Source organism: Ursus arctos, unplaced genomic scaffold, assembly GCF_023065955.2.
Source record: "Ursus arctos isolate Adak ecotype North America unplaced genomic scaffold, UrsArc2.0 scaffold_13, whole genome shotgun sequence".
NCBI lineage: Eukaryota > Metazoa > Chordata > Mammalia > Carnivora > Ursidae > Ursus > Ursus arctos.
The window spans coordinates 55,648,042-55,792,220 of NW_026622797.1; positions in this window are offsets into that span (position 1 = coordinate 55,648,042).

Genomic DNA, 144,179 nt, shown 5'->3' on the forward strand with positions numbered 1-144,179 from the left:
TTCCAGGAAGGCATCCATTTCTTCCAGGTTGTTTAATTTATTGGCATATTGTTGTTGATAATAGTTTCTAATGATTGTTTCTATTTCCTTGATGTTGGTTGTGATCTCTTCCCTTTCATTCATAATTTTATTAATTTGGGTCCTTTCTCTATTGTTTTGAATAACTCTGGCCAGTGGCTTATCAGTCTTACTAATTCTTTCAAAGAACCAGCTTCTAGTTTTGTTGATCTGCTGTACTGTGCTCCTGGTTTCTAGTTCATTGATCTCTGCTCTAATCTTAGTCAGTTGTCTTTTTGAGTGTGGGGTAGGCCTGTTCTTCTGTTCCATTTCCAGCTTCTTTAGGTGAGAATATAAGGACTGCATTTTAGATTTTTCTATTCTTTTGAGTGAGGCTTGGATGGCTATGTATTTTCCCCTTAGGACCACCTTTGCAGTGTCCCATAGGTTTTGGACCGATGTGTTTTTGTTCTCATTGATTTCCATAAATTGCTTAAGTTTGTCTTTAATTTCCTGGTTTACCCAATCATTCTTAAGCAGGATGGTTCTTAGTTTCCAAGTGTTTGAGTTTCTTCCAAATTTTTCCTCGTGATTGAGTTCCAGTTTTAAAGCACTGTGGTCTGAGAATATGCAGGGAATAATCTCAGTCTTTTGGTCTTTTGTTATCAGTTGAGACCTGTTTTGTGACCCAGTATATGGTCTCTTCTGGAGAAAGTTCCATGTGCATTCAAAAAAAAATGAGTATTCTGTTGTTCTAGGGTATAGCGTTCTGTATGTATCTATGAGGTCCATCTGGTACAGTATGTCATTCAAAGCTCTGGTTTCTTTGTTGATTTTCTGCTTAGATAATCTGTCTATTGCTGAGAGCGGAGCGTTGAGTTCCCCTACTATTAACGTATTATTGTCTATATGTCTCTTTATTTAAGATATACTCCTAATGAAAGATATACTCTTAATGAAAACCACCACTGGCAAGTCTACTTTCTATTTTCCAAGGAACTGAAATTATGTACATTTCAAATTAGGAGAAAATGAGCTCCTCTATACTTTCCAAGTTTAAAAATGTTCACTGATTCCACAATTTAGGCTGGTCTCTGCATGCATAGGATCAAAAAGCACAGATGTCAAATGACTACCAGTATATTCTATATCACTAAATATTATACATGAAATTGTCACCCTTACATTCTTCTTGCTATCTTAGCTTCTTGCCCCCCCAAATTCAAACACAGAATGACTGGTTTTCAATAGAACACTATGTATACACTAGTTTCATTTTATTTAATCCTTCTTGGAAACCTTAATAAAGTCTATGACGCCTCTCAGCATTGGTTGAATATAGTGTCAACTACTATTGGTACGATAAGTCCATGTTAGCTTATACACATGCACACACATGCAAACACACACACAAAGGTATAAGAGCACTTAACTTTTCTTTGCTAATGCAGAGTATATTTTGGACTCGATTAGCAAAAAGGGATATGTACTTGGCTTCTTTTGTAACTCAGGTTTGTTTTTTGGATAGTTACTGAGGGTAAGTAACTACTTACATTTCATGGGTTTTTTTTTTATAATTTTTATTTTGTTATATTAGTCACCATACAGTACATCCCCAGTTTTTGATGCAGTGTTCCATGATTCATTATTTGCGTATAACACCCAGTGCACCATGCAATATGTGCCCTCCTTAATACCCATCACCAGCCTATCCCAATCCCCCACCCCCCTCCCCTCTGAAGTCCTCAGTTTGTTTCATGATTTTTAAAAGAAAAAAAATCACTTGATTTAATTATACGTCAAAAGCTTTTCTTTGTAGTCTAGACTTCAGCCTGCACACATGATATCACCTCAAGAAATTACTTAACTTGCTTGTAACGTATGGTCAACATATCACTTGGGGTTGTTTTCTTGGATTTTAAAGTGGGTTGCAAATGCAAAGTATTGTTACCATTAAATTGCTAGTTTTCTGTAACTCAACAGTCACAATCCTTGATGTTATCTCATCAAGTAAATGTTCCTATAGAAAAACTGACTACTTTCCTGAAGTTAATCTAACTGTAGAAATTACAGTGGACATTTTTCTCATCATATTGAAAAGCAATGGAAAACTGGGCAATAGCAGCAAGAGAAGGAAGAGAGCGATAAGTAAAAAACAAGTGTTTGCCTTTGTCTCAGGTCATGATCTTGGAACCCTGGGATTGAGCCCCATGTTGGGCTCCCTGCTCAGCGGGGAGTCTGCTTCTCCCTCTGCCTCCCCACTACCACTCATGCTTATTCTCTCACTCTCTTTCAAAAAATAAAATCTTTTTTAAAAAATAAATCACATCAGGCTCCCCTGCTGGGAGCCTGCTTCTTCCTCTCCCACTCCCCCTGCTTGTGTTCCCTCTCTTGCTGGCTGTCTCTCTCTGTCTCTGTCAAATAAATAAAATCTTTAAAAAAAAAAAAAGGGGGGGGGCGCCTGGGTAGCGCAGTCGTTAAAGCGTCTGCCTTCGGCTCAGGACGTGATCCCGGCGTACCGGGATCGAGTCCCACATCGGGCTCCTCGGCTATGAGCCTGCTTCTTCCTCTCCCACTCCCCCTGCTTGTGTTCCCTCTCTCTCGCTGGCTGGCTCTCTGTCACATAAATAAATAAAATCTTTAAAAAAAAAATCAATCAATCAATCAATCAATAAGAGACTTAAAGAATCAAAATAAAGTAATACTTATTTAGTTTGGTGATTTTACTTTCTGGATGTAAGCACACAGGCAGAAGTGAGGAAAATTTTACTCTGAAGTAAGGACAGAGTGTGTGTGATTTATATCAGTGGGACTAGATTAGGCATATTTATTTTTACACTAAGGAGTGGCTTTAAGGGTGTAGACTCTTGTTTGCATACTAAATGTGAATTTACAGTAGTAAACTAAGAGCCATAGAACTGAGAACTTCTGGCTTCTGCCCCAAGATGTAAAGAGCTAAATAGTGGAACACTTCATCTCTTGCACCTGAAGAAGAGGTGAGCTAACTTCAAAATTAGTAGAACAAACAACTGGCTCCAGATCTAAGAAAAGATGGTGCTTGAAGAGAGAGAGCAGATATTCACACTTACTGAGATAGATGCAACTGAACACATTAGAGTTTAGCTTGAATTGCTGACAAATTATTGAAGGCCAAGGGCAAGCTGGCAGAATAGCATGAAATCCCTGGAGGGGCGGTGAAAATATACAAGCTGTTTTTTCTGAGTCTTTATAGAAACAACTCTGAGAAGTGTCTTGTGCTACAAACCTCGGGGAGGGAAAAGGCAATCTTGCAAGAGGAACAAGAAACTCAACCCTGATTCTTCTCCTATCTCTTCTGTGGAACAAAAGCCATAATCTGTGTAGAGAGGAGAAGGGCTGGGTCCATATATGGGCAACACTATGAGCCTTAGGCCACTAGTGAAAAACTCATTGCACCTGGAAGAAGAGAACAGGATGAAGGTTGGAAGAGCAGAAAAAGGGATGCCAACATATACTCAGATTTAATCAGTAAAACTATAGAGACTATATAGTAGTTGCCAGTAGTTGAAGAAGAAGAGAGGGGCTGACTGCAAAAGAGTTTTGTGTGGGAAATTTAGGTGTTGGAATCGTACTGTATGGTATTGGGTGGGTGGATACATGACTCTATGTGTTTGTCAAAACCCATAGAATGGTAACATCATAAAGAATGACTTGATTGGTTACTGTGATGGGGTGTAGCACACACTACCCTAAAATATGTCACCTTAGCATATTGAATATTTTAAGCTTAAAGAGTTTGAGAAAATGGTAGAAGCAGAAAGGTCACTAGAATTTCTTCCCTCCATTTCACTCTTTCCTGAAACGGTTCATAAAACCCTCATGTAAGAGATACTCTCCTTATACCCAGAGAAAGGAGCATCCTTATCTCTGAAGACAAAGGGACATCAAGATGAATCTTAACAAATAGACCTTGCTAAGTTTCCCACAGTTTACTACAATTGCCTCATACTCCTTAAACTATCATATTCCTCCACAATTGTCCATTCCTCATCAAAACTAGAATAAAAGTACACAAATCTGTTTCTTTGGCTCTTCATTTCTTTACAGATGCTCGCTCCCATGTCACATAAAATTTGTATTAAATATATTAGAATTGGGAATGCTAGTATAAACTTAATTTTAATGTATGTATATAGATAGTTAAAGAAATTATTATACATATGTTTTGTTATACAGACGTATATATTTCTCAGCTTTGTCCACTCAGAGGGCTAGAATCAGTGACACTACAGAAACAATGAGAATACCTAACATTCTGTCCTTTGTTTCTAAATATCATTCTCCCATAAAAGAAACCAGATCTCCTTAGAGAGATGGTTAGTTCTGCATCTAGGGTAGGAAAAATGCAAAATAATACTGGAGTTCTTATAGTACTAGAAAGCAAGGAAATGCTTAAAAAAGAAAAAAAGAAGTACATGCCAAAAGACATAGGCACTCCTAGTAGCCTGCAAAAGCCCCAGTAGCCAAAATGGAGAAAAAATTCCAGTAAAATAGTAAATAGTGGTAGCACTGGATTATAATCCAAAGGAAAAAAGTCCATGAGTCTATCATGATACAAATTTATGACAAATAAATGGAGGAGAAAAGAGGACCACATTTTTCTTACAGAATAATTTTGGTTAATAAATGCTGATAGGGTTCAGGCCCTAGGTATAATCCCAAGAGAATGGAATATATGTCACCTTGGCATATTGCATATTTTAAACTGAAGGAATTTGAAAAATGTAAGGTGCAGGAAGGACTCTCTCACCTCCTCTCCTGAACTAGGTCATAAAATGCTCACGTGAGAGGTGCCCTCCCTCCACCAGGAGGGAAGAAGCATTCTTGTCTCTAAATATAGAGGGATACCAAATAGAATTTGCATCACCAGGCCTTGCTAATTTTCTCCTGGCTTACCACACTTTTGTCCTATCACGTTTTCCCAGAACTTTCTACTTTTCATCAAACCTAGTATAAAAATGCTTAGTATTAATTGTTTCTGTGGGCCTTCATTTCTTTAGGAAAGCTCTTGTGTCATGTAAAACTGATTTTAAATAGAGTTGTGTGCTTTTCTGTTACTAATCTGTATTTTGTTACAGAGCTGCCCTACCCAAGAACTGAGAAGGATAAAAGGAAACGATTTTTCCCCTCCCCTACAAGTAGAAGAAATGAAAGAAATAGAAAATTATCACGAGAATACCATAGTAATAAATGATGCAGGCAAGTTTCACTGATGAATGACAAAAGTAGTAGACAAACTTAAAAGAGAAACTAGCTATTGCATACCTTAATATAGCTTTCCCCCAAAGTTCCTAGTTACTCTGATAGTTCAAAAAAATTATCATAAATTCTGTTATCTCTCTATCAAGAAGGGAGAATTCAGGTACCTTTTCACTTTGGGCTGCGCTTAGTAAATACCTTTTACTAGTAGAGTATGAAAAAGAAAAACTAGTAGATTGAAGGAGACTGAATAGACATGACAACAAAATGCAATGTGGGATTCGGAATTGGATCTTGGAACCAAGACTTCAGGAAATGAAGTCTGTGATTTTATTGGTATTGATTATTGTAAGAAAATTAACATTAGGAGATGGGTGAAAGTTATATGTGAACATATAATTTCTGTACCATTTTTTAAACAGCTTTGAGATATAATTTGTATACCAAAAATTCCAACATGTACAATTCAAGTATTTTTAGTATATTTACAGAATTATGCAATAATCATAAAAATCTAATTTTAGAACATTGTGTCACCCCAAAAAGAAAACCTTTATCCACTAGCATTCATTTCTCATTCCTTCCCACCATCATTTCTTCCCACTTTCAGCAACCACTAATCTACTTTCGGTCTCTAAGTATGGCTATTATAAACCTTTCATACATATAAATGGAATCTTTCAATTTGTCCTTTGTGACTAGCTTCTTCCACTTAGCCTAATGTTTTCAAGCTTTATTCATTGGAGCATGTATCATACTTCATTAATTTTTATTCCATCATATGGGTGTTCTGTTGTATAAATTGATAACAAAACCACATTTTAAAAATCTCTTCCAATCAGTTGGAAATTTGGGTTGTTTCCACTTTTTGTTTATTATGAATAATGCTACTATGGCATAATTATACAAGGTTTTGTGTGGACATATATTTACAGTTCTCTTAAGATTGTACCTGGAGCTAGACTTGCTAAATCAAATGATCAGTCTACATTTCACATTTTGAGTTGCTACCAAACTGGAACAGTTGTCTTATAGGAAAGAAGCTTCTACATTGACTTTAAATGAGAAGGGAGTGTTAGCTCTCAATAGGGAAAGTCAGGCAACTTCTTCAGGCTCAGGGCTTGCAAATATAAGGATTCAACATTTTTGAAAAAGCCTGTATCAAGTTATTTTTCCAACAATGCCTGACTTTAGCATAAAATATCTTTGTATTTACTATTTATCTGTGCCTCTCAAATGTCTGATAATGGCATCAGCTGTCACATCCCTTTTCACTGTTAAACCATGACAGTTCATTACCTCTGAGATTTTTTTTTTAAGTAGTCTCCATGCCCAGCATGGAGCCCAATGCAGAGCTTGACCTCACAACCCTGAGATCAAGACCTGAGCTGAAATCAAGTCAGATGCTTCATTGACTCGGCCACCCAGGTACCCCTTAATCCCTGTGAGACTTTTAACAAGTGGACCACTACCTTATGGCATGGGCTCGCTGTGCTCTGATCATTACCAAGGAAGGGTTTCTCATTACTCTCTGGCAGGGTGGCAAGAGAGTCCATTTAAATATTGTCACTCTCTTTTTTGCACCACTCTTGAGAATTACTGTCACTAGTTTATTTCTGAGGAAGCAGAAGTTGAGAAAGGCTTTATCATGCTGTGTCTTAATTAAGGATCAACACCTGTGGAATGATGGGGGAGGAAGCAGCACTGGGCAGAGGGAGAGGTCAAACTGATACAGGCCTGACAAATTTGGCCAACCTCATGAGTACATCTGGAATGAATATGTCCTGTTGGCATTGTTCTACACTGAGATTGGCTGTGTTGATCCATCACTGGATATGGGCCACACAAATAAAGCATGGCCTTGAGTGAGTTCATCTGTACAGCTGAGTCAAACCCAAACACATATGCCAGTTACAGTGACAAGTCCTTTCAAAAGGAATCTGGGTGGTATACTTTACCTATATCTAACATGGGATAGAGTTAAAAATAGAACACTCATTTCTAACTGTCAGTTTAACATTCTGATTTACCTATTGTTCCAGGTAAAGAAATGGAACAATGTTTGTCTACAACTGAGAGCTAGTTAAAAGATGGGTTTTATTTTTTCTGTAAATTTTTTCTCAACCGAAACTGTTCTCAGTAATACCTTTATAAATGTTTATGGGGAAAGGGTTCCTTTCACTCAGTTTACAATGTGCATATGTGTGTTTTTCTTTTCCAACTGTGTGTCTTTTATAGTCCTAATATTTAGCTGTTTACATACAGAGTGCCTATTAAGATGTCTACACAAATCATCCATGCTAAATTATAAAGAAACCCAGGCAGAAGAATACATTTAAAGGCAAACTTATTATTTTCCTCTCTGTTATAAAAATAAAATATGTTCATTTTGAATAATTTGGGAAATAACTAAAATATGTTTTTTAAAAGCAAAATGTCCACTTCTTAGAAATAATTTGTTTTCTAGGTTGGTTTTCTAGATTGGTTGGCTTTTTTGTTTGTTTACTTGTTTGATTTTTAAAATTTTAAAAATATTTCTCCTTATGTGTCAAACTATATTTTGAATTTGAACAAGTTCACACTATGTTTTTCAGGTTAAAAAATAGAACATTTTACAGAGCATGTGTCTATAGACAGTAAGGTATTTAGAGTTAGAGACTGAGGTGTTAAGACATAAAAGACCCTTATCGAAAATATAAAACACAATTTTGTAGAAAACAACATAAAAGCCTGATTTTCTTGTCATTTCTAATTTTTGAATCATGACCAAAATAAAAACAAAATATATAGGATGTATGCAAATTTAGATAAAAACAGATGAGTGAAATGTTTTTTACATGGCTACATTTATCTTTGTAAATGTCCTTAAACAAATGCAATTCATTCAATAATATTTTATTATTTGTTGTTTTACAGCCACTATAATGTCAATTTGATGCATGTAGTAAATTTTTCTTCAAGTTGAATAATATTCCTGTGTATGTGTAGCAGATGCTTTTCTATACCAAATGATTCTAGTCTGTTCTCATCAAACACATAAAGTCATTTTGGAATAGCATGCATGCAAATGAGAAATACATGCATGTAAATTTGCATTTGAAATGACTAAATTCTCTTGCCATTTCCATTCTTTATTCTCAATAGCAATCTATTTTTCATATTTTAAAAGAACATATTTGTTCTAAGCTCAGATGTTTGTGACATTAAAGCCAAAAGCAGATGTTTACATCTAAGTAATAGAACCAGAACATTTGTTGTTATGATGACCTACTTGATATTTAAATTTAAAACATTTTAGAATAAAGAGTATAGAGTTCCATGGGCCAAATTTTTATTTGGGACATTTTTCCAAAGCAAAAGATGACAACTGTCATATCTAAACCGTAACTAGTTTATAAATCCAATATACTTTTAACAAAAAGATGTTTCCTTACAATTTTATGAAAGGCAGAAAATTCAGGGACTCGTGAAAATTGCTAATAAATATGTCTAATGTTAGAAATTGGTTGGAACTAACATAACATAATAAAAAATTATTATAAAAAAAGAAATTGGTTGAAATTGTGTTCTTATTTTCAATTAGAGAAATTTCCAGTTAAAGGCTTCAAATTAAGAGAGGAGCTCACCTGAAATTATCTAGTGTCCTAAGATGTCCTAAGATTTTTATTTTTTGTGATTTTTAAAAATACATAATGAAGATTCTCATACATTACAAAACTGTAGTCATCAAGACAGTATGGTACTGGCACAAAAACAGAGACATAGATCAATAGAACAGAATAAAAAAACCCAGAAGTGGACCCACAACTATATGGGCAACTTATTTTTGATGAAGCAGGAAAGAATATCCAATGGAAAAAAGATAGTCTCTTCAACAAAGGGTATTGGGGAAATTGGACAGCAACATGCAAAAAAAAATGAAACTGGACCACTTTCTTACACCAAACACAAAAATAAATTCAAAATGGTTGAAAGACCTAAATGTGAAAGAGGAAACCATCAAAATCTTAGAGGAGAACACAGGTAGCAACATTTTTGTCCTCAGCCATAGCAAATTCTTACTAGACACATCTCCAGAGGCAAGGAAATGAAAGCAAAAATTAACTATTGAGACTTCATGAAAATAAAAAGCTTCCGCACAGTGAAAGAAACAGTCAACAAAACTAAAAGGCAGCCTATGGAATGGGAGAAGCTATTTGAAAATGACATATCAGATAAAGGGTTAGTAGCCAAAACCTATAAAAAAAGCTCATCAAACTCAACACCCAAAAAGCCAAGTAATCCAGTTAAGAAATGGGCAGAAGACATGAATAGACATTTTTCCAAAGAAGACATCCAGATGGCTAACAGACATATGAAAAGATGCTCAACGTCACTTATTACCAGGAAAATACAAGTCAAAACCATGTTGAGACACCACCTCACACCTGTCAGAATGGCTAAAGTTAACAACACAGGAAACAGGCGTTGGCAAGGATGTGGAAAAAGGGGAACACTGTTACACTCTTGGTGAAAATGCAAACTGGTGCAGCCACTGTGGAAAACAGTATGGAGGTTCCTCAGAAAGTTAAAAATAGAATTACCCTGCAATCCAGCAATTGCACTACTAGGTATTTACCCAAAGGATACAAAAATATAAATTTGCTATGGTATATGCACCCCAATGCTTATAGCAGCATTATCAACAATAGCCAATTATGGAAAGAGTCCAAATGTCTATTGACTGATGAATGGATAAAAAGGAGGTGGTGTATTGTGTGTGTGTGTGTGTGTATGTGTGTGTAATGGAATATTACTCAGCCATGAGAAAGAATGAAATCTTGCCATTTGCCAAGACATGGGTGGAGCTGGAGTGTGTTATGCTAAGTGAAGTCAGTCAGTCAGAGAAAGACAAAAACTGTATGATTTCATTCATATGTGGAATTTAAGAAACAAAAGATATGGACATATGGGAGGGACATAGAGAGAGGGAAACAAACCATATGAGATTTAAAGATAGAGAACAAACAGGGTTGATGGAAGGAGGTGGGTGAGGGATGGGCTAGATGGGTGATGGGTATTAAGGAAGACCCTTGTTATCATGAGCACTAAGTCTTGTATGTAAGTGATGAATCACTGAAATTCAGGAATTCTACTCCTAAAACCAATATTGCACTGTATGTTAACTGATTAGAATTTAAATAAAAATTTGAAGAAAAAATGTAATGAAGATTCTCACAAGGAGATAATCCTAAGTTATAGAATTTTTCGATATGTGTCCCTATGCTATAAATACGTTGAAATTCAACATGACAGTGAAAACAAGTGTACAGCTATGAATATAAATTTAGTTATCTATAAAGTATTTTTTAAAGATTTATTTTATTTGAGAGAGAGAGAGAGAGTGCAAGCGGGGGGTTGGTGGCAAAGAGAAAGAATCTCAAGCAGACTCCCTGCTGAGCAGGGAGCCGAATGCAGGATTCCATCTCTCAACTCCTGAAATCATGGCCTGAGCTGAAATCAAGAGTCGGATGCTTAGCCGACTGAGCCACCCAAGCACCCCTAGATAAACTATTAATATAGCAATTGCTAGAGTTAGACTTTTAAAATCAGCACAAAGACCTTTGAGGCAGAAGTAGACTAAAAACCTAGAAGGCTTAAGAATTAACAGACCAAAACCTGAACACAAACCCAGAAGAAGAGCTGTTAATTTAATATAAGTATCAAACTAAAGATGTTTCATAAAAGTAAAGCATGAGCTTGCAAATACATGTCCTCAGGTTCTTAGCATGATTCCTGAGTGTAACTTAATGTTTTATATTTCTTAAATATGGATTTCTAGTTGTTCCAGTATCATTTTGCTGAAAAGATGATCATTTATCCACTAAATTGCCTCTGCACCTTTATCAAACATTCATTGTCCATTTAAGTATGGGTCTATTTCTGGACTCTTTATTCTGTGTCATTGATGTATTTAACTTAATTCCAATATGACGCTGTTTTTTTTTTTTTTTACCATAGCTTTATAGTAAGTCTTGAAGTCAGGTAGTATTAACCCAATTTGCTTTTTCTTACTTGCTTCATCTGTTCTAGATATTTTTCATTTCCATGTGAATTTCTAACACTGCAAGAACTAAAAATCCTGCTTACAACCTCATGAGGGAGCTTGAAGTAAAACCTTCCCCAGTCTACTCTTGTAGTGACTGTAATCCTAGCTGACATCTTGACTGAAGTCTGTGAGAGACCCTAAAGTACCCAAGAGACCCTAAAAGTACTAACTATAAAAACTAAGATAGGGACCTCCTCCAGTTTCTGGTCTGGCAAATAAGAAGCTTGAAAGTCACCATTCCATCCTAAGAAGTAAAAAGCTGAACAGACTGAAAAATCAACAACTTGTTAATCTTAAAAGTAAAACAGCCAGTTATTTTATCAGCAAAATGGGTTTATCCAGGAATAGCAGAGGAATTGTAATTTGGGACAAGCAAGGGATAGCCAAAACTACAGGCAAGTCTAGAGAACAAAGAACAGGAATGCTCTTTTATAGAGGAAGGAGGGGAGTTGAGAGGGGCTGTTACAAACAAAACCCATTGGGGGATGGGCAAATGGGTGAAGGGGAGTGGGAGATAGAGACTTCCAGTTATGAAATGAATAAATCACAGAATAAAGGGCACAGCATAGTGAAAATAGTCAATGGTATTGTAATAGCATTGTATGGTGACAGATAGTAGTTACACTTGTGGTGAGCGTAGCATAACATATATAGAAGTTGAATCACTATGTTGCATACCTGAAACTAATGTAATACTCATTATGTGTCAACTATACTAAAAAAAAAAAAAAATTAAGTCCATCAGAGTAAACTGGGAGTTCAAAATGTTGTGGCTTTTCACTGGCTGAGTTGTTAGTTTTTCATTAGCTGGGCTCTTGCTAAGTAAGGAGAAAATCTCCCTTCCTCCTGCTGCGGTGGTAAAGTCAGCTTCCTCCTGTTGGGAATGTAGGGTACCTTAGGGACTGCAATTGACAATGAGTGGCAGGACATGAGAACTTCCCCTTCTGGCCTCTGACTCTATTTTAAATGAAGCTCCCTTTACCCAGTTTCGTATTTTCCCCTTTTGATCAAGATCTTTTCCCAAAAGCATCAGTTATCAAGCATCAGGTTTTTCAAATTCAGTGGCCTTTGTCCCTTGATGCCAAGAAGGATCTTTCCTGTGTGTCATTTCCCACATTGTAAAGTATACAAAAGAGAAAGTAGAATGGTAAATACAGGAAGAGAACATTAGTCTTTTATCCTCCAGTATGAAGAAAATGAATTGCCCAAACATAGACACCATTGTTAAGACTTTGAATTAAAAGGACCCAGGGAGTGTACATAGGACCCCATCATATGTATTAACATCTATGTACCCATTGGCCAGTATAAAGTCATTAGCATCATTCAACCAAGACTTTGGTACTGTATTATTAAATATTGAAAGATTATCTTAAAAGTATGGGTATGTCAGAAAGCTTACAAATGGCTCAATTTATATAGACTGCCTTGCAGTGTCAAGAAATCTCATATTTCCATCCCAGTGTTATGTTAAATTGAAGCAAGGAACGGGGTTAAGGAGGTTTAATACTCTAACCTTATAAAAAGGACCTGTGGAACAATTCAAGCATACAGTGACATTTGAAATTTCAGCAAAATTACTTATAGGATGAATTAAGGGCTCGCTGCTGTCTTGGGCAGATCAAGGTTTCTGATGGAAAATCCAGCAATCAGAAAGGTTATCCCTTTTCTCAAGGAACTGGGAAATGCAGAAAAGGGAAATGTCTCTCCATGAAAAAGAGATAGAAGAAGCAACCGTGAGGAAAATGTAGATAGGCTTGGTCCAGATATCTTGGGAAAGCTGTCTCATTAGATGGTATCTTCTTCAATTATGGGGAATCTTTATTTTCAGGCCACCAGAAGGTGAGCAGGTCTAGTCAGGGTTTGGTGCCTTCTTTAGATGTGTCATATGAATCCAAGAATCTATTCCCTGGAGTTTGGAGGCACAAGAGTAGGTTAACAGTACCTGACAAAAGCCTTTCCAGAGAGGTTGAAGAGAATCTTTCTGGGGTTTCTTTTCTACTAGATGAAATCCCTAGGTTGCAAGGTGTAACACTTAAAGCCTTAATTTCCCAGGATTGTGCTATGAAAAGATTAGTGTACTAAAGCATGGTTAGTTTTAGTAAAAGCAATTAGGCCTTTACAATATTGAGGCATATCTTTTATCAACTGAAGATCATAGAGGCATGGACCAGGTGCACTGGATATCCTGTCATTGTCTCTAAGGGTGAGAGTTTAGAAGTTTCAAAGGGTATGTATTTTCAGTTCCAAAGGAGATTTAGAAGGGCCAATGGCAGCGCCTTTGCCCAGGGTATTTGGAGGACCTCTACAAATTTTGCCAATTGAGTCTTAAAGATGCTGTTAGTGCGTTTGACCAGCTCTGAGGATCGAGGATGATAAGCACAGTGAATGTGTGGTAAAACTGGCCAAACAGCACGGACTTGTCAAAGCACCTGACTGAAGTTTGAGAGGGATTCTCCAGTTAAGGATAATATTTTCTAACAAGATTTTAGCCATAGAAGAAGCAGTGGCTTGTCCATAAGAAAAAGCTTTGGTGCGGTAAGAAAACATACAAACCATGACTAAAACATATTTATATCCATGAGACAAGGAAAGCTGTATGAAATCCTTTTGCCAAACCTTGAATGCTCCATTGGGCAGTTTACAGTTTCCTTGGATTGTACTTTAGGCAGGTGAGACTAACTAGGTGGGCACTTCTTTCTGGCCTTATTGAAGTTTCCAACAAATACTGGTTCATGTATGGTATCATTTTGTCAGTAGACCAATGGTTTAATGAATGTACAATGGTAAATAGTGAGAAATTCAGAATATCTGGAAGGGCCAGATTGTTATTTGATCCAAACCAGACCTCTCTTTTTTATCGAATCAATTATAATATTTCCAGTATTGTTTTTCCTTTGTTGAGGTCAATTTTACCAAATTATCTCTGGTCAGTTTGTCTAAATTATCATTTGGAGGAACATTCCTCTGGACTATGACAAAGGTTTAGCTATTGGTTTCCTTGAGAGTAGCATTTTTAGTGGAAATATCAATGAGGTGGTTTCTTTTGGCCTCCTGCAAATTGAGTCTGGCCTTAATAATAGAGAGCACCTGGCAAAAATATGGTATTTAATAAATTTGGACATAGGAGCCATTTTTAATTTTATCCCCATTGGAGGTTAAGGAAACCTCACTGTTTCCATATCATCCAAGGTCATGAGCTACACAAAAGGCATACTAACTATCAGTGTAAATGTTTGAGCTTGATGCCTTGAAGGGCTTCTTTATTTATAGGGTATTGATTAATTCTGAGGAAATTTGAGGGATGTATTTGAATCTTAATGGAGGTGCGGTGTGGATTCTGCCAATATCAGTTGAAGATTTTGTCCATAAAGAGGATGGTACCTAATCTAGTAAAGACAAATGATCCGTGTCCCCAGACTCAGCATTAGTGCTGTCAGAGCAAATAAAAGATGTTGTGTGTCATTAAATTCACCTGGTTGGCAATTTTGATTATTACTGTCAAATTCTATAATTATTTCCTCTTTTGGGAGAAAGAATTCCAGCATGATGGTTTTCTGAGAAATCTCAGACCAGTAAATGAATAAGGGTGAAGGAACTATGGAGAAAAGTGTGGGTATCTCAAAGGACCTGAACAAGAGGGAATAGGTTCAGAGGCAGAAAACTGTTGAGGTTTATTGGAGACCCCACTATTTGAACCGTTTTAGTACTCTAAGGCAGGGACTGTTTTATAGCAATGGGTTGAGCACCGAGTGTATAGCTCCAGTGTCAGGACAGAGAGAAATTCATTCCCAATCGGGATTGTCATTTGTCTGAGCCAATTAAGATGGAGGATTGGGAAAAGTGCCTGTATTTCCTTGGAGCCCTGTTTGGATATTAGGTGAGCACTGGAAAGGCTGGCTAGAGGACTCTGGACACCTGGAGTGCTTAAGTTCATAAGTTTTTTCTAATGTCCTGGCTTTTTGCAATACTAGCAGAGACAATGAGGTTTTTGGTTTTGTTTGGGAGCCTCCATTTGCTGGAGTTGAAAATTAAGAGTTTTAGTAGTCTTCCTTTTAGTTGGATATCCAGGGTGTAGGCAAGCTGATTTGCCAAATTTATTAAATCTGCTATGGGCATAGTTTCCTAGTCCATCCCGATCCTTTTAACTAAAAGAGAAAGATGGTATTTCAGCGCATTAATAAACACAGAGCTAAATGCTAAGTGGATTCAACATCTAAAAGAAGACCAGAGTTTACTTTAAAGACAATTTGAAGTTGACTGTAATAGTCATGAAGAGGTTAATCAGGCTTTTGTGTGCAAGCCTGAATTTTGTTTCAATCACAAGGTTTAGGAAAAGCTGTTGGAATTGCTTTGTGGAGATTTCCAGTGAGTGTGCTAGCATCTTGCCAAAAGTTAGGGGTCTGTTTTTCTAAATCCCTTAAAGGATGTTCCTGGGGTGTCTGGGTTGCTCAGTTGGTTAAGAGTCTGACTCTTGATTTCAGCTTAGGTCATGATTTCAGGTTTGTGAGATCAAGCCCTACATTGGGCTCTGCTCTGGGCACGGAGCCTGCTTAAGATTCTCTCTCTACCTTTTCCTCTCCCCCCACCCTTTTCCCAACTCTCCCTCTCTAAAGAAAAAAAAAAAAAAGGATATTCCCTTCAAGGATATTCCCTAGTTTCATCCAATATTTGGCCTGGTCATCATCAACAAGCATGTGGACTAATTGCTATAAATCTATGAAACCAGGTTGATAAGTTTGAATGACTGTGTTGAATTCTTCAGCAAACCTATGGGGGTCCTCAGTTACTTTCAGAAACTCTAACTATGGCTCACAGTTCACCTTTAGTCCAGGGAATATAAGGAATTTGGGGGTTGTTTGGATCCTCAGAAGAATTAACTTTAAAGAGTTAAACCTTTTAATAGGCTCAGGAGAGGAGAAAGCTGAGGAGGTTCAGAAGAAAAGGAAGTTCAGTGAAAGGATTAGAATGAAGGAAGGGGTGGCGAAGAGTGGAGATGGTGCAGAGGGAATAGATGAAAATGGTTCCAGAAACAGGGCCTGAGCACAAGATGGCTGCTGTGTGTCTGGAGACAAGGTAGATGGGAGCAGAAAAGGAGGTCTCAGAAACCATTTTGCCTTCTTTCAATTGTTTGTTTGCTTCAGTTAATTTAGAAATAGTATTATGCAGAGGCAATTTTAGAACCTTGAAAATGTTTGGAAGCCTCAAGGTACCAATTAAAATAGGCACCCCCTTCATGTTTGTCGTGATGTTGTTACTGTTGTTGTTTAATTTTGGAGCCACAACTATCTAATTTAGTTTTGAAAAAAACAAGTTTTGGGAAATTGAAAGTTCCCCATAATGGTCATTGAAGTTCTAAATTATATTTGGCTAAGCTGGTCCAGTTAGTTAAAAATGTGCATGAGGAAGGATCATAGTTTTTAAACATAAAACCAGCCTTGGTCTCTGAAATGGGATGCCCTCAGAGCATTTGATGACTATAATCCCTTTTCCCACAGGTTTTTCTCTAGAGCAAAAGAGAAATTCCTGAACAGCCTGATTCCAAAGGAGTTGGGCCAAATATCAGCACAGTTTCAGTAGGAATAGCTCGAATCCAAAGGAGTTGGACCAAATGAGTACTCACAAAAAAGGGATAAAACTTTTACAATTAAAACAAAATAAAACAAAACAGATCCCAAATAAAGCCTGGAGAACTTAAGAGACAGAGTAGAGCTCAAATCCAGGTGAAAACTTAGACTCAAACTCTAGAATTTGAGAGAAAGCAATGAGTTCAGTGGGCTCAATGGGCTCAATGGGTACTGGCACTTGTTTGCTCACCAACTTCAAAGTTGTTAGAGGGGTCATCTCTGATTCCCACTTCTGACATCAAGTAATGTTGATCTTAAAAGTAAAAAATTGTTGTTTTACCAATAAAAAGGGTTTATTCTGGAATAACAAGAATTGAAATTTGGAACGAGCAAGCTATAGCAAAAACCATTGGTAAGTCTGGAGAACAAAGAAGAACACTTTTATGGAGGAAAGATGTGAGTTGGCAGGCCTGTTATAAATCAAAAGTCCATTAGAGTAAACTAGGAATTCAAACTGTAGTGACTTTATTGGCTGAGATGTGACAGTCTTTCATTGGCTGCACTGTTGCTGGGTAAGGAGAAAATCTTTCTTCCTCCTGCTGGGGTAGTAAAGTATCCTTCTTCCTATTCGGAATATAAGATACATCTCTTCCTATTGGGGTCTGCAATTAATGGTGAGTGGTAATGGGTGAGAGCTCCTTTATCTGACCTCAACTCCTTATATGAGGTTTCCCTTATTCAGTTTTGCAAACTCTTCTTGGATTCTTAAGAAAGAGAAAGACTGAAAAATCCTGCCCCTCAAATTGGAGAGTCAGATGGGCATACACAGGGTGTCACAGCTTATCAGAGCAGAGGCTTTCAAGTGGAACTGAGAAATCAGGAATCAGAGCTGGGGCAGGAAAACCTGAACAGTAATTGATAAATTGTGGAGGCTCAGTGTAGACATGTTTGAAAGTTAAAATTTCCAGGTAGACTCAGTCTTGGGGAGACCCCCACTGTATAATGAGCTTTACCTCAAGAAGTTTGACCAGCTTCCCACAGTAAGTATCAGTGAAAAATTTCCTCTAGCTTTTGGCAGGGAAAGGAAAAAGGAATGATTTTGAAATACACCAGAGTGCTCTTTTCTCAACAAGGCTTGCCCCTAGAGGAAACCGGCTAACCGGATCCTAACTTTTTAGGGTATTATCAGACCCTAACTCACCTAAGGGAGAAGAAATACCCAACTCTAGCCCACCTAGGCATTCTTTTCCATCCAAGGGGGTAGAAAAACTAAGAAACTCTTACGATGTTCATAGTTGAGGGCCATAGACTCACCAAAAGACTGAGACCTAATCATTGGACTGAGACACTTTTTCCTCCACATGCCTTACCAGCATATTACTAAGGGCCATTTACAACAGTTCTTTTTACCCAGTCATCTCCAGCTATCAAGAAAAAGTCAGAAGGCGTACCAATAACAGAAAACACAATTTGAAGAGATACAGCAAACGGTGGGCCCTGACATGCTAGAATTGTTGAAAGTATCAGTCCGGGAATTTAAAACAACTATGATTAATATGTCGAAGTCTCTAATGGATAAAATATACAGCATGCAAGAACATATAGGCAATATAATCAGCAAGATGGAAATCCTAAAAAAAGAACTAAGAAGAAAAGAAATGCTAGAGATTGAAAACACTGTGGTAGAAGCAAAGAATGCCTTTGATTGGCTTACCAGTTGACTAGAAACAATTGAGGAAAGAATCTCTGAGGTAAAATATATTAAGGTAAATATATATATTTACATATGTCAATTCTAAATTTATTGATTTAGATATATAGATAGAATCCTTAAAATTATATAGAATGCTTAAAAACTAAAAAACAAAGAGAACAAAGACTTCAAAAAAACAGAGTATTCAAGGACTATGGGACATCTACAGAAAGCATAAAACATGAACAATGGGGATACCAGAAGAAGAAACAGAGAAAAAAATGGAGGAAATATTTGAAACAATAATGAATAAATATTTTCCCAAATTAATGTCAGACAACAAACCATAAATCCAGGAAGCTCAGAGAACAGCAAGCAGGATTAATGCCAAACAAAAACACACACCTCCTTATGTAATTTTGAAGTTATAAAAAATTAAAGGTAAAGAAAAAAATCTTAGGGGAAGCCTGAGGGGGGACAAAAAACACCTTACGTATAGAAGCACAAAGATAAGAATTACCTCCAACTTCTTTTCAGAAATCATGCAAGCAAGAAGAAAGTGGAATGAAGTATTTTCCTGTTGTACGCTATGGCCTAGAAACTGTCTCAAGGACATAAACTGGGTTATTAAACTGCTCACATTGGATATTTCTCCTCTCTCAAGAACCATTGTCCTCCAACACTTGATGTCCACTGTCTTGAAAACAATTGTTTTATATTTCATCTTTTATTGTGTGAAGCTATATTTTTAATCAAAATATTTACTATTTACATAATAGCCCATGATATTATCTCGAAGCTCTTTGGTTAATGTAAACAAGTTTGGAACAGAATTTTTTTTTTAAACACAGAAACTATTCCATTATCTTTTATCTATCTACTTTAGTGCAAAATACTCTGACAAACTTAAGTGCTTCCCAAGATAGTGCAGAATCTTTTCTGTATATACAATTGGCCCAAAGATCTCTAAAACTTATTTCTACCAGTTAATTAATATTGTTTTAAAGAAATTTTAAACATTCATATGTGTTTGCTATTTTCAGGGAAATGCAACCCCACTTTCTTTTTAAAGATTTATTTATTTATTTATTTTAGAGAGAGAGCATGATCTGGGGGATGGGCAGAGGGAGAGGGAGAGAAGCAGACTCCCAGCTGAGTGTGGAGCCCCACTAGGGGCTAGATCCTATGACTCCGAGGTCATGACCTGAGCCAAAATCAAGAGTTGGACGCTTAACTGACTGAGTCACCCAGGCACCCCAAAGCGACCTCACTTTTAATTGGAATGAAATAGAAAAAAATATTCAGTAAAATTTTATTTCATAAGAATACAAAATGGTTTAGATGGGAACAGTAATAAATACTAAAAGTTGATGCTAAAAAAACCTCACCCTTCTCATCCTGATCTTGAAGTAAGAGTAAGTTTCAGCATGACTTAGGGGAAGCCACATTTTTGTTCTCCTCCTGAGATCATGAGAGAAAGAAGGGGAGACACCATATATTGTAGAAGGAATGGGTAAAAAGAGGCAAATGATTGACAAGATGCAGAGATCACATTCAAGTAAAATTTTTCAAAGATTACAAAAGCGAAAGATATTTTAAGAAATATGATGCTTATAGCGCCCTTTACTATTGACTTTATGACAGTGATATAAACCCCCTTTTCATCTGCCTGCAGAAATTGTCCAAAATTTGAAAATACAAATGCATACTGAGAGGGATTATTACTGTAGGAGCTGAATTGAGCTTTCTAATCACAGCAATAATGACATGAAGAAGCACAGGGGCCCCAGAGCCAAGAGTAGAGGGGACCTGAAAACAAAAGAAACATTAATAAAACTTGATGAGACACAGAAACACCTTGGTTTATGAAATTGAGATCATGAAACAATGTTAACTGGATCTCCATAGGTGGAGTAATCTAAGTAATTTACTTATACAGGCGTAAATTCTAATACTTACAGCACTCAAATGGCATATATGCAGTTTTCATTGACATTGCAGAGAAGAGAGTCTATTTATTTACTATTTATTTACACAAGAAAGCTGGACTAGAGGAGAAACAATAAGACAATTATCTACTGATTATAGTAGAAGAAAATAAACACATAGATTCTGTTAAATTTTTAGGCTAACTTCTATAGCTTTCCCTTCTATTTTTAACATTTAAACATAGACACAATAATGACTTACTTGAAAATCAAATATAACCAATGACCACATGACAAAGAATGACTTTGCCTAGAGAATGACAATATGTCATTTTTAGGATTCATACACTAATACAATGTAAAGCTAGTGATACCTTAGACATAATATTCTATTGCATCATCATACTTGTCACTAGTTTATATAACACTTTCAAAATTGGCAAGTATGTCATTCAGAGTCTAAAGCCCCTTGTTTTCATTCAGTTCTAATAAAATTTGAAAATTGACATTGCATTTTCAGTTCTAAAAAGCTTTTATGTTTTGAAATGCATAATTCTAACTCAAAGAAATAGAAAAGTGAAAAGCTCCTGAGAAGATACATACAGAGATAAAATGACATTTAAAACTGGGAATAGAAAATGAATAAGAAATATTCTTCAAAGATTTAGAATTCAACATAACTTTAGAATTAGTGGAATGTTCTCAGTGAGACCAATAGTTTACATTTCTCTTGCATTTAATTCTCCATTTTATAATCATCCTTTGTTCAGAATTCTGATGGTTTATGACCAAGATCAAGAAATTACAGAAAGCGTACACCACTCATACAGTCATGGCATTCACAGTTGAGAATATTAGACAAAAAGCAAATGTTCCTTGTAGTTGGCATATGAACAATTATGGAAAAATTTTGGTTAAAATAAACATGTACCACTTTTGCAATTGAAGATATGCATCTGAATTCCTATTAATCCTTCAATTAGAAGGGTTAGGAATGTAACTGAGCATTTTGTAATATTTTTGTAATATTATAATTTTGTAATATTGTAATTTTGTAATATTCTAAACTGAATATTCTAATGAAGAGCTTGAAAAATAAAATCTCAAAAAAATTATAATAATCTAGCAAATGAAGCATTTAAAACTTCAGAAACTTAAGGATTTTCTCTAACTGCCAACATTTACAAGAAGTGCTGTATTTTTTCTCATAACTTATTGTACGTTAGCAGTCTTACAAAGAAGAGATCAACTACTTTTAAACTTAATGAATTTAAAATGTTATTTGTTACTTCTTTGGAAATCCTACCTTATCCACAGTGTGAAAACTCCCAAAGTTCATGGGATTTTAAAGATTTCTGGTGCAGGGAGAAATTTCTTAAGCTTTTCTGAAACAACCAAACAAACACTGAAATTCTGAAATAAACCCAGGACATCATGTGGCTCATTTGTAATTCTCTTCTCGTAACAAGCAAGACAAAATCTTCCTTCAAGTATTTGATTAGATTCAGTACTTGTACTTTGCAGAATTTCTCAGTCACATAAGCTCATCTTCTCAGTTGGTTGAGGAGGATGGTACAGAAAACAGATGATCATGCTCATCATTTTAAAAATAACCAATTTCATTTTACTTACTTATCATACAACTGTAGTGTACTTTCTTTTTTTTTATGCACTCAATTCAACAAATATTTACTAAAGCTCTACTTTTGATAAAATATAAGCAGTAGGTGCTGTGAGGCACAAAAACAAACGTCAAAGAGCTTATAATCTGCTTAGGGATATATGATTATTTTTCAAATAAATATAATATAAATAAAAATATAATCCTTTCAATATGAAAGGGTAAAAGTATTATGGGCTTCAGTGATGACACTGAGGGTTTCCGGTAGAAACAAGCAGGACTTTAAACAGCTGACATTTAGGATGGTTCTTGAAAGATATGCAGAATTTCACTGTATATCACAAATGATCTGTTCTTTAGGCAGATTTTGCTAAAGTCTCATGAGAAGTCAAGTACTCAGGAGCACATATAATTCTTGATACCCAAAGCTAAACTAACTCGCTTCCAGATACAAGCTGCCTGGTTGAGATGTGAATAGTGTTATCAATATTTGTTTAAAGAATATATCGCCAAGCTATATTCAATCCACAAATATCTTTAATCTCTAAATATTCCCTTATAGAGTTTATTATTTGAAGCAGATGAAGAAAATAAAATAATCAGTGTAACAGTGTGAGATGACACTGCGGTAGAGCAGAAACATGCATTATGGAAATTTTGATATATCTTTTGGTGGTAAATATAATGAAATGGTTAAAGGCATGATATCTAGTAATATAATTGTCTGCAATCTCAATTTTATGTTTATTACATACCCCTTGTGTTAACATTGGCAAGTTACTTCCTTTCTCTGTGTTTGTTCCTACAATTGTAATAGTAGCCTTATCAATGGTCTGTCCATTAAATAAACATTTGTTAAACATTTAATAGGTACTGTTCAAAACATCTGTGAATAAAAATAATCTGCACATGTGGAACTTACGACCTGGTGTAATGGGCAAAAAACAATAAATATTATAAATAAGTAGAATATATTGTGTGCTGGAAGTGCTAAGTGCTTTGGAAGTAAAACAGTCTAAAGGGGTTCAGAAGTGCTCATGGAAGTTTTCCAATTTTGCTAGTATAATCCAAGTAGGCTTTACTGAAAAGGTAAAATTTCATCGAGGCCTCAAAAGATATGACAGAGTGAGCAATACTATATCGAGGAAAAGAATATTCCAGGCAGAAGGAACATATCTGGCATGTTTGAAATAAAGCAAGAAAGGAGTATATTTGGGAAAGACAGAGTGAGGGGGCCCAAGGAAAAAAAGAAATCAAATAGGATATCGGACTCTTTGGTGATTTGCTGGCCACTTTTAAGTATTTGGCTTCTATTATGAGATAATTACTGAAGAGTTCTGAATAGAAAGTGACACAATTGACTTATATTTAATAGAATGACTCAGACTGTGGAGTAAGAAGAGACTAGGTAACAGGGTAGATATTAAATATATCACATATGAAATGGTGGCTACATGGCTTGGAAGCAACAGAGCTGGTGAGTGGTGGTCAGATTCTTGATGTAAAATCAGTGGGATTTCTGATGGAGTAACTATGGAGTGCAAGGGAATAAGAGGAGGAGAATGAATCCAAGAATTGGCACCAGAGGTAATGGAAAGATGGATTTGACATTGAGATGATACCATTGGTACCATTTGTGGAGGAGATTTGGTAGAGAAGTTCTGATAGTTTCTTTGGCACATGTTCAGTTTAAATGTCATATGGAGATATTAAGCAGAAGATACAAATTTGGATGTATGTGTCTGGAATTCAGGGAAGAGGCTGTAATTCAGTTGGGAGATATAAATTTGGAAGTTGTCAGTAAAGAACTATTATTTAAAACTATGAGACTAGGTTAATTAAATTAATAAGTGTAGGTAGAGGATAGAAGCTCAAGAATTGAGTCTTGAGGGACTCCAGTGATTGGAGAGTTTGGAGTAAGGAAGAAAAACAACCAAAGTGGTCTGAGAAAAAGTCAATTCCATAAAAGTAAAACAAGAGCATGGAGTCTTAGAAGCCAGGTGGTGAAACTCTAGCCAACGAAGTAATTTATTTCCCAGTGGAAGTGATAAACCACAGTGAAGGCTCCTGGCAGCTAAAATAGGATAGGGACTAAGAGTTAACCTCTGAATTTAGCAATATATAGGTAACTGATGACTGACTAGACTGGTTTCACTGGAGTGATGGCAGCAAAATGTTGACTATAGTCAGTTGAAGAGAGAGGGGAAAGAAAGGAATACTGAAGACATTAAATATGGAAAATTATTTCCAGGAAATTTGCTATGATACTCAACAAAGAAATGGGAAAATAGCTGGAGAGTAAATGGGTCAAGGAGGATTTTTTAACCCATAATGGAATTTGTCGCAGCATATCTGTATATTTATGGAAATTGTTAGAGAGGTATTGAGGATTAGGGATAAAAGGGGAAAGTTCTAGCCAGGCTCTTGAGTGAGAGCAATAGGAGGGGTTATTATCGTCAGGTGTAAAAATAGTTCATCCATGATAACAGAACAGGTGGTAATGAATGAACAAACATATTACAGAGAGGATTTTTTGTGAGCTCTCTCTCATTACTTCAGTTTTCTCATAATAATACAAAGCAGTACCATCTGCTGAAAGGGGATAGAGATATGAGGTGATAGAGAGAGATGATAGAGAATGAGGTGTCAGGAGTTAAAAGATAAAGATTATATAAAATACCCCTATAGAAAAGTGGAAATGTAGACTAGGGAAACTGTGTTTTTCAGACCACATTAAATGGCTTCTTGAAGACAATGGTCATGAATTTAAAATGAGAACAGCCTCCATGGTATATTTATTTCTCTAACCTTAATCAGCTACATAGATGTAGAATAGAGAAAAAATCTATTTTCATTAGGATTGTAATTTTGACAAGCTGGTTTGCAGAAATAAAAAAGGACCAAAATAGCAAAGGGTATACACAAATGTTTGATGATACAACTATTTTACCCAAGCTGAGCAGGTATGTGAGAAAGTGGGAGCATAAGTCAACTTTAGAATATATGGGTAGAATAAATCAACTTTATTATATATGAAGAAAATTATGTCTATTTTATAAATCAACCTCATTCCTTATACACACACCCACATTTCCATGCTAATAATAAGTTCTGATTCTCATTTATGTTAGCACTAGCGTGTTTCACAACTTTTACACAGGTTACTTGAGCTTTAACAATTTCTAAGAAAGGACAAGTTTTTTCAATAACTTTCTAAAATAGACATTATTTTCTTCATTTTACAACTTAGAATGAGAATTAAAAAGTTTGAGAAATATTTCAAAGCCCATACTTGTATGTAGTTGAATGGAGACTAAAATGCAGATTGATTTTGCACAAAGCCTATGTTATTTCTATTTTACCAAATTTCCTCTTGTCCATTGTAACTCATGATTCTTAAGATATAGCATGTTGAAAAGAATAACAAAATATACAAAACTGGTATGTGGAATAACAACTCTCAGCTATTTTTCTTCGGTTAATTTAATCTATGAATAATAACAATGTCTAATATTTGTATATTATTTACTCGCTTAAGAAATAGTTTAAAAGGCATTCTATTCCAACAACAACTCAATTAGATGAGTTATATATCCCTGTGGTAAAGATTCAGAAATTGAGAACTAAGTGTAAAGAACTTTTCTAGATACATATAGCAGAAAGAAACAGGTCTTGTGATTTTTATACTCTAGGTTGCTCCATTACACCAAAATACTTTTCCAGTGAATTAGGTCATGCAAAAAATGCCATAAGATATATGTAATAACACAAAGCTAATAACCTAAAGGAAAGTTTAAGTTTAATATCTTAGAAATGTGTGATTACATACACAATAAATGAAGGTTTGTATGGCTGTAAGGAAAATGAGTAAGGGATATAAATAATAAATTGTTAGGAATACTTCAAATTAATCATATCTGCTTCTTTCATAGATAGTTTTATAAGTCTACAAAATTATTTACAATTAGTCAAAGTTACAGTTAGTGTGAGAAGGTAACGTATGCTATGCAAAAAGGTGGAATTATTTTAAAGGTTTAAGTTACAAAATGCATAAGAAAAATGTGTGGAAATCCTGGGAGCATTTAAATAAAAACTCATACTAATATCAGAAATTGAACTATGCATTTATGTGTGCAGGAGCCATTTCTTATATTTTATTAATTTAAGTTGTTAATTTCTTCACCGATCAGAAATTAAACTGTAGTGTTTCTTTATTTTAATTCAAATAGTGCATGTCAAATTAAATAATGTGTAAGAAAGTGCCCTATGTATATACTATAAAATGTTACATGTGATTATTATATATATATGCCATATACCATTATAAGGAAGCAGCATCTATTTTGTTGACAAAAACACTGAGATTTAATGTTTTATTGGAAAAAATCCTTATTATAGATTTATTTTTTAAAATGAAAACAAAATAAAAGATTCTTGGCTTTCTTTACCTACCCTCCAATATTTATTTTTCATATTCTTACTACTCCCAAGAAGTTTATGACTCTTTTAAAAATTTTTGGTTTTACTTAGCTGTATATACTTACGTTTTACATAAGGAAAATCTACAATTTCCAAAAATATGTTTAGATCATTGAGCATTTTAAGTTTATTTTTTTAAACTTTATCTTCAGTTATATAAGTGTGAACTGTTATTTCTAAAGTAGCTGTTCCTTAAGAAAACAGAAATGTTTGCTTTATATGTAGTTCCCAGTGTGCCTTTAACACGAATTAGAATTTCACCCAATTCAAATGGCCTAGACAGAAAAAAATGGAATTTATTGTTCCACATATTCTAAATCAAAACCCATAATTGACATTACACAAATTTAGGAAATGTTTGCTGATTTTCACCATGTCTATAACAATAATCATATAAAATATATAACAAAATAATGCTCTTATTATTTCTGCCAATACTGTATCAATAATAATAACCATGCATATCTGTTAGTGTTACATAAACTTCTGAAGTACAGAATGTTATCCCACAGGACCGTATTTCCTCTCATGGTAAGTACAACAACTGAAATGATTTCTTCTTGAACATCTTTTTGACAGTAAAGAATAGGGGATTCTCAAGACATATTTTTTTCAGTTCCTAAAATAAGATTCTTGAGAATACTGTTAGATCACTGAGAAAATAACTATAATGTTGATAAAGACAATGTCAAAAACAACTGTGAAAAGTCTCAAAAACAGTTCATGGAAAGGGAAAATAATGTTATTTCTAAGTGAATGTGTTATACAGTATATGATTCTAAATATCATATGTAAAAATGTTAATATGTTAAATACTGTAAATACATATTAAGTCCTGTTTTCATCCTGAATGTTTACATTCAATTGGTCTCTTTTTAAAGAATCTGTAATTTTAAACATGAAGTATTTTCTTATATTGTGGCATACTTAGCAATCCCAATATTAAGACAAAAAGACAGTAAAAAACAATCCTTCCAAGAGGCACTCACATGTCAGACATGGACATGTGAGAATGATGAAAGTTGCTATATACTACTTTAAAAAATGGACTAATTATTTAAATAAAATTTCTCAAAATAAATGATAAATGTATTAATGCCACAAATGTTCATGATTCTGTTGCCTTATGATGATGGGTGAAAAAGGCTATTAAAAAATCTTAGGAACCTACTGACATGGGATGTGATTGTTAATATAGCCCCTACTCAATGATGTACATATGGTATATGCTTTATGTGTTTTTGGAGTTTGTATCCATTGTGAAGATTTAAACCTAGGTCCTCTTTTTTTTTTTTTTTAAATCTATCTACACTCATATGGTGAAGTCATCCAGTCTTGTGACTTAAAATAGAATTTATATGCTAGTAAACTTCAAGTTTAGACCTTGAAATATTTCTTTACAAATTCTACCTTTTTATATTTAGTCACTTACAGAATATCTTCTCTAAGTAATATCTAAGTAATATCTATGCCAAATTCAATGCATCTAAAATTGAACTTCTGATGATTCTCCAAAACCATCTCTACTTGCAGACATTTTCATTTTGGTTGGTGGAAGCACCATCTTACCAGGGATTTGGTCCAAAAACCTTGGACTCATCTGCAAGTCAGTCATTCATTTTCTCCACACATCCCACACCCCTCCATCTTTATCTCTGTCTCTTTAAAATCAACCAAGCAGAAAATCCTGTAAATACTACCTTCAGAGTATTTCCTGAATCTGACTACTTCTCACTCTTTTCATCCTTTTGATTCTTGTAGCATGCATTACCTGCAAATATCCTGAATTATTTACTTCTTTGTTGATAACTTTTAATGTTTATATCTCCATGCTGAAAATATAAGCTGTGAGAGGACAGGGATCTTTGTTAGATTTATTCACTGATATATCCAAATGTCTAAAGCAGAAGTCAATGAATATCATCTATTGAGGGAATCAATAGAGTTGTTACTTATATTATGTTGTCACTATTCAGCCAATGTTGAACACAGGTTTAGAATACAACAGTGATTTGAAGTATTTATGGAAACGTGAGTGAATGAATACAATGAACTGTGTGACCATTCTGAACTGTACTCCACTTGAGCAAAATGTACTTAGCCACAGAAACCACTTATGAAATATATTTTCCGGCATCACAGAATTTAGTATTCTTTTTTTTTTAACTCTATTAAAACTCTCTGTATTCATATTCTAAATCATATGAACTTTTTCTCTTCTGTTTTCTTTCTATTGTTTAGTTTTCTCTTCCGCTCCATTTCATTTAAGCAATATTATTGTCAATATTAATCAAATATTCTCAATTTCAGAATGACACAGACAGACATTATCTTGTCAAACCTCACATTCCCAAGCACAGTAACAATCAGCAACTTGTTCAGATTCTAGCCTCTTATGGAACCACTTATTTTGACACAATGAAAAGAAAAATTTAATTAATATTGCTATGTCCATCAAATTGAGGTTCTCTTGCTCGGAGAAGAACTAAACAGTTATATATCTCTCTTTTACTTGTGTACAATAAAGTGCTAAAAAAAAAAAAAAAGTCCACTCAGACCTAGTGCTGTTTCAATATAATTTACAAGAAAAATAATTATTTTCACATCAACAGGAACAGTGTCATCATTAGTTAATTTAAATCTTTTCTGAGACTTATTTATTTTAATTATAAAGAGCTTAATTGATATTTCCTTGACTGAGTATGAGTAGCATACACCATCACTCAAAATGATTTAAGGGCTTTTATTTTAAAAAAATCTTCTCATTTAAAAATATCCATGATCGAGCTATCATTCTCTCTCTCTCTCTCTCTTGCTCTCTCTCTGTTGTTTTTCCTGCAATATTACTTTGAAATTTCCTGACAAAACAATAAAATATGCTTCTTTAGGCTATTTTTTCTAATTTGTAGTCAAAATTTAATACATGCTGGTAAAATCCCAATAACTTGAGTGCTTTAATGTTCTTGAAATAATGATGAAGTAGTATAACATTTGGAATTTATGAAAGCTTGAATGCTATTCTTGAAGACCAAGTTTTCAAATTGAAGAAGGAATCACAAAAAAAATTATTTAAATTAATATCAGTCAGTATAGAAGCATATAAAAATGTTTACTGATTTTTTTCTGTGATTTTTCAATGAGTTACATTATAAGTTAAAGTTCTATTATTAAATTGACGGCTTTTGTGTATGAGTAAAATACGTAGGTCTAATGACTGACAATATGCTTGTTAGAAACAGGCCACATCACTTTGCCAGCTAGACCAGATACCATGGCAACACCTGGTTAGTGAAAGTTGAAGAAATATTTTGTAGTTTTGCATTTGTTAGAGCTGCTGGACTGTAACAGATATGCATTAATTGGAAGTAGATGTGACAGCTTGCAGCAGTTACTAAGATAGGAAGCAAACCATCAGCACCTGTCAAGGCTAAGGACTGAAAAAAGATGAATCAAATGCTGTGATGTGTGACTTCAAACACAGTGTCACTTTTGTGTATTCATCATTTGTAAAAAGTGTGGGGAAATGTGGGATTTTGTTAATATATAAATATTTTCATCAGTGTCTTAAGATATGAAAAAGAATCATCGCCTGTCAAGTTAAAAAGGGGTAAATTATAAATTCAAAAGAACACATAAAACTTTGACAGTTCTAATCATGTACCATCACCATGATTTCACAGTGCAAGATGCATGTGTGCATGAAAGATATTCCAAATAGGAGTCGGCAGTTTAAGTACAAAAACAACAGTGCCCTTTTTCTGACAGATTAAATGTGATCAGACAGTTTTAGATAAGAAAGCCCTCCAAAATTAAAATCATATTTTCATACTCTTCAGTGATAGCCAGAAAACTTATTTTATCAATGGGGTCACTTTTTCAATATGCTGAAAAAACATAAGATATTGTTTCCATTCTTTGGTCAGTACATTTTCTGTAAATGTATCTAACAATTCACTAATTAGGTATAGCAGACTTATAGCTAGAAGGAAATACACAAATATATTCTTGTGTATTTGCTTGCTGTTGATTTCACTTCCCATATATCTTTGCTGATAAAGTAATACGTTTCTATTGGACTGAACCATACCATTACAAATTTCAGTATTTTGAAATTTTGAGAATAGTTAGCAAGGTAGGAAAGGGGATGGTGGGGCAGGGTTGCAGCTCTAAATATATTCTTCAAACCTTTCTAAACAAATAAAATTTGAGGTTATTATTAATGTGTAACTGTTAACTTTTAAGTAAGCCAAGAGCAACTACACACAAAACAAAGCAAAACAAAACATGTATGGCATAATTTCATATTACTTGGGAATAATGTCCTATGGAAAAGAAAGATTTTTTTAAAAACAACTTAGTCTTTCCCCTCCTCCTTCTTCTCCTCCTTCTTCCTCTTCTCCTTTAAAATTTGAGTTAGTAGATACACGATGTTACATTATTTTCAGGTACACAACATAGTGATTTAGCAACTCCATACATTATGCTATGCTTACCACATGTGTAGCTATCATCTGTCACCATTCAACCATATTACAGTGTCATTGGCTATATTCTCTATGCTGTGCCTCTTATTCTCATGACTTACTCATTCCACAACTGGAAGCCTGTATCTCCCACTTTCCTACATCCACTTTGCCTATCATCCCATCCTTCTCCTCGCAGGCAGCCATCAGTTTGTTCTCAGTATTTATAGGTCTGATTCTGATTTTTGTTTATTTATTCATTTTTTTTTAGATTCCACATATAAGTGAAATCAAATGGTTTTTGTCTTTCTCTGTCTGACTTACTTCACTTAGCATAACAACTTAGTTTTAACATCCCTTGGTAATGTGCCATTTTTGAGATGACTGTGTATCTGATAAAAAGCAAATATCCTTTACTGTTGAGCTTGATTAAATAGCTGTTATGCATTCTGAGACCATGTTATTTAAAAATTAAAATATAGGGGAGAAGCCAAGATGGTGGCCTAGTAGGAGGAGACCTTGTCCCTTGAATACAGCTTGATAACTATCAAATCATTCTGAACACCCAAGAAATTGACCTGAGGACTAATAGAACAAATGGCACAACTACAGGGAGAGAAGAGGCCACATAAGGGAAGTATGAAGTGCAGAGACATGGTTTGTGGAAGAAAGGAATTGCAGGTGCTGTGTTTGGGGAAGAAAGGAATTGCAGGTGCTGTGGAGGGTAAGGAGCCCTGGTTGCAAAGAAATAGAGAGAGAGTGGGGAGCACAGGGATAGACACAAGGAGAACACTTCTCCAAAGCATTGGCTGGGAAAATGAGAGGGGTGATTATCATGAGTCTTTGCAACCAGTGGAGCTCAATGACTAGAGTTTTAGAGGTCTGTGGGCTTGACTGGAATAGAGACCTGAGGGTGCTGCCCTACTCCTGGAGAGAAGGCAGGCAAACAAACCCAGGGCAGACAGTGTGATCTGAGGATCTCCTAAGGTGCACGGGGAGAGATTGGTCCCTCTTTTTGGAGAGCATCTGTGAGAGGTGGTGTTGCCTCTCTGGGGACAAAAGAACCAGTAGATGTCATTTCGCTCCCTTGCCCCTTGGCATTGACACAGAGGCACCTGCTGAAAGTGGCTAGCCCAGACACTGGCTGTTTAGCCTACTTTGCTCCAAATCCCACACCCCTATGCTGTGGCATGACTGCCCTCCCAAAGGCCAGTGCAGGTTCCCACCACACCAAGCCCCTAAAGTTTGGAGTTTTAAAAGGTAGTAGGCTTGGCTGGGATAGAATCCACAGTGCGCTGCATTGCTCCAGGCAGGCAAGCAACCCAGAGACAGATAGTGTGAAAACAGTGATGTGAAAAACACCTAGGACACATGAGGGGAAATTATTTGCAAGCATGCACTCCCCTCTCCAGGGACAAAGGAGCTGGCTGGCACCATTTCCCTCCCCCACCCCTCAGCATAAAGCAATTTCAGTAAACAGCACAGTGCCACCACTGGCTGCATAACCTGCTTACACCAAGTCCTGTCCACCTGTGCTCTGCTGGTACTTGGTTTTCTCAGGCAAGTGTGCCTAAGGACCAGCACAGCAGGCCCCTTCCCCAGAAGACCAGCACAAACCCCCCCGACATGTACCACGTCCACTGACCATAGAGTTCTACAAAGCTTCAGTTCTAATGGAAATAGCATCAGGTCTCATTTAACAAGTGGGCCAGAACACACTTAGGTAAAGCTCACCACACTGTGGCCAAGATCCAAACACTGCACATTGCAAGCAAGGAGAAACTTGAGAGATGACTGACCTGAGGGATAGAGCAGCCATAACACAGCAAAAAGGAAAATAAAAAAATAGGAATATGTGGTAGGGAATGGGAAAGTAAGGTAACAGATGATTCTCTAAGATAGTTAACGTGGAGCCTAATGTGGGGCTTGAACTTATGACCCTGAGATCACAACCTGAGCTTCGATCAAGAGGCAGACACTTAAGCACCCCTAGTTAACATGTTATTTAATATCACAAGTGGAGGGGCTAAGAGTGCATATGCCTGAGAATATAAATCCTGTGGTTTTGAGTTTAACAAGAAAAATGTCTACTTTTTACTTGGGATCCAAAACTATTGTCTCATTTGGATTGGTGAAAGATTCATACCCTTTTCCATTCCTTCACTTGTTCAAAAGGAAACCCTTCCCTATTGACCAAATCCTGATTACACAGCTCAGAATCCTTAGCATCGTGATTGTGAAGTGTCCTTCAGATTTCTTATGTTGTGTCATTTGCTGAATTATCTGCTAGGACAGAGATTGAAAAGTAATCTTTAAGACAAGATATAAAAATTATTGCATATGATAATGAAAACAAAGAAGAAAATTATTAACAGTCTTTGTGAAATTCCTATTAATCATTTGAGATTTCATAGATAACCAGGGGACGAGAAAAACCTAGAAGTTACAGGTTTAACATTTTTTTAAACTTATGTCAAGTGAGAGGAAACAATTGACAGGTATTTGAGTTATGTGAACTACTTGGTAACACACACATTAGTAAACAGGTGCAATTTAGTGATATCAAAAGGGAATGAATAAACTTCCTGGCATCAAAAAATTATGTTTTTGGTTTTTCTCAGTGTGTTTTTATAAGTGTTACATACTTCAAAGGGATAATTCACGTGGTGAGAAAGACATATAATGCTTCATAATGTGGAGGGGGGTGTTCTGTAAATATTTAATTTCTATATTTTCTTAACTCCTGCCTGTTGTGACAACCCAAGTGTCTCTGGATGGATTAATGGATAAACAAAATGTGGTATATACATACAATTGAATTTTTTTCTTTCTTTTCTTTTCTTTTTCTTTTCTTTTCTTTCTTTCTTTCCTTCTTTCTTTCTTTCTTTCTTTCTTTCTTTCTTTCTTTCTTTCTTTCTTTCTTTCTTCCTTCCTTCCTTCCTTCCTTCCTTCCTTCCTTCCTTCCTTCCTTCCTTTATCCCTTTCCTTCCTTCCTTTTCCCGCCTTTCTTCCTTCCTTCCTACCTCTTTTTTTTTTTTTTAACTCAACTTCTTGTAAAAGAGACACTGGGAGAAGTGCTTACTCCTTTCACCTTGTATTCTGATGAATAAGAAAATAGTTGATTAAAATATCAGAACTGTAAGAAATCATTTATTAACTTGTGAAACATAAAGCCTTTTTGTTTTATAACTATTCAAATTGCAATAATGTAATCATTTTCCTTTATAACAACAAAACTAAAAGTAAATTATTCACATATAACTTAATGACTATTGTAAGTAATTGCTAATGACATGCCTCTCTAATGATAAATAGCATTAGTCCACACAGAGGCTAGAACCAGTGGGCCAAGGGACAAAGGACAGATACCATAACAAAGCCCTTTTGAGTCTGGCTGCCTCCCCTGATTTTAATCTCATTACAACACTCTTTCCACATAACACACCTAATTATTAGAAATACTGTATATTTATTATCTTGATGTTGCCTATTCCTGTGTAGATACAGTTTCTATGACTATCCAAGAATAGCTATGGCCTCGGTGAATTCTTAAAATAGTCCATTTCTCTGTCAAAATAAAACTGAAGCTTAATTTACTCAGAATTAGATGGTTCCTTTCCAGGGATATTATCTACATTGTTTTATTGTGGAACCTTTATTCTCTCCATCCCTGGCAAATTTGTGAGCTATTTGAGGTCAAAACCATATAAGTATCATCTTTAAGTCTTTGCATTTAGCTCTAGCCTATTACATTGCAAGCACTCAATAAAATTTTGTTGAAAGTCAAGGCCGCCTGGATGGCTTGGTTGGTTAAATGTCTGCCTTCAGCTCAGGTCATGATCCCAGAGTCCTGGGTTGGAGTCCCATGTAAGTCTCCCTGCTCAGCGGGGAGCCGGCTTCTCCCTCTGCCCCTCCCCCATTCCCCTACTCTTTCCCTCAATTTCTCTCTCTCAAATAAATAAATAAAATCTTCATAAAAAAAAGAAAATCAATGAATGTGATACTAGTGAATCTATATTTTAATTTGGAAGGAGAATAAATTAAATAAAAATAGTAAAAAGAAACAAGATTACTGAACGAAACAAAAAAATAGAATTATACTTCTTATATTAACTTATATACCTCATATATATAATATGATATTGTCATCTACATCTGCATTAAAAAACAAGACTTTTTTTAATTTTAATTTTTTTTATTTGAAATTCAGAGTCCATAAATAAAGTTGTATTGGAACAGAGCCATGCTCAATCATTTACAAATTGTCAAATTTCTTTTTTTCCTAACTTTATTGAGGTATGACTGACAAAAATTGTATATATTTAAAATGTACAATGCAATGATTTAGTATACATATTTATTGTGAAATGATTATTACAATCAATAATTATTACAATTAATTATTATAATTAATTAGCATATTCATTACCACATATAGCTAACTGTGTGTGTGTGTGTGTGTGTGTGTGTGTGTGTGTGTGTGTGTGTGGTAAAAACACATAAGATCTCCTTTTAGTGGATTTCAGTATATAATACAGTATTATTGCTATACTCACCATTTTATACATTAGGTTCTCAAAGCTTACTCATCTTATAATGGAAATGTGTATCTTTGGCCAGTATGTCCCCATTTCTTCCACTCTTCTAGTCCACTCTATTTCTGTGAGTTCCTTTCTTTTTTCAAGATTCCACATATAAGTGAAATCATACAGTATTTGTCTCTTTCTGGGTCATTTTTCACTTTAGCATAATGCCCTCCATGTTCATTCATATTATCACAGATGGGAGGATTTCCTTTTTTCATGGCTGAATATATAATATATATATTTATTTTGTTTATCCAACACATCCAACAGATGTGTTGATGGACACTTGAGTTATTACCATATTTTGGCTATTGTGAGCAATGCTGCAATAAACAAGGGGGTACAGATGTGTCTTTGAGATAGTGACTTCATTTCCTATAGATATATACCCAGAAATGGGATTGCTGGATCACATGGTAGTTTTTTTTTTCTTTTTTCTTTTTTTAAGTATTTTATTTAATTTTTAATTTTTTGAGGTAGTTCTGTTTCTAAAATACTGTTGTCCATAGTGGTTGCATCATTTTGCATTTCTACCAACAGTGCACAAGTACTACCGTTTCTCTACATCCTTGCCAAAACTTGTTACCTCTTCTCTTTTTGATAGTAGCCATTCTAATGGTATAATGCGTGATTTGTTTTGCATTTCCCTGATGATTAATGATATTGAATATCTTTTCATGTACCTACTAATGTATATCTTCTTTGGAAAAATGTCTATTCAGATTCTTTGCCCATTTCAATTAAATTATTTTTTCACTATTGAATTATATTTTAGATATTGGTCCCTTAATAAATATCTGGTTTGCATATATTTTCTCTGATTCCATAGATAAACTTTTCGTTTTGTTGATTTTTTTTCTTTGCTCTACAGAAGCTTCTTAGTTTCATACAGTCTACTTGTTTATTTTTGCTTCGTTGTTTCAACTTTGTCATATCAAAACAATCATTGCCAATACCAATGTCAAGGAGCTTTTTCCCTGTGTTTTCTTCTAGGAGTTTATAGTTTCAAGTTTTACATTTAAGTCTTTAATTCAGTTTGAAAATCCATTTATTAAAGAGAATATTTTCTCCATTTGCATTTCTGGCATCAAAACAAATGCCAAACACAAAGGATGATCCTATATAGTTGGGTTTATTGTTGGAATTTCTATTCTGTTCCTTTGGTCTATATCTGTTTTTAAGCCAGTAATGTACTGTTTTGAGCTATACTTTTGTAATAGAGTTTGAAACCAAAAAGTGTAATGGCTCCAGCTTTGTTCTTTCTCAAGATAGCTTTGGCTATGTGGGGTATTTTGTGTTTCTACATGCATTTTAGAAATTCTTTTTCAACTTTTGTGAAATGCCATTGGAATTGGATAGATATTGCATTGACTCTGTAGATCACTTTTGGTAGTATAGATACTTTAAAGTAATTCTTCCAATCCATGAACACAAGATGTCTTTGCATCTGTTTGTGTTTACTTCAACTTCTTTCATCATTGTCTCAGTTTGCAGTGTATAAATCTTTCACTTCCTTGTTTAAATTTATTTCTAAGTATTTTTATGTTTTTGTTGCTACTATAAATGGGATTTCTTTCTTAATTTCTCTTTCAGGTAGCTTTTCATTAGTGTATGAAAATGTGACTGACTTCTGCATGTTGATTTTTTATCCTGCCACTTTACTGAATGCATTTATGAATTCTAACAGTTTTTGGTGTAATCTTTAAAGTTTTCTGTATATAAGATCATGTCATCTACAAACAGAGATAATATAACTTCTTCCTTTCATATTTGGGTACCATTTGTTTCATTTCCTTGCCTAGTTACTCTGGCTAGGACTTCCAGCACTATGTTGATCACAACTGGTGAAAGTGGGCATCCTTCTCTTTTTCCTGATCTTAGAGGGAAAATTTTTATCTTTTCACCTCTAAGTATGATGTTAGATATAGGCTTGTCAATATGGCCTTCATTATGTTAAGGTATGTTCCCTCTATACCAAACTCTTTGAGAGTTTTTATCATGAAAAGATGTTGAATTTTGTCAAAAGCTGTTTCTGTATCTATTAAGACGATCATATGATTTTTATCTTTCATTCTGTTGATGTGTTCAATCGTATTTATTGATTTGTGTGTATCGAACTATCCTTGCATCTTGGAATAAATCCCATCTGATCATAAAGTATGATTTTTTTTTAAAATATGATGTTGAATTTGGTTTGCTGATATTTTGTTGAGGATTTTTGCCTGTCTATTCATCATAGATATTAGCTTGTAGATTTTCTTTTCATGTAATGATCGTATTTGGCTTAGATATGAAGGTAATACTGGCCTATAAAAAATGAGTTTACAAGTGTTCCTTTCTTTTCAATTTTTTGGGAATAGTTTGAGAAGGATTAGTGTTTACTCTTCTTTATTTAAATGTATGATAGAACTCACCAGTGAAGCCAGTTTTCCTGAGCTTTTGTTGTTATTGTTGGAGGTGGGGGTTGACTCCTGATTCAACTTCTTTAATAGTTACATATCTATTCAGATTTTCTATTTCTTCAGACTCAATCGTTTTAGTTTGTATGCTTCTCGGAATGTATCCATTTATTTTAGGTTATCCAATTGGTTTGTTCTAATTGTTCATAGTAGTCTTTTGTGTTTTTTTTTCCTCCAAATTTTTATTTAAATTCTAGTTAGTTAACATATAGTGTAATATTGGTTTCAGAAGTAGAATTTAGTGATTCATCACTTACATATAACATGCAGTGCTCATCATAACAAACGCCCTCCTTAATACCCATCCCCCATCTAGCGCATCCCCCACCCACTACCCTCCATCAACCCTCAGTTTGTTCTCTGTTGTTAAGAGTCTCTTATGATTTGCTTCCCTCTTTCTCTTTTTTCCTTTCCCATATGTTCATCTGTTTTGTTTCCTAAATTCCACATATGAGGGGAATCATCTGGTATTTCTCTTTCTCTGACTTATTTTGCTTGGCATAATACACTCTGGCTCTGTCCACGTCATAGCAAGAGGCAAGATTTCATTCTTTTGATGGCTGACTAATATTTCATTGTGTATATATGCCACCTCTTCTTTATCTATTCATCAGTCAATGGATATTTGGGCTCTTTCCACAATTTGACTATTGTTGATAATGCTGTTATAAACATTGGGGTGCGTGTGTCCTCTTGAATCAGTGTTTTTGTATCCTTTGAGCAAATCCCTAGTAGTGCAATTGTTGGATTGCAGGGTAATTCTATTTTTAACTTTCTGGGGAACCTCCGTACTGTTTTCCACAGTGGCTGCACCAGTTTGCATTCCCACCAACAGTGTAAGAGGATTCCCCTTTCTCCACATCCTTGCCAATGCCTGTTGTTTACTCTGTTGTTAATTATGGCCATTCTGACAAGTGTGAGGTGGTATCTCATTGTGGTTTGGATTTGTATTTCCCTTATGATAGTGATGCTGAGTGTCTTTTCATGTGTCTGTTAGCCATCTGGATGTCTTCTTTGGAAAAATGTCTATTCATGTCTTCTGCCCATTTCTTAACTGGATTATTTAGTTTTTTGGGTGTTGAGTGTGAAGAATTCTTTATAGATTTTGGCTACTAACCCTTTATCTGATATGTCATTTGCAAATAGCTTCTCCCATTCCATAGGCTGCCTTTTAGTTTTGTTGATTATTTCCTTCATTGTGCAGAAGCTTTTTATCTTGATGAAGTCCCAATAGTTAATTTTTATTTTTGTTTCCTTGCCTCTGGAGACGTGTCCGTGAGAAGTTTCTATGGCCAAGGTCAAAGAAATTGCTGCCTGTGTTCTCCTCTAAGATTTTGATGATTTCCTATTTCACATTTAGGTCTATCATCCATTTTGAATTTACTTTTGTGTGGGATGTAAGAAAGTGGTCTGGTTTCATTTTTCTATGTGTTGCTGTCCAGTCTTCCCAATACCATTTGTTGAAGAGACTGTTCCCCCCACCCCCCGCTTGGATATTCTTTCTGGCTTTGTCAAAAATTAGTTGCCCATATAATTGTGGGTCCATTTCTGGGTTCTCTATTCTGTTCCATCAATTTATGTGTCTTTTTTTGTGCCAATACCATACTGTCTTGATGACTACAGCTTTGTAATATAGCTTGATTCTTGTGTTTCTATGGCATCATTTATAATGTTTTTCACTTCTGACTTTGAGTTTCCTTTCTTTTTTCTCAGTTAATCTGGCTAAAGATTCGTCAATTTTGTTTATCTTTTTAAAAACCAGCTCTTAGTTTCTTTGATTTTTTCTTACTTTTTCTTTCTTCTGGTCTATATTTCATCTATTTCTGTTCTGTTCTTTGTTATTTCTTTCTTTCTAACAACTTTGGGTTTAGTTCTCTTTGTAGTTCTTTTAGGTGTAAAGTTAGGGGGTTTTTTTGGTTTTGGTTTTGGTTTTGTTGTTGTTTGGTTTTCTTTTTTTGTTTTTGTTTTTGTTTTTTGGTTTTTTTTGAGATCTTCTTTTTTTTTCCTTGTAGGAGCTTTATTGCTATACATTTCCCCCTTAAAAATACTTTTTCTTGGGGCGCCTGGGTGGCACAGAGGTTAAGCGTCTGCCTTCGGCTCAGGGCGTGATCCCGGCATTATGGGATCGAGCCCCACATCAGGCTCTTCTGCTATGAGCCTGCTTCTTCCTCTCCCACTCCCCCTGCTTGTGTTCCCTCTCTCGCTGGCTGTCTCTCTCTCTGTCGAATAAATAAGTAAAATCTTTAAAAAAAAAAACTTTTTCTTGCATCCCATAAATTTGGTACGTTGTGTTTACATTTAATTTTTTTAAGATATATTTTGATATCTTTTTAAATTTCCTCTTGACCTATTGGTTGTTCAGGGACATGTTGTCTAATGCACATATTTGTGAATTTTCTAGTTCTCCTTTTCTAATTGACTTCTAGTTTCACACTATTGAAGTTGGAAAAAAATCTCGATATGATTTCAATTTTCTTAAATTTAAATTGTTTTGTGGCCTAACATATAATCTGTCCTGGATGATATTCCATATGCATTTAAGAATGTATATGCTTCTATTATTGGGTGGACAGTTCTGTAAATGTCTGTTAGGTCCATTGATCTAAAGTATTGTTTAATTCCAACATTTACTTATGTATTTTCTTCCTGGATGATCTTTTCATTGTTGAAAGTATGGTATTGAACTCCCCTGCTACCATTGCATTATTGTCTGTTTCTCCCTTTGAATCTATTAATATTTGTTTAATATTTTAGGTGCTCTATGTTGGGTACATATATATTTATAATTGTTATATCCTCTTGATGAACTGACTCCTTTATCATTTTATAATGACCTTCTATGTCCCTTGTTACAGTTTTTTATTTAAAGTGTATTTTGTTTGATATGACTATGGCTAGTCATGCTCATTTTTGGTTTTGATTTACCTGAAGTATTTTTTTTTTCATCTCTTTACCTTCAAACTACATATGTCTTTAAAGTTGAATTGCATCTCTTGTAGGCAGTATATAATCAAGTCTTTTATTTAAATCCATTCTTATTTTATTTTTCCATTTTTATCCATTATTAGTTTTTATCTGTTCTTGTTTTTTCAACCCATTTTTATCCATTCCCCATTTTTAATTGTATAATTTAACCCATTTATAATAAAAATAGTTATTGATAAGTAAGAACTTATTACTATCTTGTTAATTTTTTATGGCCATTTATAGTTGCTTTGTTTCTTTTTTTTTTTTCTTTTTAAAGAGTCTATTTATTTATTTTAAAGAGAGAAGAGCAAACATGAGCACAAAAGTGGGGAGGGTAAGAGGAAGAGGGAGAGACAGAATCTCAAGCAGACTACATGCTGATTGTGGAGCTGATGCAGGGCTTGATCTCATGACCCTGAGTTCACATCCTGAACCAAAATCAAGAGTCTGATGCTCAACCAACTGAACCACCCAGGAACTCCAGTATTTCCTTTGTTTCTTTCACCTCTCACTGTCTTCCTTTATGATTTGACTGTTTTTCAAAGTAGTATACTTTAATTCCTTTCTCTTCATGAATTGACTATTTTCCAAAGTAGTTTATTTTAATTCCTTTCTCTTCATCTTTTTTATTCCACTTTAGCTTTTTGCTTTGTGGTTACCATGAGATTTACATAAAGTACTTATAGTTATAACAGTCTGTTTTAATCTAATAACAACTTCATTTTGATCACATACAAAAATTCTTCCCTTTTACCACAGAAAGATTGTTTTCTCTCTTTATTCAACTTAACCACATGTCTGGAATATTTTCCTGTAAATATATACAGCTTTTCTTCCTTCATTATCTTTGGTCTTCATAGCATTTTACATTATAAATTGAGGATTTGACCACTCCCCTTAACTTGAACATTTATAATATTACATTTGTTTTCTTGCTGTTATAAACAATATTGCAAGGAACATTTGATTGCATATAGCTGTACACAAGTGAGACAATTTACATGACTGTATTTCTTAAAATATTACTGGGTAAAATGTTCATAATTTTAATTATGAGCAATTTTTATAAACAGCAATGATATTCTCAAGTGTCTCCTAATTTATTCCAATCTTACTTATTTTAAGCCACAGTTCCCCCTTCTTTATTTGCATTGCATTTAATGGAGCGAACACCTGATGCCTTATATTCTTCTATATATCAATCACCGTTATTTACCCTCATATTTTTAAAATATTTTGTTTATCTATTTGTCTGAGAGAGAGAGCAAGCACAAGCAGGGGGAGCAGCAGGCAAAGGGAGAAGTAGGCTCCCCACTGAACAAGGAGCCCAAAGCAAGACTCAATTCCAGGACCCTGGAATCATGACCTGAGCCAAAGGCAGATACTTAACTGACTGAGCCACCCAGGCGTCTCTATTTATCTTCATATTAGTGTAAATTTTCCCAGTAATACTTTAAAGAAAACCTCAATTATGAAGTCCTTATTTTATAATTTAATACAGCATCAAATGTGACTCACATGCCCTAGCATAAAGGAAGTTTGAATTAAAGTATTAATAGCCATACCTATTTAATTACTCCTCATTTCATTCAGAGTGAACAAAATTCCATATTGTATAAATTATTTTTAGTAAAGTTTTAAATTCTAAGTTGTAAAATATTAGTGTTTTTTTCTAATTTAGATTGACATGAAAAATTTATCATGTTATATCTGCCCTAAGGATATGTTGATTTAAAAATATAGCAGGTTTTCAAAGTCATATAGAACAGCGTTGCCATCAGTGCTGATACTTTGCCAGTATAATATTTAATTTTGGTTGAAACCCTTCTCTGTCATAGTGTTGGACCTACTGCAAGCTCAAAATGTATAGAGAGTCAGGGGCCACGTCTGAGCAGGAAAAGTAAGGAGTGTCAGTGATCAGAAAATTATTACTTAGAGCGATCTTGATAACCTTCTATCATAATGCAGACTTTAAAACTGACTCTGTCATTGGACACTTTATTGGCTCCTTTAGAGTTTCCTTGTGAAAAACTTTGCTTTGGAATCCTCTTGACCTATGCACATATATAGATATAAGATACATCTATATCTGTATATATATTTATATCTATATGTGTGTACATGTATATATTTAAATATTTATCTATATCTGTATCTATATATATATGTATGTATGTGTATTTACATACATGAGGTATCTCATTCTGTAGCATTCTAGTAACCTAAGCTTCTCACCTCATCAGTTCTTCCACGAGTTTAAGAATTAAATTTGATGAACCACAAGAACACTTCATATTTCTTTTCTCTTCCACAAGGCTCACGCCTGTCTATTGGAGAAAACTTCAAGTTTCCCAGCAAACGTGGAGAATACATATTTTTTGTCTTATTGGCCATAATTCTAAAGTATACCAAATCTGACCACGTATCTATTTCCATTGTACAGCCTGAGTCTAAACACCATCGCTGTTCACTGTGCTATGTCAAACTCTTCCTAATATTTCTCCCTTTCTTTACTAGTATCTTCTATTCCATTTTCCATAATCTATACAGCAATCATAGTGATATTTCTCAAGCATGAATAAAGTACATAAATGTTTCTTTAAAATTCTTCAAAGGACGTATGATATACTTACAAGAAAACTTAAATATCTTATCTAAGTTTGCATGATATAATTCTTGCCTAACTTTTACATTTGCTCGGTCCATCTTATCATTCCTACAGAATTTTGATGCGAGATTTTTAGAATTGTGAGAAAATATATTAGCGATGGACTTATCCACATTTTGTATATTTCTTTGTGGTTGTTGTTTTCCATTTTAGCCATTACTTAGGTTAAAGGGATAAAAAAGTTACTCCGACTTTGTATGTTACTGAATTCTACACATGACTATAGGAATTTTTTTAGAGATTTGAGCTAAACCTTAGTCTATTTAAAAGGTGAGATTTTTCCTGCCTAATTCTTAGGTACTTAAGGATATTGCAAGAGTTTAATTCAAGGGGCTTAATGAATTTGATAATTCAAGGGGACTAATGAAATTTCTTTTAATTAAAGATATTAGCAATTAAAAGCACAAGTGATTTACAAATGGCACAAAATTTTAGACTAGGTCAACATCTTCTCAAAAAGTTAAAGTTTTAAAGCACATTGCATTCTTTATTTATGTATTTATTTTATTTTTTTATTTTTATAATAATATTTTTTTATTATATTGTTAGTCACCATACAGTACATCCCTAGTTTTTGATGTAAAGTTCCATGATTCATTATTTGCCTATAACATCCAGTGCACCAGGCAATATGTGCCCTCCTGGGTATTAAGGAGGGTATGTATTTATTTTAGAGAGGGAAAGTGTGTATGAGCAGGGGAGGGGCAAAGGAAGAAACTCCTCAAACAGACTCCCCACGGAGCAGGGAGACCAACTCAGGGCTTGATCCCAGTACCAGAGATCTTGACTTCAGCTGAGATTAAGAATTGGACATTTAACCAAACTGAGCCACTCAAGCACCCCGAAAGCACACTGCATTCTTGCTTTATCTTATTATCTCACATGCAATAAATATTTCCCAGAATTAAATGTAGACATGACAATACTATGAAGAAAATATTTCACTTGGGAATAAATACTCATGTTGAGTGGATACCATTTTATAATTAAATCTGAAACGATTACTGAAATATGTTTAATGGTAATTAACCTAAATCATTACAACAGAATTATGGAGCGCTAATTGTCACTTTCTCTAGAAGCCACAGATCTTAATTAAAGAATACAGAGAAAGTTTTTACTCTGAAGTTTTTATACTTTGAAATTTTTTACCTTAAACAGATAAGTCTATTTCTTAGCTATGACTGAATTGATGGATTAATTAGCATTGCCATTGTTTAAAAAATGCAATTAATAAGAACTATAACAACTACTAAATAGTATAAAGAATGTCATCAACATGATAAAATTGGTATGCACTTCCTTTTTTCCATTTTTATATAAAAATATGAATGAGTAAAAAAATAGAAATTAGGAAGAACAAGAGCAAATATTTAGTAGGTTTAAACAGTTTTCATTCTCTGTAATCATTTCAATTCCCAGCATTCAGCAGTCTGCTTAGCAAATATAAAAAAGACAAAGCCAACTCATAATTCTTATAAAATCTTAGTGTAAACAGGCCTTGGTTATTGTCTTCTTGATCTGCCATTTTATTGATTTCTGCTTCTTTTGCTATTTTATCTCAGTAAAGTTATTAGAATAGAAATACCTAAAATGTCTTTGAGAGCAGAATAAATGATAAAGTATTATACACATGGATAAAAATATTTCTCTCCAACAATGATAATTAAGTCACATAAAGCACTCTGATACAGAGTGACACATTCTGCTTTGATATGTTCTGACAAAAGTAATATGGGAAAATCAGATTAGTAATATATTCAATTAAATAAAAAAAAGATAGGTAAAGACCAATATAATTATATAAATAGATAGGTGATAGAGCTAGAGATATATGATATAAATACATATCTCTATGTAACAATGAGAAAACCTAGGTAATGTAAAATGCAATCATATTTATGAACCAAGCGGAGAGCTAAAGTTGCAAGACAATGAACGCCATTGAAATATAGGGAATAACAAAGAGATGGGATGCAAGCACTGGCTACTTGAGGCCCAGCAAGTGAAGCATTGAGTATTATTTGCCTCAATCTCTGTTATCCTACACACAAAGTTGACATTGATCCAAACTTTAGGAAACATATGAAAATGCAAGACAAAAATAATATCAAGAGACAAATCATTAAACAGAACAAGATTTAGTAAGATTTAGTAAGACATAGATGTTGGAACTATCAGACAGGGAAGTGAATCTGTAAGTGATTTGTTAGAAATTATATTGAAAAGATAGACAATATTCATTGACAGATGGGGGATTTCAGTAGGGACATAAAAATTATAAGACTGAGTATGTAGAAGTAAGAACTCTATGGCAAAACAGATTGAGAATACGTTTAGGGAGCCCATCATTGAACTAGACATAGCTGAATAAAGAATCAGTGAACTTAAAGATAGATTAATAGTAATTGCCCAAACTGAAACACAAAGAAATAAGTAATAAAAGCTAGCAGTTCCCAAGAGCTGTGATACAACATCAAGCTGTCTACATGTGATTGGATTTCCAGAATGCAATTAGGAAGATAAAGTTTCAAAAGAAATACCTAAATCAATACAGCAGAGAAATGTTCAAAAAGAAAGACATCAAAACAAAAATCTGGGCATCCAAGAAACCCAGAGAAAACAAATCAGAAAAATATCAAGCAAATAAATAAAATAAAACAATTAAAACAATAACATTATGATAAGTGAAAGGAGCTAGGCTAAAAATGCTGCATACTGTATGATTCAATTTATATGATCACGTAAACTACCCAAAACTAAAGCAGAGACAGACAAACCACACCGCTAAATATAAAACACATTTTCTTGGAGAAAACCTGCACAGAAATGTACTCAGGTCAGGCAAATCTACATCTGTTTTGAAAAGGGTGCTGATGGAAGTATCTAATTTTCATAACCCTCAAAATATTTATGGTTAAAGAACAGCTTCTAGCTGACTATGTAAACAACAGGAGCTACCTGGTATAGGAATTGGCCTTATTTGGACTAAATCAGATGCTGGCACCAGTATCTTCTTCCATTAACTTGACTCAGACCTGTGAAGATAGCTTAACGTTAAGATGTTTAGATAGATATTAATCTAAGTTAGATATTAATGTAATGTTTTCTTCTTCACATAATGCCATTTGTTCTTTGCCCTATGTCTTATATTGTATTGCCTGTAGTGCATTTGTTTGCACATCTTTAAGGGGATGATCATGTCCAATATTCAGTTTAGCTCTAGAACATTGAGGGAAACTTACCAGAAATTAAGATGTAATCAGAAGCATAAGTTATTACATCAGATTAATTCTGAAGAAGCTCTTATATTTATCTCTTAATAAAATAAACATTTATTAAATGCCTACTGTGAGAGAAGTATCATGTTAATGACTTTGGGTAATAAACAATGACCTGCCCTAAAACGGTGTAAACTTTGTAGACAATTTAGTATTTAATGAACAGATTTCATTGTACTAAAAAAAATCAGCAATTTGATGTTCTACATAAATTATTAGTGATTTGATATGCTTACGCTGAAACATATATGCTTTAAATTGATTTCTAGCCAAAATATAAACAAATTTATACATGAATGATTAGTCTTGTACCAACTTTTATATAGGAATGTGATTGGAAAGAAGCAAGAGGGAATAAAGGAAAGCAGGGCTGAAGGAAGGAACAGTTTTGTGTGACAGCTATAACCAGTTTCATTCTGAACTCTTTCTTGCAACATAGCACTGATTTCTAAGTACATCATCTCATATTTACTACTAAAATATCTGCACTCACAAAAAAATTTTAGTATATTTTTTATTTTTTATACTACATTAAATTGCATATGATTAACATCTCAGTATGTTCTTAGAAATTGAACTTATTAATGGAAAATCTAAATTTCACAAATAAACAACAAAAACTGCAGCAAAAATAAACATACATATGATGCAAGATTCATTAATATTTCATTTTTCACGTAAAATATCCAACATTCTATATCACTTCTGATTAACTAAGGGAAGCCTTGAATCTGACATCATCATCTATAGATACAATGAAAAGATGTGGTTTTTATTGCCATACCATCACTTATACAATATCTTGGTAACATCATGTTGATACAAGCTATATTTTAGGGAAATATTTTCTTCTCAAGATTCATCCTCTAAATCAATGTTGGTGAAGATCTATGAGAAAACGTCTTAATAAAGACTTAGACAACTTCTTACCATTTTCTGTTACTTTCCTGGCATTTACCATTTCTTAAATACATATTGCTTTTTCCTGAAAATGGATATAACCAAGGCATAGGTGAAATGGGAAATAACAAAAGGTATGGACTCATTCAGAAAATATTACAGTCAAAAGTAAAGGTGATTTTAAAAGATTTAACATTGCTGGTACAGATGCTATCTATTACCTGATGCCTCTAGCTTTGGTTGAGGTAATAATCAGCCCGTTCAAAATGATATTTTCTTATTTGTTTATATAAAATGAAAACTCTATGTTATAAGTAAAAAGCTATAAGCAAAAGCTAAGGCAGTACACCCAAATTCAATGCCATGTTTGTGAATGTAAAGTCTTTCCAATAAAATGTTTACTTTATCAAATACTTGCTCTCAATATGACCTGAAACAACTGAATGTATACACATAATCACACATACATAAACACACACATTACAGATCTGTATACAACACAGAAATAATCCTTCATAGCTAATAATGAATGATGGGAATTATAGCAGAGCAAAATTATAAGCATGTATTATATAGATATTTTAAATCATGGAATAAATTAACCAATTTCAAAATTTAAATAAATGCACACAGATTTTAGTCAGTATACTGTTTTTATTCACGGTATTTTTAAAAGTTTTTTCCAGGGGCGCCTGGGTGGCTCAGTCGTTAAGCATCTGCCTTCAGCTCAGGGCATGATCCCGGCGTTCTGGGATCGAGCCCCACATCAGGCTCCTACGCTGGGAGCCTGCTTCTTCCTCTCCCACTCCCACTGCTTGTGTTCCCTCTCTCGCTGGCTGTCTCTCTCTCTGTCAAATAAATAAATAAAAGCTTTTTAAAAAATTAATTAATTACTTTTTAAAAAGAAGTTTTTTCCAGTTTTTTGTCATATGCTTTTTATTATTCAACATTCTTATGTTGTTTTTTATTATACTGAAAACTTTGCAAGATTCACAAAATAATGACATCATTCTAATAAGACAAGAGCAATCAATGTATAATTCAACCATGAAGTTACTTTTTAAATTATTTCCACTACAATTTTTTTATTCTGCTAAAAATCATGTCACTGGTTTTCCTCACTGCAATATTTTTAGCTGATCAGTGGACAGCTTTGCTCATGAAGACCCAGGACTTCTCATTGCCTAAGGCAAAAAGAAGTAAGACTAATGGTAATTGGGATCTTTTGGATATTATGTCAAGGTTGACATACATCTGGAAATTCAACACCATTTGATATACTTAAAAGTGAGAACTACTTTATTCTAGGGAAATGATACTACTACAACTTTATTTTCTTTTCCTAAATCATCTTAGCTTTGTAAAATAGCATGGCTAAATAGTTGTTAAATTCCAAACCATTCATGTTTCTAAAACTGATTGATTAAAATGATTAATTCTGAAGAATATTTTTTTTAATTGGACAAATTTCTAATGGTAAGAAAATTAACCTTTTGCTGTGGTCTGGCGGCAATAATTCCCCACTTCCCCCCAAAGTGTGAATTAACTATTTCTTCCTATGTGGTTGGAGTACTATGAATACCAAGTGGATTTAAACTGGATTTTTAATAACCTGAGGGAAACAATTTAATGCTATTAATGCAGATGATAATGGATGTTGTGATCAGAAGAACTCTCTAATCGTGTGCTTTTTATGTAAACTTGCTCTTCAGAAGCCAAGAGAATACTGAGGCTATTTCAGCTTTCTGCATAAGGGGCTGCATGATGGGACATAAAGGGTGCATGCCATCAAAATGAAAGGGGGACAAGGGTGAGAAATGAGAACAGAAGAAGGAATAATAACTGGTGCTATTAAGTAGACTTATCAGGTGGCTTTTGAAGAATGAGATAAAAAAGATGAATGTGCGTAGGATTCTCATTATGAAGTTGATAGCACATGAAAAAAATATGAGGGAAATAGAGGTGTTCCATCAGCACTCTGACTATTAAAGTGTCATAGAAAATTTGTTCTATCTATCCCAGTTTGGAGATTTTCAAATGAAATTATGAGAATCATGATTTATAATGAAAAATGCTTGAAAAATACTTTTGATTTCAGCTCTGTAAAGAGCTTGCAAGTTGTCATGTAAAGAGCTTGGAAGTTGTCATTCCCATCCTAACAACAAGAAAAAAACTGAACAAGTTGAAAATCAATGTCTTTTCTTGGACTTTTTGGAGACCTGAAGCAACATGGCAAACCACCACCCATAAACCTGGAGACATTGACAAATCAGTCATAATAGAGATCAGCTAGAGCATAAACATGTTCTAACACTTAAATGCTAATTTTGATGAAGTTCTGGATTGATTTTAAGTGTAGGCTACACTGAGATTAGGGACCTCCCAGAGGTCATAATCTTAGGAAAGTCCTACACTTTTGTAGATTTTACTTCCAGGAATCCCAGCAGATTCTCATGGTGATGGGCCAAGAAAGATCCTCTTATGTCTCTGTAAAAGGGAAGGGAAGAATAAACATGGTGTAAAAGATTTTATTGGAGCATTATTCTACCTAACGAAAAGACATTTCTCCAAATCCAGCCTACTCTAGGCTTCCTATTTCATTTGAGGAGAAGAAAGAAGCTATGAAGTACATGTGCAGTTCACATCTCAGGGACACAGGTCCACTAAAAGATTGAGAATTTATCATAATATTATAGGACATTTTCTCTCCCTTACACCTTACTACCATACAAATAGGGCTCCAGGGTAATAAGTGTGGATAGTAGCTGAAAGATCTACAAGCCACACTGTATCTGAGAAGAAGTTCCTAAGAAAACCCCAAAATAACAAGAACAAATGAGTAATGAAAGCTGAGAGAAAGAAATTCAAAGGAAAAATAAAAATACAGGCAATGTACAGACACAGATTTAAAGCCTCTGGCATATATGTCTACAGCACGTTAAACAAATCACAGCCAGATCAATATAAATTCACATTAAAAGACTATTTACCACAATTCCTATGACCCAGGAATATCATATCTGAATTTCAACAAAACTTTACAAGCCTTGATAAAAGGTAAAAAAAAAAAAAAAAAAAAAAAAAAAACCCAAAGCAGTCAGAAGCAAAAGTAATCATTTTAAGGGGAGAGGTATGACTCTGAGTTTTGGATTACCTAATGGGAATTTAAAACTGTTATGATTAACATGTTAAGGTTCCTCCACTGGGAGTCTGCTTCTTTCTCTCCCATTCCCCCTGCTTGTGTTCCCTCTCTCGCTGGCTGTCTCTCTCTCTCTGTCAAATAAATAAATAAAATCTTTAAAAAAAATGTTACCTGAATATTCTGCTGGTACACACATGTATAAAATGTGAAATTTCTTGGTGTTAAGAGATAAGCAATGTTAACTTTACTAGATCATGTATTGGGTTTTTAGCAGACACTTAAGAAAATATTAATGGTGCATAATATGAGTTAAAAAGTCTTTAGGCAGTAAGTATAGTGTGTACAAATCATGAGTAGAGGTGTGTCTGAAATGTTGAATGGTTTTCAGAAAGGCTAGGATATAAACATTGGGAATAAGTCATGCAGAAGATGAGATCATACCCGTCATTAGAGGCCTTACTAAAAATTTTAAATTTTTTACTTCATTCAGGGAGAAACTAGTGATTTTATTCACCTAAACTTTAAGCATGACATGATTGACTGTTAATTTTTTAATATCACTTAAACTTCTATATGGAGAAGTGAATGGGAGATACAGTGGATGTATAGAGACCAATTAAATGACTAAACGGTACATCAAGCAAGGGATAGGTTTTTAAAAACTACATTTTAGCAATAGAAGTGGAAAGATGGACAGACAGATATTTTAATGGGGAAGCAATACAGCTGGGCATGAGGTGAGGGAAAGCTAAAGGAAGTTCTTAATGAAAATTTTCAGTTTTGTGGATCAAGCAATAAGTAAATACTGACAGAATTTGTGAAATGGGAAGCATTGAGAAGGGTAATTTGGGGAAGAGGCATTGTACAATGATATGACATCTGTTTTGAATATAGTATGTTGAGATCCTCTGATTCATCCAAATGAAAATTTTGACTATGCACTTAGATATAGAAATCTAAAATTCAGAACAGTGTAGACTGGAAATATAGGATTGCGTATAAGCACATGTGAATTCTAATAAACACCGAGAAGAGGAATCAACTCTGTGATGATAAGGATACCAAGAAAAAATAATTGAGCTGTTCTATTACTTGAGGATTGTCTTGAGGAAGAGCTAGCAAGAGAGACATGAAAAGTTCATCAAGAGAAGTAAGAGGAAAACCAGGAGCCTGTGTTGACCCTACAGACTAAGGAAGACTGATTAAAGATAAGCTGTGCTAAGTGCTGCTTTGCAGTAAGCAGGTTAGAAAATGAAGTTTACCCATTAGACTAGTGATGTAGACAGGATTATCTTTTTTTGAGAGCATTACTTATAGAAATAACCTTAATCATCAAACCTCTGGTCCCTCTACATGAAGCTTTTGTTGTATGCAGATGGAAACAGTGCTCTTTGGACACAAAAATCAGATGCAATTTGCAGTACTATGTTTATTTTACTTAACAACAAGCTAATGCTACCAGAACAGATGAACTACACAACCAAAACAATAAAACAATCACCTCTGGCCCTTCATTTGCTTCATTTTTTTTTCCCTAAGAAAAGTCCCCAAAGAGGGAGTGTAACTTAAACAGAATCAGAAAGTCTTCCAGATTGAAATATTTGCTAGAAATTATCATCACACCAAACTCGCCTTACAGAATTATCTATTTTTCACAAATTCTATTTCCAGTAGGATTCCCAAAGAATTGGTACAAGCTGATAATAAAGGTCTCTTTCAGAGGGTTAGACTGTGTGTTGGATGATGCATAAAGGAATCATCTCAATAAAATCGGTAAACAATTTGGAATATATTATTTTGTTTAGCTATCCCTGGGGCATCATTTTAGTGGATGATTACAGGCAAATGAACATTATCTTATAATTTTTACATGAGCACCAGAAGCTTTCCTCCTAGCTCCAGATTGCTATTTATTTTCTAATGATGTTTTACAAAATCCTGTCGGTTTAGAGGGAAAGCTCAGGGGATTATCAATGGTAGTTAGAGGTTTCTTTGTTCTCTTGCTTTTTGAATATCTGAAAGTGAAATATTTAATAAAATATCTGAAAATGAAATATTTAAAAATAGTTAATTATTTATTATATATTGATAATAAAAGGAAACAAAACAGGCTGAGGACACTTTTCTGTCTCTCTAGATTTTCAAGGGCTTATTTTAAATTATTTTTTGTCACCATCCCACCAAAGAGAAGGTTACTTTTTTTTAAAGATTTTATTTATTTATCTGAAATGTTTATTTATTTATTTATTTATTTATTTATTTGAGAGAGCTGGTGGGGGGGTATGGGGGAGGGAAAGAGAGAGGGAGAAAGGATCTCAACCAGACTGTATGTTAAGCTCATAGCCCAACTCAGGATTTGATCCCAAGACCCCGAAATCATGACCTGAGTGGAACAAAAGTCAGAGGTTCAACCAAATGTGCCACCCAGGTGCCCTGAGAAAACTACTTTTTTTAAGCACAAAATTAACATGCCATTCTGCCCTTTGCAATATCTTTAGCTTAATTATTACAAATTCTTCTTTGAAAGTATCCAAGACAAAGTTTCTACCAAAATTAACACTTTTTTCAAGGCTGAAGAAGGTCTTAAAAAAAATTTATTTACTTATTTTAGAGACAGAGAGCATGTTGGGGGAGGATGGGCAGAGGAAGAGGGAGAGAGAGAAAAAATCTCAAGCAGACCCCCCACTGAGTGCAGAGCCCCAGTCAGGGCTCTGTCTCATGACCCTGAGATCATACTGGAGCCAAAATCAACAGTTGGACTCCTAAATGACTGAGCCACCCACATGCACCAAGGTTGGGGAAGTCTTAATCTTTGCATGATATATATTAAATGCAGTACTTCTTCAACTCTGTACAGAAGTTGATCTTATAGTTTCACTTACCATTCCTGTTCTTTCTCATGAAATCAAATTAAAGTTTGTATTTTTGTTTGTGTTTTGTTTTTAATTTTTGGTAAATTCTGCCTTAATACCTGTTTCCATTTGGATGCCTATGCCACAGAATTAAGATATGCAATTTTAAAATATATTTTAATTATATATTTATTTATTTGAGAGAAAGAGAGAGAGAGCTTGTGCGAGTGTGAGGAGTAGAGGGAGAAGGGAGAAGGAACAGAAAGAATCCCAAGCATACTCCGCATGAAGCACGGATACCATGAAGGGCTCAATCCCAAGGTCTGAGATCATGACTTGAGCTGAAACCAAGAGTTGGATGCCCAACTGCCTAGGCCACCCAGGCACCCCAAGATATGCAATTCTTAATATTTCCTTCTGCTTTATCCCATATCCCTTTGCTACACTCATTCCTCAGCAAAAACTTATGTAATGTAGCATTACATAATAATTATGTAGTATTATCTCTTTTTCTATGAAAAACTGTTAGGTAACAATATAAATGAAAATATACAATGATAAAACTACATGGTAATTTTTTTCAACATTTTATTTTAGCCATTAAGAGACAAAATTTCAGAAGCTGGTCTTCCTTTTTAACACTACTAGGTTTTGCTCCATCTGTTTTGGTTTGTGCCAAAGTAAATCTGACTATATCAGAAAGCACTTCTCACACTTGCTCTTATACATTTAGATATATGTTGCCAGTGCCTGAATGCTTTGTCTCAATGTTCTTTATCTTTTCAGATATCTACTCCTATTGTATTATACTCCAGTTTTCTTGTTCTCTTTAACAATTCCTTAATTCATCTTATTCCAAAGTCGCCAACAAATAGTTTACTACTTTTATAATTTGCCAAGGGTTGTAGTACTGCAAAAGGGCAGAGGGTGAATACAAGAGGATTTGATTTCACACACTCGTTCCAATACTATGCACATTTGCACAAGTCTTTATTTGTGACCCTTATATTTTCTTCCATTAACAAAATGAAAATAATAGTGCCCCTATAGAGTATTGTTCAGGAAAAACAATGAATAAATAAATAAAACTGACTCATAGTTGATATCTGATAAACTATAATGGGATTTAAACCTTCCAGACTTCACATTTTAGACTACTTTGGGGCCATTAGTATAGATATAGGGTAATATAATTCTAACTGAATTGAAGAAATGGAGATCTTGTTCATAGAGATTCAATTAATCAAATGCCATATAACCAAGTTCATTTATTTCTTTAAATTCATATTGAACATATGGATTTTATTTCCATAATCATTACTTTAATATACAAATGATTATATGAGCAAGTTGCCCAGTTACTTGCATATTGCTATCAATATTTTGTGAATACCACTCAGTCCTGTGAAATATTTAAATGCTTTCTGGGGCACCTGTGTGGCTCAGTCCATTAAGCGTCTACCTTTGGCTCAGGTCATTATCCCAGGGTCCTGGGATCGATTCCTACATTGGGCTCCCTGCTCAGTGGGAAGCCTGCTTCTCCCTTTCCCTCTGCCTGCCACTCACCCTGCTTGTGCTCTCTGTCTCTTTCAGATGAATAAATAAAATCTTTAAAAAAAAATACATGCATTGTAAGTGCAGCTGGCATGAAGAGTATGAGGAGTTTAGCTTCTTCTGCTGGTTGCTATTCATGCATATTGTCATGTCACATAAAACTCTCAGTGTGGACAGGATGGATCTTAATATTAACTTACATAGACCTGTATAGTGGTATGTTTAGAAAGTGGAGGCTGCCCCTGTACCTAGGTATTGATGCAAGATGTGGGAAACTTAGAATACTAATTCTATGATTAATATAGAGTTCTGTATGCATTTTAACTGAACTAAATTTAATATTACATACCTGCTAGTTTTTAATCCAAATCATACATCTATTTTCATAATTATCACTTAATTTTAAAAATGAGCCCAATAACCACAGACTGTGCTTCTCCAATACCCACTATATTTTTTTTTTCAAAATGAGAGATATCTCTCCTAAAGGAGCCAAGGGCCTATTATGGTTTTCTTCAAACAAATTTCCATCTTGACAAACAATCTTATAATGGAGAAAACTTTGTTTTAAAAATGCACAAAATATGTTTTAATAAATGTATCCCATAAATTTGTCATGCTTAACATAGTTATAGTAATCTCATTATTTGCACATAGTAATGAGGATTTAGTTGAATTGCAAGCTATTTAACAGACTGCACACCACCAGTTCTTAGTGGCAACACAGCTGGATTCATTTTTCAGGATGAAAGATCACCCACTATAAACTTGCACTGCTGGTGAGATTGAAAAATACTCAGATGTAAGCTTTAAATTGGCTACAAGGGTAGACGTTTCTTTGCAACCCCTGTGTAGTATATTAAGCAAAACTGAAACATTTAATTTTAATTAGAATATTGAATTAGATTCTAAGTCAAATCTAGGACAGAGTTACAAAGGAAGCTGTCTCTTGGTTAAAAGTGTTAAAATGAATGTACTGCACCCCATATAGAACATTCACCGAATTTCAACTAGAAACCAATGATGGAAAGTGACTGATAAGAGACATTAGAAATTGCCCCATGGTCAGAAAAATATGAAGAATTATAATGCTTCAAGAAGAATATAAATAGGCATTTAGATGATAATTTTCCATATGAATCCAATTATAGAAGAAGTTTTAACCTTCATATTAAAACAGTTTTCCTTAACTAGCCTAAATAATATAATCTATATTATGGTTAATATCCTTGATTAGCATGAGAAACTAATGATTATATTGGACAGCTCTTGTAATCCTTTCAAATCCTTTTATTCCCTCCTCCTATTCCTGCCAACCACTGCTGCAGCTTCAGCCAGTTTCAAAGCAACCCAACAGTTCTTTGCATTTGGACCAGAGCCATGTAACTCCTGCTTCTTGTTCTTGCACATCTTTGAGATAGAGAAGTAGGATACCTGAGATAACCCATTCAGGACTAATAGGTGAGCAAGTTGGAAGTTCACAGCCACCTTTGAGGCCCCCTTGACCAACTGATGAAACTGGAGGCTAGTGGGTATATCATTCTGAAATGTTCATTGGGTTATTCAGAAGATTTCATGGAGGGGAACACTGGTTTTAGAGCAGTTGGCAATCATCATAAGGCCTTGTTGAACTCTTTCTCCACCCTTTTTGCTTACGTCCTCTGTCACTACTTCACTCTGGAATGATTTTTCAAGTAAATCATTTCCATCCAAGCTATGTCTAGAATCAGCTTTCAGAGACCCCAGGCTGAAATATATTTCAGAGAATAAACAAAGATTTAAGAGAACTTGTTAAATTCATGATGACCACAACCATTAGTGATACTTAAAAGTTTATGATTAAAACCTTTAGGGGTGCCTGGGTGGCAGCATTGTTAAACGTCTGCCTACGGCTCAGGGCATGATCCCGGCGTTATGGGATCGAGCCCCACATCAGGCTCCTCCGCTATGAGCCTGCTTCTTCCTCTCCCACTCCCCCTGCTTGTGTTCCCTCTCTCGCTGTCTCTATCTCTGTCAAATAAATAAATTTAAAAAAATCTTTAAAATAAATAAATAAGATTTAAAAAAAAAACCTTTAAAAGCCTAGTCAATGAATATATTCTCTTTTACTATTCCAACTTTAACACTTATAAAATTTATCTATAAGTAATTGAGGGTTTTGCATATTGGAAATAGACACAGTTTATTATAGTTATCAAATTAAGGAAGTTTATGTTCTTGTGAAATCAAAAGATACTTATCAAAATTGAATTTCTCCAGAATCAATGTGGCAACATGGGTATGCTACAAAGTGCTTCCTTTATTTGATAAAAATGAAAGTAGTGGGGATAGGCATGAACTCTCCCAGTTGCATTGTGCTATTTCTGGAATCATAGACTACCGTTTCTGGTTGAATTAATTGTGGTTACTGTGGCTGTGCTTCTGACTGTGTTGGTGATCACTGATCCTCCTGAAGAGGCATGTCGTATTTATAGGTATACAGTTTTAACGGGTGACATGTTTTGTTTGTAGTATTTCTTGAGAAATAATAATGCTCAAGGCACTGCAACATACACTATTTTTATCTCTATAACAAAGGTGTACAGGGATTGCTATCTTATATTAAGAGAATACAAAAGTAGATGAAAGTTAAGTAATGTAACTGTTCCATATTGGTAGAAATCAGCTGATTGAGATGCAAACCTATGTTTACTAACTCAAACTCAAGAGATCATTCCTCTGTTTTTGCATAAGCTGGGTGTTGGTATATTAATATTCTATGATATACATGACTTTCCTGAGCAGTTTGTTGTTTTGTAAACTGGAGTCCTTGTTCATATATATCTTTCACAATAGTAGTGGAAAAATGTCTTGGTATATCAGGAACTCCTGGATCAACTAAATGTGTAGAAATTAATGATTTGTCGTTATATTTCACCTTGTGCTTCTTTAATACTACTCAAATTTAATATAAATATAAAAGCAATAATTGTACCCTATCTTTCACTGTAGATCTTTTGCTAATAATTCCTATAAATCTTATAAATTGCAATTTCTGATATGATGGTAATTCATGAAATCTCCTTTTTTATGTGGAAACAGTTTGATCTCACTTTCAAGTCAATCTCATTAATTTTTTACTGGCATCAGATCTTTTCTTCCCAATCAACTGCCTTGGCATCTCTTCTAACTCCCTTTTCATGTGTACTAACTTTTCCTACCTGATTGGTGCTCCAGGGAACACTACTCACATCAACATACTGTGAATGATACCCCTGTAATTGGGCAACATGACACCTCATAAGTTCTATAGGTTTTGGAACTTTTTATGGAATAATCACTTATTAGTTGTTGTTTCTGGACAAACCACATACAAGATGATGCCACCAACTTTATAAGGAGGAAGTTACAATAAGACTTTGAAGTTTTATTTCAGTCCCATCCAATTCAAATTATATCTAACAACATATTTGTGAAGTTTCATACAATATGGATAGTAAGTTCTTCCTATTTTGTATCATTTATAGATTTCATTGAAGCTATAAAAGAACAAAATAGCTGTAATAGCAATGTGATTTACTCATTTTCTTTTTTCAGACATAATTTTGTTAAAGATGTTTACAGTCACTATTCCCTAGGCTCCCTTAGGTACTTCATGGGTTTTGAGGTACTAGTATAGTATTCTGTTGCTTTTTTTTCTCTTGAAACCAACTTGAATTAGACACAGAATTTAGATACCAAGACATTTCTTTTATGCTGTTGAGAGTTGACATCCAGAAGTCAAACTGGAAAGATAGTGGCATAAGAAAAGTTTAATAAATACATGTTTAGAAATTCTTATTGAGAAACAAAACAGGTAGAATCAAAGGTAGAGCTTTCCAAGACAAAAATTCAGGGACATTGCCTGTCATATAGGAAACTTGGGAGTATACTGTTAGATACAAATACAGCTTTGGTTTTTTTTGTTTGTTTTTGTTTTTGTTTTTGTTTTTTTAGTTTTCTATTTTTTAACCCCCCATTCACTTGGAGGAGAAACAATCCCTCTTCTGGTTGTAATAATGTGAGAAATGAATGGGGGGCATTCTTGACAGCACTTAATAAAAATGAAAGAACATATTCTGGAGGGATGGGATAGAGAGATTTTTGACATCTATCTGCTAGCATGTTACTTTATATGATAAAATAACATACTGATGCATAGGGACAAAACTAGAAAGAATAAAGTATAGTCGCAATATGATTTTTTTTTTTTGTTTCATAGCTAAAACTTTTCTAACAAGGTCAAAATGTGTATGAGATAGAGAGAGGAAACCTATTTACATGGAACTGACTTCATGCCATCAGACTTTTCTTGAACCCAAATTCTCTGCAATGGAGGAGTTTGCCCCTAAACAAGAATGCAGTCTAGAACGAGAAGAGCATCTCTGCCAAATGGCAAAGGTCACAGGCCAACTCAGTGAGCAAAAGCTACATTAATGTGAAAAAGTGCCACAATGTCTACCAGGAATAGAAGCTATTTTAAACATAAAATTTGGCAAATGAAGTGGTAGTTTGTGGCAGACTAATATGAAAAAATAGAAAGTTTTTTGAGGAGAAAGTATTCAGAGGTGTATCAACAAAACACTAAACTTGGCTAACCGCCTAAGGTTGATGGAAATTTGAACTAGTAATAATGTAGAACCGATTATCGAGTTTCCCCACTTACAAAATTTGTATCCCAATTAACTGAATTACACCTTACCTCTGTAAGACTCAATTTCCTTACCGAAGTCAATAAATAATAATACTACCTATTTAACAGATTTGGTGAGAGGAATACATACGTAACGCATGTAACATCCTCAGTACAGTATAACCCTTCTGTGTGTGTGTGTGTTTGTATTTATGTGTATACATGTGTTTAGAATGAGTGTGTGATATCCTTAAATTCACAAGATAGCTGGTTGGGTTTATTAAATTTAAAAGAAAAAATATTAACATTCTGTTTTAAAACTGGCACAATCGTAAAGAGCAGAGTGATAAAAGGCAAGTAATTCTATATAATAACATACAAAGACTTAATTTGCATTATTGCCTAAGATAAAGTCCCATAAAGACTTTTGCTTTGAACAAGAAGGCACTCTGGAACATATGTGAATATAGAGGGAAGATGTATATGCACGGTCATAGTGCTCAGTCAGAAGGCCGCAATTGGCTGAGAAACCTAGTCAGAGAACCAGGCTAACAGCAGGCTTATTGCACAAGAGCAGATATTTTGATCCAAACTTCTACAGCTTTGGCATGTAAAACATTTTAGATGCTAAGATGACAGAACTGCTCATAAAACCATCTGCTATTTACTGATCCATCTGTTGGTCAGCAGAGAGCCATTATAACCCAAGAAATTGTTTGGTCTGAGAAACAGCAGAATTTCCAATTTTTTAAGCTGAGGAATAGCTTTAATGACTTGTGAAGGCTGTGTTTTATATAAAAGACTACAAAATATCAGTCTGTACTCATTATTATTATGATTTAGAATTGAGAAAATTTAGTGTCACATTTATGACTTCATATAAAAATATACATGCATAAAGATATTAAATGAAAAGTTTATACACAAATTCATTAGTTAAGCAGTCATGACATATGAGAAAATAATATTTTTGTTAAGCACTTTGTAAACAATCATGTGCTGCATAAATAGCAGATGCAGTTAATATAAAAGCATTCTAATCTGAAGTATGTGGTTGATATAATTCAATAAAATAAACATCAGGTCTTCAACAGTTCTCACATATTTTAAGAAAACTTAAATGAGAGATCATAGCAACTTGTCGTTTATAAAACTATAAAATACTCAGTTATAAAATGAACAAGTTCAATTTTAAGTATAAATTGGGGTTCAAGGCCTACAGATCCTTATAATATTTTTAAATAGATTATTAATTTTTAGTAATACAAAGTTACCTTATGTTTATTACGAAACTGAACTTATGTATGGTACAAAGCTCAAAAATTATAAAAAAATAAACACAGGCCCAAGCACATGCACACATGCAACCAAATGTTTATATACTATACTTATCATTCTCTTTTTCTGCAACTAACACTCTCTAGAAGTTTATTCCAAATAAAGACATGTAGAGTTGCCTCATTCTTCGAAAATTGTCTAGTATTCCATTAGGCACTACAGTTGTATTACAATGATTTAATCAGTTGTTAAAAATCATTTAGATTGTTTGCAATTTTACTGTTGCAAAAGAAGTGGCAATGAACATTCATGCACAAAGTTTACACATCTGCAAACAAATTTGTAAGAAATTTCTTGAGGTATAATTGCTGGCATATTTCTATTTTAATAAATATTGCCAAGTTGCCTTCCATTAAAACTACACAAATTTACCCTCTTACTACTAACATGTAAAATTACTCTATTTCAACATTAACAAATTCAGTTGTCAATGTTTTTATTTTCCTCAGTTGGATAGTTTGAAAATGATATTTAATTGTAATTTTATATGCATATATGAGTACCTTTATATGCATTTAGACATTTATATGCATTGATGATTTGCTTTTATTCATGTCTTTCCTGATAATTTAAATTTCATTTTGTTGTTAGCCCTTTAATCGATGATGTAAAAAAATTATTTATATGTTAAATTGGTCCTTTGTATTATTACTTGTAAACATTTTTTCTGAAGATTATTTTTCCCTTGAATTTTTTTTTCTGTTTAGTTTCATGTGGACACAATCTAAAAACTTGATGTAATAAAAATGTTAATTTTTTATTGTTTCTAAGTGTTGTTTTTGGTCATACTTTCAAAGTCATTACACATTTAGATGTCTTTGTCTGTGTTCTTTTCTAATATCTTCCTGGATTCATTTTAAGAAATCTTCAATCCTGGGGCAACTGGGTGGCTCAGTCGTTCAGCGTCTGCCTTGGGCTCAGGGCCTGATCCTAGGGTCCTGGGATGGAGCCCTACATCAGGCTCCCTGCTCTGCTGGGACCCTGCTTCTTCCTCTCCCACTCCCCCTGCTTGTGTTCCCTCTCTCTCTGGCTGTCTCTCTCTGTGTCAAATAAATAAATAAAATCTTAAAAAAAAATCTTCAATCCATTTAAAATGATTTTAGGGTATGTTGTCTTCACAAATTCAATTTTTTTCCAATATGGCTACCTAGTTGTCTCAAAAAGTTTTTGAAAAATCCATCTTTCCTCACTGTTTTGAGTTACACCATTTACATATCTTGGCCTAATTCTAGTTTTTTTGGGGGGGGGAGGGGATGAATCAACATAGCTGGATATTCATGTACTCTGATACATTTTAAAAAATATGATACATTTTAAAAAATATTTTGATGTATAACATTTTTAAAATCTGGGAAAGTTATCCCTTATCCAGTAAGTCTTTTTAAATGAATTTTTCTGGTTTTATTTAAATTTGTCTATGAACATTAGAATCTACTTGTAGAAAATCATGCTTTTATTATTGTTTGGAATGTAGATATTAAATTAGGGAAATATAACAATATTATTAATTAAAATCTTTTTATCCAAAAACATGGAGGTCTTTTAATTTGTTTGATTTTTCCTTGGTGTCCCCCAATAGCCACAAATTGTACCATATAGAAACCTCATGAATTCTTAAGTCATTACAAGTTTGCTTCCTTTCCTTATGGGTTATTTATTTATTTATTTTTTTATTTGAGAGAGAAATAGTGTGCGTGTGCACAGTGGGGAGGGGCAGAGGGAGAGGGAGAAACTTTTTTTTTTTAATGATTTTTTATTATATTATGTTAGTCACCATACAGTACATCCCCGGTTTCCGATGTAAAGCTCGATGATTCATTAGTTGCGTATAACACCCAGTGCACCATGCAATACGTGCCCTCCTTACTACCCATCACCGGTCTATCCCATTCCCCCACTCCCCTCCCCTCTGAGGCCCTCAGTTTGTTTCTCATAGTCCATAGTCTCTCATGTTTCATTCCCCCTTCTGATTACCCCCCCTTTCTTTATCCCTTTCTTCCCCTACCGATCATCCTAGTTCTTATGTTCCATAGATGAGAGAAATCATATGATAGTTGTCTTTCTCTGCTTGACTTATTTCACTTAGCATTATCTCCTCCAGTGCCGTCCATGTTGTAACAAATGTTGAGAATTCATTCTTTCTGATAGCTGAGTAATATTCCATTGTATATAGGGACCACAACTTCTTAATCCAGTCATCTGTTGAAGGGCATCTCGGCTCCTTCCACGATTTAGCTATTGGGACATTGCTGCTATGAACATTGGGGTGCATATGGCCCTTCTCTTCACTACGTCTGTATCTTTGGGGTAAACACCCAGTAGTGCAATGGCTGGATCATAGGGTAGCTCAATTTTTAACTTTTTAAGGGACCTCCACACGGTTTTCCAGAGTGGCTGTACCAACTTGCATTCCCACCAACAATGTAGGAGGGATCCTCTTTCTCCACATCCTCTCCAACAATTGTTGTTTCTTGCCTTGTCTATTTTTGCCATTCTAACTGGCGTAAGGTGGTATCTCAGTGTGGTTTTGATTTGAATTTCCCTGATGGCTAATGACTTTGAACATTTTTTCATGTGTCTGTTAGCCATTTGTATGTCTTCATTGGAAAAGTGTCTGTTCATATCTTCTGCCCATTTTTTGATTTGTTTATTTGTTTCTCGTGTATTGAGTTTGAGAAGTTCTTTGTAGCTTTTGGATACCAGTCCTTTATCTGTAGTGTCATTTGCAAATATATTCTCCCATTCCGTGGGCTGCCTTCTAGTTTTTTTCACTGTTTCCTTGGCTGTGCAGAAGCTTTTTATCTTGATGAAGTCCCATAAGTTCATTTTATCTTCTGTTTCTCTTGCCTTTGGGGATGTGTCATGAAAAAGGTTGCTTTGGCCAATGTCGTAGAGGTTGCTGCCTATGTTCTCCTCTAGAATTTTGATGGATTCCTGTCTCACATAGAGGTCTTTCATCCATTTGGAGTTTATCATTGTGTATGGTGTGAGAGAGTGATCAAGTTTCATTCTTTTGCATATAGCTGTCCAATTTTCCCAGCACCATTTATTGAAGAGACTGTCTTTTTCCCACCAGATGTTTTTTCCTGCTTTATCAAATATTAGATGCCCAAAGAGCCGAGGGTCCATTTCTGGGTTCTCTATTCTGTTCCATTGGTCTATGTGTCTGTTTTTGTGCCAGTACCATGCTGTCTTTGTGATCACAGCTTTGTAGTACAGCTCGAAATCCGGCATTGTGATGCCCCCAGCTTTGTTTTTCCTTTTCAACAGTTCCTTGGATATTTGGGCCTTTTCTGGTTCCATACAAATTTAAGGACTATTTGTTCCAGTTCTTTGAAAAATGTCCTCGGTATTTTGATCGGGATAGCATTGAAAGTGTAGATTGCTCTGGGTAGCATGGACATTTTAACTATGTTAATTCTTCCGATCCATGAGCATGGAATATTTTTCCATCTTTTTATGTCTTCCTCAAAGTCTTTCAAGAGTGATTTATAGTTTCTAGAATATAGGTCCTTTACGTCTCTGGTTAAGTTAATTCCAAGGTAACAGATGGTTTTTGGTACTATTGTAAATGGAATGGATTCCCTAATTTCTCTTTCATCAGTCTCGTTATTCGTGTATAGAAATGCAACTGATTTCTGAGCATTGATTTTGTATCCCGCCACATTACTGAATTGCTCTATAACTTCTGATAGTTTGGGAGTGGATTCTTTTGGGTTTTCCATATAGAGTATCATGTCATCTGCGAAGAGAGACATTTTGACTTCTTCTCTGCTGATTTGGATACCTTTGATCCCTTTTTGTTGTCTGATTGCTGTTGCAAGGACTTCTAGTACTATGTTGAATAATAGTGGTGAGAGTGGGCATCCTTGTCGTGTTCCTGATCTTAAGGGAAAGGGTTCCAGCTTTTCCCCATTGAGAATAATATTTGCTGTAGGCTTTTCATAGATGGCTTTTATGAGATTGAGAAATGTACCCTCTATTCCTACACTCTGAAGGGTTTTAATCAGGAGAGGATGCTGTATTTTGTCAAATGCTTTTTCTGCATCAATTGAGAGGATCATATGGTTCCTGAGTCTTTTCTTGTTGATATGATGTATCACGCTGATCAGTTTGCGAATATTGAACCACACTTGCAGCCCAGGTATGAATCCCACTTGGTCATGATGGATAATCCTTTTAATGTACTTTTGGATTCTGTTAGCAAGGATCTTGTTGAGGATTTTGGCATCCATATTCATTAGGGAAATCAGTCTGTAATTCTCCTTTTTGATGGGGTCTTTGCCTGGTTTGGGGATCAAGGTAATATTGGCCTCATAGAATGAGTTTGGTAGCTTTCCTTCTGTTTCTGTTTTTTGAAATAGCTTTAGGAGAATAGGTATTATTTCTTCTTTGAATGTTTGGTAGAATTCCCCAGGAAAACCATCCCGGCCTGGAGATTTGTTATTTGGAAGGTTGTTTATCACTGACTCAATCTCTTCATAATTAATTGGCCTGTTTAAGAAATCAATTTCTTCCTGTTTCAGTCTTGGTAGTTTATAGGTTTCCAGGAAGGCCTCCATCTCTTCCAGATTGCTTAGTTTTTTGGCATATAGCTGTTGATAATAGTTTCTAATAATCCTTCCAATTTCATTGGTGTTGGTTGTGACCTCTCCTTTTTCATTCATAATTTTAATAATTTGGGTCCTTTCTCTTTTCTCTTGGATAAGTCTTGCCAGTGGTCTGTCAATTTTATTGATTCTCTCAAAGAACCAGTTTCTAGTCCTGTTGATCTGCTCTACTGTACTTCTGGTTTCTAATTCATAGATGTCTGCTCTCATCTTGGTCAACTGCTTCCTCGTGCGTGGATTAGGCCTGTCCCTCTGTTGCTGTTCCAGCTTCTTGAGGTGAGAATATAAAAACTGCATTTTAGATTTTTCTGTTCTTTTAAGTGTTGCTTGGATGGCCATGTATTTCCCCCTTAGGACTGCCTTTGCAGTATCCCATAGGTTTTGGACCGTTGTATTTTCATTCTCGTTGGTCTCCATAAATTGTTTAAATTGATTTTTGATTTCCTGGTTTATCGAGTCATTCCTGAGCAGGATGGTTCTTAGTCTCCAAGTGTTTGAGTTTCTTCCAAATTTTTCCTTGTGGTTGAGTTCCAATTTCAGAGCGTTGTGGTCTGAGAATATGCAGGGGATAATTTCAATCTTTTGGTATCGGTTGAGACCCGTTTTGTGTCCCAGAACATGGTCTATTCTTGAGAATGTTCCATGGGCATTAGAATAGAATGAGTATTCTTTGGTTCTGGGGTGTAGTGTTCTATATATATCTATGAGGTCCAACTCGTCGAGTATGGCATTCAAAGCCTTTGATTCTTTGCTTAGTTTTTGCCAGGGTGTTCTGTCTATTTCTGATAGTGGAGTGTTGAGGTCCCCTACGATTAATATATTTTTATCTATATGTCTCTTTATTCTGGTTAAGAGTTGGCTTGTGTATCTTGCTGCTCCCCTGTTGGGGGCATATATATTTATAATTGTCATATCCACTTGTTGAATACTTCCCTTAAGAATAATATAGTGCCCTTCTGTGTCTCTAACTATAGTCTGTAGTTTAAAATCCAGTTTATCTGATATGAGAATTGCTACCCCAGCTTTCTTTTGAGGTCCATTTGCGTGAAAGATGGTACTCCATCCCCTTACTCTCAGTCTGAATGCATCTTTGGGTTCGAAATGAGTCTCTTGTAGACAGCAAATGGATGGGTCATTTCTTTTTATCCAATCTGCAACCCTGTGGCATTAATGGGAGCATTTAAACCATTTACATTGACACTAAGAACTGAGAGATAGAATTTTAATGATGCCATGTTGCCAGTAAAGTCTGTGTTTGTATCAGTTGTGACTTTGTGTTCTGTATCACTCTTGGGGCCTTTTTACTTTTATAGAACCCCCCTTAATATCTCCTGTAGGGCTGGTTTCGTGGTTACGAAATTGGTTAATGACTGGCGATTCTGGAATGTCTTTATTTCTCCATCAATTCTGAATGACAGCCTTGCTGGATAAAGGATCCTTGGCTGCATGTTTTTCTCTGAAAGAGCTTTAAAAATGCCCCCCCCAGCCCTTTCTCTCATTCCAGGTCTGTGTAGACAAGTCTGACATAATTCTGATGCCTTTGCCTTGGAACATGAGAAATTTCTTTGCCCTGACCGCTTTCAATACTGTATCCTTGGATCTAATATTTGCGAAATGCACTATGACGTGACGTGGCATAGGTTTGTCGTGGTTGAGCTTGGGAGGGGTCCTCTCTGCCTCTTGGACACGAATGTTTGTTTCCCTCGCTAGATTAGGGAAGTTTTCAGCTACAATTTGTTCAAATATCTCTTCTAGACCTCTGTTTTTCTCCACCCCCTGCCGATGATACTGACATTGGATCGTTTCATTGAGTCAGTAATCTCCCGTAACCTACATTCGTGGGCGTGGATTTTTTTAAGACCAGCTTCTATTTTCGTTTTTCCTCTATTAACCCATCTCCAATTCACTAATATGTCCCTCTGCTTCGGTGACCCTGGCCATAACAGCCTTTAGTTTTGCCTGCATTTGGCTCATAGAATTTTTAATTTCTGTCAGATTCGCTCTCATTTCTGTCCTTAGGGATTCTATATTCTCAGTAAACTTTTCGTTAATACTTTTTTCAATTCTACTCATCATTTTGACCATCGTTACTCTGAATTCCATTTCTGATAATTTGGTTACATCCATATCCATTATCTCTGTGGCAGAGGCCACAGATTCACTGTTTTTTATTTGGGGGGGAGGGGGGGCTTCTCCTTCTTGTCATTCTGATGAGGAGAGGTTGCGGGGTTGTCCAGAGCCCAAATTATTGACTGGGGCCCAGGCCGTGCCCCTTATTTTATAGGGATTTTAGGGATGTGGGCTTCTTCTTTAAAGATTTTATTTATTTATTTATGTGGCAGAGAGCCAACCAGTGAGAAGGGAACACAAGCAGGGGTGTGGGAGAGGAAGAAGCAGGCTCCCAGCGGAAGAGCCCGATGAGGGACTCCTTTCCGGAACTCCGGGATCACGCCCAAAGCCGGAGACAGGTGCTCAATGACTGCGCCACCTAGGCGCCCCAGGTTGTGGGCTTCTTGATTTTTCAGCCTGCCTTCTGTGTTCTGGGGGAGGGGCCTGCCGCGCCGATACTCAGGCAACCCTGTTTGGGTAGAGTCTCCACGTCCCCTGCGAGGGGGGATGGGGATGGGCACTCTCTGAGCCGGTATTTCCCGGCTTTTGTTCTCTGGCGGCTTTCCCTGGCGGTTTGCTGTGCCTCTTCTGAGAATCAGAGCAGCAGCGGCCGAATTTCAGCCTCTGTCACAGACCAGAGGGATTGCGGCCCGTTCTCCACTGATGTTCTGGCCACTTTAACTCTGTTTCTGTTGGTGCTGCTCAACCCTGCAGCATCCTGGGATGTGCGCCCCACAGCCGGCGTCCCAGCCCTCACTTCCAGGGCCGGCGCGTCTCTGTCCTTTGTGTTTCTAACACTGGCAGCCGCCAGCCGCCCCCGCGCTCCGGAGCTCCTGGTCTCTGTCTGAATCCAGTGAGCATACCGGGTTTCTGGAGTTCCGCGAGATGCCTGGTGGCGCGCGCTCCCGGCTCACGGTCTCAGTCTGCTGTTTTGCGGGTGCCGGTCTGCGAGCCCGCCGGCTCCCCCGTGCAGGTGGCTACCGCTTCCCGGCGCCCGAACGCGGCGGCTCCCTCCCCCTTCCGTTTATCTTCCGATATCTGTGCACGGTTTCATGGCTCCCCGCTTCGTACCTCAATACTCAGCGCTGGAGATGTTCATTTGTAGAGATCCAGATGTATCTTCCTGCATCTCAGGCTGATTCCGTGGATGTTCAGGCTGGTCTGGTACCTATCCAGCTCGACTCGGGGGACCGGCTGAAAAAGGCGTCCCCTACTCCTCCGCCATCTTAACTCCTGTGAGAGGGAGAAACTTAAGCAGACTCCACTCAGAGAGGGGAAGCCCAATGGGGATTGGATCTCACACTCTGAGATCATGACCTGAGCTGAAACTAAGGGTCCCACAGTTAACCAACTGGACCACCAGACACCCCTTCTCATGGGTTATTTTTAAATCATGATTTTATGTTTTCATTTTTCCTTTGCAGAATGCTTATCTTTTTATAGTTATTTTGTCATAAGTTTAAACTTTTATTTTGAGTGTGGAAATGAAGGCAATTGATTTATGCATACATGTTTTGCATCCAGGATTCAAGAATTCTCTTTTGTTTCCATATGTCTATATTACTTTATTATATTTTTTCTCACTGCTACTATTTTGTTTTCTAACTTTTAAAATTAACTATGAAATATATTTAAGAAGTAAACTAACTGAAAAATATTTTTTTCTTCTATTTATTTTTATTTTTATTTCTTCCAACTATATAAATCAGTCTTTTAGGAAATTACACTGGAATCAAAATTATAATTTACTATGGATTCTAGCATTATACATTTTATATAGTACATTTGTCTTCTACTATAATTCCAGAGGTTTGTATAATTTATTCCATCAATTGAGATTATTTTCTAAATTAACCTTTTAATATCCTTAAAAAATAAGTACTATCTTCTTTCCTTCCACCAATAACTTTTAAATAATAAATTTAAAACAAAACTTTCCTTGAATTTTGACATGATTTGAAAATATTTAACATAATAAACTTGTGCCTGTTACAAATTAATGTTAATTTTGCTCTTCAATCCTGTTTTATTCTGTGAGGACTTAAACCTTTTTTCTCAACCATTTCTTCTGAGTTTTCAGTCAAGGTTTTTGACATTTTTGTGGACATGAGACAGCTAAAGAATATTAAAGCATTTTATTCTAAAACACTGAAGACAATATCACTTTTTAAAAGTCTTAGTTGTAATCCCTTTTTGTTATTTTGCATCAGTTTTTACATTTGTGGAAATTTAGCCTCTCACAAAGCTTGTTTCCTGTTTGTTTTAAACTGCAACAAACACTGACATTGTTGCCTCCTATCCGTCCTTTTCTCACTACTCCCACTCATTTTCCCTCTGTCCCCTTTTCCTTGCTGTGGCTTGTCTTCTTAGTTTCCATTCGTACTGCAAGTGGTCTACAGGTGTAGGACTGACTATATAGTTAGACCATATCATCAACCTGTTATATTGTCTTCTATCTTTAATCTTTTAGGTCCTTTTCTTTTTCTATATTTTTTTCTCCTTGGAACTTGTTTGGCCTCAAATTCTAGATTACTTTAATGTATCAGTTCTTAAGCAATTCCTGAGCACATAAGTAATGAACTTCATTATATTCAACTTTCTAGAATGTGGACCATCCCAGCTATGTACAGATCTAAAAAAAATACTTCAAAGTGTAATTTTTAACATTTCTACTCCAGAAATGCCTTAAATGGCTAGCACTGAGGCAGAGTTTCAGTGAAAGCAGTGAAGTCCCTTTATACCTAATAACCTCTGAGGATAGAGGCTATTTTGTTGACTTTGTCCTTAGTCCATGCCTTTTTCAATGCAGGGAAAAAAGCCATTCTAGTTCCATGGTAAGATAAGGATGTTTTAATATATCAAAAATATCTGCTAATCAAATATTTATAACTTTGAAGTTATAATGAATAATAGAAATTTCCATTTCCATCTATAATATGGCCTATCATGACAAGGCAACACTTTTCTGCAAAAATTAGGAACAATTAGGCATATTACCAAAATTGTATTTTAAATGTATCTCAGAGTTGCAAAGCGATAAGAACTAAAGTTTCAAAGAAAGAAACACCCTCTGAGTGAACTGACCTGCCCCATTCTCTTCCCCGATTTCATCTGCCAATTATGGATGCCAGCTGAAGTTGGAGCTGACCTTAATGGAGGAAATACACTGAAGGAAATAAAACCAACGAACAAACTTCAGCAGTTACTTGAGCCTGGCAGGAAATAAATTTGGAAATGAGGAGCCCAAATCCATGGTTATCTCATCTCAAGATATTTGCCAGATTTTAAAGCTACATGGAGCCTGAAAATTGATTACTAGCCCAGGAACTTGAAAAGTCTGCAGACTTTCAGGCTTCTATTTAGTAGTCATCTCTGTTTTTTCTTAAGTTCATATCATTGTCCATACTTCTTATATTATGCTATTTACATTTTTAAGATAAAAAATTAAATAAAAAATGACCAAGTCATTTTGTCTACTAACTTGTATGCCTCTTCCATGGAGAATATTCTCTGTCAAAGGCTAACATGTGGTACCAAGATTTTAACACTTTTTAACATATATGCATATAAATTAGGAGGTCTGTTTGTAATCTTTCTAATCTTCCAATCTTTCTCCTTATGGCCTCTGACTATCCAGCCAAGACATTCACAAGTGATTTTGAATCCACACATATTCTAAATTCTAGCAACTTCCCTTTCCACATCAGCTAAATGGCCAGGTCTACCATTTTCCCTCTTTCAGTGTCATCCCTAAATAGAGTGGTTGTGCAGTTGTCTATTTGGCCTGCACCAGTATATCAAACTGGCTCATCTGTGAACCAAGCTTGAGCTTTCCCTCTTCCATCAATAAGTTGGAAAGATTCCCCATATAACCTTATTTGTAACAAAAGGACATTGACATATGAATGGATGACATGAAGATGGGTTCCATACATCAGGAGCTCACTTGCACCCTCTGGTCCTATTTATCTTGAGATTCTATAATTGTCACTTTTAACTTACAGTAAACTGTCATCAGGTTTGGCTGATTTCATGACTTAGTGAGTTTGACAGAGCTAGGTCATGATAAGCAATTGTGGCCACATGGTCAGTCACCTCATTTTCACTGAGACTCAGTAGCAATGCTAGGGGTTGTTTTTCAAAAGATGTGTAATTCTTTTCCATAGATGCTTAGTTTTTCCCTGGAAATCTAGGGGTATGTATTGTGATATTCCCCTAGAAGTTTGCTGTTCCTTTCACATGGCAATTTTTCACACTATTGATACATCTAATACTAGGATCTCTCTTGCCTTATAGCTCAAGTCCAGGGATATTTGCTCTGGAGCCTCAACCTACTATAGAACATTTTCCTATTCTGGTCCCCATACAATTCAGGCAGGCTTTTGTGTCAGGCAGTACCTAAATCAAAGTAATATTCCCAGGTGTGGTATGCTGCCTCCAAAATCCAGAGATGCATACTAGGTGCTGTATTTCCTCCATAATGGTGACAGGTGCAATATGCAATAACATATTCTATGCTTTCTTTAGTTTTTCTTGCCATGCCAATAACCATTAAGACCCTAAACATTTTACAGAAATGTCAGACTCCTGAATCTTATTGTTTGTGTCCCACCATCTGGAGTACATTTGCATACCAAGGCCTGAAATGTAATATCCTCTTCTTCCTCTTCTGGTCCAATTTACATGATATCATCAATGTAATAGATCAAGGTGACATTCTTTGGAATATCCAGATGACCCATATCTCTTTAGGCTATTTATGAAAGAAAGTAAAAGAGTCAACAAAACACATGAGCAACACAAACTTTCACTTGGAAATACTAAATATGACTCTTTTTTAAGAATTTGTATTTTGTTGTGGTGAGAACACTTAGCGTGAGATCTACCCTCTTAAATCTGTAATTGTACAACTCATTGTTGAGTATAAATGTAATGTATAACAGATTTCTAGAGCTTATTCATCTTGCTGAAATGAAACTTTTATCCTATTGATTAGTAACTTCCCATTTCCTCCTTCCCCAACTTCTGACAACCATCATTCTATTCTCTACTTCTATGAGATTGACTATTTCAGATACCTCAAATAAATGGCATTGTGCAGTGTTTCTCTTTTTATAATTCATTTATTTTACTTAGCATAATGCCTTTAAGGTTCACCATGTGGTATATTACAGGATTTTCTTCTGTAAGGATGAACAGTATTTCTATGTGTATACCACATTTTCTTTATGCATTTTTTTGTCAATGGACACTTAGATGTTCTACATCTTAGCTATTGCAGATGTTGCTGCAATGAACATGAGAGTTCTCGTACATCTTTTTGAGATCTTGATTTCAATTCTTTTGGATAAATATCCAGAAGTGGAATGCTGGATCATATAGTAATTCTATTTTTAATTTTTTGAGGACTCTTCATACTGTTTTGCATAACTGCCGCACCATTTTGCATTTTTACTACCAGTGTGGAAGGGCTCCTATTTCTCCACCTCCTGGTCAACTTTTGTTGTTTTTTGTCTTTTTTTAATAGTAGTAATCCTAATAGGTGTGTGGTGATAACTCATGATTTTAAATTGAATTTTTCTGATTCTTAGTGATGTTAAGCATCTTTCATATACCTATTGGCCATTCATAAGTCTTTTGAAAAAAAACTATGGTGCAACAGAATAAAATTGGACCCTCATCTTACACTATACACAAAAATAACTCAAAATGGTTTAAAAACTTAAGTGTAATACATGAAACTGTAAAGATTTAGAAGAACACACAAAGTAAAAATTTCATAATGTTGGTTTTGACAATAATTTCATGGATATAACACCAAAAGCATAGGCAACAAAAATTAAAAAGTGGGACTACATCAAAATAAAAAGAAAATAATCAAAGTAATAATAATCAAGAGTGAAAAGTCAACCCGTGAGATCAAAGAAAAATTTGCAAAACATGTATCTGATAAGAGGTCAATCTCCAAAATATATAAAGATGTATAATGGAATAGCAAATAAAGCTAATAACCTAATTTAAAGATGGGCTAATCATCCAAGAAAAATGACTCATTTTAAAGACCAAGGACTCAGTATGAGGTTTTTACCAGTTACCAAGTATATGTTTATTCTAATTTTACATTTGAGGGAATATCCAATGGAATCACTGTGATGCCAGATCCTGGCCAGAACTTTTTTTCCCTCCCACCCCCAAATTTATTCTGAGATGTTAACTATAGTGATGTTTTGAGTCTTTGGGCTTCAGTGCTAATGTGGACTCTTTATCCAGAAGTCCTTAAAATAGTTGGATGACCCCCTTTCCCTAGTGTTCTGTTATCTAAGTAAATGACTGTAATGCCTCGGAGAAGGGAGAAGGACTAGGTGATCATTATCATGTAGACTTGTAGAATTACAAACTTCTTCCTCTTGGAAATGAGGATTTTTAATAAATCATTTTGTTTCAGGTTTTGAAACTGATTCAGGTTTAACTGGGTGAGATGTTATGACTTTTTTTACTGGAGCACTGCTCCCATTTTACTGAGCCTTCATCATTGATTTGTTTTGATGATACAGATTGAGTAATCTCCTTGTGGGTCCATCTGATTTGCTTATAAGAATGCTAATTAGGACCCTCTATACTTATGCAGCACCCCCCACCCTTTGCCAGCTGCTTGTCTGATCTCACCCTTGATTATCATATTTATATTTTAATATTTTCAATTTTTTAGTCAGTTAGGTGCCACCATCTGAGTTTCATCGTTTTCGGTGTTGTTTTAGACCCATTGTTATCTCTGGGCCTAATTTTGCAATGATGTCTCCTACCTTTGGCCATGATCTATACAGGAGAGACACCACTGAAATTCTTAGTAACGCTTGTGCCCTTCTCCTTAGTGTATTTCTTATGGCCTTCATAAATTGCCATTTTGGTAGTTTTGTGGAACAAAGTCATCTTGTGGGTCTCCCAAAATTACATGGACTATCACTTTATATTGACCACCCTGAGCCTTTAATCCTTTCTTCCACTGATTGCTACAGTAATTCACCACCACGAAGTGTGGCAATCACTATTTTATGCATCTCAGAGCTACCCTAGTAATGAGTTCACACCACATTGAAAGATCCTTATTATAATGTTGAATTCTGTGGCCCAGGAAATTACTCCAAAATGAATAAACTCTTGTTCATCTAATTTTTTGTTCAAAACCTTCCTCATCAGTCAACCTCAAAATCAAATTGCACATACACTGTTCTAGTTCTTTGGTATACATTTTTAGCTTTAGATTTTGTAACATCTTTGGAACATATTCTCTTTCCTTCCTTACCAGACCTAACACAATCTTGAGACTATGTTGTGACAGATTCAGGGACAGGGGAGGACCATGCAAATGTCTTGAGGGCAAAAACCTCAGTATTATTTCCAAGCAAGTGGTGAATACTAGCTCTTAATATGGAAGAGTGGGTCACTTATGTATGTTCAGAACATTTACGGGGATAATCTGGAGATTCAGTGTTTTCTGAGTCATTAACTAAATTGTGTCCATGCTGCATATTAGTACCTCATTCCTTTCTGGGCAGAACGTGGCCATGAACTTGGCATAGCTGACCTTCCTGTTAGAAAACTTAACTTCCTTGAAACTTGGATATTCTGAAGATTATGAAGTGGGCACAAATTATATTTCTTTCTCAGTTGCAATAGATACAAGCCTATTTGCAAGCTGCCAAGAAGGTTCACCACTTCTCACACTTAGCTTTTAATTAGCAATTAATTATACTTAGCTTTTCATTATCATTTTTGAAAGCATCAGTCAAGCTCAGAAATATCCAAATATTCCATTGCCGTCATAGTTACTATTTGTCTCATACATTCCAAAAGCCTAAACAATCACATCTGATAATGTATCCTTTTTACCAGTTTACCATTCCAGTTCACCAATAGTGAAAGTTTTAGTTATCACCTGTGCAAAGGGATATCTATGTTTCACCTATATCCAATGATGAAGTCCTCATTGTCAGCCAGGTGTCAGATAATCCAGATCAAATATCCCATCTTTGTGCTTTCCTTCTCTGATCATTCCTGACCCACATGTCACAGGTTTATGTACCTGAGGAATAGAATCTAAGAAGAGTTTAGTGTACAGAATGCGCTAATAGCATCTTTGGGACCAACACCTGTGAAAAGGAACGGAAGAAAGCAAAGTTGTAAAGAGAAAGAAGTTGAGCCAAAATTAAAATCTAAGGCACACAACCAATGTGTTGTGGCTTAGCTGACTCCATAGGAAGTTTTGGACTTTCAGAGTTGCTCCTATTTGTGTACTCCCACATTGATCAGTCTTCGAATGGGGCCTGTACCAAAAATGAACATGATCTTGAAATGGGTCTCTACAGCTGAAGCAATTACTGAAGAAGTTGAAAACAAAGGCAGTGTTTGATAGTACTCCCAGAAATTATGTCAATAAACCCTCAACAAAGATGGATGAGTTGATAACCAGTGTTATTATCCAAACATATATCTAACAAAGGATTTCTAATCAGATTATACAAATAATTTCTAAAATCAATAACAAAAATACAAACAACATGATTGAAACCGATTTTTAAAAATAGAGAAAGGTATGACCAGTCATTTCACAAATGAAGATATACAGAGGACCAATAAACCCATGAAGAGTGAACACTATTAATTATTAGGAAAATCCAAATTAAACCCACACCAACATAGATACCAACTAGAATGGCTAATATTTAAAGATACATATACTAAGAATATCAGTTGTTGTCAAGGATGCTGACCAAATGGAACTATCATACGTTGCTCTTGGTTGTGTAAAATGTTGTAAGAAATTATAGAAAACTTTTCAAAAACTATTTTAATAAAGTTAAGCATTCACCTACTGTATTATTTAGCAATTTCATTCCTAAAAAAGTGAAGTCCACACAAAAACCTGTAGTGACTATTTATAGTTGTTTTATTCATAATATTTAGAAAGTGAGGAAGAAAGCTATACACAAAAATAGATGTGTGGATAAACAAATTGCTGTGTATTCATACAATTGATTACTATTCAGCAATAAAACAGAGTAGATTATCAGTATATACAAAAACATGAAATCCAACAGTATTTTGATGATTGAATGAAACCAGATACATAAAATATGATTAGAGGATTTCATTTATATGTAATTCAAGAACAGTTAAAACTAATCTATGGTAATAGAAATCAGAAGAAAGGTTGCCTGTGGTGGTAGTGGTGATTGGTACCATGGGAATGGGAATTAATTGGGAGGAGGCATAAGATAATTTTCTCAGGTGATGGAAGTGTTTTATATATTGATCAGGTTGTGTGTGTTGGTGGATGGGTATTGGCTACATGAGTATATATATTTATCAAAACTATTTAATTTTATAATTAATATTTGTATATTTTGCTGTATGAAAATTTTACCATAATTAGAAATATTACCATATTGATCACTGTGGATTCACAACCACCTGAGAAGGAAAAACTCCTATACATAAATCAAAAAGTGACCATAAATCAAAAAGTTGCCACAGAATGAAAAGCACACGAAGGAACATGTATTAGGAGAAATAATGCTAGCTAATGTGAGAAAAACCCATAAAATATCAGTGACAATAGCATAATAAAAGTTTATATTTCTCATTCATATAACATCAAAAACAAACAAACAAAGCTTGGTGTCTCCCCTGAGGATTTTCATTCTAAGCTCTGTTTTAGGAATCCTGCTCCTTCCATTTTACAATTCTGGCATCTAGGATTATTTCTTTCAGCTGCATGGATATGCATGGTAAAGCAAAATCTAACAGATGATCTTACAGGCTAGTCCTGAAATTTGTTCAAATCACTTCTGTAAATGTATATTGACTAGAATTAATTATATAATATCTAGATGATGTTGCTAGATACAGATACAGATATAGATGACTCAGCAAAGGAAGCTGGGGTGTAACCTTTTTGCATACACAGGGAAGAGAAAAGGGAGAAGTTAGTATCTAGCTCTTCTTTACCAAAGGACATATTATTGCTTTTTATAATATTTTAGAGAGTAATAAAGCACATATGTAGCCTCATGAAAACTGAGAGAGGTCTTTCTACAAATGTATAATTAGTAGCAAATATTTTGATTAATGTAATGGAAGAAAATAAACAAACTTAAAAACCTTGTTTATGAAAAATTAGCAGTAAAAATGTGAAATTAGAGCAATTGAAAGTGAAGAATGAATTTAAAAAAATAATGTAACTCAAATTTCTTCAGTCATTATGAGTCTGTGGGAGGTAATGATATCATATTAGTATTTATATCCTAAATCAGAAGCAGGTGGCCACTGCTGTTTTGCTGCCAATTTTCTGATGGGCATTTATTTTATATCCTGGACACCAAAGTTTCCACTGCTAGTCTGTCATTATTTCCTCTAAAGCAGCTATGTTGCCCATAGTGCCACCTCTCAGGACCAACCTGCAAAAGATTTGAAGAATCAAAAATAATGTTTCATTTCTTTCTGTATTTAGAACCCTGGGGCCACCCTGTATCTAACACAAATATGTGTTTCTCTTCTGTCAAACTCAAAACTCACAGGTCCATGATGTCAGGATAATCTTTGCATATTTGTTTCTTTCTTGTCTTTCTCTTTCAGCACATGTACGATATACTTTTTTCCTGGAAGATTTCTTCATTTTATGCAAATCAGTCATGCAAATAGATCCTAGCAAGTTGATAACTAGTGTTAATTTAGGACCAGCCAGGGCCATCCTTCTAGACTAATAAGGTCTCTGTCATAAGATATGGAATAGGAAAAAAACATATGAGGGAGATTTGTAAAATAAAAAACAGACTGCATCAAAATAGAAAATATTATTTTAGTCATATGGCTTTAGGGTTTTCACCAATTATAGAATGGAAAATAAATGAGATCTTATAGTATCTCTGTCATTCATTCATGATGTGTATACTTAATAGTATTTATATTATAATATGTATGCAACCTAATAATTATTACAACTACTGATAGAGATAACTACTTGATCAGAAAGGACTCTGTATATAACTATTAAAATTAATATTCTGAGGCCCAGCATTTGCAAAATCCTTTATACTTTTCCACAACATACAAATATATTTATGTGTTGTGGTAAATTATGAGCCATGGTCACAAATAATTTATTTTTATTACTAATTAAAATGCTAAATACTGTAAAGACTCACTATTTTAAATGTTAACAGATTCAAGTTAACTCATTTTGTTATTTTCTGTTAAGCTATCTTAAGTGAGAAATAGTCATAAATAGAAGAAAAAACAGTGTGAAAGAGTTAAGAATAATGGCTATATACATCATTACTTTAATGTAAGTTACTTATCTGAATGTATGATGAACATTACATTTTTATTTACATTATCTCATTTATTTTTTTTCACATTTTTATTTAAATTCTGGTTAGTTAATATAGTGTAATATTGCTCTCAGGAGTAGAATTTAGTGATTTATCACTTACATATAACACCCAGTGCTCATCATAACAACTGCCCTCTTTAATACTCATCACCCATCTAGCCCATCCCCCTGCCCACCTCCTTTCCAGCAACCCTCATTTTGTTCTCTATTGTTGAGATTTTCTTATGCTTTACCTCCCTTTCTTTTTTTCCCTTCACTTATGTTCTTGTTCTTTTTTTCTTAAATTCCACATATGAGTGAAATCATTCTGTGTCTTCTCTGACTTATTTCACTTAGCATAATATACTTTAGTTCTCTAGTTCCATCCACATTGTTGCAAATGGCAAGCTTTCATTCCTTTTGATGGCTAAGTAACAGTCCATTGCATATATATACCACCTCTTCTTTATCCATTCATCAGTCGATGGACATTTGGGCTCTTTCCATAATTTGGCCATTATTAATAATGCTGCTATAAACTTGAGCAGTGCATGGGCCACTTTGAATCACTATGTTTGTATCCTTTGGGTAAATACTAGTAGTGCAATTGCTGGATTGCAAGGTAGTTCTACTTTTAACTTTTTGAGGAATGTCCATACTGTTTTCCATAGTCGCTGCACCAGTTTGCATTCCCACCAACAGTGTTAAGAATGTTCCCCTTTATCTCACCAGCATCAGTTGTTTCCTGTGTTGTTAATTTTAGCTATTCTGACAGGTATGTGGTGGTATCTCATCATGGCTTTGATTTGTATTTCCCTGATGAGTTATGTTGAGCATCTTTTCATATGTCTGTTAGCCCTCTGGATGTCTTTTTTGGAAAAATGTCTATCTGTGTCTTCTACCCATTTCTTAACTGGATTATTTGGTTTTCTGGGTGTTGAGTTTGATAAATTCTTTATAGATTTTGGATACTAACCCTTTATCAGAAATGTCATTTGCAAATAGCTTCTCCCAGTCTGTAAGCTGACTTTTAGTTTTATTGATTGTTTCCTTCATTGTACAGAAGCTTTTTATTTGAATGAAGTCCCAATAGTGCATTTTTGTTTTTGTTCCCTTGCTTCTGGAGACATGTCTAGTAAGACGTTGCTACACCAAGGTCAAAGAGGTTATTGCCTGTGTTCTCCTCTAGGATTGTGATGGTTTCTTATTTCACATTTAGGTCTTTCATCCATTTTGAATTAATTTTTGTACATGGTGTAAAAAAGTGGTCCAGTTTTATTGTTCTGCATGTTGCTATCCAGTGTTCCCATATCATTTATTGAAGAGACTGTCTTTTTTCATTGGATATCTTTTCTGGCTTTGTCAAAGATTAGTTGACCATATACTTTTGGGTCCATTTCTGGGCTTTCTATTCTGTCGCACTGATCTATGTGCCTGCTTTTATGCCAGTACCATACTATCTTGTTGACTACAGCTTTGTAATATAGCTTGAAGTCTGAAATTGTGATGCCTCCAACTTTGGTTCTCTTTTTCAAGATTGCTTTGGCTATTCAGAATCTTTTGTGGTTCCATACAAATTTTAAGAGTGTTTGTTGTAGCTCTGTGAAAAATGCAGTTAGTATTTTTTGATAGAGATGGCATTAAATGTGTAGATTGTTTTGGATAGTATAGACATTTTAATAATATTTGTTCTTCCAATCCATGAGCATGGAATGTTTTTCCATTTCTTTTTGTCACCTTCAATTTCTTGAATACGTGTTCTATGGTTTTTGCAGTATAGACGTTTTACCTCTTTGGCATGGCATAGTCAACTGCTGAATGGGAAAAATATGCAGCCAAGAAAATTTCCCTAGTAAAACTGTCATTCAGAATAGAAGGACAGATAGAATTTCCTGGACAAACAAAAACTGAAGGAGTTTTTGACCACTAACCCAGCCCTGAAGGAAATATTAAAGGGGACTCTGAGTGAGAAGAAAGACCAAAAGCAACAAAGACTAAAAAGAAACAGAGAAAATCTCCAGAAACTATGACTTTACAGGAAATACAATAGCATTAAATTCATATCTATCAATAATCACTCTGAATGTAAATCTACTAAATGTTCTAATCAAAGCACATAGGGTATCAGAATGGATTAAAAAACAAGACCCATCTATATGCTGCCTACAAGAGACTCTCATTTAGACCTAAAGACCTCCAGATTGAAAGTGAGGGCATGCAGAACCATCTATCATGCTAATGGGCATCAAAAGAAAGCCAGAGTAGCCATACTTATATCAGACAAACTAGATTATTTTTTAGAGGGGGGAGGGGCAGAAGGAGATGAAGAGAGAGAATATTAAGTATGCTCTGCACCCAGCACAGAGCCCAATGCAGAGCTCTATCTCATAACCCTGAGATCATGACCTAAGCCACAATCAAGAGTCAGATGCTGAACCAACTGAGCCACCCAGGTGCCACAAGACAAACTAGATTTTATACCAAAGACTGTCACAAGACTTGAGGAAGGGTACTATATCATAATAAAGAGGTCTATCCAACAAGAAAATCTAATTGTAAATATTTTTGTCCCCAGATTGGGAGCACCCAAACATATAAATCAATTAATAGAAAACACAAAGAAACTCATTGATAATAATATAATAATAGTAGGGGATGTTAACATCCCACTAACAGCAATGGACAGGTCATCTAAACAGAAAATCACCAAGGAAACAATTGTATTGAATGACACACTGGACCAGATGGACTTAACAGATATATTCAGAACATTTCATCCTGAAGCAGCAGAAAACACATTCTTTTCTAGCACACATGGACCATTCTCTAGAATAGATCACATATTAGGTCACAAATCAGGCCTCAATAAATACAAAAAGATTGAGATCATACCATGCATATTTTCAGACCACAACGCTATGAATCTTAAAGTCAAACGCAAGAAAAAATTATGGAAAGACCACAAATACGTGAGGTTAAAGAACATCCTACCAAAGAATGAATCGGTTAACCAGGAAATCAAAGAAGAAATACACAGACACGCACACACATATACACATACACGGAGACAAATGACAACGAAAACGCAACAGTCCAAAACCTTTAGGATGCAGTAAAGGCAACACCTTGATTTTAGGACTTTGGCCCTTCAGAACAGTAGGGTTATAAATGTATGCTGTTTTAAGCCACTGAGTTTATTTTATTTGTTATAGTAGCCATTGAAACCAAATGTAATCAATACAATTAAAATTTACTCTTCAAAAAATGCTGATTTTAAAAACCAGGAAACCGGAAAAAATGCTTACTTTAGGTGTCAAGGGAATATTGTTTATGAACGAATAAAAGCACAACTTCTCATGGATAGATTTCAATATAGTTTGACTTATTTTTTACCGAACTGCCTTCATCCCTTCTAGATCATTTTAGACAGACAGATAGATAGACAGATATAGATTAGAAATAGTTATAAAATGAGTATTTAAAAAATCATTAAAAGTAAAACAAACAAAAATTAAGCATTTATTTTGTATTTCAAATTAGAAACAATTAATTAGAGAAAACAAAGAATCCCAGTTTTTAATGGAATTTTAACTATGGAAAAGAACATAAGGTTAAAAAATTTAAGTTAAAATAAGTTAAAGAAAAAAAATCCATAATTTTTCAGCACCTAATGAAATTTTTGTTCCACATGTATTATCAAGTGATGATAAAACCGTAATTCTCAAAATAGAAATTTTATTAATACCTAATTATGACCCCACAAAATACTTTTTGGTTACAAGAAGAAAATATGCTTTTAGTGGAGAGATCAGGATGTTGTCACCCCAACCCAGTGGTTAATATTAGTATTAATAATGGTAGGAAGGAACATATTATATGTCTGCTGATATAGTCCAGTATGAATTACATCACATCACATAAATTGTTTTGAACTAAGAACCTTTAATCTAATTAATCCATCTTATAAATAATATGAAATAGATGAGACAGAGAAACAAGATAAAATTACAAAAAGTTGGGGATTTTTACCAAGTGTCATTAAAAATAGGCTGTTTACATGAAAATAATAGAATTGTTGAACAAAGCTAACATTGTCTGGATTGAATATTAGTTAGGAAAAACTATTATAAAAAACAATTTGGAAGAAGAGAAAAAATGTGAATATGGAATGAATTATATGATGCTAACTAATTATCATTAATTTTATCACATGTAATAATGTCATTTTTTCAAATAGAATTTGCTCTTGTTTTCACAAACACATTATTTTGGAACAAAATATGAAGATCTCCACTTTTCTATATTTCAACATAAGATAATGGGTTAGAAAATGGACACAAAATGTTTTTTAGCATTCTCTTAATCATATTTTTAAATTTACAGCAACTCAACTTTGCTCCTCTACTCATTCTAGTGTTATTTGTGCTTTGTCTTATTTTTAATCAATCAAATTTTCAGAGCTTTACCAACTTTATTAGTCTTTTTAAGGAATCCGTTAAAACTATATTTTGTATTTGTTTTCTATTTCATTAATGACATTTTTCTTATTTCCTTTCTTTTACTTTCTTTGAGTTTTCCTATTTTTTTTCAGCTTCTTAGTTTGAATGTAACTAGGTTTTTGTTAAATCTTTCTCATACTATCTTTTTTTTTTTTTTTTAATTTGATAGTTGACTCAACTCATACTTCTTGGCACTTCGTTGTGATATTTGAGGCCCATGTCAAATCTGGGTTCCTTCAGAGAGGATTTGTATTTACTTCTGCCAGTTGCCCAGGTTCACTTAAAATCTGGCACTACTTGAAACTCTTAATTTACCGTTTGGGGACTATCCAAACAAGTGTGAATTTGGAACTAAAACCTGAATAAGAATCAATACCTGATTGTGAAGTTATTGCACAATTTTTTTTTTCTCACACAGCACAAAATTCAAGCAGGAAATTTCTTGGCTAGGCTAGGAGTACATATTCATTATGGTAACACATTTATTTCTTATTTCATCCTTGTACTGAGAATTTTGACCTTGAAGACTCAACATTGTATAGGATTCTGTAAATAGACTCCATTTCTTCATTAGAACAATTCACATTCTTATTTCAAAAAGAAAATATTTAGAAGCAATAGATTGTGGAAAATATATGAAATTTCTTTAAATACAAACACATTTTGCATTTTGTATTAAAGCATTCTAATTTTTATTTTTCTAGTTGGATAAAATCCTTTTGAAACAAGATGTTAACGGAATAAGTTAATGTATATGAAATATACATTTCTCAAGTAAAGTTGTAGTCAAGTGCCATCGTGATAAGTATAGTCATAGGTTAAATAAAAACATATTAAGATTTTAATGACAAGAGGGTACTTGAAATGTTGAAACTCATTTATTTTGTGTTCTAAGTATAGAAGGTTGCCTTGATGAAGACGTTGGATATGGAATAAAGAAATTGGTAATTTCTCCTATCAGTGTTACTTGCCAGCAGTGTAAATTTAGACAAGCTACTTGTTTGAATTCCAATTTATTCATTGATAAAAAAGCATAAATAATAACCAATTCTAAGTATTGATTTTCTGATTAAAATTATATAATTTTATATTATCAATTATTTAAAAATTATGGTTTTATTGTGCATTTCATTAGGTTATTTTTTCTGCTTTTGGTTACTCATTTTTTTTAGATTCCATTTATGAGTGGAATCATATGGTATTTGCTTTCTCAGTCTGACTTATTTCACCTAACAATACCATTTAGGTCTATCCATGCTGTCTCAAGTGGCATGATCTCATTCATTAGGTTACTTTCAATAGTCTCATTGCCACATGGAAGAATAAGACAATTCAAGAACTCTAATAAAGAAAGATGTATAGGAAATACAGATTAAAGATCAACAAAAGACACTTGATTTTTAAAATTATTCATGACATGATTCTCTTAAAGTACTTAAAAAAACCCATGTTTGTTTGTTCATTTATTTATTTCAAATTTTTATTTAAATTCTGGTTAACATATAATGTAATATTGGTTTCAGGAGTAGAATTTAGTGATTCATTTTTTATGTATAATACCCAGTGCTCAACACAAGTGCCCTCCTTAATACCTATTTCCCATCTAGCCTACCCCCCCTGCCCACCTCCCCTCCAGGAACCCTCAGTTTGTTCTCTATAGTTAAGAGTCTCTTATGGTTTGCTTCCCTCTTTTTTCCCCTTCTTTTAGGTTCATCTGTTCTGTTTCTTAAATTCCGCATATGAGTGAAATCACATAGTATTTGTCTTTCTCTGACTGACTTATTTTGCTTAGCATAAAACACTCTAGCTCCATCCAGATTGTTGCAAATAGCAAGATTTTGTTCTGTTTGATAGCTGAATGATATTCCATTGTGTATGCATACCATATCTTCTTTATCCATTCATCAGTCAATGGGTATTTGGGCTCTTTCCATTATTTGGCTCCTGTTGATAATGCTGCTATAAACATCAGGGTGCATGTGCCCCTTTGAATCATTATTTTTGTATCCTTTGAAAAAACTCATGTTTATTTAAAATATAATTCCATTAAGAACCTGTCATATTGAAAATAACTATAATCTATAAAATAGGCTTAAAATATTAAAACTGACTAAAAGTGGAACATTTTAAACTCTTCTTCTCAAAAAGTAATATAGTGTGAAGTAATCCCAGATTAACATAATATAATTGATTTTACATCTCAGACCGTGCTTTCTTGGTTGATCTAGTAAATACTGCACAATAGTGATGGTAGTAGGGGTTTTTTTGTTTTTTGTTTTTTTTTACTCCTGATCTTAAAGAAAATGCATCCAAGATATTCCATTAAGTATGTTGTGAATTTCTGGGTTTTGGTTGAATAGGTTTTATCAAATAGAAGACATTTTCTTGAATTCCTGCTAAAAATAACTTTATCATTAATGTATCTTGAATATAAAACATATTTTATCTCTATTTAATGAATTGGTTATGTAATTTTTATAATTTGGCTCATTTATGTGATGAATTATGCAGAGAGATTTATAAATGTTTATCATCCTAGACATATAAACCCTTCTAATATTATAGTCTCCTTTTAAATTATGGTTTATATTGGTTTTCTATTGCTGCTATAAAAACTTACCACAAACTCAGTGGCTTAAAACAAACAAATTTCTTATCTCTCAGTTCTAGAGGTAAAGTCCAAAATGGGTCAACTGAACTAAAAACAAGGTGTGGTTTGGACTCTTCCCTTCTGGAGGCTATAGATGAACATCCATTTGTGTGTGTGTGTGTGTGTGTGTGTGTGTGTGTGTCTTCAGCTTCTAGAGGTTCCTTGCATTTCTTGGCTCCCAGTCCTCTTCCGTCTTCATAGCCAGTAATGGACATTTGAGCCTTGTACATCTCAAAATGTTGTAAAGTCCCTGTGGTTGCATTGGGCCTACCACATAACCCAGGATAACTTGTTTATCCTAAGGTCAGCTAAATAACAACCTTAACTTCTTCTGCAACTATTATTCCCCTTTGCCATGTAACATAACATGGTCATAATATTCATAAGTTTTGGTGATTTAAATGTAGACATCTTTTGAAGGCTATTATTTCACCTACCACACAGTTCCCATTTGGCTTTTATCTATCATTCATCTATCTATCTATCTATCTATCTATCTATCTATCTATCTATCATCTATCACATATATGTATGTATATACACATATATATGAAAAATAGAAGAGACAGAAAGAATCAGAAAGATGGACAAAGAGAGGTATTTATTATAGAGAATTGTCTTTCACAGCAATTGTGGGCCTGGTTAAGGAAGCCCAAAGCCCACAGGGAAAGCAATCTGGAAGGGAATATGACAAGCTGGGACCCCTTGAGAATGAACTTAGTGATAATTCCAAACCAATTGAGAGAGTTTTTATAAATGGTCTATGGTCATGTAAGGTGTTATTATAAGGAAAAGCTGGATGAAAGGCAATAATGACTGTGTATTATGTTTATAACCTGTCTATAAACCAAAAATTATTTAAAAATAAAATTCAAAAAAAAACAAAACCAGAGCATATTGATTAAAGAAAGAATAATACAGGTATGGAAAAGAATAAGCCACATATACTATTGAGCTAGATACATCTATTATTCAGAATTTATTAGACTAAATCTTTCTAGTTCTTCTCAAATATTATACTTTATATGGCATTTCATAAATTTCAATACATTAACCAAAAAGCAGATGGAGAATAAAGGACAAATTGCATTCACTGAAACACAATAAAACTGAATGCTCTGTCCTTAATAAACATAATAGGTGAGAAAAGGAAATAAAATAATATATTTAGAGTGGTGATGGGTGACAGGGGATAGGAGATATAGGCTTCCAGGTATGCAATGAATAAGTCATGGGAATAAAAGTCACAACATAGGGAATATAGTCAATGATATTGTAATAGCATTGTATAATGACAGATGGTAGCTACACTTGTGGAGAGCATAACAAAACGTGTAGAGAAGTTGAATTGCTATGCCGTACACCTAACTAATGTAACATTATGTGTCAACTATACTCAAGTAATAAATAAATAAACAAATAAAAATGGAAAAAATAAAGTGCTGAAAATCTTTTAATAACTATTGACTATGTAATACAATAATAGAAATCTATGGAAACAAAGTGGTGCAAGGTCAGTGATAGTGTCTACCACACATACAATGAAAGGCATAGCCTCAATAATGATTTAAGATATCCAAAGTAAATCAACAATTACACAGGGGAACATACACAAAGATGGCTAAAATTAAAAGTGTTGGTAAAGGGCACCTGGCTGGCTCAGTTGGAAAAGCATGCAAGTCTTGATCTCGTGGTCATGAGTTTGAGCTTCACGTTTCGTGTAGAGATTACTTATATAAATAAATACATTTGGAAAAAAGAGAAACAGAGCCTTTAACATTTCTGGTTAGGGTACATAGTTTTAAGCATTTTTTGAAAAACAGTCTGACTTTATCAAATAATACATACTGTGTATATTAAATATTTATTACTGCATAGTAAGTCTCCTCAAACTCTGTGGCTTAAAACCACAATACTCATTGATGTTCTTTGGTGTTTTTGGGGGGGGGCAAGGGATTCAAGTGTGAATTGGTAGGATTTTGCAGACATACGGTGTCTGGATCATCTCAAGATTTTCTTCACTCAGATGGTTTGTGCTTGGACTGCAAGTGCTAAGAACTAGAAATGAATCATTTCTCTTTATCTTAACATAGGCTGTCTCTATAATCTCTTTAACATGGTGACTGTAGAGTAAGCAGACGTCTTACACATCAGTTCAGACTCCTTACACACATGGTCCAAGAGAAAGAACTAGGTGGATATCATATTGCCTTTTATGATCTACACAGCATAGTTTCTAACACATTCTATTGATGGAGAAAGTTTCAAAGATTTACTCATACTCAAGGGAAGAGAATATAGCCTCTGCTTCTGAAGAGGGATTGTCAACGTCATGTTTTGAAAATACAATCTACCACAACCTATAATCAAGTAATTCACTCCTGAGTGAATAGTAATCAAAAATCCATGCCCATCACACCAAATAAAATATGACAGTATATTTATCATCACATTCAAGTAGGAGAGCCCTCTTGAAATAATATAAGAAGCACAAAATATAAGTAATAATTCTAGCACACTTAGCTACTTTAAAACTATAACCTTTGCCACTAAGGTAAATAATACTAGCTAAATAAGCCAGGTTAGAAAAGATACCTGGAAAACATTTAAGACCCTATTAATCAGGGTTGCAAAAATTACAATATCATTTATTCTTTCACACCCAATAATATAAAAGTTGGGTAATATCAAATGTTTAGAAAATATGTTGGAATGTGGTGTAGATTATTATAACCATGGTGTAACTAGCATCTAGGGCTCAGATATCCCACTTCTGAGGATGTGAATCTTAGAGAAAAACTTCCAAACACAGTTTGCAAATATGATATAAATATATCAAGTCTATTTTTTGTTTTTGTGTCAAGACAACACCAGCAATCAATCAATCATCAATCAAAACACTGCCATAGCGGCCTCATATGTATGCACAAAGACATGAACAAGAATGTCCATTGCAAAATTGTTTGCTGTAGTAAAAGAACTGAAAAAAATTTAAAGGATATTTAAAATGATAATTATATGACCAATGAAAACAATTAGAAATAAATGGGTCCATTTTTATTCACAAATACAAAGAAATCACAAAAATCTTGGGTAAAAAAGAAAAGTTGCAAAAGGGTAAGCAGTGTAAAGATCATTTATGTAAATTTAGAAACAATAGTACTGTTAATTGCAAAACAATATTATGTATTAAATTATTAATGCCCTTTTGAAACTTTTTTCCCCAGTTTCATTGAGAAGTAAATGACATCTATCACTGTATAAATTTAAGGTGTACACATGATGGTTTGATTTACATATACTGTGATATTATTGCCACAATACACTTAGTTAACATCCATCATCTCATATAGATACAATAAAAAGAAAAGAAAAAAAATTCTCCTTGTGATGAGAAACTTTTGAAACCTAAATACATCAACTTCCTCTAATATCACTCATCAGATAATGTACATTTTTCTCATGAAATCTTGATTACATATTTGTCTACAATTTTCTTCTTTTTAATAAAATTATAGCTATTCAGTGGGAGATACTCAAGGACTGTATCTTAATGGACATTTAACTGGTGAATCTAATTGGATCAAAATTGAATTTTTAAAAACTAAAATATCTATTATAGTTACCCAACCTTTTTACACTGAAATGCCAAATACATTTATTGTTATTATTAATCTACTACCAAAAGCTAACACATACACATGACTTACTCTATTATTTACACACCTAATTTTTTTTATGTGAACCCAGAATTAAACAGAATGTCTATAAAAGTGGAAGAGGTATAGAAAATTCTGTGTGTGGTGGCAGCCAGTTTCCTGATTCATAGGTGACCATCTTCTCAAAGTGTGCTCACATATGGTAGAAGGGGAGAGGACTCCACCATCGTGACCAAAGTACAGTCCAAAGGGCTTGCTTCCTTATGCTAGCACATTGATAGTTAGGATTTCAACATATGGATTTTGGGAGAACACAAATATTTAATCAATAACACAAGCACTTAAAAAATGAGATATGAACCATTGAGGAACAGCCATTTCAACATTATTGTAAAATTATCTGAATAAGTGAATATAGTAATTTTTAACTTTTTAATCTCCCCTATATTTCTAGTTCTATTACTCTGTAATTGTATTTGTTTTGTGCTTTTTTCCCACAGAACATGTGTGTGTGTGTGTGGTTTCTCACTATTACATCTTCCAGAATTTATAGATATCATTGTTTAGTTAAATTAATTGAGTTCTATTTCAAAAGTTTATTGCAACTTTAAAGATTTATTTTTGCAAAGTTCTTCCCTGTATATTCTAGTCTCTGAAGTCAGTTACTCAGTGATGGACATTTTGGACACATTCAGTCTCCAGAATCCACACTCAATTCTGTAGCCTATGAACAAAAGCCACTATTTGTTGTTCATTACACATGGCATTCTCTCTGTGTCTATGAGGTGGAGTGGGACTCGTTCTGCTAATGCTACTATAAAATATACATTTTTCCCCAAGAGATTACTCCCACTTTTTATTTTTGAACTCGAGTTGATTTTGAGTTTATCACTGGTCCAAAACTAGTCTTGTCTACCTCCAATCCCATAATAATGTTCTGTAATGATGTTCTATGTACATATTGTTGTATGGTTTCTTTCAGCTATATATTCATGGTTTGTCTCCTATCCTTTTTTTTTTTTTTTATCTTTCAAGGATTTTCCCAGTTCTCTGGATGATTAGTGTACATTATGCTGTTCTCCAAACCTGTTATTGACAACATTTATAAAAAAATATGCTTTCTCATTTTGAGTTTTTTGAGCTGGGAGACGTGTGTTTAGTTGACCGTGTTTTCTCAGTCTCTGATTTAGACTTTATATGCCATAAAAATAACATATACATTCTCCATGTCATCAAATGTTCTTGTAGAATATGAATTTTAATGGCTATAAAATAGCCAATTGTACTAAATAATACATATTTCATTTAATCAATCTTCTATTATTAGATTTAATATTCTATCTGAAGAGTTTTATAAATAATGCTTCAAATAAATTATTCTATATAAAACTTTGTGAACATTTTAATTATCCATAAGAATAAATGCTTAGCAGCAGAAATGCTGAATCAAGTACATAAGCATCCAAAAGTATTTAAATATATATTAGATAGGCCTTTATGTTCTTATTTATGAGGTTATCTCAAATGTTATAATTTTGCATAACATTTTAATTACTGCTATTAATTACTGCTATTTGATTCTTAACTCAGAAGATCTGAAAAATAAATATTTATGGAAATGCTTCCTTAACCATCTAGTTACTTTATGTGTTATTTTCTCACACTATCTAAGGCCAAAAATACTGCAATACACACACACACACACACACACACACACACATTGTGTTCTCAATGTTTGACATCAATTATTCCATATTTAACTCAATTCTGTTTGGGAAAATAATAATTTCTTGTTCCCTTTGGTTTAAAATGCCACACACAGAAGAGTAATGGGTTTCACATTTTTTACCTCACTCTCTGTCAAAATAGTTCTCAAGTAATTAATTACTCTCTTGTGAAAGTCACTAAGGCAAATTTTCAAGTAGAGAAAAAAAACCCACATGCTATTTTGGGTGCCCCCTAATATGCTGCCTCTTGCCATTCTTCCTCTCTCTAAACCTACACTGCCACTATTGAGTATCCAATGGCTTCATGTTTCCCTCATCATAAAAGATCTGTATCAACAGTTTCAAAATGCTTTAAGGCTGTACCAACCTGCATATGTAAGAGGAAATCTGCCATATCCCACACTGAGAATCTACCACATACCACAGGTGATATATTAGGCACTATATACACAAAGAAGAATAAGGTACAGTTCTTGTTCTTGAGAACTTCAAAGTTTCACAGATAAAAATAAAACTTAAAAAATTCTAATGCCTCTGGATAGGTATGTATAAAGAAATCACATATGGAGTGCTTGTGAGTGCACAGAGACTAGTTATCTACAGAAAGCCTCATTGCTTCACAAAGGAGCTACTAATTGAATAGATTTTAAATGAATGTACAATAATTAACTAGGCAAAATGAAAGGAAAAATATATTTCAACAAAATAAGTAATTTTGTCCAAGAGGACAGAACTGTGATTTAGATCAAATGACATGCAAAATATTGAGTTTCCATGTGGTGTGGTTATTATAAATGTATATTTTGAGAGAAGAGAGTATAGTGAATATGAACAGGTAAGTGAGAACTAATCTTTGCAAGGTTTTCTATATTAAATCAAAAAGTTTGGGCTTTGTTCTAGAGACAGTCGGAAAATGAGAGAACCCTTAAATAGAAAAGAAACATGTACTACATTTTGTTTTAGAAAAATGTTGAGCATATAGGCAGGAAGAATGAATGAAGCAGATATGATTCAACAACTGGGACCACTTAACAAATCTGACTGTAATGGTCAAAGGAAGAAAGATGATAATGGCTTGAACCAAGAGAAGAGTAGGAAGTAAAGAGAGAAAATATATCTTCTATTTTTTTATCTTTTTCATCTTAAATAACATTGTTGCTTCATTAAGGGAAAATAGATTATCATTAGAGGCGAGGACAGAGATTTTACTACTGTGGGTCTAGAGAGGTCTTTCCAATACTATGAATAGACAGCTGCTGACCATGCCTAAGAGAAGAACATTTTGAGGAGACTATCAATTGGGTACCACAACTTCAAGGAAGAAAGGAAATAAAACAACAGAAAGTTTATGAACATTATGTATTCATATATGAAATAAGAAGGAATAGGAGTAGACGTCAGTTTGCAAGGTTTCTTGATGATTCCCTCCTCTCTATTTTATCCGACATTTTGCATAATAGGGTAGAAAGAAACAAAGAGAATGCACAAGGAAGTTAAGAAAAGTCTGCTTTGTTCAACAGACACATCAAATTCTAGATATTTTAGATATTTTCAGTGAATGTTTTTGTCAAATTCTTATGCAACTAGCCAAGGACTAATCCCTACAAATTATGAGATTTGTTTTTCATTTATATTAACATACGAATTTTTCAACCAACCCTAAAAGCTTTTAACTTGGCTGGTGGTCAACAAGTCCATCACCATGTATATTTAGACAGATTTTTTTCTCCTGTCCATTAAAGAAAAAAAAAAAAAAGACAAAAAACCATGAACTCTCCTGGAACCAACCGATTAGTTAGTATGTATGCATGAATGTATTGGAATGCTTATTTTGATAAGTCTTTCTAAAATACAATTCAAATTACTTGGCTCCAAACCAGGCCTAAGTGTTAAGGAAAGCTGTTAAGTTTTTAAGAGGGATTTTCCCTTTTGCAATTTGATAATTGTAGATTTTTCTTTTAATTCCAAATACTTTCACATTGCTTTTTCTTGGCATTGGAGGATGTTAGCTATTTCTCAGGGGTATTGCTGTGCTCTTTTCCTGGAACACTCTAAATGAGAAAGACACAGTAACAGGTTAAAGCTAGGGCTAGCCTCACTAATTCTCTAAACATATAATGTTAAAGAGCCAGATGTAGGAATGAACTCCTCAAGTGCCAGCTCCTCAAGTTAACTGATCTTTAGGATCCTGGCCTTGGGAATACTACTGTTATCCTCTAACAACCTCAGGAATATGATCAATCTAAGTAATAGCTCATATAAGTTGGAAGAGATTGGATACCTGTTCCGTTTACAGTTTGTTCTCCATATGTGATGGTTTTGTTATAGTCCTTTGACTCTAACCTGGTGTAATGTGAACTGCCAAAGGATGGGATTTTTTTCCCCAGGTAGAAGGTAGGAACAAGTTCAAAATTTGATACTGTTTTACTATATCTAATTAAAGCACATAGTGTTTAGGCTGGCTTAAAGAGAGAAAGAATGTACGTTGTAAAGTCAACCATTATTGGTTTTCCAATTTTAATTGTATCAGAAAAATATAGAGGATAGAGAATATATGGTTAAAGAGAAGATACCAGAAATTTGGATTATAATCATTCAGAAAACAAAAATAAAATCCTTAAGGGCTTTCAATTGTTTGGGGGATTAATATAAGAAATATAAGGGGCGCCTGAATGGCTCAGTTGTTAAGCGTCTGCCTTCGGCTCAGATCATGATCCCAGGGTCCTGGGATCAAGCCCCGCATCGGGCTCCTACTTGGCGGGAAGCCTGTTTCTCCCTCTCCCACTCCCTCTGCTTGTGTTCCCTCTCTCGCTGTGTCTCTCTCTGTCAAATAAATAAAATCTTAAGAAAAAAAATATATAAGGCATTATGCAAATTCATGGAAGAGAAAGTGAGATAATTAACTATCAGCTTTCATTAATGTAGGAAAGAAATATATTGTAATTTAGAAGAAAAGTGTCTATCAAGATGAAAAAATTCTGGAAAATATCACTGAGGATTTACAAATAATTATCCCCAAATTTCTCCAGAAGAAAATAATCACACATTTTTGGTAGTTTTATCTCATTATTTAAATGAAAATAAAGCCAGTTAACAGATGATTAATGAAGGTTTCTATCATTTCTCTGATTTAATATATTACCAGTGGCATAATGAAAAATTTTCTAAAAATTTCCCATTATAACATTGCTTGATTAAAGTCTTCTATTGGGACACTACTAAACCATTTGTTTTTTATAGCAAATAATAGCCAACCAAGTGTTGAGTGTTTATTGACCAAAGTGTTACTGGAGTGAGCAAATGGGCTGTGCCTGATTTCATCTAAAGCTCACTCACAGAAGACCCACCAGATATATTTTCGTATTGAAGAGATTGCAACTATTTAATTTAGCTATAAATCTAAAAACAGAAAAAGGAAATCCAGAAGTATCCCTGAAATACCTGTTTTGCTCGTTCCTCAACAGTTATAATAAGTTCTATAAAATAAATAAAGTTTGAAGATATGTTAAAAAAATGACCTCTGCATATAGTAACATGATTGATTTATTACATTTCCAGTCACTTAGTAATCCAACAAACACTTGAAAGCTACTGAGTAAGACATTATGCTCTCCAAGTTGGGGCCATAGTCTAAAGATTATTTCCATTTAAAAAAATCTGTAAATTATGTATTCAATTGCAGACAAATCAATTTGAGCAATATTTTGAATAAACTGTAAATTCATAGAATTGTATTTACAATAGAAATTCTCATGAAGGAAGTTTTCCATGACTGTGTGATTAACCCATATATCTCTAAAAAAATGATGGATATTGCTGAAGTCTTCTTGGGGTACTTTTCCAGTGGTTTTTTAGCCTATCTCCACTGGAAAAAAAAATAGTTTTAACCATTTTTAATTATCAATGTGATATATATATATATATGTTTTTTAAAAAATTGGTATTACCCAAAGACTAATACAAATAAAAATAAAATTCTCTCTCATCACTAAATCTAATTTTAGCTTAATGATTTCTTCAGTGGATTGACTTGAGATCCCTAAAAATTATACTTACTCTGGAAATTTCTTATACACTCTAATTTATGCATTTGTTTCTTTATTTTTATTAATGTAAAGCATATACACAATCAGAAAGAATCAATGATTGGGGTTCCTGGGTGGCTGAGTTAGTTAGGTGTCTGCCTTCAGCTCCGGTCATGATCCCAGGGTCCTGGAATAGAGCCTACATTGGGCTCCCTGCTTAGCAGGGAGTCTATTTCTTCCTCTGTCCCTCCCCCCATGCTCATGTTCTCTCTCAAGTAAATAAAATTTTTAATTTTTTTAAAAAAGAAAGAATCGAAGATTAAGAAAAGCTCATAATAAGGAAATAGAACTCTGCCCTACCACTTCCCAATCAAACTTTCATGTCCTACATGATACATTTCTAAATATTTGTTTTGAGAGTTAACTCCTGAAATTATTCGTGTTCCCGGAGTTTTTCTTGTCTCGTATTAATAGGATTAATTCAGTTTCTCACCATTAGGTTTGTATGGTGTATCATTTTCCACCCTTGTATTTTAAATTATTCTGTGTATTTGTGTTTTATAAGGGTTTCTTTAGGCACTATTTAGTTTGTCAGTATTTTGGTATTTAATTATTTTAATTATAGTATTTAATCCATTTGCTTTCAATGTCATTAACAATATGTTTGATTTTAAGACTACCATTGAATTATTTATTTTATTTTCATGTTCTTTTTTCCCTATTTCTTGCCTTTTTAATTAGCTGCTCATTTTTCACTGTGTAGTTCTATATTGAATTAGTCAATATAACACTTTAATTTTTAATTTTTTGTGTTTTTCTAAGATTTTATTATATGCATCTTTAATTAACATGCCCTACCCTAAAATCATTATCTGATATTTCCTTGTTGTTGTTGTTGTTGTTTTTCTTTTTGTCCTAGTTGTTGTTGTTTTAGTTTTAGGTTTCCTGTGTGATCATCTTTACGGTTTTTATATTTTGATCTTTCTCTTTCACATTGTGAGGTCTCCTCAAGTATCTATGGCTCTCAATTACCTAAACATATTTAATGATGAGGCAATAGAAATTCTGCTGTAAACATTAGGTAAAAAGGATTCGCCTTGTTGACTAGAAGGTTCTGCTTTTGAGTGTGGTTAAGTGGCAATCAATAAGGGTTAAAAAATATTTGGGTTCATTTGGTTGCTACATTTATTGGAGAGCACTGTGAATAAAAACAGCTAACCCCAATTCAGTGCTTATAATATTCCTGTACGAATATTTGCCTTAATATTCTTAATTCATACAACTGGCATATGAGGTAAGCATCAATATTTTTGCTCTTATTTATTATTATTAACATGTAAAGTATTTTTTGTTTCAAGGGTATGGTTCTGTGATTCATCAGTTTTACACAACACAGTGCTCACCATGACACATACCCACCCCAGTGTCCGTCACCCAGCCACCCAATCCCCTCACCCCCTTCCCCTCCAGCAACCCTCAGTTTGTTTCCTGAGATTGAGAGTCTGTTATGGTTTGTCTCCCTCTCTGGTTTCATCTTGTTTCATTTTTTTTCCTCTCTGCCCCTATAATCCTCTGCCTTGTCTCTTAAATTCTGCATATCAGCGAGATCATATGATAATTGTCTTTCTCTGATTGACTTATTTTCACTTAGCATAATAGCTTCTAGTTCCTTCCACGTCGTTGCAAATGGCAAGATTTCATTTCTTATGGCTGCATAATATTCCATTACATATATATATATATATATCTCATCTTCTCTATCCATTCATCTGTTGATGGACATCTGGGCTCTTTCCATAGCTTGGCTATTGTAGACATTGCTGCTATAAACACTGGGGTTCAGGTGCCCCTTCAGATCACTCCATTTGTATCTTTGGGGTATATACCCAATAGTACAATTGCTGGATCATAGGGTAGCTCTATTTTCAACTTTTTGGGGAACCTCCATACTGTTTTCCAGAGTGGCTGCACCAGCTTGCATTCCTACCAACAGTGTAAGAGGGTTCCCCTTTCTCCACATCCTCACCAACATCTGTTGTTTCCTGACTTGTTAATATTAGCCATTCTAACTGCTGTCAGGTGTATCTCACTGTGATTTTGATTTGTATTTCCCTGACGCCGAGTGATGTTGAGCACATTTTCATATGTCTGTCGGCCATTTGTATGTCTTCTTTGCAGAAATGTCTATTCGTGTCTTCCACCCATTTGTTGACTGGATTATTTGTTCTTTGGGTGTTGAGTTTGATAAGTTCTTTATAGATTTTGGATACTAGCCCTTTATCTGCTATGTCATTTGCAAATATCTTCTTCCATTCTGTCAGTTGTCTTTTGGTTTTGTTAACTGTATTTTTGCTCTTTTCATTTGAGATCTTTTAGTCTAGCTTTGGTATGTAGTGTGGCAGGTGCCAGACATTCTTACATGTAGGAAAATCTTCCTCTCCTCTACCCAATTTTTTAATTGGCCTTCACATGCCTATTCCTTCTATGCAATTAAACTTTTTTGACAAAATAGATAAAGTTGGAAAGTTGATAAAGTTGATTAAAGTTTTTAAAAATATGCAAGCCAAAAGTTAATGTTCAGTGCATAAACACCAACAACAAACTGGGAGAAAATATTAATTTATAAATAGTGATATATATATATATATATATATATATATACACACACACACACATATATATATATAACACAAGACTATGTATGCAATATATATAGTATACGTGAGTAATTTATTTGTATGCAATATATATATATTCTACATATATACATATATAGTGAAAATTACCCAAAACCTCATTTATAATTATATAAAAATGTGTTAAAATGTCCCTCAAACATATTAAAAGATGTTCAGTCTCTCTTACAGTAAGAAAAATACAAATGTATAATATAGTGAGACACCACATCTCTCTTAACAGATTGGCAAAAATTAAAAAGTTTTATAACACATTATTGTGGGAGGCTTTGGGGAAACAGGGACTCTCAAATATTGCTGATAAGCATGCAAACTGGTGTAACTATTTCAGAAAGGAATTTGGAAATATCTAACAAAATTATAAATGCATTTACCTTTTGACTCAAGCATCCCACTTTTGGGAATTTACCCTGAAGTTATATATGCAACAATATAAAAATGCCTATGTACCACATAATTCATTACAACATTGTTTGTAATTACAAGACTTTGGAAACAAACCAAATGCCCATTATTAGAATTGTTGAATAAACTATGATACCCCGCAGACTTATGAAAAAGAAAGATTTTATTTTGTAATAACTTCTGGTTAATGCAGTCAAACCTTGAAAAATATGAGTTTGAAATGTGTGGGTCCACTTATGTGCAGATCTTGTTTTCAATAAATATGGTACAGTACTATAAATGAACTTTATCTTCTTTTTGATTATAATAATATTTCTTTTCTTTAGCTTACTTTATTGTAAGAATACAGTAAATAATACATATAACACACAAAATATATGTTAATTGACTGTTTATGTTATTGTTAAGCTTCTGAGCATCAATATTTTGTATTTTTTAGCATGGAAGTTCTGTACATACTTTGTTAGATTTGCACCAAAGTATTGAACTTTTTGAGGGATTATATTTTTAATTTTGGTGTTCATCGGTTTGTTTCTACTATATATAAATAGTATGTATATTTTTATCTTACAACTTGCCTAAATTACTTATTAATTCCAGTTTTGCTTTTTTTGTAGATACCTTGGAATTAACTATAACAACAATAACGTCATTCTACAACTAGGGGCAATTTTATTTTTTTTAAATTTCTGATCTATATGCCTTTTTATTTCTTGCTTTGCATTATTGCACTAGCTGGAACTTTGAGAAGTATGTTGAATAAGAGGGGTGAGAGTGAGTATCCTTGTCTTGTTCCCAAATTCAGGGAGAAAGTGTTCAGTCTGTCATCAATAAGTGAGATGTTGGCTATAGGTTGATGTTATATGTTCTTTATCAAATTTAGAAAGTCCCTTACTCTTCCTATTTACTTGACAGTTTTTATCATTAATTGGTATTGAATTTTGTCCAACGCTTTTGAAAAAAATTTTATTTATTTAATTTGAATTTAAATCCAACTAATTAACATATGGTGTATTATTAGTTTCAGAGGTAGATTTAGTGATTCATCAGTTGTATATAACACCCAGTGCTCATTACATCAATTGTCCTCCTTAATACATCACCCAGTTACCCCATACCACCACCCACCTCCTCTCAGACAACCCTCAGTTTGTTTCCTATATTTAAGAGTCTCTTACAGTTTGTCTCCTTCTCTGATTTCATCTTACTTTATTTTTCCCTCCTTTCTCCTATGATCCTCTATTTTGTTTCTAAAATTCCACATGAGTGAAATCATATGATAATTGTCTTCCTCTGATTGACTTATTTTGCTTAGCATGATACCCTCTACAAATGGTAAGATTTCATTTTTGATGGCTGAATAATATTCCATTATATATATACATACATCTTCTTTATCCATTCATCTGTTGATGGGCATCTGAGCTCTTTCCACAGTTTGGCTATTGTAGACATTGCTGCTGTAAACGCTGGGGTGCAGATGCCCCCTCAGATCACTATGTTTGCTCCCTTGGATAAATACATAGCAGTGCAATTGCTGGATCATAGTATAGCTCTATTTTTAACTTTTTGAGGAACCTCTATACTGTTTTCTAGAATGGCTGTACCTGTTTGCATTCCCACCAACAGTGTAAGAGGCTTCCCTTTTCTCTGCATCCTTGCCAACATCTGTCATTTCCTGGCTTATTTATTTTGTCCAGTCCTTTTTTTCTCTATCAGTTGATATGATCATATAATTTTTCTTCTTTAGCCTATTAATATTCTACTACACAGATTGATTTATTCCAGTAATAAATCCCACTTGCTCATGGTAAATACTTCTTTTTATACCTTGCTAAATTCTATCTGCTAATATTTTGTTGTTAAGAATTTTTTGTGGGTTGCCTGGGTGGCTTAGTCAGTTAAGCATCTGCCTTTGGCTCAGGTCATGATCCCAAGGTGAGAGAATGGAGCCCCTGCTTGCCTGAGAGCCTGCCTCTCCTTCTCCTCCCACTTGTGCTCTCTCTCACTATCTCTGTCTCTCTCTGTCTCTCTCTCAAATAAATAAGTAAAATCTTTAAAAAAAAAAAAATGTGACTCCGTCCATGGAGGATAATTGTCTGCAAGGGCTTTTGTTTATTTCCTTGTTTATCTTGTCTTTGTCTGGTTCTGGTATCAAGGTAATGCTAGCTTCATTAAATGATTTAGGAAAATTTCCCTCCTCTACTGAGAGAGATTGTGTAGAAAAAAATGTTGATTCTCTTTAAGTCTTTGATAATATTCTCCAGTCAGTGGGGATGGGATCCCAGCAATCTACATGGCCTTTTCTCACATCCCTCCAGCTAGGCTGTTGCACCTTTCTTCCTACAGCTTCACTCTACACTCAGCCTAAGATGGTGTGAGATGGGGGACACCTTTCTCTTGTGTTTTGGTGGAGTAGAGTGCTTATGTCTAATAGGTTTTTTGTTGTTGTTTTGACAGGCTGCTCCTTTCCTTTTGCTAGAATAAGCAGTCTTTGGGATAGGGGGTTCTTTTTTTGTACCTGTTGGTGTTTCCTGTTTGTCAGCATCTTCAGCTCCCAGTTTGAGAAATATGAGGCAAAAGAAAACCCGGGGGACTTATCACTGTTCTGTTCCTTAGGTCCTTATATCCCTAGCCAGGGTAACTTCTTTCCTTATTTTTGAATCTTCCTATGTTTCTTTATATGTTTCTTTATACATATCTATGTTTCTTTTACATGCATATATATACATGCATATGTATATGTGTATATATATATATATATACATATATATATATATATGTATATATATATATATATGGAGGGTTTTGTTGTTTTTGTTTTTTTCTCATACATGATGAGAGGATGGGGAAAGTATGTCGATTCCATCTTTCTGTAATTGGAAATCTCACTCTTTCTAGAGTTTTTAATGTGAAATTTTAAAACCAACAACAATCTGTTCTAACACATATGCTAATTTAACTCTCAAACCTTTCATCCTAATTATGATAAATGCTTGAGTCAAATTTAAACATAGATCATAATATTCAGAATAGGGAGTGCTCAGTTAAAATATCAGTCAGTTATGATTAAGGGATTACATGGACTAATACCTCTGATACTTTCATACAATGAAAACCTTACCCAAGAAATAAAAACACTTGAGATTCAAGAAATAGAAGACTTGGCTTAGAAGAGCCATAGAAAGAAATACAAAAAGAAAATCAAGCATAATAACTAGGCACCATTAAATTATTAATTTAAGAGTAGAATAGAACGTTAAATAACTATGTATACTCCCACCCTAAAAAAATTAAGTTCCCATTAATATACTGTAATTAATAATTTGAATGATTTTGGTACAAAACTGGAGCATGGTGTAATAAGGACACATTAAAGGTTATGATATATTTACTCATGTTCCTGCCTTTTCCCATATTTAAAGTTCTATTTTCGTCCACAAAGTACAGTTGAATGCCATACAGTAACAACTTATTATTTAGTTTTAGATGTATAATTAAAATTTACATATATTGTGATATATGCATGATATCATAAACACTGATTATTGCAGAAATTATTTTTAAAACTGATTAAAATAAGAAAAATATAAGACAAATAAAATTAAAATGAAATATTGGAATAATTTTAGACAAAAGAGCTTTTAAATAATAAAATACTATAAAATTACATGTCATTAATTTTTCAGTGTAACAAATTATAAAATAATGCCTTGAAAAAAATGTAAAATGCAAAGTGAAATAAGAAATGGGAGATGTAATTTAACTAATGGCCGATAAAAATGGTAGTAATAAAAAACTTACCCCATCCCACATCTGCCAAAGTCCTACATTATTAGAATTTTTTTAAAGCAATGGAGCTGCCATGTTTGCTTCAAAAGAAAATGTTGCCCCCACATTGTGCCATGTCATGGAATAAGGGAAATTTTACAACTCATTTAATAATAAGAAAATATAATAATATAATTTATTTAAATCAGCGTGAATAAAACCTACATTACTATTGTGGAAAAAATAATATAGAGAAAAATGCATATAGTTCAATGTCATTTATGTTTGAAGGCAGTGTGCACATCTGTTAAACCATTGTTGTGTAAGCAAAGAAATTAAATGAAAAATATATGAAAGTTTTCTTCTAGTGATAAGATTAGGCAGGTAAATGTAGATATGTTCAATTGCTTAAGCTGGGTGTTGAGTACATGATATTCAAGGCATTTGTGTTTTTTAATCCAAGTATATATAATACTATTATATATATATACATATATATATACACATATATATACTATATACTATATATACTATAATACATATAGTATAGTATATATAGTATATAGTATATATATATAGTATATATAATATATATTATAGTATAGCATAGTATAATATAGATTATGGCATATATATAGTATTATAATATATATTATAGTATAATATATATTATAGTATAATATATATTATAGTATATAGTATATATATAATATATATTATATTATATAATATATAATATACATATTATATTATATTATATTATATATAATATATATAGTATAGTGTATATATAGTATATAGTATATATAGTATATAGTATATATATTATACTATAAATATATTATAGTATAGTAAGTATAATATATATTATAGTATATATATAATATATATTATAGTATATATATAGTATATAGTATAATATATAGTACAGTGTGTAGTATATATAATTATAATATATATTGTAGTATAATATAATATATATATTATAGTATATAGTGTAGTATATATAATATAGTATATATTATAGTATAGTATATATAGTATATATAGTGTATAATGAATATTATATAAATATATAAATTTATATATTTATATATTATATAAATATATATAATATATTATACACTATATATGTAATAATATATATCATAGTATGTATTATATATATAATATACTATGATATATATTATAGTATATATGTATATTATATGTATATATATTTATATATTATATATTATATAGAGATGTATTATAAGTTATTTCTGAGAAGTTTGATTTCAAGAATAGATAGATGATTACTTTTAACATAAAATTTAGTATGTATTTTTGCACCTTATATGTGTGTGTGTGTGTGTGTGCACAGAAATACCTATACTGAATATGATGTTCAATATATATTGAAAAAGATTTGGAAAGCTATACATCGAGTTCTGCTAGTGCTGTTTCTGAGGTGTTGGAATAAACACTGGGGATTCAATGATGTCAGAGTTTTATTTTGCTTTTTTTTTTTTAATTATTTGCCTATTGTTTAAATTTATAATTTTAGATTTCTTTCTACTTTAAGAAAAATTTTAAAGAAATCAATTTAAATTCAAAAAAGTTAAAAAAGGAAGCTTACTACCAAGCAAATAAATCTTTCATTTTTCCTAGATCAAAATAGAAGTCAATGATTTCTTAATTTTAAATGGAATATTCAGTAATAATGTCCTTTTCAATTCTTCTAGTTCTTATGTAAACTTGAAATGATTTCTAGAGACCCTAATAAATAGAAATTGATTTTATTACTTATTTTTCCTTTGTCTTAGAGGAAGCTCATGGGAACATTATAAATCACTGCCACCCATATATATGTAATACAAAGATTGGCCATTTTCTATTATATAATTTCTTACAGTCATTTGGAATTCTAGCCATACACTACAGTTCATCAGATATCTGTGTTACTAAGATACCTATTTACCAGAACATCTTTAAAAAAAATTTCAGTCTTCTGTGACAACTACCACGCACTGCTACTGCATGGTTTTAGCCCATTAAAGGGTATAATCCTTACTCTAGTCCTTACAGCCCTTGTAAACTAAATGTATCTTCTTGCATGTGTGTTTGCCTTTTTTCTTTTCATTTAAGTCTGCTCTATCCACTGTGTTCTTCCTTTCCATATTTAACAATCATCTCATTTAGTCAAAATATCTGAATTACATAGAGCCTAATGTATTTTCAACTCTATTATTTAAAAAAAGATATATCTTGTTATTTGCAAAAGCATTACCCAAATATTTTTTCTTTTATAATTATGTGTTAAGATCTACTACTTCCATTTCTTAGTTGCTTGTTTTTTTCTCATTATTGTTTCTATGATCTACTACTTCCATTTCTTAGTTGCTTGTTTTTTTCTCATTATTGTTTCTATGACCTATAAATGAATATCAATATACATATGAAAATATTTTTAAAAATAACATCTAATTATCATTTCAAATTTATTTTTCCAAATGTGCATTTAATAAGTGAGGGGAAAATAATGTTATGGATTGTTTTACGTTTTGAAATTAATAAATTAGAGAATAATTATTTCATAAGAAATAAGGATTTGGCCTGCGATCTGAAAAGGTTATGCCATTGTTCTTATGTCAGATTGTGCAGAGGGGAGCTAAAATCATATAGTCTTAAAAGGTAGGGAGAAATAAAGCAATAATTCAGATAATGTAAAAGTACATGAAATCCATTATAATTTGGAAGATAAATAAATTAGTTAAACCATATCTCTAAAATCTGTAGATTAGTCATAGTTCCCCTGGAATTATTCTAGTATATTGCTAAGCTAATTTTCAAAATTTTACTAAAAATTCCAAACATTTGCTGAACTCTGCATTGTATTCTAAAGACACAAAAGATTTTGTTGCATTACTATTGAAAAACTATTTTGTTACCCATGAACAATCTGGAGCAGAACTAACTAATTATATTATGTAGGCACAATGGCCTAAAAAAAGCAAACAGATACCAGATGGCAATAAAAGGGCAATTATCAATAACACAGTAAGAAAAAATTGTCCACATCAATTAAATCTATCAAACCAGTAGGAATTAAAATAAATAAGTTAATTTGCATGCACATTCTACTCCCAGAAATATAAGAAGGTTAGATAAAATATCTATCAATAGGCTTCTTGCAATACTCAAGATTGACATTCCATTTAAACATTTTGTCCGGCAAAAAAGATTTCTCATAGATTAAAAGTGAGACCCCAATTAGCATCTACTGATTTGTCTATGTTATAACTGGCAGAAGTCTACTTGGTAGAGAAGATTTTACTGTGGACAAAAGATAAAAATCCACATACTCAATATACTCTTGAGAATCTACTACAAGTATGATTAAGACCATGGCACTACTTCCTAGAAACAAAGTTTTCTCTCATTTAATGTCCACCTACTGCTATTTTCACAGTTCATCACAGTAGAAATAAACATTAAAAGATTCTAAATACTATATTTGGATTGCAATTTTCTGGGAGCAAAGTAAAAGCCATTTTTAAAAAGCTATTTGGCAGCAGTTGATTAAATTCTGTTCCATCCATTATTTTAACCATGTAGACTTTGTTCTTTTTTGGTGTGTTAACAGCATCTTATCATCTTTAGAAAATTTGCAGAAAAGAGATTCAATCTGGATAGTGGCTATACTTTCAGATCGATGGCCCTTTAGTTACTGGTTTATTTTCTGCTCACTTTCCTAGGACTCTTTCTTCATAGAATTGTGTTTTAGCTAGTCGACCAAAATAAGTTGAGCTGCAAAGAATATGAATGACTTTGTGCCTGGCTGGTTTGGCTTAATACTTGGTCATTAACTAGACAGTTTACATTGATATTCCAAGAATTATCATTTGGGAAAGTAATTTCCTTTCTCCTGCCATCTGGTTTAGCACGATATTTCAGCAAAGCCAAAGTAACCTGAAAAACAAAAATCTGTAATGTGGACAACTAATATTGAACATGATGAGGTCATGGACTTAGCTCTAATCTAAAGTTTAGAAAATGTTAAAAGCTGTTTCTACGGAGCATGGTAACCTGGCTCAAAATTTAATAAATGCAATTGTTTCTAACTTGTCCTACTAGCCATTATGATGTGGTAGTTCCCTTGAAATCCTACCTTATTTGTGATATATGCCATATTAGTGCAGTGTTGCCACTGCAAACAAAGGATTCATTCTTACAGTCTAGGTAAAATGTTTAAGGGCTATCACTAATCTACATTATTGTTTAGGTGTTTATCTGCCTAAAATCTGACATAAACCTTTTGGATTAACATTGCAGATGATTATGTTATAGGCTTGTACGTGGTTACTCCTAACTCAGAAAATATCTGTTACCTGAACAAGAGATTTTACAAAGCATATTTATAAACATAATCTCATTTGGCTTCCTCAACATCTCTTAGAAATAATTTGTTTTAATCTAGTTTAAAAAAATTAGTAGGTCATAAAATTTAAAGAATTATCCAAATATATTTAACTTGAAAATGAGAAATCTAAGATTAAGCCATTAGACTTAAGACTAAAACACCATTAATTGCCTTTCTTTTGAAACTTTATTTGCATTTTTATGTTTTAACAGCAGAAAATAGGACACATTTAATTAAAATTATTATTTATATTATTATTTGCTCAATACAGAGAGCTTTATGTGAATATTTATAATAGCTTTATCTGTAATCACCAAAAACTAAAAACAACCCAAAGACCTATCAACTGGTGAATTGTCAACAAATTATAATATATCCATGCAGTGGAATACTACTCAGCAATAAAAAGAACTAACTACTGATAGACTCAATAAGGTGGATGAATCTCAAATTCAAGCCAGACTCAAAAGCCAAATGCAAAGTCCGCACAGTATATGTAGTATATGTTCTATTTTATGACATTTTAGAAAAAGGCAAAATTATGGGAAAGAAAACAAATCAGTAGAGTTCACAAGCTGGTGTGGGAGAAACAAATGGAGTATAAAGAAGCAGAAGGGAAAGTTTTTGCCATGATGGTAGTATTCTAATTCTTGATTAGTCTGGTTGGGCATGTGACTGTATACATTTGTTATGACTCACAGAACTGTGCAACTAAGAAAAGTGAATTCTTTTCTTATTTAAATTATATTTTAATAAATCTGACTTTAAGGGGCACCTGGGTGGCACAGTCAGTTAGGTGTCTGACTCTTGGTTTCGGCTTGGGTTGTGATCTCAGGGTCATGAGATTGAGTTCCATGTTGGGCTCTGTGCTGGGTGCAGAGTCTGTTTGAGTTTCTCTCTCCCTCTGCCTTCTCCCTCAGATAAATAAATAAATCTTTACAAAAATCTAACTTTAAAACATATAAATTTGTAAATTTTCTGAATATATGAAGAGATATACAGTTTTCATAATTTTTCTACCTGAAGTGGAGACACATGTAACAATTTGTTCTAAATAAATCAACCTCAGGCATACACTTAGATATTATTAACATATTTTCATTTAAGATTAGCTGTGGATTTGAAATATATTTTAATTTAAAAACAGATTAGAAATAGAAAATGAAAACCTTTCTGAGAGCAGTCAGAGGTGACAAATACAGTGGCAATGAAAATAGAAACCCTTATATTTTTGTGTTATGATACTCCTTAATAAAGCCAGCATCCTCAAGAAGTGATACTCACTGAAAAGGTAAATAAGAAAAATCTACCTATAGGCAATAGTCTTTAACTGGAAGAACAGTCCTCCCCCGACACCCAGTATCCAAAAATCCCTAACTATAGCTTAAGCAGGTTTGTGCCTAAACTTTTATAACTCTTATAACTCAGAATGTCAACATTGTCAAAAAAAAAATGGACAAGTTAAACAGGCAAGGAGGGACTTATTCTAGACTATTGAAATAGGGGAGAAAGATTGAAATTTTAAGCACTGGGATGAGCTAGTGTCAAAGTACCGGAGGACATCAGTGGGAAGGTTGAACAATGTGAGTATCCATCTGTGTTTGCCAATTGGGACTTACTGAGGTTGGGCTCCTACCCTCCCACAAAGACAGGGAAGTAGCAGTACTTTCTTTCCTGGTGGTTACATTTCAAAGATACAGCTCTTGGGTCCTGGAGAAATATATTTCTAGGTCATGAAACTTGCAAAAGTTTTGGAGAATAGTTACATCTTGAAGAGGCAGAGAAAGAATTTATACCTGCAAGTTTTCTAAAGAAAATAGTCTAAGGGAGGCCAGGAGACTATAGCTAGGAAAAAACCTGTCTAAGGGGAATGTTAAGGTAGTCTTAGTAAGCATAAGCTAAGTTCCAAGACTGTCAAAACTCTAAGAATCCCCAAACCACTCTATATAAACATATCATTATGCCTGTTCCTAGAGATTTCTTCCCAAAAATGCATGAGAAGATGATCCTTAATAATTATTAAACAGCAGAAAAACAATAAGACCACCTACATGACAAAACAATATGTAAAATATTTGTAAAATACATACATTTGAAATGATGACATACACCAAAAGAAATTGAAACAATAAAAAAAATAGCAAGGCAGTGTAATATTTTAAAATTAAATTTTGAAAAGAACTTTCTGATAATGAAACATCCCTTCCATTATGTTCAGTGGACACTTCTTACATTCCTCTTTTGCTGAACATCACCATTATACCTCAACACTTATTATGTTCTCTACCCTGGCATTTCATATCTTTCAATAGAACTATAAACAAAAAATTGAATCAATACTTGGGACAGTGTTTGCTTTGCAACCCCCTTGAAAGAGGGCTTGGCACTTTGACCCACATCTAAAAAGTACAAAACAAAAATGAAAGAAACAAAGATTCAGACCCCAAGGAATAACCACCAAATGGATATTTTAAGAAAGGTGTCATGGATATATGAAGCAGGATATACAAAACACAATACCCAGTCAATTCCATAACCCTGCTCCAACAGACAGCTCAGACATTTCCCCTTCCTACACTGAGTCTTTGAAATAGTACCCTCTATCATCCTATTAATTCAGCTATCAGCTTCATCTTGCATATGTGACTCGGCAAAACAGAAGTCCAAATATTAGCTGAACTATCATTTGTCTCCCTTAGGCACCCTTCCTGGGGTCTGCATACTCACCCCAGCTGACCAAGTTTGGCTTTTTCCTTTTATGTTCTATCTTATATTGTTTTGTCTTGTTTTGCTTTTTCTCTAGAGGTGATTCTGATGCCTATATATATCTATATGGTAAATAGAAGATAGATGATGGATATTCCTTCCATATTGCTAATGAGTAACTCATTACTCTTCTACTTTTAGACTATTTGAATCTTGAAGAAAAATATTATTAATAAATAAATATGCATAGATTACAGGAATGAATGAATAATGTAAGCGTATTCTAAACAAAGCCAAACATTGGAGAATAGTGTTTGATATAGAGCCATCATTAGAGAAACTTTTTTTGGATAGAAAACCTGGAGTAAAATTCAGTAGGAAACTTTGGTTTACAATATGGAGATATTTCAGTTTAGAAAACAGAGCAAATATATGATAAACATTTTATACAGATATTGAAATGATAATTTCATGTAGAATGAATTGAAGAGAGACACTTCATTTCAGAGGTCTCATTTTATAACACAAGTATCTGAAAAACACTTATGAGTTATATATTGCAAGACCATTAGTTTTCAAGTCCCAGAAGGAAAAGGGGAATAAATATGTAAATGAAAATTTGCAAGACACTTCACAAACAGGTATTTTCTTTTGGAATTCTGAAATAAAGTTATACTGTAATTATTATCGGTAATAAAATAGGTGAATGGAATGGTAAGTTGTAAGTGATATTCAAAATATTAGTTTTGTGATGATCAATTTTGAGTTTAAATATTTATATTATTGTTACTGAATTACAGATTGAACATGAACCATTTTATGCTTTACATGTAGAAGAATATCTATTAAAGGTGCACTAAGTGTTCCACTACCACTGTAAAATATATATATAAAATCTTGTTTCTTGAAAGGTTTCAAGGGGGCACATGTCTTTTCAGAATGAAAATCAGATCATTTTGTTTGCTTGCTCAAACTCTTGTATGTAATAAAAGGCCATTAGTGTGTCAATAAAAATAACAGCTTCCTGGTGTGAATATAGAAGCCTCCCTCACATAACTCCAGTAATCCATTAGAAAAACAATAATTATGCCACAAGATGCTATCAGATGGTCTATTTCCCATTCTTCTAAATGGGACATTTATTAAGAATTCCACATTAGCCTAAAATCCCCAACTAACTTCCTAAAATGTAATTAAAAACAATAAAGCACCTGTGTAGCAATTTATTATGTAAAATACTTAAAACTTTGTTTCCTGATGACTGATTAAAATGGGTTGTTAAACTTTTGGCTTGTGTGCTTTAACACATACAGTTTGCACACTGTGTCATAAGCATCGTCACACAGAGAAATACGTAAATACATCAGAAAACGAGTCAAATATTTAAGTAAAAAGCAATGCAATTTATTGTTCCTCACCAAGTAAGTTGGACGATAAAGAGGCAGTAAGTTGAAGGACGAAGGGAGAAGAATAGAAGCAGTGGTTGACATTCTTGTGGAAGGTGATGCAATGATTAACTTCAAGCAAACTCCCAGACTCAAAGGAACTGTAGATAATCTTTGTTGTTTTGATGCTGTCAAAGGGAAGGCTATGAAAAATCTTCTGGGAAAGTGATGTACCATTAGGGTTAAAAAAATTCAAAATTGTCCTTTGTACACCTGTGTTTATGTTTGTAAATTCCTTACCTGATGAAAGATATTACATCCTTTTTAAACAAAAGTCATCTCAACATATCACTTTCATGTTCATGGTTGTTAATTATTTGTGTCAATTTGACTGGGTCATGGGGTGCCCAGGTATTTGCTTAAACATTATTTCTGAGTGTGTCTGTGAGGATGTGTGCAGATGAGATTAGCATTTTGAAGTGGTAGACGGAGTAAGGCAGATTGCGCTCTGAAGTGAGTGGACATCCTCCAGTCTGTTGTGGGCCTGAATAAAACAAAAAGGCAAAGGAAGGGAGAATTTAGTTTCTTTGCCTGGTTGATTTAGCTTTTCATGGATCTTCTCCTGCCCTGAAACTTGGACTACACCTTAGGTTTTCCTGATTCTCAGGCCTTTGGACTTGTACTAGTATTACCAATGTTCCTGCTTTTCTGGCTTGCAGACACCATAATCTCATGAGCCAATTCTTCATAATGCATCTTATATATATATTGTGTGTATACATACATCTACCCAATACACACATACACAAACACATACAAACTCTTATGTATATATACATATATATATTGTTTCTGTTTCTATGGAGAACCCTAATGCAGAGTTTGGTACCAGGAATGGGTATCATTGAGTCCTAGTAGTCGACTACTCTGTGGTGCCTGACTTACCACTAGCCAAATTCAGGAAGCACATTCATTTGCTAGACATATTAGTCGTCTTTTGGAATGTCAACATTCATTTTTAGGGTGACTCTTGAGAATTGTCTTGGTCATCATTTTGTTTAAAATGTATTAAATTGGGCAAAATGCACACTTTTTCTTTTAAAAAAAAGAATTTACGTATTTATTGGAGAGAGAGAGAAGGAACAAGCATGGGTGGAGGGGGAAAGAGCAGAGGGAGAGAGAGAAGCAGACTCCCCGTCAAGCAGGGAGCCCAATGAGGGACTCGATCCCAGGACCCTGAGCTGAAGGCAGACCCTCAACTGACTGAGCCACCCAGGTGCCCCCATACTTTTTCTTATAACAATAGCCAGAATCATCCAGTTTATTTTTTATTATTAGTTTTTAGAGATAAACATCTATAAAATGTAAGCATTGGAAACCAAGAATCTTTTTACCAGCAAAACCTACCTGCAGACCACTGTTTAAGGACTATTATTGATTATTGTTCTTGATTTAAATACATACATTTTTCTTATTTATCTTGTACCTTCAGGTACATCTCACTCAAACCAAGACTGTAGTTAGGCCATTAATAATTTTAATATCAATAGAAAAGATTAATTATTAACAATTTACACATTCATGAAGTACATTTAATACTTTTATTATAAAAACTTTTATAAAAATTAAATAAGAACTATTACATTTTGGAGATTAGTCATTTTAGTGACAGTTAAATATTACTTATCCTGAAGTGTAGATCATTATACAATTTAATTACCTATGTGGAGGATACCCTAATTTTAGAATGCTTTCAAACTGCCTGCATTCATCATTTCCATATAAATTAATAACCCAAAATTATTGTATATATTTGTGTGGAATCTATTTTAAAAAATAAAAAGGATACTTTCTAAAAACCACATTAAATAGAAATCTTAATTTGTAAACAAGTTAATTCGAAAGATGTTTAAAATAGATTTTTCTTAATGAGGAGACATACTGGAAGTTTCATTGTTTTTATCAGTTTGGTAGTGAATAGCTTGTAAAATCTATAGGAAACTGGTAAACTTTATTATGATCATTTTCAGAAGTATTACCCCTTTATGAATCACCCTTATGTCAGTGAAAGATCCAAAATCTTTAGCATGGCAGACAGGTTGTTAGTGTTTTGATCTTTCCTAACTTCTCAGCCTCATGGATTTAAGTTTGAATCACTCCCAAATGTGCTATGTTCTCTCTAGTACTATATTCTATGCTAGCCTTCCTTGACTTTCGTCTCATCCCCTAGGCTTCCTGGATAACTTCTACTCATAATTCAAGATCCCACTCATATCACTAACTCTGAGAAGCCTTTTTTTTTATACCTCCGCAGTCTAAATAAAGTTCTGTCTGTACTGATAAAACACCTTCCTTAATCAAATCACATAATGACTCATTTTCTTACCCCTCTCCCTTCCCACCAAAGATCATGAGCTCATTGAAATTCAGAAAAATATTTTATTCATTTTCATGTTTCAAAAGCCTGGTTTAATGTTAAATAGAATTCCATAAATGATTATTTAGAAAGATCCAAATTAATGAACTGAAAGAGTATAGCACAAAAATAATAAATCCCACACTGAAGATTCATTATGTGATCTAGAAAAAATAATTGAGATAAGTTGTCTTTCTTTTTAAGATTTTCAAAATTCCTGGAGAAACCCTTTATAGTATTTTAGGTTCGCTGTCTTTAGGGGTAATTGTATATTTTGTTATATTATAAAGTAATGTCTTTAATTTATTCTCTCTGGAAGTCAAAGTAGTAAACTCTATGTCATAGTTATAGCATTAAATGAGGCATGTTTAAAAACCTGGGACATGTTTACATTATGATAAGGGTTGATCTTGTTTATAACCTTAAAAATTGATGCATATTTAATATTTACAACTTATTTTATCATTTATCTTAAAACATTAAGTAGTAGAGAAATATTAAAATACAATCTTAAGATTAATGTAGGGTCAATCAAAATTATTATATTATCATTCACACAGTAGGTCATCTCTTTTTCTTTGGGTATGTGATAAAGTTTCAGTTCTCTAGTATGTTATATTCTGAACCACATGTGTTCTTAATATGTAAATCACTATCACCAAACAATTAATTTTATTCTTCAGATCTGATTTATAAAATAAATTAGTAAATGTAGCTTAGGGATTCTGTAAACTCCCTTTTTAGTCCTTGTGAACATCCTAGATTTGGCTAAGAATTCAGTTGGCTTCAGAATCATACAACAAACCTCAATTTCAAATAATCTCCAGAGAAGTATTACTTCTGGGAATATGTGTGTAGTGTTCTAAATGTTTTGGAGACTTTTTACAGTGTTTTCTCTGCTTTCCTTCACTTCCTTTCCTCTTCATATCCCCTAAGAAAACCTCAGGCACTAGATATAGCAATAAATTGTTATGAGTGTTATGTAAGAAGAGAAAAGGTGCTCTGAGATACAGAACAGGGCATATTGTCTATTCCGTGAGGTCAGGAATGTCCTCCCTGAGGAAGTTTTGAAGAAAGAGTATGAATACTAATTATATGGGGCAGGTTTTCCAGGCAAACATAATAGCATATTTAAGGGTTTGGGGAAAAAATAATGAAAAAAAAAACAAAAAAGATCCATTTACCTATCTATCTATCTATCTATCTATCTATGTGCACACACATGTGTATGTCCTCATCATTAGCTGAGGTTACAATGGCCATTTACCCACAGATTAATCTAGATTGTCTAAGCAGAATCTGCAAGGAAATGCCCTAAACCCAATATTCTGGGCATTAGTTCACCCTACTCTAAAAAGGCTTATGTTGAAAGAAGCTGGGAAATTTACACAGAAGATATTTTTGGAATGTTATAGTATGTACTCTCCTCTCCCAGTGAAAAGAGGAGATGTTTGCCTCCCCCTCACCTCAAGTTTGATAAGCCAGGTTTCAAGGAGCAACATATATAAGGATGAAGGAAGAGCACTTCATGGGCTCAGCTCTTTCTTGTTCATAATTTCCCATTTCCAAGTTAACCCTAAGAGGGAGTGAACTCACAGACACTTCCTTATTACCTCATTCTGACCAATGGCTGCTCAGGAATACAGGTAAGTTTCCCCAGGAAAATAGACTCAGAAGTGGAAGTTTGAATGCAGACAGTTTAGTGGGTAGTGCTCCTCAGAACAACAGCTATGTAGGAGAAAGCAGAACAGTGATGCAGTTACAACAAAATGCTCAGCCCAGCTCCAGAGCCCCTTAGTCAATCACAAGCCAGGCAAAGGGACCAGACTCGTATTTCTGTATCCACTGGTCTTTACAGGCAGTCTGCATCCAGATTGAATGTATAACCTTACAGGGGCCAAGGGAAACACTTAGAAAAGCCCCTGCTGTGTCGTCAGTACACAATATTTCCAGACACTAAAGAAATAAGTTCCTTGTCTTTGGAGGGGCATTCAAGTGATTCATTGCAGTGTCCACCACATACTGTCTTGTGATATGCTTCCTATTCAGTGGCAGTGGAGAACTGACTCCATCCAGTTTGTGGACGTGCGAGGCATGTTAGCTGGGGAAACTTTAGCTAGCTGGGGTGGCTCAGCCAAGGTGAGACTCAAGCTATGCCTCTGGGATAAAAAGATAGTTGCTGAACTTGTGTAGGCATATAATGTATGTGTCTAATTCAGTCGGTTCTTTATATGTAGTAGTTATTACTCATATAGTATTCCGAGATTCACAGAGCACTCAGTTAATTGGAGAAAATTCAATATGATGAAAGGTTAAGTACCAGTGGGGCAGAGTGAGAGATATACTTGGAGAGTAAAGCAAGCACCGGTTTATATCCTGCCTAAGAAGCCACATTTGAAAATTTGGACTTTATCCTAAGATAAATCAGAAAACATATCAGAAGTGACATGATCAGATATGAATTTCAGAATGCTTGCAGAATAAAGAATGAAAAAAATATATTAAAAATTGGAAAATTACTTGACTAGGGACTTCACAAATAACATACTCAAAACAACAAAAATCATATAAGCTGGTAAGCATAATTAGTCATTCAGGAAATGATATTTTAACCAAAACAAGATACCAGATAGCTATCATAAAAACATTTTTTGCTAGAGATATAGAAAACTAGGACCTCTCATTACTGCTGGTATTTGGTATCACTGCTTAGAAAACCAGAAACCTGTACTAAAGCTAAACATAGGACCTATGACCCAGCAATTCTACTCTTTGGAATATATTTAACAGAAATCCATTCATAGATCTGTAAGAAAAAAAATCACAAAAAAATGTTTATAGGAACCTTATTCATGTTAACTAAAATTGGAATTTAACAAAATGTCTATCAAAAATAGTCAATAAAAATTCCTGGAATGTTCACTATGGAATACAACTTGCAGTGAAAAAGAATGAACTATTAATATATGCAGCAGGATGAAAGAATCTCCAAATGTAATATTGAACAAAAGAAACAATACATTGAGTTCATTTGGCATAAAAACAGCGAAAACATTTGTTAGGAGGAAAAAAGCTTTCAATGAGAAAGTTAAAAAAAATAAGAGCCATTATTAGGGCAGATATTAGCTGGGGGAAAAGTTTGTGTGAAGTTTAAGCAGATGCATTTATAAAACATGATTACATATTTTTCAATGTATGTAAAATTATGTAAAGAGTATGTATTACATATTTTTCAACATAGATATCTAAGGACCTATATTGAAAAAATCAGAAAGGATATTATTGGTGAGAAATAAGACTAAAAATGGGTAATGAAGGGAGCACCTAATATAATAGTGTACCATGAATTAAGAATTAGTACTGACTCTCCTGCACCTGATACACTATATTAATGGAAAAATTTATATTTTAGTTATTGATATTACTGGGTAGGTTTAGTAAGTATACTGCCCAGTCCATGAAGATGAGTCCTCATATTTATTCTGCAGAATGAACATTAAGTACACTTAGCTAGGTCTGGAGAAGGTACACCAATAAAATAATAAAAGCCAGACATAGTCTATTGAAAATTAAGAGTTCGTCTGTATAGTTTGTGATTCTCTTTGAGGAGCTATTACTTTGGTCAGTCAAGACATACAACACTGTTGGTTAATTCACTTGCATATTTAATCAATATAAATAATGTAAGACCAAGTACTTGAGAGGGAAAACATTATTCTGGACCCTAACAAATCACGTGGAGGGTATAGACAAGTGAATCGTTCGCTACAATATGTTACACTATAATTTGCTATTGTGTGACAGGAGGTATGAGTAGAATGTTTTATGAGGTAAGATAAATACATCAACTAAAAGGGTATACTAGGAATGCATTACCCTGAAAATGAGAGAAATCGAACTAATAGTGTTTAAAATAAATGTTGACTAGTAGTGGTTCTGGCAATGATTTTGGAACTCAACAATGTTAGATCCTGGGAATACATTTTTCCATTTTATTCTTGCTTCTGGTCTGTAGTCACAGGTTGATTGCTGCTGCTGCTCTAGGAATCATGTACCGTTCTGTGTTCCAAAAAGAAGAAAACACTTTCCACACCTTTATCTTGATATTTTGAGGGAAAATCCTCTCTATATGATTTCTGATAACAGTTTATCGGCCAGGATTACTACATGCTCACTCTAACAGAAGTGTTGATTAGTTAACACTTCAATTCTCATCCTTTATAGCAGAGGAAGACAAAGAAAAAGTCATTGGGAATCGATGTGTATGAGCCATCCTCATTCTCTACTGCATAGGAAGAAAAATCTAAAAATCCAATAGAAGGTATTGTTTGAGTTTCGTTTTTAGTGTCAAGCAGGGTGTAGTCTAAGTGTATACAGGGAGTGGAGAGAGAACAGCATTGCACGAGGAGAGTACTACTTTTAAGAAAAACCATGAGCCCTGGGTAAATCTATAACTAATTCTATGTGGGTGAACAAAGAGGAGATGTTTGGAGTGGTATGACTTGAGGCTAGAATGGTTAGCAAAAATTATGCCATGAGATGTATTCTAGAGTAAGTTAAGGAATTTGAATGTTAGAGTAAAAATACAGAAAAACATTAAAATACCTTTAACAAAATGTTACATGGTCTTATTTGCATTACTGAAAGATCATTCTTATAGAATATGGAGGATGAAATAAAGGGATGCCCGACAAATGCTAGGTGGGAAGTCATGAAAAGTCGGATATAGGAATAGAAAAAAATATGATTGGAGTCAGTGAAATATAGTTAAGACATATTAAGGACATTATATCTATTGAATATATAAATGACCAGATAATAAGTAGTAGATAAGGAGATAATAAGAAGAAATCTAGGATGTTTGTCATGATTGTGGATTGATGAATGAGAGTCAATCCATTTAAAACATAAAAAATACAAAAAGTGAAGCTGATACTGTGAGAAAGAAATCAAATTCCTTTTTGTATTTACTGAGTGTTAAATGTCTCTGGACAATCAAATGTAGGTACCCAGGTTGTGAATGGACAAGAGTAATAGTTTGAGACTATGGGTAGTATTTGGAATGCTGATTATAGATCAAGTTACTACAAATTTTATGGAGAGAGGTAATAATAAGATCTTGGGAGGAATATCAGTATTCAAGGGCAGTGTAAAGTGTGATGGTCCCATGGATGAAACTAAGAATAGATAGCCCTCTACAGACATTTTAAGAATACTTCAAGAAAGTCACAGAAACTGGCAGCAGGTATGGTCAAGTGAAAGCAATGAAATAAAGAAGTCAATAAGTACAGAAAAGAGCATATTAAAAAGGAAGTTTTGAATATATTAATGAGTGCTGTTTCACTAAAGTGTTGGTAGAAAAGATAGGTTAATGAGTGAGGAAGAGAAGTACATGCAGATGGAAGAATGAGTATAGAGTATGCTCTCAAAAACACTTTCCGAATCATATATATGACCTATGAGAGCCTATTTGTCACATTGTACTGACTTACTTGGATGTATGCATGTTCAGTAAAAAAGCATAAGGCAAAGGTTTTTAATACTTTCAGTTATTTTGATGTCCCTCTCCTACCCTGTATTTTTCCATTTTATTCCACTACAAACTGCTCCTCCAGCTTTAAAATAGGCCTGTGTCTTGCTTGAGCTTACCGATTAGTAATTACTGATTTCAGCCACTTGTTAAGTGAATATTTATTAACCCATCCTACCCTACTCCATGGACACATTATCTTAAAACTGAATAAAGTAATTATATTAAAATAATTTATATTAAATTATAAGTGTTCAAACTGTTACCCATGGTAGAGTTGCTTTTTCAGTGTTTTAATCTAATGAGATCTCTATTGGTGAAATTCACAAGGGATGTATTTGAACATGAGTCCTCTGGGCTTTGAAATGGACACATGTTTCAGTCCTATCCAGTTATCTTCCAGAACCCAGACATTTTATCATCTTTCTAAATGCCAAATTCATTATCTTTTCTGTTCTTTCAAAGCACAGTAAAACACAGATAGCACCTAGGGAGAGACTGAATCAGTACAAAGTCTAAACCTAGAGGGCAGAAATGCCATAATTTATTTATTTTTATACCAATGTCCTTTCTTCAACTTAACATAGCTCTTTGAATATATCAGGAAAAATAATACGAGAATATAAGGTAATTAATTGTGTAATCACGCATTCACAAATATTTGTTTTAAGATATAAGAAAGGAGTTTTACAAATGACCATGAATAGAGCTCAAATGAAGAAGTATTCTTGAGTACATAATTACCTCCCATGAGTGCTATGAGAATTAATGAGTTAATGTTTAAAAAGCAATTTGAAATATTTTGATGAGAAATGCCATTAAGTACTTTATAACCCCAACTTGTTAATTAAATTTCCTAAGGAATATCATTTTATTACTGTCAAATGAAAGTACAGGGTGTCCCCTTCAATGTGACCTGCAGTATAAAATTATAGCTTTTACCCCTGGAAATTGCAAAGACAATAGACTGTCTTGTCAAACTTACATGCATAGCGTTAAAATCGGGGGAGGGGGGGCGGCAAAGGAGCCTCTTTCTATCCAGAAGAAAAAAAAATACTTTAGTACATTTTTGAACATGGATTTTACCTGAAATGAGGCTTTTAAAATTTTTGATAAAGTGGTTAATCATTTATAAAATACCATTTCCTAGATGAAAGCTAAATAAATAACTATATGATACTCAGCAGAAGGTGATGTGAAAACATTTTAAATCTGTGCAGTTAAAGGCTGGAAGAGATGGCAAGACAGGAAGTAGTTATTAAACCTTTGCAAAAGAGATGTTTCCATATTAAAAAAATATATGCAGAGCAGATAAGCAGTTTCTGTGGGGCTTTTGACTCAAGACACATTTATATGAATGGCACATCCAATGCTCATTCCAATCTGTAATTCTATAAAAATTTACAAGAGAGAACTAGAAAATGTATCATTAGTACGAGTTCTAATTTTCATAATCTATAGAATTCAGAACTCTAGGCAATAATAAAAGCAGCATCAAATAGTTTGGTTTATGTCATTTAGTGAGTTTCTTCTTTATATTATCATGGTTAATTCTTTCACTTAAAAGTACTTCAAATCCTCTATTAAAAAAAAAATCACCAAAGCAACATCATCAAATCAGGAATAAACTGAAATTAACAATATTTTTGTCATCCACAATATTACAAGGTTTTCAACTGATAAGGAGAGAAATACTGAACATTGCCTGTATTTAATAGATCTTGTGTCTATTAAGAAAATACAATAAACTCTATTTATTTATCTATTTATTTATGTATAAAGATTTATTTATTTATTTGAGAGACATAGGGAGAGAGTGCATGTGTGCAGGGGGAGGGGCAGAGGGAAAGAGAGAGAAAGAGAATCCACAAGCAGACTCCCCCCTGAGCACAGAGCCGTACAGGATACTCCACACCAGGACCCTGAGATCATGACCTGAGCCAAAACCAAGGGTCGGTGGATTAACAGACTGTGCCACCCAGACGCCCCAAGAAAACTCAATTTTAAAAATTTACACATTTCCTTTTTTAATGTTATTTGAAATATATGCAATCAGAAAAATGAGATATTGCCTTAGTGGCTCTATTAGGAGGAAAAATGTCTTCAAAAAGTGCCGAACTGGCCTAAACACTAAAACCTTGGCTTTATAGTAGGGTCTGTGTTAATGGCCAACTTCATTATCTAACTTTAAAAAAACATCCACCAAGTATCAATTGAAACATTTAACCATGTAATATGAGACAAATATACTTTAAAGTTCATGCTATTTAGACAGTCATTGATAAATATTAATTTCTGTTATATTAATGGACTATAAACATATGCTTTATGTAGTTTTATGTGAACTCTAGAAAAATCTAAAGATTTCCATGTTGCCTCTTTTCTTAATAAAACTGAAATTTTTCTATTACTAGGTGCATTTGAATCAGAATACGTTTGTAACATTTTCTTATTTTAAGAGAGTTTTAATGCATTTTTAAAGTAAATTTCAGCAGTGAACTATTACTACAATTATAGATGCTGGGGTATATTTTACTTACTGTAGAGGATTTTAAAACTTTATAATCTCACCAACATGCTAGGGGCAAAATAAATCAGTAGTCATAATTTTTTTTTCCCAGCTACATGATTTATTTTTCTCTTGTGAAGTGGTCAGAAATCTCTCCTCTGCTTCTCTGAAAGTGTTGGGTCATGGCCTGAGCCTGGGGCAAAGGAAGCGGAGAGAGTTCTTAAGGCAAATACTTTCTGGAAGATTCTGGAAAAGTAAGCCTTGGGGTAGATTCGACTGACAATTATCCTTGTTATAACAGATCACAGAAAAAATATTTCTGTACCTTGAAGGGAAATGTCCTCAAAGGAGATGAACTTTGAACTGGATTCCTAAAGGACATAGAATTCAGTTAGGTAAAAAAGGATGTGGAAGGCTAATCTAAATAGGAAAATAATATGAGATATTAAAATACTATAGAAAGAGTAGTGTATAAAACATTATTGGTGGCAAAAAGATGGAATATATGGGAAACAAAATAGGTTAGAGAAATAACTTGGTATCTTTGATCTATCAACAAATGTGTGACCTATTTTAATATCTGCTCCAGATTGTGGAGGGCATTCAGTTCTAAGTTAGAGTGTGGCATTATCCTATGGGTTAAAGATCACAAAACTTTTGATCACAGAACACATGAGTTAAAAAGAAAAAAACAAAAACAAAACGAAACATGCACTTTGTATGTTATCTATTTCTGAGTAGCAAACTACCCCAAAATGTAACATCTTAAAACATAAGCAATGTACCTGTCCATGATTTTCTAGTCAACCATTTAGGCTAAGTTCAGCTAAGAGCTTGCTCATCTGTCTATTTATCTATGATCTATCTATTTTTCCTACATGCTGAGTACTCCTCTAAGAGCTTTACAATGATTATAATTCTTCCTGAAAACTCTTATGCGGTTTTATTATCACTCCTATTTAGAGCAATGGAAACTGAAACAAACACATTAGAGACATGCCCAAAATCACAAAAGAAATAATAGATGTAACCTGGCTATGTTATAGAAAAGTGGGATTTCACCTCTCAATCATAATTGATGGATAGGAATGTGTGAAATGGTCCATAGAGAAAAGTAGACTGGGGACTCAGAACAGAATCCTGAAGAACACCAACGTAGAAAAGATAGGCAAAAGAAGAAAAGCCTTTTATCAATGGTCACAAACCTGGCAGTGCACCAGAACCCTGAGGAGTTTTAATGAACAAATCCTTATACCCCAGGACACAGTAAATATGGTGTGGGGCCACAGAACCTATATTTTCTCATACTAAAATTAGGTAATTCTGGTGCATCCACTTCACAAACATGCATTTAGGAGCTTAAGAGATTATCTAAATCTCTACATGGGACCCTGGGTGGCATAGTCAGTTAAGCCTCTGACTCTTGGTTTCTGCAGAAGTCATAATCTCATGGTTGTGGGATAAAGCCCCTAGTGGGTCTCGCACTGAGCATGCAGTCGGCTTGAGATTCTCTCTTCCTCTCCATCTGCCCCTCCTGCTCGTGCTCTCTCGCTCTGAAATAAATAAATAAATATTAACAAAATAATAATTTAAAAAAACTGTACAAAATAATTTAAAAAAACTGTACAGAAACTTGGTAGACAATCTGTGAGAGTTCAGGAAACCAAGAGGAAATATTTCAGGTAAGATGTGGTTGCTACAATGGTAGAAGACACTTGAGCATTTCAAATTCTAATGAAAAGAAATTAGTAGAAAAAGAGAAGTTGAGGACAGGAGGGCGAGCTGATAGCTGTAGAGTAAGAACCTAGAATGATAAGAAAGGGTTAAAGCATCGATTGAGAGTTTAGCTTTTAACAAGAGGCAAATTTCCCAAGTGTGCACAGATGTGGGATGTTTCAGTATAGAAGGTGTGAACAAATCAATTTACAACATATGAGAAATAATTGCCTAAGGATACAAGTGAAACTTATAGAAAGATTTCAAAGCCTAATTTTAGTTAGAGGAGAATATATTTTCTTTGTACTGGTGTGAAAACTCGTATATTCTTCCCATCAGCTCCCAGCAACCATTGTATAGGACAGATAAATTAATTCAAGTTCAATGTTTTGCCAGGCATTTTATAATGAAAAGGAAGTGAAACTAATTGCCCTTGTCAGGGTGGAAACATCAAGTCTAGGTTGCATGAGGAAGGGAGTTGTCAGTGGGTAGCTGCCTCTTTGAAGATGTGGGGAGAGACAAGATGTAATGATTTTTTTTTTAAGATTTTATTTATTTATTTGACAGAAAGAGAGACAGCCAGCGAGAGAGGGAACACAGGCAGGGGGAGTGGGCGAGGAAGAAGCAGGCTCCTAGCGGAGGAGCCTGATGTGGGGCTCGATCCCATAACGCCAGGATCACGCCCTGAGCCGAAGGCAGACGCTTAACGACTGTGCCACCCAGGCGCCCCTGTAATGATTTTTTTAGACCAAATTATTTCAAGACGGAAGAGACCAAGTACTCACGCCAGTTTTGCCATGAACTAGTTTGATGATCTTAAGTATAATTTATTCCTCACTGTCACTTCTCCGAGACTAAAATTCTGCAACTTCATCTCTTTAGCACAAAAATTCAATCAATTATTCAACTGTTGTGCAATCAAAGCGTTCTCTCCAAGTTTTGTCCTCTCACCTGGCAATCTGAGGAAAACTGACAAAGATCCCTAGCATCGTTTTTACCTTGTTCCCTGGAACATTTTTCCTAATGTCTTTCTTTCACTTTTTTTCTGTCTTCTACAGACTAAACACCTGCACACAAATGTTGGTGGGCTATTTATTTAAGCGGAAACTTAAGAGATCTCAGTAGAATTCAAAGGGAAGGGATTACTCTCTCAGTCTTTTTAATTTCAAAGCCTGGTGCTGCTATTTACACCCATCTGGATGAGTATGTACTTTATCTGTTAAACTTTGCTAAATTCTCTTTCTACTGATACTACCATTCTCTACTTTCATTCACTTACTTCTCAGTTAATTCCTTGCACAGTTTTGCACCACTGCTTTCCTTTCTTTCTTCTTTTTTCTTTTGTTCTTTCTCTCTTTCTCTTTCTTTCTTTCTTTCTTTCTTTCTTTCTTTCTTTCGTTCTTTCTTTCTTTCTTTCTTTCTTTCTTTCTTTCTTTCTTTCACAGAGACAGAGTGAGCACAAGCAGGGGGAACAGTAGAGAGAGAGAGGGAGAAGCAGGCTTCTGGCTGAGCAGGGCACCTTATGTGGGGCTTGATTCCAGGACCTTGGGATCATGACCTGAGCCAAAAGCAGACGCTTAACTGACTGAGCCACCCAGGTGCCCCAATTTTGCACCATTTCAAAATGGTACATTCTTGTGTGTGTCATTCAAATAGGTCTTGCTATTACTTCATCCATCTGATTTAACTGTTATGCCTGATAAACTTTCATTGATTTTATTTATATATATCACTGTTGAAATTAATGTGTTTTTTAAAGGTTATTTATTTAAGCAATCTCTATACCCAACTTGGGGCTCAAACTCACGACCCGAGATCAAGAGCTGCATATTCTACTGACTGAGCCAGCCAGGTGCCCCTGAAATTAATGTTTTTGATATAGTCAAGAAAGTGTGTTTTCTCTTACTAATTTACCACCTAAGTATCTACATAAGCTTAGAACATATAATTTAATCTTTTATTATCATTTATTTTTTTCATTAGATAATTCAGATATATTCATCATCAAACTGAGTGTGCCACTCTCATCTCACTATTATCCGTGGTCACTATACAAGACAGAAGCCACCCTGGGCATGTATCCCCTTATGTACTCATTGCCATATTACTTTTTTATTACTTTTCTTCCAACCCAACCTTCCCTTGGTGCCCCATCACTATCTAATGTGCTAAATCAAACCCCTATTATTTTATAAACCAACAGCTGGCATCCTCAGCCATTTTGTTGAAGGCTTCACTTTACTACAACTTAATTGAAAATTGTCTCCATTCTGAGGACACAGTTTTCATGGTTTTTTTATCAAGAGGAAGAAAATTGCTTTTTCACAGACCATAAATCTCAGGAGTAGGATGTAAAGTACATGTCCTCTTCATTCTACCTTGCTGAATTAAGATTTTCACTCATGCACTCTTATGGGGGAACAAAATCCCAAAGCCCAAATCCTTTTATTTTCATACTCTGTGGCTATCTCAACATCTGTTCTTTTCACTTGCATTTTATGTGGTTTTGCTTGTTCATTTGTATACTTCTTAACCATTGAGGCAGAACATCTTTCCATGTCCTCCTAAACACACTGGGCATCATTTTTAAGTCTTCTTCGCAGTTAGCAGGTGCAATGTGATTGAGTTCTGGCCAGTAGAATTTAGGCAAAAGTGATATATGACATTTCTGGGATTGAAATAAATCTCCAGTGTTCTTCTCCATACTCTTTCCCAATCTGCAAGTTAAATACAGAGGTGGAAGTGGCATTTGGATTGGGTATTTGGATTGGTCAGTTTGATTCAGATACTCCTCCCTGGATTGAGATAAGAGCAGTGTAAGTTGGGAGAGAGTCAATATCACAAGTAACTGAGAACTTTGGATATCATAAAAAGAAGAAAGGGACAATAAACAAAAACAGATACAATAAATGGTGACAGTCCATTGACTTCTTGTTACTGGTCAGTAAAAAGAATTAAATTGAAACGAGCAATTCAACTAAAGAGCATTGAATCTAACATAAATGGGGATTTTATTACACTTTTCTAAAAATTCATCTTACTGCAGTTTACAAAAGTATCCACCTTCAATGGATTTCAATCAAAGAATAAGCACAGTCTTTCACCATAGTTGGAGAAAAACTGCACTACACTTTCCAAAATCTTCTCTTACCTTTCAAAGAGAAGCTATTGATGAAGCCATCAAAAGCCTTTTTAAACACTTCTTATAAAGTAAATTATAACATGTACTAACATTTTCTGTGTTGGTCATCATCATCAATTCATTACTATTCTTTTCTGATATTTGATGGTCTCTGTCTTTCAACTAAAATCCATTTATACTAGTCAAATTTTGTTCTTTAAAGTGACCAGAATATTCTGGACCCAAAAATGTAAAGCATAAATAATTGTAGTAATCAAATAAAGAAACATATATTTGCCTTCATAATATTGATTTACAATTGATATCTATTCTAATACAAATGTTAGCCACCTTAGACATTTTTCATTATTCCCATCTAAGAATAAAAAGTGAAAAGAAAGAAAGAGACAATGAAAGAGAGAGGTAGAAGGAGAAACCATCACACTACGCTTCAGGAATTTAATATTTCCTCCAATGAGCAGTTGGAGACCTTTTTTTTTTTTTTTCAGCAAAACACCTGCAAAATTATTCAAATGAAGAAATAATTTTTTTTACTTTAAACTTTTTTACTTTTTTATTTTTTTTACTTTAATGAAAACATACATATTAAATCATACAATCTTCAATTCTTAGATTACTTAAATTTCTATGGTTCCATGGAGCTTGAGTAAATATCTAAACTACTATTGTCCTTGCTTCAGGCATTTAGTAGCACTCAGTAAGTAGGTGAGTCATGTTGCAAATGCTGGCTGAGAATGAATTGAGCCAGGACAAGCAGCATGCTTAAGTGATCTCTAAATAGCAATGGGACTTCTTTCATATTTTACATCTATGAAAGGAAAGAAGGAAGGAAGAAGGAGGGAATGAGGAAGAAAGCCAGAGGGAGAGAGAGGGGAAAAAAGAAAAAAAAAGAAAGAGGAAAACAGAAGAAGGAAGAGAAAGCTTCACACAATTTTTTGATAGGAGTATATCATGGATATATTGCTCTGATGAAAACATCACGAGGATAGATAAAATCATGTCATGACACATTTGAATCTTTTTTAATCAAACATACAAATAATCCACTTTGTTATAGGCTAAATTCTTTTGGAATCAAAAACACATGATTCATTTTAAAATATTTTAATGGATTAGCTCAACTCACCACATTTGGTGTTCTTATTCCATTGTATTATTGTAAATATATTGTACATATTTACGTAATTTTTATGTCACTCTACTTTCTTAAGATGTTTTCAACTGAAAATAATTGCATTTGCACAAATGCAGTAAAAATCTGTAAATAGGATGAATTCAATTCCTTTGAAAGATATGTTATCTATTCTTATGTATTTAAAATAGGAATTGGATTACATATATTTGAACAAACTTTGTTATCTTTATGCTACAATAATAAACATTCTTATAGAACCCCAAAAAAGGCAATTCACGTGAAGTAATTATTTAGTACAATTTTACTGAATCATGGACCAATGATTTGGAAAAATAGAGTATGTATAGTCTTCCAAAGATATCTAACTTTTTCTAAATTAAACTGCCAACTAAGAAAAATTATTACAGTAAATAATGCATTTAAAAGTTATCCTTGAGCATCACTCTCAGAGTTTATTATTGTACAAACTCTCCCTGTCTCCCACTTTAGTCTCAACATCATTTTCTTCTCTTAACCTGACTTCTTTTTTAAATAAAATGTTTATAGAGCTATGCAGTTTTATTGTGATTATAATACCACAGTAGACAACTGGTGGAGAAAATTATTTGGGTTTGAGTGAAAATACAATAAAGTGTCATTCAAGAGGCATAATTAGTATACACTTCACAATGCCCAAAACTAAGTATTTCATTTATTCCAGAAGACATAGAGATTAATTATTATAAAATCATAGCTTGTAACTACAAATGACTAATCTAAGGAGGATCCCAATTATCAACATATACTTGTCCTACCCTTTAAGAGAGTCAATCTCTTCATAAAATTTAATAGTACTACAGTAAATACATATGATCTGATCTTTGAATGTAAAGGATACTAAAGTCCTTACAATATCATTACATCTTGAAGTATGACTGAATATATTAATTTATTTAAAATGTTTATTTGTTAAAATTCTATATCTGGAAATACATACTATTTTCACACATTATCTGTCAGTTTTCTTTTTTTCTTCTTTTTTTTAAGAGAGGGAGGGAGGGGCAGGGGCAGAAAGAGAGGGAGAGAATGAGAATCTTAAGCAGGCTTCATGCCCAGCTCTGAGCCTGACATAGGACACTATCTCACAACCCCAAGACCATGACCTGAGCTGAAATCAAGAGTCGGATGCTCAACCAGCTGAGCTACCCTGGTGCCCCTAAAAGGCATGTTTTTAAGAATAACCAGTGTATTGGTTAACTAGTGCTACATAACCTGCCCCCCCAAACTTTGTAGCTTAAAGGAATAAGCATTATTAATGTTCATGAAGCTTATCTGGGAGGTTTTGATAATGTGATCCATTTTCCATTGATTTTGGCCAGAGTTACTCGTATGGCAACTGCTAACTTATCAGTTGGCTTGGGGGATAGATGGCTTATGATGACCTTATAGATATGTCTGCTGATTGGATTGATTCAAATAACTTAGCAGTATATCTCTTATTATCCAGTAGGTTAGCCAGGCTTGTTCGCAGGGCAGCGGAAGACTTTTTAGAGGCTTATAAGACCTCTCGAGATTCAGGCTGGGAATGCGAACACTATCAAGTCTGCCACATTCTTTTAGTGAAAGCAAGTTATAAGCCCAGACCAGATTCTAAGAGTAGGATATTCTAAGAGACCTGATCTCTTGATGTGAGGAGATGCAAAATCACATTACAAAGGGTTTGATTAATGGAAATGTGGAGAATTGGAGCTAGTTTGAAGCCAATCTATCACAATCAGTCATGTAATTTTTAATACCACAATACCATTTAAAAATATTTAGAAAATAATCTCTAGAGTTGCCAAGTACTCCTAAGAGTTTAGATAAATGGATTATAATATTGTTAATTATAAGCATAATTAGCAAGAAGGTTATAATTTAAAATCATCCACATTCTTTAAACAGGAGGCAGAAGTGAAATATAAAATTACAGGTCTTGGATAGAGAATGGATCTTCTGGTACTAAAATGGACACAGCTCATTAATTAAATTTATTGTCTTTAGTAGTAATATATGTTTAAGTAAACATATGTTAGAAAGAGTAAATAAAAGTTGGTGGTGATATTTTGCCTTAAAAAAGGATACAAATAGAAAAAGTCGTATCTGGCAAGCTGAAAGAATGATTTTAGCAGAAGTAATTCACCAAAGATAATAACCAAATCCCTGTAAAAGGATTTAAATTGACTTTAAAGACGTGGGAACACAATCCACAACTTCTGCAATTTTGCATCAAATTGTGTCAAGCAATATGCAGAGAATTGATAAGCAAATGAGTTAAAATAGAAAGCAAATAAGAGTACACATGCTTTTTAAATTCATTTTTATAAAACTAGCCCAAAATAATCATGCCCTGAGATTCCTCAGGTGCCTCTATGTAGGAATATAGGCAGTTTAAAAACGAGACGTTCTGAGTGAGCCAATGATAACCTGATTAGCAGAAAACTATTTCAGTCATGAGATAGTTCACCTGCTTTGAGCTTTAATTCCAGTAAATTTCCCTCAACAAAATAAAAATATAATACATTTTAAGATTTACATAAATTAATTTCCCTATCTATTCAAGTAGAGAAATCCTTGATCCTAAGTCACATTGTGAATGAAATATAACACTGTAGAATACAGTATTAAATAGAGGAGCTTATATGTTTCATGGATTAAGTAATCTACTACTTTCAGAATTCTTTATATATTACTATTCTCTTAAGAGAACCTATGCACAACTTAGCTGTGCTAATTCAAGGTGTTTATTTGGTGCTTATTTAAAAGTAAAATTTTATACTGAGGGGCACCTGGTTGGCTCAGTTAGTTAAGCGACTGCCTTTGGCTCAGGTGTCTGCCTCCCTGCTCAGCAAGGGTCTGCTTCTCCCTTTCCCTCTGCCTCTGCCCCCCGCTTGTTCTCTCTCTCTCGAATAATTAGATAAAATCTTTAAAAATAAAGAAATAAAAGTAAAATGTTAAACTGAGCTCAAGATATGTTTTTGGGTGTAGTTTATCCAAATAAGTATCACATTATGCAACACAAGAATAAATAAAATGTGCATGGTATATTCAGACGATGGACTATTTTCCTTCAATTAAAAGACATAAACTCTTGTTATTTTCCACAAACATGGGTGAATATTAAAAACATTAGGACGAATGAAAGAAACTAGAACCAGAAGATACCTACATTGTATACTCCTGAAGAATAAGTAAGAGCATGGGTTAACAGAGAAAGGCATGAGGGAAATTTCTGTGTTGGTATAGATACTCTAAATCTTACATAGGTAAATGAATATTCCAAATTTCACCTAATAGCACACTTTAGTTTTGTGCATTATACTCAAAGCATATAAATGCCTAATAATAAATAATGTGTAATTCACAATATGTTAGTAAACAGTAAGTAATAAACAAATAGCTAAGTATAAAATAATTGTAAACAAATTTTGCTCTCTAGTTATTTGGTTTGGTATTCCCTGTGGTATGGGTTAGCAATCTAGAAATTTTTACATATTTTAAGTTTGAACAAATAAGTAAGTACATTAAAGAAAATGAGATGCAGATTTTTCATTGTTGGGGAAAGGGGCTACAAATTAAAAAAAAGATTACAATGAACTTTGCAATGTTGGATTGAAATTATGTGAATTCATGGCTTTAAATGTGGATATTTGAGATGCCTGGGTGGTTCAGTCGCTTAAGTGTCTGCCTTTGGCTCAGGTCATGATCTTAGAGTCCTGGGACCAAGTCCGGCATACAGTTCCTTGCTCAGTGGGGAGCCTGTTCTCCCTCTGCCTGTTGATCTCCCTGCTTGTGCTCTCCCTCTTTCTCTCTCTTCACCTGACAAATAAATAAATAAAATCTTTTAAGAAATAAATAAATAAATAATGTGAATAGTTAAGGGGTGCCTGGGTGGCTCAGTCAGTGAAGGCTCCGACTTGATTTCGGCTCAGGTCATGATCTCAGGGTTGTGAGATTGAGCCCCACGTCGGGCTCTGTGCTGAGTGTGGAGCCTGCCTAAGATTCTCTTCCTCTCTTTCTGCCCCTCCACCCCCGTGCTCTCGATCTGCAAAAAAAAAAAAAAAAAAAAAAAAAAGTGTAGATAGTTAAATATATAAATAACTTATAAATAAATATGTAAATATATACATATGTGTATACAAACATATACTATATATATATTATATATATATATATAGAAGGAGATATATTAGATAAATAGTTGACATGATATAATATATCCTGAATTACTCTGTCTGCTAAGAGGACCTAAAAGCAATGGTATAGAAGTAGCAATGAGTACTCTAGCATGAGTATCATGGTTTATAATAACATTCTCTAGAATAAGGAATCTGACTCTTAAGATTTAGATGATTCCAGAATTGGGTCATTAGAAAACGTCTTATAAATTAGCATCATCTTGCTATTGGAGAAACTAAAGTAGGTGCTAAAAAAAATAAATAAAGGCGAGTCCGTCAAAAGGTCAGAGAACCAGCTTGAAAGGGTTTCCACTGGCCAGAAGGGTAAGCATTAAAATTCTGGTAATATCAGCTTACACTTCATCATGTCTAATTTGCTGGTCAGAGGATCAGCAGCATATTTAGCAATGGCTCCTCGCAGTGATGGCAATCAATATAACTGAATTAAAAGGAGGTGCAATACTTCCTTTTTTATTTTTACTTTTTTTTTCTGATATTAACATGGAACAGCTTGTTTCCTAACACTCATATGTGCTCAGTTGGTTCAGTCTTCTACTTCACAGCAAACAATTAATTATACCTATTCAAACCTCAAACCAACACATAAATCTCCATTGCATTATGCAATTGTCTAGTGCATTTTTAGAAGGAGTCTTATTACAAGAATAAAAGACTGGAAAGCCCTGCCCAAAGTTAATTTTCTGGCAGTTTTGCTAAAATGACAAAGAATGTACAATGAGAAGGCCTGAGCTTAGTCTTGGTTCTGATACTTTAAAATGCCTTGGGATATTGGGAAAATCACTTTACTGCCAATATTTGTCATAGCTAAAAATGTAGGCAAAAAAATCATATCCACCATATTTCCCTCACAGAGTTTTTGCCAAAGTTGTTAAGAAGACCTCTTCATAGCTATGTGATCCTATCTTACTTCAGCCCTACCTCAAGGCCCTGATAAAACTTCTTTATCATCCAACAAGGTTTTACCCCTATTCCAAAGTCCTTAATAATATGTATCATTAGAAATTATATCTCATGGAAAATGATTTGTTACAAATAATGTAAAAGGAGAATGAGAGCCCAAAGAAAAGCATTAATTAGTAGAGTCATGGTCTAAGTGTTTGATTCTTCAAATTTTTTAATTATGTTTTTCTTATGAGCACATTACAAATTTTTCATGCAAGAATAATTGAATGGGAAAGGAAAATCTTCAAACATCTCTAAGAAGGTTTTATACAAGAGACCTGAAATTTGTTCAATATATTAAAAATTTAAATTAAAAGAGACAGTCATATTAGATTTCATTAAGGGGATAAATGAACACAAAGCCTACACACATATTCCATTGGTGCTTCATGTCAAATAGCAAAATAAAATGTACTGGGATCTATGCACTTGTCAACGAAACAATAAAATGCATTTTGTTATAATCCCCAGTCAAAAAAGATATTGCAAATCAAGTTTGCATGCTGAAATGCTATTGTAATGTCCTAAGGTTATATTCCAGCATTCAAAATAAATACTCAGTATTCTCTCTGTGGGATAATATAAATATAAATAAATGCAAATATAAATTCCTACTCTAACTCCACATGTTTACAATGAATCCCAAATGTCCCTTAAGGTTGAAAAATGTTATGGCCTAAAACCAGAATTAGATTTGAACTTCAAAACTTTAATTTTTAAATATGCATATTTCATAGGATTTTAAATTGTACAAAGTTCTTTTTAATTTAAAATTGTAAATTTTATGGACTTATAAACATACGTAATTCATTTTTTTCTCTTAGCGTATAATTTTAACAAAGAAATTCACAAAACAGAACTTTTTCATATTGCTTCATTCTTTCCATAGTGTATATACTACAGATCTCAAATCCTTTATTTACAGTTCAGAAATCCAAAAAGCTCTGAAAGCTAGAAGTTTTGTTTCAAAGGTTTGTAGTACATTTATTTGGTGGTGAAATATGTCTTGCACTGGCCTAGATTATTTGTAGTCTTTTGGAAATCTCATCAGCTGTGAATATTCATCATTTTGTTGAAGAAATATTAAAGTGATTGCTTATGGAGTGCTGCTCCCTGGCAGTGTTACATAATCTATTCTATATTACCTTTCTTCAACTCTGATATATTCTGAGTAGCAAATCACATCATGCCCCAAGTTTTTTAAATAAGGGACCAAGGACATGTACAATCCATGCTTTCAGTTCAGACTAGGATTACAGTACTTGGCTAGCATATAAGGAATAATTCAGGTAGAGGTAGGATATCCATGCAGTTGAGAACATTTCAAAATATTATTTAGGTAAGTAACCTAAGTTAAGAAGAACATTTTAGAGTCTATAGCATCTGATAACTCCATCACCTGGAATCCCTTAGTTTTCTTTCTATTGTCCTTACTTTTCCTTTGTTGCATTTATGTGTTCTTTCCACCTTTTGTGCCCGGTAATTTTTTATTGTGTTTTAGATATTGTTCATGAAAACTGTAAATATAATTCGAGGCCTAGAATTGTATTCTCTCTCTCTTAAGAGGTTTCTGCTTGCATCCTGTGAGCCTCAAGGGAAGTTGGGATTTGGTTCACTCTTAGTCCCAGAGTGTTGCCCTTAACGGGATTCCGAATCAGAAACAGGCTTTGCAAGTGTACCTCCTAATCTTGAAAGACGTCAAGCTCCAATGTTTGCCTGTCTATTATTGAGATGCTTTTAAGTGTGTAATTTGACTTTACTTCATCCAGAATTAAAAATAGCTCTAGAGGAAAAATAGCCCACATTAGCCAACTTAACTTTCTGGATCACTATCTTCTCTTGGCTCTTGGTTCTGTAATTCCTCACTACCTTGCAAATAGCCAATGCCTCCATACATTTTTTTTTTAATTCTCATATTTTCCATTGGTCCTTACGTTAGCGCCAAGTCCTGTTACCTGGCCTGGGTTCTTAAGAAAGAACTCAGAGCCAAATCTTAAGCAAGCAAGCATTTAATAGTGCTCAAAGCAAAAGTACATTTTCAAGGTGGAAGAGCCAGCAGGGCCAGAAGTGGCAACTCTGCCAGGGTCAAGGCTGTCTTGTTATGGGTCATAGCTAGGGTGGTCTCTGACCGAAGTTGCCTCCAGCCATCTAAAGGACTCCTCCTAACAGTGGAGAGGGGGAGTTTTGGGCCCTATATGGTCCTTGTCCAAACTATTATGGTAGCCATCCTCCACAAGAAGGGCCAAAACATCAATATAAATGTATTGTAATAAAGCTATAGGTTACTTTGGGTAGTGGTTATAGGGAAGAGGACATGAGTGTTCCCTGGGGTTTTCCCTGGCTTTTCATATTTCGGGGGTGGTTGGCAGTTTCTGTCTTCTTCAACAGTTGGAAAGTCCTGTTTCCTGCTCTTATCTAGCTAACTTCCTACTCTATCACGTAAAGGAAAGTTTGTAAGATTATCTAGTCTTCCATTTTCATAATCAGATATCCTTGCATAATATTGACTGATTATATAAGAGAAAATGCAGCAATTGCTAAAATAGATTCCAGGGTCCAGTTTGCCAATTGCTTACAAATAATTTAATTTTCATTTTTTAAATGTAGTGAGCCATAAAGCCCACTGGAAAATTATATAAACATCTTATATCATCTTCTGGTATCATTTTCCTTCTTAGAGTATTGTTTGTTTATGCATATAAAGATCTGTTGGCAGAAACTTGCTTGATTTTATTTATCCGAGAAAGTCTATTTTGTTTCCATTCTTAAAAAGGATGTTTTTTCTAAATATGAAATTCTAGGTTGGTGGTTACTTTTTCTCAGTACTTGAATATATTTTTACTTTGTGATAGCTTCCATATTGATAGTGAGAATTTTATTATCAATCTGATTATAACTTATCTTTAAGAAGTCTGTTATCTTTAAGAAATATATTATTTTTTCTGAGAAATCTATTTTTTCTTTTTGTTTTTGGAATTTGATGTTTTCGGAATTTGATGTTTTCATATAGATGTGTAGATGTGGATTTCTTTATATTACTGCTTCTGGATATTTACTGAGATTTTTGAACCTGAGAATTTCTGAAATACTCACATTCATCATAATCTCACTTGCTGCTTCTCCTCTTTTCTTTCTTTTTTTTTTTTTTTTTTTTTTTTAGATTTTATTTATTTTTTTATTTGACAGAGATAGAGCCAGCAAGAGAGGGAACACAGGCAGGGGGAGTGGGAGAGGAAAAAGCAGTCTCCCAGTGGAGCAGGGAGCCCAATGCAGGCCTCTATCCCAGGATCCTAGGATCAGGCCCTGAGCCGAAGGCAGATGCTTAATGACTGAGCCACCCAGGTGCCCTGCTTCTCCTCTTTTCTTTATTATTTCCTTATGAAAATGTGGTTAGGTAGGTGTTAGGCCATTTCATTCTGACCTCTAAATCCCTAAACTTCTCACATATATTTCATTTTTTTTCCTCTATACTGAATTATCTGTACTTTGTTACAATTTATCTTTGGTCCACTAATTCTCTTTTCTGATATTTCTAACATTTGTTTTATGGTGCTTATTTCATTTATGATTTTTACCATATATTTATCTCTATAAAATTAGTTGCATTTTTGTATCTGCTTAACTCACTTAGGTATCTGTTTAATAATATCATTATACACACACACACACACACACACACACACACACACACACTTAATATTCTGTAACTGATAAGTCTAGTGACCATAGTCTTGGCAAATATAATTCTAAATTCATTGTTTTTTCCAGCTATAAATAGTGGCTTATTTTCTCATGAGCTTCATATTTTATCATAAGCTCACATTACTGGACACTTTTTGAGCTCCACTTATAAGCTATAATACTTGAAAGAGGATGTGGTTTGCTTCTGCCGGGTACCAGAGGGGAGCTAAAAATCTATGACCAACTTAAATTAATCATCAGCTTATTTATTTTAAAACCATAAGGTATTACGCATTCTGGTGTAGAATCCTTTTAAGAGTACATTTTTTTCTTAGAAACTGTAGGGAGATACTTATTTTCCATCCTCACATAGAGCCCAGTGTGAGACAGGTATCACCCTCAGCGAAGCAGGATTTGTGTGTGTGTGTGTGTGTGTGTTTTGGTGGATTTATACACCAAAGGTGAATTATGATTGGAGAACCACAGAACCAAGCTTAGTCCTTGTTTTGGCCCTAGGCTTTGTCTTCTGCTCCCAGTGAAAACAATAGTCTGGGATAGTCACCAGAAATTAGCAGATGCCTCCAGGGCAACTGCCAGATTCTTTGCAGTTCCTTTCCCTTTATTTCTGGTTTCATGCTGCTCTGGGGCTCTGATTTCCTTGTGCTTTCTTTTACAACACAGTAATACAGTCAAAGCCATGATTCTTGTACTTTATCCAATGTGGTTGCCGAAGTCTTTCAGCACATCATTTAAGATTTAATTTAGCTGAATAGTATGGATCCAGATTGCTTAGGTTTGAATCCTACCTCTTCCATTTATCAGCTATAACACCCTGAACAAACTGTAAAACTTCCAATGTTCTCAGTTTCTTCATCTGTATATTAGAGAAAAATAATAGTAACTGCATCAAGGCTTAACTGTGGAAAAATAGGTGATTAACTTACATAAAATAATGTTTGATATTGTTGGAATACTTGGTAATCAGTATTGCTGGAAATGGAAAGTTTCAGTTTTTTTTTTCAATAAAATAAAACGATCAGATTTCAGAATCAAAATCAGAAAATAAACTACTTGAATCCAGCATGAGGATTTTAGGAAGTAGAAACAGCTCTCTTGAGATCAGGATAAGGATGATTTCAAGTTGGTCCATTATGTAGAGTTGCCTTGATTTCAGAGAAACATATTCATTTTAATCAGGAAGTATGGTGGAGAGTTGCTATATTACTAAAGGAAATAATTCTGCCCTCAAATACATTTAAAGACATCATATGAAAAAAAAGGGATTCTTAACTTCAAAGACTTGGAATGAAGCTTTCCAGTATTAAATAATTATTAAGTTGCTTATGACTTTGGAAAGGTGGGAATCAGAGCTCTTGGTTTATTTCTCAAAATTATTAGTTTATGTGTTTTATGCATATGAAAAAGCCTCGACTTCTATGTCATATTTCTTATAGACCACTTTTCTAAAAAAAAAAAAAAAAAGAAAGCATTTTTGTGAATTTGATGCCAGTTTAGAAAGCATGTTCTTATCTGGAAAGTTGTCACATGATACATGTCTGTTAATAGAGAAGTATGATGATATGGAGCCAATAGATCTCTCCAGTTAAATATTTTGAGATTTCAAGTCAAAGTTAACGTAATTTTAAGAGAATAATAATGTAAAATGCGAATCTCTAAAGCATCAGTTTATAGAAACCAAAGGAGGGAAAAATTGTTTATTATTTTCCATTTGGTTATGACTTATTTTGTCATTTAACAATAGCTACCTATCTTTACAAAAGTCTAAGAAAACTTGTCATCTAGAAGTTAAAAAAAATCATTTAATATAGATTTACTTCAGGTCAATCATTAAGGTAACTCAATCACTGAGTTTGACACCTTCTAGGCATTCATTAAATATTTCAGAAGGAATCTGTCAATAAATTATTATCAGTGAATTGAAGAGGTAACTTTTCTGAACTTTGCCATCTTCATAAAATCTATGACATTCTGAATTTTACTCTGTTAATTTCATTCTAAACACTTTACTAATCTTGCATTTTACAAAATAAAATAGACATCTATTACCTTTGTATATTTCTTGGGTCTAATTTTCCAACTAACCCTTTTCTTCATTCATTTGGCATCTTAAATGATTTATATCGGTTTCCAAAATGCACAAATTTCACAAGTTGTGATGTCCTAAGTTATACTGTTGTTTGTATCCTTCTCTTTTTAGCATGGTGTTTATCTAATTCTATAATGCTAACATCCATTCCATATATTACCCATTTTTCTAATTCTAATATAGCATTAATAACTACACATTCCTCTATACACTTCTTTTCTTTTAACAGTCCCTTTAAATTCTTGATCAAATGTTTTAAACTGTAAGGAAATATTGTACCTTCATTTATTTCATCAGCTTTTCAGAAGTGTCCATCTCAGCAACTTCATTAGATATGCAACAGTTAGGTCTATCTTTCTTAAAATATGCAATTACCTATGTTTCTATTTTTTCAAAGTAGCTTTCACAGTGAAAGTCATTCTCTTTTATGGCATTAGGCCTGTAAGTGGCAGCAGATGCACTCACATGTAATGAAGCACAAGGCCCCAATTTGGCACTGCTAGTCAAGAGTTTCCTCTTATAGGAGATGTCACTTTTTGCACTCAACAAGCTCTCCTGCTAAATTAATCTTTGGTTGGCATTTATGTCTACTTGAAACTAGCTTGCCACTTCCTCAGTGTGGCACCATGACAACCTAACAGATGGGCCTAAGGACATGCATGCCAGATGATCTGAATGACAACCAGGTTTAAGTATTATGGGATAGATTCCCATCCTCAAATATTGAAATAATGATCCACACCAAATATGTGTATATTAAAAAAATTAGAAAGTGTCTCATTTCAACCTTACATAAATTTTTAAATACTTATTTCAGGTATATGTGAAAATTAAAGATACATCACACCTCATACTTACACCTATGTTTTTGTACGTCCAGATACCAGTTAAATGAAATTGAGGCCAAACTGGTATCCTCAGGGTTCTTAGAATCACAGAGGATGTTAAAGGCACCTTCCCTCTGATGAAACATTGAAATTACTAAGGTCAGGTATTCGATTTTTTACTCAACTTCTTCTTAAATACCTTGTCTCAGTTACAAGTCAGTTTTCTGTCCTATTCCTTAGGATAGGTGCTGTTCATCTTCCAGCTACTGATCTACCGTGCTCTAAATTATTTACTTTTTCTTATTCTTTCCTACCTGTCTCTTTCATATTTTTCCCTCCCAGTATAACTTTTTTAAAAAAGAATTTATTTATTTGAGAGAGAGAGTGAGAAAGAGGATGAGGTGGGGGTGGAGGGAGAAGCAGGCTCTCGGCCAAGCAGGGGAGCTTGATGCGGGCCCCATCGCAGGACCCTCAGATCATGACCTAAGCCAAGGCAGATGCCCAACCCACTGAGCTGCCCAAGCGCCCCCCAGTGTAACTTTTATTCCTTGTTATTACTCCAAACTCTAAAAACCTTGACTCTTTTTTTATCATTCTAGTTGTACTATTTTAATTTATTGTATTTACTACATTATTATTATTATTTATTATTATTATTATTTTGTGGCATTAACTTCCCCTTTAAATTGTGGTGTATCTTGCCACAGGATCCAGTGTTTGGCCAGCTTTCATTACCAATACTTGTATGCATTTACCTCATTTTTTATCTTCCCTTTTTCTGTTTTGTTATTCTTGTGAAGAAACCTCAGGTTTATATATTTCTTGTGCTTAGTGACAATATTAACAAAATTGGTTCCAAAATGTGGGTGGATTAATATTTGAAAGTGATATGGTTAAATGTGACTGTATTCTTCCAAAATACTATTTTCTCCTGAGGGTAGGAGGATTTAAGGGCTCTATAATTTGGCTAGGTTTACCCAATACAGGTTAAAATAGAAAAATTAGTCAATTAGACAATTTGGAACCAAAAACGTTTTTATTAAATCATTGCTTTAGGATAGCCTGATATATACTGCAAATGTTTTGTTGTCCTAAACCTTCCCAGCTAAACTTGGATTCCCACTATACTTTCATAAAGTTTTAGGATGTAGTTAGAAAGGAATTTACACGATAACTTAGCACTTTAAGAAGTTAAGGCCACATGTTATTTTATAGGTATATTAGTAAATCTCAGAGAGCTTAAATGTTTCCTATAGTCACTCAAGGAGCTTCTTAAGAAGGCTTATAGACCTTCTTTTTTTACACCTTTTGTAGATTCGTTCTAGCACATTTATACCCACAGCTTATACTTTAAGGTTATTATTATTATTATTTTAAAATAACTATTATTATTTTTCTCCAAACATATTTTAGATAATTCTATAAGTAGCAATTAAATAATTCTATTAGTAGCAATTTAAAGCATACTGAACATTTAGAAAGAGAGAATGACTAATAGAGTTAATTCAACATAGTCTACAGTCAATATAGACTAGCTAAGTTGAGCTCTTGACTCCAGCTCCAGGACTTTCTTTCTTTCTGTGAATTTCTGGGATCTTTAGGCTCAATTTTTCCTTCTTGAATTTAGGTCTTTTTACAATAACTTACTGCATGACATTTTGCCTAGTCAAATTTTGTTTTGCTGGGTTTTAAAACTATAGTTTTATTTGAATATGATGCCTAACCAAGACAAGAGCATTGCCTATAGGAAGCTGGCTGCCCACTGATCCACCCCTGTGACATTACCTTATGCTGAGCTGGGCTGTTAGAGTCCAGGAGCTGGACCTCATCTCTGCAGTCTCAAGAATTCTGCTATTATTATGTCAAGAGATTATTAGAATTTCGTGGAGTACTCACTCATTTACATGAACAAAACTCAAAGAGACTGATAAAAATTTAATACTGACTATGATTTATACATAGTTAAGCATGATAATTGAATGGACTGGACATCCACGTTACCAGTTTGTTTATTTTCTCTTTGTGGGCATATCCACATAGAAAGTCTAATTCTAATCAGATTTCTCAGCAAACTTGGAGGCAAAGGAATGGTTTTCTGTGTTCTTTTAGATAATGGTCAGTCAAGTACAACCACAAAAGGGGACCAAGAAGAGGCACAAGAAAACAAAGTTTATTCTATTCACAGATCCTAGAGAAGATGCAGAGCTGCTTAAATGGCCACATACTCATATTTAAAGCACCCTCCACCCTAATCAGGGCTTGGAGAGACACTACTTTTTTTTTAATTTACTTGTGTATTTATTTATTTATTTTTACTTTTCTAACCTTCCCTTATCTGTGCCAGCATTGTTTCTGATGGTCTTTTTGTTTTAGGTATGTTAGTAATTTTATTTAGAGTACTTACGACCTGTGTCTTCTAACAATGCATATTGTGTTTATCTCTCAAAAGGAGAAACAATCCTTTTGTCAAGTCTTTGGATTAGGAGACCTTTATTGATGAAAATAACTTAGCAGCAATGTGGAAAAGATATTTTTAATGTGTGTAACTTGCACAACTGTGCCACCTAACTGAGGCTGAGCTTTCATCCTAAACTTTTAGTTCAGTATTACCTCCTAGTTTCTGAAATTCTGAAATTGCACTGGAGTGCAATGAATCATTGAAGCCTTTTAACTTCTCTAAGTCCCATGCTCTCTGGCTAGTTCACTGCAGGAGGCTAATAGCCTGGCCAAAACCCTGCAGATCAAAGACATCACATTTTGAAAATTGGGTCAAATATACTCCTTTTTTTGTTTACAAGTCTGAGTCTCAGATTAATCTCTTGAGACAGAGGTGCCTCAGGCTTATTACCATATATCTGTTATAAATTTCATCCTTTATATCCTACTTTTACTATATCAGCTCCCAGTCTACTTTCTTATATCCTAGTAAGGCAGGCACATTAGACACCTGTGGTTTTGGTTTCTAAACAATTTCTAAAAACCAGTTGCTGGCTTTTGCTTCTATTATCTATGCACTAACCATGAACATGTATTTAATTAATCTCACCAACTTTGATCACTCTTTTCTTCAGCCAAACAAAATCTGCTTTGTCTTATTGATACTGCTGACTTGGGTTCTCTTTTACAATGGAAGCATTTGTACACATGATTTGATCTTGGGCTCGTCTTTTTTATTAATGCTTTAGAGGCCTAAGGATATATTTGACACCAAGGATAATATCTATATGCTTTCCAGCCATCATTTCTTCTACAACCTGAGCGTGCCATGCCTAGAAATTATCTCCTGCTATGGAGAAATTTCTATCAATGCATTCATTTCTTTGACCTTGACTATTGTCTAGATTTTCTTTATGAACTAAAACTGTGATAGCTCTTTCGAAACTCATATGTTTGGTTGGCATTTGTCCCCTTCCTCACCTGTGTAATGGAGCATTAGGAGCTCTAGATAAAAGATAAAAATGCTGTATACAGATGCATGTTATTTGATTAATTTCTCACCCAGTGGGGAAAAGGAGACAGAGTTTAGGGTTATATTCCACACTGTGTTTTCTACAGTAAGGATAATAGCACCTGTCTGCAACCATCTCATTTAGTAGCTGCCAAGGGAACAATAATTTTAAGAAACATATAAAGACTTTTAAAGTTCTTAGAAGAAGAAAAACTTGAGATAAATTCCAAGGAGATGTTTAACTTATAGGTAATGCAATGATGGCAGTGTCTTTTTTTTTTTTTTTTTTTTTATCTTTTCCTGTGCTATATTCAGTTCCACATTTTTGCCAGTGGACTATCTTGATTTTCTTACATTCTCCTCAAAAAAGAAAAGAAATAAACAATGAACAAAACTATACTAGGTACACATATATAAATACATTCTTATAATGAACTCTAAGATTACTCTATTCATACATTCTTATTTAGAATTAGTTGGATGTCATTATTTTAAAAGACAACTGAAATATTCAAGGTAAAGTTCATATGAAATTGATATTATTAACATCATAAATTGCTAACCTCTTTTTTCAAAATTCTGAACAGCAAAATTATACTGAGTATTTTAATTTATACAGCTTATCGACAGATTAGTTATTCCTATCAAGAAAACTAAGAAGTGAGATTTTATTAGTAGTAACACTAGAAGGAATTCCTTCCTGACTTGAAATCTATAGCACTATACTTGCAGCTTTATATTATTTTACCTTCTATTATAAGAATGCACCAATCTGATCTTTCTTATTAGACTGCATGCTCCTTGAATATAGAGTCCACATCTAATGCAAATTAACATCACCTGTGCTGCCTTACGCTTAGAATAGGTCAATAATATATTATATCATGTCAACTATTTATCTAATATATCTCCTTCTATATATATAAATTATGGTCAGAAAGTGGGGATATAGGTTCATGATAACCATTTGGAGAGCACATCATAGCGAAAGAGCAGGAAATGAAATAAAATATGAGTCTTAA